General features: G+C 49.7%; 9 protein-coding genes and 1 long non-coding RNA gene across 30 annotated transcripts; 5 read left to right on the forward strand and 5 right to left on the reverse strand.

The window, feature by feature from the left end:
* Positions 1-7012: 7012 nt before the first annotated feature.
* Positions 7013-13506, reverse strand: KLK14 (kallikrein related peptidase 14). Its single transcript, XM_061139965.1, has 6 exons — positions 13404-13506; positions 11666-11727; positions 10391-10562; positions 8187-8440; positions 7876-8012; positions 7013-7274 (listed from the first exon to the last, which is right to left on the reverse strand). Exons 1-6 carry the CDS (start codon positions 13430-13432, stop codon positions 7119-7121), a joined length of 810 nt encoding a protein of 269 aa, XP_060995948.1. The 5' UTR covers positions 13433-13506; the 3' UTR covers positions 7013-7118.
* A 1911-nt stretch (positions 13507-15417) lies between these two features.
* Positions 15418-22344, forward strand: LOC133054729 (uncharacterized). Of its 2 annotated transcripts, XR_009692501.1 has the most exons (4): positions 15418-15675; positions 15926-15973; positions 17205-17329; positions 21207-22344. It is a non-coding gene; the product is annotated as an uncharacterized LOC133054729 (long non-coding RNA). The 2 variants fall into 2 exon arrangements; XR_009692500.1 differs by having other exon boundaries at positions 15418-15973.
* Positions 22345-26878: 4534 nt separating this feature from the next.
* Positions 26879-34609, reverse strand: CTU1 (cytosolic thiouridylase subunit 1). The gene is made up of 3 exons (XM_061139935.1): positions 34453-34609; positions 30672-31215; positions 26879-28193 (listed from the first exon to the last, which is right to left on the reverse strand). The coding sequence occupies exons 2-3, from the start codon at positions 31177-31179 to the stop codon at positions 27658-27660; spliced, it is 1044 nt and encodes a 347-aa protein (XP_060995918.1). The 5' UTR covers positions 31180-31215; positions 34453-34609; the 3' UTR covers positions 26879-27657.
* Positions 34610-44087: 9478 nt separating this feature from the next.
* Positions 44088-52455, reverse strand: LOC133054690 (carcinoembryonic antigen-related cell adhesion molecule 18-like). 3 transcript variants are annotated; one of them, XM_061139930.1, is made up of 7 exons: positions 52291-52418; positions 50712-51068; positions 49250-49519; positions 47700-47975; positions 46121-46256; positions 44966-45028; positions 44510-44646 (listed from the first exon to the last, which is right to left on the reverse strand). In XM_061139930.1, the coding sequence occupies exons 1-6, from the start codon at positions 52370-52372 to the stop codon at positions 45010-45012; spliced, it is 1140 nt and encodes a 379-aa protein (XP_060995913.1). In that variant the 5' UTR covers positions 52373-52418; the 3' UTR covers positions 44510-44646; positions 44966-45009. The 3 variants fall into 3 exon arrangements, with proteins under 3 accessions (XP_060995914.1, XP_060995912.1, XP_060995913.1); XM_061139931.1 differs by lacking the exon at positions 46121-46256 and having other exon boundaries at positions 44088-44646; positions 52323-52455; XM_061139929.1 differs by lacking the exon at positions 46121-46256 and having other exon boundaries at positions 44088-44646.
* A 1735-nt stretch (positions 52456-54190) lies between these two features.
* Positions 54191-64006, reverse strand: LOC133054697 (carcinoembryonic antigen-related cell adhesion molecule 18-like). 11 transcript variants are annotated; one of them, XR_009692493.1, is made up of 7 exons: positions 63842-64006; positions 61974-62324; positions 60253-60525; positions 56853-56976; positions 55338-55407; positions 54820-54996; positions 54194-54516 (listed from the first exon to the last, which is right to left on the reverse strand). XR_009692493.1 is itself a non-coding variant. In XM_061139946.1 (6 exons), exons 1-5 carry the CDS (start codon positions 63891-63893, stop codon positions 55389-55391), a joined length of 819 nt encoding a protein of 272 aa, XP_060995929.1. In that variant the 5' UTR covers positions 63894-64006; the 3' UTR covers positions 54191-54993; positions 55345-55388. The 11 variants fall into 11 exon arrangements, 5 of the variants coding, with proteins under 5 accessions (XP_060995929.1, XP_060995928.1, XP_060995925.1 ...); XM_061139946.1 differs by having other exon boundaries at positions 54191-54993; positions 55345-55407; XR_009692494.1 differs by having other exon boundaries at positions 54192-54993.
* Positions 64007-68864: 4858 nt separating this feature from the next.
* On the reverse strand, positions 68865-76948 carry LOC133054702 (carcinoembryonic antigen-related cell adhesion molecule 18-like). The gene is made up of 8 exons (XM_061139955.1): positions 76860-76948; positions 75279-75635; positions 73652-73921; positions 72606-72884; positions 71724-71818; positions 71026-71149; positions 69497-69559; positions 68865-69207 (listed from the first exon to the last, which is right to left on the reverse strand). Exons 1-4 carry the CDS (start codon positions 76909-76911, stop codon positions 72727-72729), a joined length of 837 nt encoding a protein of 278 aa, XP_060995938.1. The 5' UTR covers positions 76912-76948; the 3' UTR covers positions 68865-69207; positions 69497-69559; positions 71026-71149; positions 71724-71818; positions 72606-72726.
* Positions 76949-82150: 5202 nt separating this feature from the next.
* LOC133054699 (myeloid cell surface antigen CD33-like) lies at positions 82151-88319 on the forward strand. Of its 3 annotated transcripts, none has more exons than XM_061139949.1 (7): positions 82151-82213; positions 82278-82658; positions 82859-83137; positions 83359-83412; positions 85789-85855; positions 86103-86183; positions 86454-88319. In XM_061139949.1, exons 1-6 carry the CDS (start codon positions 82177-82179, stop codon positions 86173-86175), a joined length of 891 nt encoding a protein of 296 aa, XP_060995932.1. In that variant the 5' UTR covers positions 82151-82176; the 3' UTR covers positions 86176-86183; positions 86454-88319. The 3 variants fall into 3 exon arrangements, with proteins under 3 accessions (XP_060995932.1, XP_060995931.1, XP_060995933.1); XM_061139948.1 differs by having other exon boundaries at positions 86459-88316; XM_061139950.1 differs by lacking the exon at positions 86454-88319 and having other exon boundaries at positions 86035-86163.
* A 2258-nt stretch (positions 88320-90577) lies between these two features.
* Positions 90578-96325, forward strand: LOC133054696 (myeloid cell surface antigen CD33-like). 4 transcript variants are annotated; one of them, XM_061139940.1, is made up of 7 exons: positions 90578-90692; positions 90757-91137; positions 91338-91616; positions 91838-91891; positions 94269-94335; positions 94585-94665; positions 94936-96325. In XM_061139940.1, exons 1-6 carry the CDS (start codon positions 90659-90661, stop codon positions 94655-94657), a joined length of 888 nt encoding a protein of 295 aa, XP_060995923.1. In that variant the 5' UTR covers positions 90578-90658; the 3' UTR covers positions 94658-94665; positions 94936-96325. The 4 variants fall into 4 exon arrangements, with proteins under 4 accessions (XP_060995923.1, XP_060995922.1, XP_060995924.1 ...); XM_061139939.1 differs by having other exon boundaries at positions 94941-96325; XM_061139941.1 differs by lacking the exon at positions 94936-96325 and having other exon boundaries at positions 94517-94605.
* Positions 96326-99060: 2735 nt separating this feature from the next.
* On the forward strand, positions 99061-108201 carry LOC133054692 (myeloid cell surface antigen CD33-like). Of its 2 annotated transcripts, XM_061139932.1 has the most exons (7): positions 99061-99198; positions 99263-99643; positions 99844-100122; positions 100367-100411; positions 101975-102071; positions 103685-103766; positions 107686-108201. In XM_061139932.1, exons 1-7 carry the CDS (start codon positions 99162-99164, stop codon positions 107854-107856), a joined length of 1092 nt encoding a protein of 363 aa, XP_060995915.1. In that variant the 5' UTR covers positions 99061-99161; the 3' UTR covers positions 107857-108201. The 2 variants fall into 2 exon arrangements, with proteins under 2 accessions (XP_060995915.1, XP_060995916.1); XM_061139933.1 differs by lacking the exon at positions 100367-100411.
* Positions 108202-112573: 4372 nt separating this feature from the next.
* On the forward strand, positions 112574-120742 carry LOC133054680 (sialic acid-binding Ig-like lectin 5). Of its 2 annotated transcripts, none has more exons than XM_061139910.1 (8): positions 112574-113073; positions 113256-113534; positions 113722-113769; positions 114306-114527; positions 114612-114896; positions 115177-115264; positions 115899-116013; positions 118761-120742. In XM_061139910.1, exons 1-8 carry the CDS (start codon positions 112608-112610, stop codon positions 118941-118943), a joined length of 1686 nt encoding a protein of 561 aa, XP_060995893.1. In that variant the 5' UTR covers positions 112574-112607; the 3' UTR covers positions 118944-120742. The 2 variants fall into 2 exon arrangements, with proteins under 2 accessions (XP_060995893.1, XP_060995892.1); XM_061139909.1 differs by having other exon boundaries at positions 112575-113073; positions 114270-114527.
* The last annotated feature ends 16858 nt before the right edge of the window (positions 120743-137600 follow it).

The following is a 137600-nucleotide window of genomic DNA, read 5'->3' on the forward strand; positions in this document are numbered from 1 at the left end:
GAGTGTTTGGATGTGGAGGCATTGAAATACGGTTGAGGTGGTATTGTGCGTTGACAATGAGCACTAGACGTGTCTGTGTTGGGATCAGGTTTTGGTGGGAGTGGGCTGGGTCATAGCTGTGAATGCCTCTCAAGGTGACAGAGAGGTCACTGTCCTTCCCCACCTTGGAATTAGCCCACCTCCCAGGACTGGGCCCAGAGTAGAGACTGAGTTCAAGTTCAGCAACCCTCCCCCGCCTTTTTTTTTTTTTTTTTGTTCCACTGGATCTTAAGTTCCCTGACCAGGGATCCAGCCTGTGTCCCCTGCATTGGAAGTGCAGAGTCTTAACCACTGGACCACAGGGAAGTCGCCGAGTTCACTCTTTTTCCATCAGTCTGGGTTCAGAGTGAGTGCCAGGAGGGCAGATGCGGGGTTAAGTGAGGTGACAGGCTTGCGTGGGAAGTCGGGGTACCTGTGCCCTCTGGTGGCCTGGGCTCACATTTCCAGAAAAAGCCTCTCTCACTTGGGAAGGGCTGGAACTTGGAGTGGGGGTGGCTGGTTTTGGTATTTGCTGAGGGGTGAGTACCAGGTCAACACTGACATTAGTGCTTATGACTGGCTGGCTCTTGCTGAAGTGAGGTCATGGACCCCGCTAAGGACTAGGAGTATTCCACACCCTCTCACTGGATGAACCGGAGCCCATGGACGGCAGTGAGCTGCTGAAAGTCACGTACCAATTAGACTGAATCCAGGGGGGTCTCATGGATCAGGGTCTGTCCCCCCCCTCATAGAGAAGGGCTAGAGAACGAAAGGGAAAGGACTAGAAAAAGAGACAGTGTTCCTAGTGGTTCAGAGCTGAGTTCAAGTGACTCGGCCACTCTGTGACTCAGGGTCCCATTTGTAAAATGGTGCTCTCAGTAGCACCTGCCTCATAGAGAAGGAGTAAATGAGTTAATGTTTGAAGATGCTTAGACCAGAGTGTGATATGAACCAAAAGCCACAAACATGACTTGTTATATAAGTATATATAAGTAAACGTGGTGATGGAGGCAACCCAAGGTTCCAGGGGTGGGGGGGAGGGGTGCCCCACCCTAGCTTGGCTTCAAAATGGGATTCTTTGTCAAGCAGGAACTGGAAGTTCTGGTTGGAAGTGCTGGCCAGGGCGAGAAAGTTGGCCCCACACCCAGGCCTGGAGCAGAGGCCCTGGTGCAAACGCTAAGGGAAGGGGAGACAGACAAGGACACAGGGAATACACAGAGATAGAAAAACAAGAGGGATGGGAGAAGGCAGGCAGAGGAAATGCAAGGAGAGACAAAAAAAAGAGGCAAGACATTTAAGAGGGAGAGAGATGGAGAGATGCCTGGGGGAGAAACCAGACTTGGGCTTTTGGAGAGAAAGATGCCCAAGAAATTCAGGCACGTGAATTCTTTCTTTAGAGCTGGATCCATGTTATTAAGGATGTTGGCCCTGGTCACCATCTTTCTCCACAGCCACGAAATACCGCTTTTCACCCATTGAAACAGCAAGAACTAGAAGCATCTGTCTTGCCATCTACCTGCATCTGTGCCCACATCCTCCGCTTCCTCTCCCACTTCTATAGATGAACAATCTTCGCCCCCTTCTAAGACAGACCCCCTGCACCTGCGCCAGGTACCCCATCCCCTCTCACCTCTTTGAGGACACTGTTCCAGCCAGCAGTTCTCTGCTCCCTTGCCTGCATCATCATTTTTTCCCCTTCCCCATTATCATACGAACACACTACAATTTCTCACATGTTCCATGGAAAAGAATTAAAAACAAAACAAAAAAAAACCCTGCTCTCAGCCTTCATGCTCTCCTAGTTCTGGCTCCCCTTGACAGCAAGTCTCCAAAACGTTGGCTACACGTCCTGTCTGCATTTCTCTTCTCCTGTTCTGAGCCCACTCCCTGCAGGCTTCCTCCCCTGCTAAACTTTACCAACTGTGCCCCTTTGACGGGCACCAGTGATGTCTATGTTACTGAAGCCAGTGGCTGGCTCTTTGGGGTTCACCTCACTTGATTCATCGGCAGCATTTAACGAGCAGATCCCTTCCTGCTCCTTTGAAGTCTTTCCCCGACTTCTGAGACACTACCCCCTCCTGGCCCTTCTCTTAACTCATTGACTGCTTCTCCTGCGTGCCTGGTGCTGTTTATTCTCATGAACCTCTACATGATCAAGCATCTGGGTCTCTTCTTTTCCTCTGTCGACGCTTACTCCCTTGGTGATCTCATCGTGGCTTTAAATACCATCAACATGCTGACGACTCCCACATTTCATGTCTCCAGCCAGACCTGGCTCTTAAATTCCCCACTTCATGTCCAACTGCCTACTCAACAAATTCACCTTCAAAACCAAGCTCCTGACCTCCACCCTTCTCTCGTTCCAGATGAGCTCCTTTTAGAGTCCCGGTCTTCTCAGTAAAGAGTCTCTTCGTCCGTTCCACCCTTCTGCCATGACCTCAGTCTTGCCCTTCAATTTCTTTTCTCTCGCGCCATGTGTCTGTTTTGCTATCAAACCCTGCCCGCTTCGAAATAGACCCGGAATTGAGACCATTTCTCAACACTTTTCATCCTCGCCACCCCGGTTCCTCCCAGCCACCCTCATCTCTCACTGGGATTGTCACAACTTTCTTATCTGGTCTCCATGCTTTCATCCCTGTCTGCCTACACTCTGCTTACCGCACACAACCGCCAGCGTGACCCTTTAAAGATGTAAGTCAGGGCAGGTCACTCCTCTTCTCAACGGCCTGCAGACCTTGCTCTTGTTCAGAGTGAAGGTGTCCTCATGGTGGCTGAGAAGGCTCTGGAACCTCTGCTCCCAATAATCCTCCGATATCACTTACCCCTTCCTCTTCTCCCGCCTTTCCCATGCCACACACAACCCCATCTCTGAACCTTAGTAGTTACGGGCTTCCCTGGTGGTCCAGTGGTTGAGAATCCACCTGCCAACGCAGAGGACATGGGTTCGAACCCTGGTCCGGGATGATTCCACATGCCGCGGGGCAACTAAGCCCGTGGGCCACAACGACTGAAGCCCGTACGCTCTAGAGTCCATTCTGCTGCAACAAGAGAAGCCACTGCAATGAGAAGCCCGCTGGTCACAGCTCAAGAAAGCCCGTGTGCAGCAGTGAAGACCCAAAATAATAAATAACAATAATAAGCCAAAAATAATAAATAACAGAAAAGCACTTCAGTAGTTCAGTTCCCACTCCCGGAGCCCTCTCCCCCACCAGGTGCCTGCCTGACTTCTTCCCTTCTTGCCATCTTCTGTGAAGACTTCCTTCATCACTGTAGCTGGAGATCCCTGAGACGAGGTCCGGGAATCACTAAGCAGGACTCACAGAGCTCAGAAAAGCTCCTCTACCCAGGATGTTGGTTTATTCCAGAGAGAAAAATGGCGCACGGGGCCAAGTCCAGGACTTGGCCAAGTCCTCATGGCCAAGTCCATGAGCTTCTAACTGCCCTCTCCCGTGGAGCCAAGTCCATGAGCTTCTAACTGCCCTCTCCCGTGGAGTCATATAGACAGTGCTTACGTTGCCCAACAACCATGTGTGACAACATGCACGGGGTATGGCCCCCCAGGAAAGCCCACCTGAGCCTGTGGTTTTTACTGGGTGTTTGTCACATAGGCACATGGCTGTCTGAGTGCATTGCTAGCTTTAGTCTTCAGCCCCTCCGCAGGTCCAACATGCCCCCAGACCTCCACCACGAATCCCCTTATTAAGATGGACTATCTGATGTGGCCCAAGGCCCCCGGGTAAAGAAAGACACTGTTATTAGGCGGAATATTCCAAGGGCTTACAGATTTTCTCCCGGAGACTGGGCAAGGGCCAAACTTTTCTTTGTAAGGTAAACAACAGTCCTGCTGAATTAACCACTCAATGCACAACCCGCTTACAATTATAACCTTCCTCTGACGTTCTCTGCATTCTCTATCCCCTCACTCTGCCTTGAAAGTGAAAGTGTTGGTGGCTCCGTTGTGTCCGAGTCTTTGCGATCCCATGGACTGTAGCCCGCCAGGCTCCTCTGTCCGTAGAATTCTCCAGGCAAGAACACTGGAGTGGGCTGCCATTTCCTTCTCCAGGGGATCTTCCTGACACAGGTTTGGAACCCATGTCTCCCACATTGCGAGCAGCTTCTTAACTCTCTGAATATTTGCTGGATGAGTGAATGAGCTGCAGGCATTTTTGAGGGTGTGGTGAGATATGAATCCTTCTTATCTGAGCAGAAGCTTGCCAGTACTTGGTGAAATTGATTAAGAGTAAGATTTTGGTCCAGCTATCCTGCTTTTGTGAGTATTCCAGGAAAGCCTTCTGTAGATTATATAAGGGGCTTGCCCCACAGTGGTCATTGCACTGTTGCCTGGATGTCCATCACTGGGGAACTGGGTCATTAAATATGGTGGGTGTATACCATGAGTGGTGCTCCTCAAGCTAATAAGCATTGAATCCCCTGGATTGCGGGGGTGGGGGGTGGTCGGTGGCTCGGGCAGGAGATCTTGTTATAATGCAGATTCTGGTTCAGTTGGTCTGGGATGGAGTCCAGGACTCTGACTTCTTTCTTTTTCAATATTAATTTATTTTTAGCTGTGCTGGGTCTCCATTGCTGAGAAGGCTTTTCTCTAGTTGCAGCCGAGTGCGGGCTCCTCTTCGTTTTGGTGCCCGTGCTTCTCACTGCGGTGGCTTCTCTCGTTGCCTACCACAGGCTCTAGGCACGTGGACTTCAGTAGTTGTGGTGCATGGGCTTAGTCGCCCCCAGCATGGGGAATCTTCCCGGACCAGGAATCAAACCTGTGTCCCTTGCATCAGCAGGCGGATTCTTATCCACTGCACCCCCAGGGAACTCCTGACTCACAATTTTAAAACTTATGCTGCCTTTACAGTTTTTGTAAAGTGTTGACTCCATTCTCCCCCAGCAGTCTTATGAGCTGTTTGTAGCCAGGCAGGCTACAACCCAGGCTGCCCCCTCAGAACTCTCTGATCCTGGGTTGTCCCCCACGGCCGAGCAGATGGACACATATGGCCACGCAGGCTTCTACTGTATCTGATTCTGCAAGCACAGAACCTCGAGAAGATGGAGATGGAATCGGGAAGGGCTGCCCAGATGCTTGGGGCTTTCCAGGTGGCACTAGTGGTAAAGAACCCGCCTGCTAAATCAGGAGACAGAAGAGACGCGGGTTTGATCCCTGGGTCAGGAAGATCCCCTGGAGGAGGGCATGGCAACCCCCTCCAGTATTCTTGCCTGGAGAATCCCATGGACAGAGGAGCCTGGCAGGCTACAGTCCATGGGGTCGCAAAGAGTCAAACACGACTGAAGTGACTTGGTACACATAGATGTCCAGATGCTCACCGTTACAGACATAACGTGACAGATATAAATAGCCTTGAAGCATAGATATCAGCAATGATAATTAGGAATTGATGAGTTTTGAGTATTGACTTTTCAAAAGTGTATATTATTTAATTGTGAGTTTCTGTAATTTAATTTTCTTTTATGGCTGTGTTGAGCAACTGGTGCTCCAAATCCCTGAAAATTTGCCAAGAGGCTCTTATGGGCTGGTATGAGCTGGCTCTGGCGTGAATGCAAGGCCTGCCACCCAGCCCAGGTTTAATGACCTTTTTATTCCTAGCGACTCTCTACCTTTAAATGATGTTTACTGTTTCTTGTCTGGCACCTCCTGCTAGGATGTAAGCTCTGTGCTGAGAAGCATTTACATTTGTCTGGCTTGTTCGTGGGCCTACTTCCAGTACCTAGGAACCATGCCCGGCGCATAGTAGGTGCCCAGTAAACAGTGGTTCTTGAACGAAAATAAGAAAGAGAATGAGATTCATAACACAACGATGTCGTACAAATTTGAAGCAACACGATGTGACAACCAGTGTGTGCCAAGGAGGCACATTATTGCAGGCCCAGCTGGGCTGGTGCCTGTGGGAGAGGAGGGTATCCGGAGTCAGGGGAGGACAAGTAGAAATAAGTAAATAAAATGAGTTCAGGACCTGAACTCAAGGGTGTGATTAACTCAACTCTGCTCACCTAACATCTGATGAGGAAAAGGAGGACCTCTCCGTTTGCACCGTGTTTTCCCAGGAAACAAGATCGGGCGTGGCCCTGCCGGTCCTGGGCCTGGCAGTCCCTCCTCGCCGGACCCCGAGAAGAGGCTGGGGGAGGGGTGGTCCTGCGCATGGGGCCACACGGCAAGGCTGGGGTGTTTTCTTCCACCACACCAGGTACGGTGGATGGCGAGGGGGCGGACCCCCAGGGGACAGCATGTGCCTCAGGACACCGCTCCTGGCTGGCCGTGATTGGACCGCTATGCCTGTCTGTTGAGTGCATTAGATGAATGGGTGAATGGAATTTAAGATTGTCAAAAAACTTTCTTTAAGCTTTTTATTTTGTATTGGGGCATAGCCGGTTAGGGCTTCTCTGGTGGCTCAACGAGTAAAGAATCCGCCTGCCAATGCAGGAGACTCGGGTTCGATCCCTGGGTTGGGAAGATCCCCTGGAGAAGAAATAGCAACCCACTGCAGTATTCTTGCCTGGAGAATCCTGCCCCCCTGGACAGAGGAGCCTGGCGGGCTACAGTCCAAAGGATCGCAAAGAATCGGACACGACTGAGCGGCTGAGCACGCAGGCAGAGCCGATTAACGTTGTGATAATTTCAGGCGAAAAGCGGAGGGACTCAGCCTCACTATACACATGTATCCTTTCTCTCCCAAACTCCCCTCCCACCCGGGCTGCCACATAACATTGAGCAGAGTCCCCTGTGATATACAGTAGGTCCTTGTTGTAGGATTGATAAAATTTTATTAATGGTATTTGTCTGGCTTTTAGAGACACTGAGAGCTTTGAAAATTGTCCTCTTTGGAATACGGTGCCAGTTCAATGCCTTTGTGTTCATGCGCCTGCTCTGGTGTCTCAGGAGTACCCTGGATAACGATGGGGAGGGTGTAGGGGTGCAGGGAGAACCCCTGAAGGAACTGCTCTGGGAGAGGGGAGTTCTGAGCCAGGGGTCAGGATCAGGATGCTGGGGGTCCGAGGGAGGGGGCGCTGGGGGCTGGGTCTTGAGTGGGAGGGGCAGGGTCTTGGGGAGCATGTGGGCAGGTGATGTTCTGTCCCGCCGGCTATGATCTGCTCCTCATGGTTTCCTGGATCCAGGTGTGGTATTTGCACAGGTTGGTGTAGACGCCGGGGTAACCGGGCTGGGCACAGCGCTCCATCCCCCAGGACACGAGACCCTGGAGCTGCCCTCCGCACACCAGGGGTCCCCCGGAGTCACCCTGATGGGGAGAGGTGGAGACGGAGACATCCGTGGACTGACGGCCAGAGCCCCGGCCGCGGGGAGCCCGAGAGGCAAAGATGTGGGGGGTGGGCTGAGACCCGACCCCTGCCCGGGCAGGGCCTCTGGAGGTCTCAGCCCCTGGGGCTTGGGGTCCCGTGTCCTCTGTGTCTCTTGGGCCCCTCTTCATCTAAGCTCTGTGTCTAGAAAACTGCATGTGTGTTTCCACACCGTGTGTCTCTGGAGCCGTTGCTCGGGGATGGATTAAGGCCTCCAGACCCTGAGCAAGCTCTCCAGGGGCCCACATGTAATGATGGCAATGACTGTGGTGGTCGGAGCTCTGCACTCTTGCCATGGACGAGCTCACCCCATTCCACCCTGTCCTGCTGCCCCCGTGGGACAGGTGAGGAAACCGGAGCCTGGAAGGTTACATCCATGACCAAGGGCGAACAGCTAGGAGAAAGCCTGGCTGTGACAACCTCTCTTGGTCTCTGGGGGTGGCGGGCCCCCCACCCCCCGATCTTCCTGCTCCTGAGGTCCTCTCATACCTAAGTCTCAGCCCCGAACAAGATCCCTGCCCAGGCTTTCTCCCTGGGGCTCACCTGACAAGAGTCCTTCCCGCCTTGGGGGACCCCTGCACAGACCATGCCCGGGGTGATGGCTCCAGAGTAGGCCCGCCGACACTCCTGATCCGAGAAGATGTTGATGTTCACGCATTGCAGAGAGTTGGGGTACCTGGCTGAGAGGGGGCGGCACTGAGGTGTTAAAATGAGGTCTACTCTCCAATAGGACCCAGAAGTCTGGGCCTGAGACCCTCCTCCCTCAGACCCAGGGATCCAGGCCCCCAGCCCCTCCTCCCTCAGACCCGGGGGTCCAGCCTGCAGCCCCTCGTTCCCGATGCAGGACCCCTCACCAACAGGACTGGAGATGGTGCCCCAGCCCGACACAAGGCAGGAGGAGCCCACGCCGGCGCAGGAACGGGCCACGGAGATGGGCTGCACCCCCCGCCCCAGCCGAGCGGGCCGCTCCAGCCGCAGCAGCATCAGGTCGTTGTCGCTGGTCCGCGAGTTGTACTGGGGGTGCGGTACCTGGCGGGCCACGCTCAGCACCTGCTGTGTGGCCTCCCAGACCTTCAGGTTGTGCTTGCCCAGGGCGACTCGAAGGATCCTGGCCCGAGACCCCCAAGAGTGGTGCTGCTCAGGATGTGAGCTGAGACCCCGCCCCACCATCCACCGATGCTCCCGCCCCTGGGGACGAGTCTTCCTCCAGGCTGACCCTCCCCATGGGCTTCCCAGGTGGCTCAGCGGTAAAGAATCACCCTGCCGACGCAGGAGACACCAGAGACTCGGGCTCCATCCCTGGGTCGGGAAGATCCCCTGGAGGAGGGCGTGGCAACCCACTCCAGTATCCTTGTCTGGAGAATCCCCATGGACAGAGGGGCCTGGCGGGCTACAGTCGAGGTTCACAAAGAGTTGGACGTGGCTGAGCACACACACATAACCCTCCCTCTAATTGCAGGCAGAGTGTTTCCTGGAATCTTGGACCCTTTCCCCCGGCCTGGACACTCTCTGGGCCCAGTCTTATATCCTCCCCTTCCCCTGGTCGACTGTGCTCTGCCTTCTGAGGTTTGCGGGTTGCTGGCTCTGCCCTAGGGTATGCACCTGGGTCAAGACTCTGTGTTCTAAAGTGAGGCTCTGAGCTGTGGCTCTAGGTTCTAAATCAAATCGATCTTCTGGAGTAGGCGCCAGGGGGGCTCCATTGCAGTTCTAGCCTGGCCTTTGGGCTCTTGACACCCTAAACTTTTGACTCGAAGCTTGGAGTTGTGTTCTAGATTAAATCTAGATGCTAGCATACTTTCTAGATACTGGTGTGAGCTCCAGGTTCTAGGTTAAGTTCTGGGTTCTTGATGAAGCTCTGGTTTATGATATGGGTTGGAGACAGTGACTTGAGCTCTGTGGTCTAGCTGGACTCAGGGTTCTAAACAGCAGCCTGCATTCTTGATATTAGGTTGGGTTCTGCTTTAGATCAAATTACAGGTGATAGTCTGTGGATTCTTGGTTCAAGATTCTGATCTGAGCCTTTGACCTCAGGTTGGGCTCTAGGTTCTAGAAGGAGCTCCAGACTATGGTCAGGATCCCAGGTTCTAGATGTTGGTTTCCATTCTGGGCTTTACGTTTTAGACTCTGGGCCCTCAGTTCTACCCTGAACTTCAGTTTATGGTGTTAAATCTGGTTTGTGAGCACTGGGTGAGCTTTTGTCTGGACTTTGATTTCTAGTGGGGGGTCCAAGTTTAGGTCTAGAATCTGGGAAGGGCCCTGGGCTCTCTATGAAGCTTTAGATTATGGTCTTCATTCTGGGATGGAGAGAACAGGTTGAGGTCTGGGTTTTAGACTCCTCAAAGAAGAGCTGTAGACTAGACTCTGGATTACATGTTGGATTTAGAACAAGCTCCAGGTTCTGTCTTTATCCCATGCTCTGAGCTGCAAGTAGGTTTCCAGATTCATGGCTGGACGGTGGGTTCTGAACCTGACTCTGGATTCCAGGCAGTGTTCTGAGAGGGGTCCTGAGTGTCTGATGGTAGCTGTGTCCCGAATTCAACCACCACTCCCAATCTTAGTCTCTATGTGGAGATTGGCCTCTGGATGGATGTCAGGTTTTGTGTTAGGTTCTAGATTCTGTGCAGGACTCTAAGCTGGTGTATGGGTTCCAACCAGCTTCCCAGGTGGCTCAATGGTAAAGAATCCACCCGTCAAAGTATGAGATGCAGATTCGATCCCTGGGTCGGGAAGATCCCCTGGAGGAGGACACGGCAACCCACTCCAGTATTCTTGCCTGGAAAAATCCCATGGACAGAGCAGCCTGTTGGGTTACCGTCCACGGAGACCCGAAGCGTCAGACACGACTGAACGACCAAGCACATGAGCATGGTTTCTAAGCAGTTGATCTGCTTTTAGAATCTAAAAGCAGATTCTAGATTCATGGCTGGGTTCCATGTTCTGGGTCTGTGGTTCTAGGCTCTTATCTAGACCCTAAACAAACCCAGCTAGCACCCTGGATTGTACACAGGGCTAGACTCTGGAATTCACTTGGCAGAAGAATCAGGAAGGGACCACTCACGGGCGGGCGCAGTGAGCAGCGGTGATGACCCACTGGTCGGACAGCAGGGACCCTCCACAGAGGAAACGACGCTGGGGGCCTTGCAGGAGGGCTGCCTGCCACGGTTGGGAGCTCTGGGTGCAAGTGTAGCCACCGATTATCTTGTTCTCATTCCCTTGGTTCTGGGCCATGGCTAGGAGAAGGCAAGGGTGAGCTGGAGTGGGGGGAGCAGGTAAACTAAGGCTCTCCACCCAACCCCTAGCTCTCTAGGCTGTCCGGAACCCACAAGTCCTCCCTGTGTTGCCTAATCCTTAACCCACCCATCTTTATGTAACCCCACCCTGTATGAGATATGCCCAACAGTGCCCCCAGTATTGTCCCAACACGACCAGGGAGTTTTCTGACACCCCCTCACCCCCAGGCACCTCCATAGCACCTATTATGAGGTCCCAGAACCACCTCATCCATGGTCCTGACACTACCGCCCCTGACTCCGCTTTCCTATGCATGCTTTCTACGATCACTTTATGCAATACGCCACAGCTCCACTCAGCTATCCTCCAGCACCATCGGGGAGCTCCCTGTCCCTTCCCCAGACTTCTCACTCTCTGTGTGGTCCCCCAGGATCACACAGGGCCCCCAGGTTCCCGGCCTCTGTACACCCACTCTGCATGCCACACCACTCCCCCGCCAGGAGCCCACCACCCCATCATCATTTCTGCCATCACTTCTGATTAGTTTTTCCCTCACACAATCAACAGGGCTTCAGTGGTAAAGAATCTGCTAGCCATTTAAGAGACAAAGGTTCGATCCCTGTGTTGGGAAGATCCCCTGGAGGAGGAAATGGCAACCCAGTCTAGTATTCTTGTCTGGGAAATCCCATGGACAGAGGAGCCTGGTGGGCTACAGTCTACGGGGTCACAGAGAGGCGGGCACGGCTGAGCGAGTAGACGACAGTGCAGTCAGCAAGTGTCCTGCTGGTACTTTCTCATAAGACTCGGTCAGGACCTGACTGTTCTGCTCAGTTCCTCCCTTGACTTCTCACTATCTCTTGATGTTGTTCAGTTGCTCAGTCATGTCCGACTCTTCACTGTCCCCTACAAGTCCCTGGACCCTGCGATATTCTAACACCTCCACCACTTAGAACCTGGGCCTTCCTCTAGCACGCTCCTCAACCATGGTCCCCAGACTATCCCCCACCCCTTCTTGTCAGGTGAGCATCTCAGGTCCCCAGGGCCCTTCCCCATCTCCCCGGCCCTTCTCAGAGTCCAGCCCCCCACCCACCCACTGTCTTACCTACAGCCAAGATCTGAAGAGCCATCAGCAGGAGAAACATTCTGAGGGCTGGCGGCTGGATTCTGGCAAATGCAGAGAGAAAGTGAGGGTCAAGGAAGCTGCAAGAGACCTAGAGGTTATGGGTCAGAGAGGCTCTTAGAGACTGAGACCCTTAGGGACCTGGTTGGGGGACAAAAGAGAGGCCAGAGACCCGGAGGGCTGGGTCTGGGGCAGGGGGTGCTCCTTGGTGGCTGGAGAGGATGCTGAGAAGGGCTCAGGGCTTGCCTTGATGTCTCCTGTCTGTGGAGTGGGGGTGGTGTCTGCTTCCTTGTCACTCGCTGAGGCCTTTTATCCCTGGTCTGAGTAGCTGGCCCTGCTCCTTCCTCCACCCTTCTGAGGTTCCCCCCCCCCCTTTTTTTTTATTGCCTATTTCCCACTCCAGGATCCCCATCCCATCTCCTCCCATCTCCTCTCTGGCCAGAGAAGCAGCCACAATTGTTCACGAGAACCTGCCTACCTGGCGGGGGAAGGTGTTATAATCTGGGAGGAACCCAGGGAGGGGGGAAGTCCAGGGCAGGGTGGACGGGTGGGGTGGGGTGGGGGGACTCGGGGGAAGGTTCTGGGAGGGGCCGGGAGAGGGAGGGAAAGAGGCAGAGAGAGAGAGAGAGAGAGGCTGCCCCAAGAGCAGAGAGAGGTGAGGAAATGTGAGAGAAGTAGCAATAGGAAGGCAGAGGGCGAGGGAGAGGAATACGGGCCGAGAGACCTGCGAGAGGTGGGGAGAATTTAGGGAGATGGAGACTAGGGATTGGGAAGGAGGAGGCAGACAGATAAAGGCAGGATGGGTGGGGGCAGGGGGCAGCGACAGGGATTCACAGAGAGATGAGTGTGGGAAAATGAGAGACAGAAGCAGAGAAACAGAAGGAAGGAGGAGAAGACAGAATCAACACAGGCAGAGAGAAGGAGGAAAAAGCACATAGAGACACAAGCAGCAGAGGTACCCCACCCCCCACACACACACGAGGGATGGCAGTGGGGAGGACGGGGGAGGCCCAGAGATGGCGAGGAAGGAAGGACGTGGAGATCCCGAGAAGAGATCGAGCAGAGGACGGGGGAGAGGGAGAGGGAGCGGAGGTCACGGAGGGCCCTTGAGAAGGAGGGGAGACGGGGAGGCAGAGATGAGAGGTGACAGCCGCAGAGGAACAGAGAGGGGCTGGGAGTGGGGCTGGGGGCTGGCAGGAGACGGGAGGAGGAGCCGGGGGCACCAAGGTTCTAGGCGTCCTGTCTCCCACACGTTCTCATCCTGTGGTCCTCGCAGTCCTGAAAGGTGGGGGAGCAGGGGCCCTGGCAAGGAGTGGGGGAGGAAGGGTCAGGGCAGAACTGGTGCCCCCCAAACTCAGGCTCTGCAGAGAGGTCAGGGGAGAGTGGGATAGAAGGACCCAGAGAGAAGGGGAAGGGACCCAGAGAGAGTGGGGACAGAGACCCAGGGAGAGCAGGAGAGACGGAGTGATGAGATGGGGAATGGGCCTGGGTTTGGGGGACCCATCCTAACTGTTGGGCAGGGCCCCGCCACCCTCAGCCCCTCCCCCAGCCTCTTAAATTCCCTAATGACGGCAATGTGTCTCAGGGCAGTCAGTTCGGGTCTGGACCACCTCACGGTGACTCAGGAGGTCAGCTGTCTGCACTCTCCCCACCGCCCCCCAGTCCCCCCGCTCCATCTCCTGGGGATCTGGCTCCCAAACCACTTTCCTCCCCTCTCCACCTGGACTGCTGCTCCCCCACCCCCTGCATAGGCGCTCAGCTCCCCCTTCAACTGGCTTTGCAGAGAGGCCACACTGCTTCGGGCTGAAAACCTTGGTTCAAGCTCTGGTAGACCAGAAGGGTGAGATGTACAAATGAGAAGCCCTTCCGCCAAGAAAGAATTCTCTGGGGACAAGGCGGGGGTGGGGAGGGGTGAGGGGGTGGGGGGTGGAACAGGCAGCTGCTCTGTGAGGGCTCAGATGCTGTAGTGGGTTTTGTTGTTGTTTTGGCATGCAGAATCTTAGTTCCTTGACCAGGGGTTGAACCCCTGTCCCCCCTGCCTTGAGAGCATGGAGGTTTTTTGTTTTTTTTATTTTTTTAATTTTAATTTCATTTAATGTTTTACATTCCATTTTATAATTTATTTTTAATTGGAGGATAATTGCTTTACAGCGTGTCAGTTTCTGCCTGTGTAACAACGTGAATCAGCCTTATGTATGAATATGTCCCCTCTCTCCAGAGCTTCCCTCCCGCCCCCGTCCCACCCCTCTAGGTCATCACAGAGCACTGGGCTGAGCTCCCTGAGCTATAAAGCAGCTTCCCACTGGTTATTTCACCTGTGTGTGCAGTCGTCTCTGACTCTTTGCGGCCCCAGGGACTGTAGCTTGCCAGGCTCCTCCGTCCTCTACCTTCTCCAGGCAAGAACACCGGAGTGGGTTGCTGTGCCCTCCTGCAGGGAATCTTCCCAACCCAGGGATTGAACCCCTGTCCCCAGCACTTGCAGGCGGATTCTTCATCGCTGTACTGCCAGGGAGGCCCCAGAAGGCTGTAATTTGAAGGACTCACAGGGATCCTCTGCTGAGCTGGAAGATAAACCCGAGATCTCCTCTTCCCAGAAAGAATACGCAGCTTAAGCAGAAGGCCTCAGTGAGACCCAGGGAGCCCAGGAAAAACGTGCTGGGGACGTGGCCACAAAGAGGGCTCAGCTCACTGCCTTATCTCCCCACCCCAGCCCCGAGCCCCCTCAGCGTCACTGCTGGGTTATTTGTCACCTTCCAGCCACACTCCATCCTGGGCTGCCTTGCTCCCACTCCACCCATTACGGGGGGTCCTCAAAAAATATTTGATGAATGGACACATGGCCACAATCCTTGCCTTCCAGGAGCTCACTGTCTGGCAGGAGAGGTCAAAGAGACAACGGGGGAAACTCAGTCCACTGTGACGTGTGTTCTGATTGGATGGAGGGGACTACTGAAGGTTCTGATGAAGCCTCAGGAGTGGGGAACGGGCTCCCAGAGGGTGGGCTTTCTAAGTCGGGCCCTGCGGATGAGTCGGAGCTCACCAGGGGCATGGACGCAGTGAGGAGAGCAGCTCTGAGTATGGCTCTTCAGATGGGAGGACGGGGCAGAGCTCAGAGTGCTAGGGGGAGAAGGGATCCCCCAGTGATTCTCAGCAGGGGAGGGAAGCGCCCTTAGGGTCATCACTGCAGACCTGGGCTGCCTCTGAGGGGAGCTGTCTGGTTAGAGACAGTGGTGGGGTGTCACTAGCACTGACGGAAGGTGCTGGAAACCGGAGCGCTGCGGCACTCACGTGAAGTGATTGAATGGAATGAAAAGACCTGGGGCGTCTGCTCGAGACCCCAAGGAAGACCCCCCAGCTTAGGGGGCAGGGGGGCTGAGAAGGAGAAATGGAAGAGCTAAGAAGGAAACCAGGAGAGGGTGGTGTCAGGGAAGCGGAGATGAATTTTAAGAAGAGAGTGGCACAAGGGTTGGACCCAGCGAGGTGGCCACTGGCACTGGGGGCTTTTTCTGTTTCTTCTTTTTTCTTCTGGTCTCGTGGCATGTGGCATCTTACTTCCCCAGCCAGGGATCGCGCCCGGGTGCCCTGCAGCGGAAGGTAGATTCTCAACGCGTGGACCACCAGGGAAGTCCTCATTTACAGCACTGAGTGTACAGTCCAGTGGCAAGAAATACTTTCACTTGGTTGTGCAACCATTACCGTCATCTGTCTCCAAAACCTTTTCATCTTCTCTGACTTCAGATCTGTCCCCATGAAACACCAGCTTCCCATCCTCCCTGCCCCAGGCCCTGGTAGACTCCATTTTACTTTCTGTGTCTATGAATTTGACTACTCTGAAATAGGTATTTCACATTTCAGTGAGCATAATGCCCTCAGGGTTCATGTGAGATGCTGTAACGCATCAGAATTTCCTTCCTTTTTAATAATTAATCTGGTTATTTCCTCTTTGGCGGCACTGGGTCTTCATTGCTGCACGCGGGCTTCCTCTAGCTGTGGTGAGTGGGGGCTCCTCTCTCGTTGCGGCGTGGGGGCTTCTCACTGTGGTGGCTTCTTTTGTTGCGGAGCACGGGCCCTAGGAAGCACAGGTTTCAGGAGTTGTGCACACGGGCTTAGGTGCTCTGTGGCGTGTGGAATGTTCCCGGACCAGGGATCGAACCCGTGTCGCCTGCCCTGGCAGATGGATCCTTAACCACTGGACCACCAGGGCAGTCTTCCTTTCTTTTTCTTTTCTCCTTCCTTTTAAAGGCTGGATCATACACCTTCGTATGGATGGGCCACGTTTTGTGTATCCAGGTAACTGTTTTTTAAGAGTTATTTTGGGCGCAGGTTGTTGCCATTTTAGGGGCGAGTGTTTATGTACATTTTTTGGCTCTGCTGGGGCTTTGCTGCAGTGCGTGGGCTTCTCCTGTGGTGGCTTCTCTCGTTGACCCCAGGGACTATATAGTCTATGGAATTCTCCAGGCCGGAATACTGGAGTGCGTAGCCTTTCCCTTCTCCAGGGGATCTTCCCAACCCAGGGATCGAACCCAGGTCTCCTGCATTTGTGGGTGGATTCTTTACCAGCTGAGCCACAAGGGAAGCCCAAGAATGGAGTGGGTAGTCTTTCCCTTCTGCAGGGGATCTTCCTGACCCAGGAATCAAACAAGGCTCTCCTGCATTGCAGGCGAATTCCTTACCAACTGAGCTATCAGGGAAGCCGGCTAAGCGCTGAGGATATGGCATATGCCTCACTGATACTTAAATCCTGGAAGCAAAAGAAAGTTAAATTAATACATAATATCACAAGTCATGAGTGCTAAGAAGAATAAGAAAGCTGAGAGGGGACTTCCCTGGTGGTCTAATGGTTAAGACTTCATCTCGATCTGTAGGGGAAGGCTAAGATCCCACATGCCACACAGGCAAACAAAACAAAACCAAACCAAAACATAAAACAGAAACAATATTGTAACAAATTCAAGAAAGACTTCAAAAATGATCCACTTAAAAAAAATAAATCTTAAAGGAAGCAGGGAGGAGGTCAGGGTCTGGGGAAGGCGCTCTTTGAGCAAAGACCTGAAGGTCGGGAGGGACATGGGGGTGGGGGGACACTGTGGGGGGATGGCAGCACCTGCAGAGGTTCTGGGCTGTAAGGGGGTCTGATGCGCCTGGGGACCAGCGGGGAGGCCAGTGTAGCTGGAGAAGCTGAGCCAGGGGAGAGAAGAGAAGGGGATGAGTGCAGTGAGGTGGTGGGGAGTCCACCCTCCCTGGGCTAGGTACTATCCTGAGCCGGTTTTACAGCCTGAGGAAGGAGGCTGGGGGAGTGGGGAGTGGCCCGTCCGAGGTCAATCCGCGGGTAAGCGCCAGAGCGCACTGGACTCCCAGACCCTCTGAACCCTCTCTATTGTCTCCGTGATTTGAGCGTCAGTTTCATCTGAGCCTTTACTTGTGTGTCCAATGCTGTTTTAACGCATGTTTCGTCAATTACCTCGCCGAACCCTTCCCACGGCCTCGTGAGAAAGGTGTTTTTATTATCTTCCGCACGCAGGTGGGGAAGCGGAGTCGCCCGTCCACGGTTACGCAAAGCGGAGCGGTGGCACCATCGTCCGAACCCAGGCGGCGGGCTCTTCCCCACCGCAGGAAGCCGGATGCCTGAGAACGCAGGGGCGGAGGGTGAGCCGCCCCGGCGAGGGGATTAGCCCCAGACAGAAGGAAGGACGCCTCTCCCATTGTTCGGGAAGGAAGCAGGAAGGGGTGGGGGAGGTTGGCGGGTCGGGGGTGGGGGTCAGGTGGCCGGGAGGCTCGGGCCAGCTCATCCCGTCTCCAGGGGGCACCTGCTTGGGGAGGTAAGGGTGGCGGGTAGGTTCCCAGGTGAGGTTGGCGACCAGAAATTTAACAGCGGCCTCTTCGGAGCAGCTGAATGGCTCTTGTTCTGTTTGCCTCCAGGAAAGAGCAGGCGCATGCAGGGCTGGGTGATTGAGGGGAGGGATGCTGAGAGCGGGGGGATTAAGACGGTGGGGGGCCCTTGGGGTGAGTGTAAAGGAGGTGCAGACGGAAGGGGCTTGGTTGGTGGAGGGGTCAGGGTGTCTTGGAGGTGAACAAACAGGTAAGGCAGAGCTCCGGAAGCATGGGAGGGAGGCTGTGGTCAGGAAGTGGGATGTGGGATTTTGTGGGGTTTTAGAGGTGGAGCTCCTCTGGATGCAGATAGAGGCCAGGGTGTGACCTTGGGAATGAGTGATGGGCCAGGTAGACTCTGGCCGCCTCAGGGAACTGTGAAACCCCCCCCAGGGGGCTGGGGGGTCCTCTCTCCAGGGGGCTCCTGACTCCCTGTTAGCAAATGCCTGTCTCGACCTCCACTTATAAATACAAATCTGGCAGGTTGTCTAGGACTTTGCCTGGGTTATCACCTTTAATTCTTGCAAGAGCTGTATGAGGTTGGGGTTAGGGCTCGTGTTAGGATGATGGGAGAGATGAGGAAACTGGGTTCTCAGTAGTCCTTTGTGCAAATGGCATTAGCTGGGATCAGAATTTGGGTCATCTGGCTGTTAAATGCTATGCCATTCAGTCCCCAAATCTGTCTCCATACCGTTCATGGGCAAGGATTCTCCGCTGCATCCCTGTCTCCTGATACAGCCCCAGAGAGTGTCTGCAAGGAATGCTTCTGGGATGTGCAAATTCACCCTGGGACTTCCCTGGTGGTCCAGTGGTTAGGACTTAACTCTTTGATTTCAGGGGGCATGGGTTTGATCCTAGGTCAGGGAACTAAGATCTTCTTGTTGTTCAGTCACGAAGTCATGTCTCACTCTTCATGACCCCATGGACTGCAGCACACCAGGCTCTCTGTCCTTCACCAACTCCAGGAGTTTGATTAAACTCATGTCCATTGAGTCGGTGATGCCATCCAACCATTTCATCCTCTGCTGCTTCCTTTCCTCCTGCCCTCAGTCTTTCCCAGCATCAGGGTCTTTTCCAATGAGTCACCTCTTCGAATCAGGTGGCCAAAGTATTGGAGCTTCAGCATCACTCCTGAGATCTGCACGATGCCAAAAAGACAAACGAGCCAGTCCCTGACCTTTGCCTTCTGTCCCCGTCAGCTCTTGGCTGACAGTTTCTCTTGTGCCTCCCAAGCGCCACATCTCACTTATTCCCTGCACCAGCCCTAGAGGTGCATATAATCACTCCCATTCTACAGATGAGGAAACAGAGAAAGAAGGTCAGTTGCCCAACAAGCTAGAGGCGGAGCTGGGACTCGAACCCCAGCCTGTCTGGCTCCATGCCCCTCTGCTGCTGACCTCGCGTGTCCCTAGGATTACCTAGTCTCTCTGGATAATCCCTGAGATGGCTCTGAGTCAGCACCTGTATCTGCTACGTGCCAGGCAGCTTCCATATGCACGCCTGGGTGCCCCTGATGCCCCGTCAACAACCAGCGAACAGCCCTGCCCCACCTCCCTCTCCCGTCTCCATCATCAAGCACTTGTTTCCCTTTGTAGGTGATGACACCACCCTCTCCCCATTTGCTTCCGTCAAGAGCTGGGAGTGGTCCTGATCCCGCCCTCACTCCCACTTCCCACTTTGGCAATTCCTGTCACCTTAGCGCCAAAATAGACATCAAACCCACCCACTTGCTTCCACTCACTCATCCTCTTCCAGGCTACCCTTATCTCTCACCTGGACAGGTGCCGTAGCCTCCAAACTCATCTCCCTGCTTCCAAATTTGAACCCCGTTTCCATCTCCCCCCCCCACGCCCACCCCACACTAAATCCATTCTCCACTTGGCAGGCAGTGCGTTCTTAAAATATACAACGGTGTCATGTTAGAATCTGCTTAAAACCCATCTGCGATTTCCCACTGCAGTTATAATAAAACCTAAACACTTCCAAGGCACTCTGTGCCTGGCTTTCTGCCCGTCTCGCCAGCCTCACCATTCTACCACACGCTGTGCCTCAGGCCCCCAGGCTTCTTTGATTTTCCTGACATGGTAGGTGCGCCCCCCCCCCCCACCTCACTGCCTGTCTTTGTTGTTCACTCCCCCTGGGACACACTTCCCATCCCTCTGCCCATGGCCGCTTTCTCTGGAGTGGACGTTTCCTTCTGGTTTCTGTCTCAGCCCCGTGCTGGTTTCCTTTCCTCGTTTTAATCTATAATTGCCTTATGTGTTTGCTTCCTTGTTGATTGTTGCTGTTGTTTTTTCTCTATGGCGTTTATCACCGACCGATGTCCCCCATCTTTTATTTACTTCCTTTTCTGTGTAGTCTGTCTCCCACAGTTTGAGTGCCAACTCTGACAGGGAAGGGGGGTTTGCCTGCTTTCTTTGTTTCTTTTCCCTGGCACGTAGCATGTGCTCAGCACACTTTTATGGACTGAAGGAACATTTCTCTCATTCAAACCAAGGCTTCATGAAGTCAGGGACCCTGTCTAACATGCTCACCGCTGAATTCTTAGAGCCAACTCTGGTCCCTGACATGTGAAGTGCCTCTGTGAAAACAGACTGGATGAGATTAAGGGTATCGAGAGACTTCTCCCCAGAATCTCTGCACCTGATGCCTCTACATCTTCAGACCTGACAGTAGTCTCTGGTTACCCAGCCCTGGGAGAGCACACACAGGGGGGAAGATGGGGAAGCCCATCTTTCTGAGATTGGGCCCCATCCTTGCAGGAAAAAATGCTTCTGACTCCAGGTGGTGGTACCCTAGGGCATGGGGGTTTCTGGCTCATCAACTTGGGTCCTTTCCCAGACATTCAATAAGCATAAAGGACCCCTTATGTTTATGTAGGAGCTGCCTTCTCCAAGGTCTTCCCTGGTAGGTCAGCTGGTAAAGAATCCGCCTGCAGTGCAGGAGACCCCAGTTTGATTCCCGGGTTGGGAAGATCCCCTGAAGAAGGGTTAGGCTACCCACTCCAGTATTCTTGGGCTTCCTTGGTGGCTCAGACTGTAGGGAATCCACCTGCAGTGTGGGAGACCTGGGTTCGATCCCTGGGTTGGGAAGATCCCCTGGAGGAGGGCATGGCAGCCCATGGCAGTATTCTTGCCGGGAGAATCCCATGGACAGAGGAGCCTGGCGGGCTGTGGTAGCACACAGCACAGCCTTCTCCAAGGCCACGGGCCTCAGGAAAACCCCGCTCCATGGTGACCAGGGCTTCTTGCCTCAGCACACCCTGCCCCGCCCTCCATGTTTACCACGCTTTCTCTCTCAGCAAGACTCTCCTGTGATCACCACTGCCATCTGCCTAAGTGGCAGACATCTTTATTTCCGTTTAGGAGAAGCTTCCTTTGTATTTACAGGGTTTTTTTTTTTTTTTTTTGGTGGGGGGTGTGCGTGGAGGGGTTATGCAGGAGCTGTTACACTTATAAAACAACACCTTAGAAGCAGGATTTCCAGGCTTCTTACATAGCCCTCATATCTGTTCCCACCATCCTCAACTGCTTATGGCTTTGGCTTCTTCCTGGCCTCCTTGCTTTTAACTACCCTCCTTCCCCACAGTCCTCCTAGAGGCAGTCACAGAAGGCTTAAAAAGGTTTTTTTTTTTTGTTTGTTTTTTTTTTTTTAGGTTTGGCCTTGGCCTGAGGCATGCGGGATCCTGGTTCCCCGACCAGGGAACGAACCTGTGCCCCTCTGCCGAGGAAGCACCGAGTCTTAACCCACTGGACCGCCAGGGAAGTCCCCAGAAGGCTCTTTTGGACACTTTTTGAACAAGCCTTGTCAGCTCTAAGCCCTCTGCCTTGTGCGAGGGCATTCTGACCCTAGCGGGTGCGGTCGCCACCCACCCGCTCCGGCCCCTCTCCGCGCGTCCGGCACCAGAAGCAACCGTTCCTCCGCCGGGCTTAGGGGTTCGCGGTGCGCCCTGGCCGGCAGGCCTTTCCACCGGCTGTTTTCTCCGCCACAGGTGCAGTCGTTCCCCTCCCGCCCCTTTCCCGTGCTCATTCTTACTCATCTGGATCCTGGTTTAAACACTACCTCTTTCAGAAAGCATTCCGAGACGCCCCACGCTGAGTTAGCCGCCCCACCTCCGGGCTCCCCTCTGCCCTTACTGATCTCTGCCTTAACGCCCATCCCTCTGGGTCTTGATTTGCCAGAGTCGGTGCGCACCGCCTCCCGCCATCAGACAGGGAGCCCGTTGAGGGCAGGGACTGGGGCTGACTCAGCTCTGTTACCCCACGAACCCCCTGCAGGGCCTGGCTCCTGGGAGGTGCCTGGGCAAATGTTTGTCTCCTGAATAAAGGATGATCCTTATCGCTCCTCTGCTCCCAAATCTCCGTGGCTTCCCGCCCCTGCGACCTGGCCCCTCTTTCATCTCTCCTCCACTCGCCCACCTCCGTCACTCCTCTGCCTCCCTTGGAGTTTGCACGTGCGGTTTCGCAGCCAGCAAAGAGGTCTTCCCCCGTGTCCACCCTACTTAAATGTTTGACATGATTGATCAATTTGACATGATCGATCAATTTATCACCATTTGAAATACTAGCTATTCTACTTATTTTCCTCCTTTTTGGGCCTCTCCCGTGAGAGCGGGCTTTTGTTTTGTTCATTGCTGTCACAAATTAGGTGCTCCATAAATATTTGCAGAATGACTGGATGGATGGACAGACACATGTCTGTCTTCGGGTCTTGGAATCTTCGGGTCATGGAATTTTTCCAGTGTTCATATGGGACCTTCAGGTTTTTGCCAGACTGTGTCTCTCGCCCTTGGATCCAGGCTGGCTGGGGCCAGAGGGACCGGTTTTGGGGGGTGGGGGGCAGGCGGGGAGAGGGAGGAGGAGACAGCGAAGTTCACCAAGGCCGCGCGTTAGGAAACAGACCTGTTTTAAGGAGCCGGCCAGCGGGTGCACGGTGTGACCACACTGCCCTCTTGTGGCTGGAGCTGAGAACAGCGTCTTCCTCAGCTTCTCGAGGCCCTTTGGTCCCATTTGCGACAGAACTGTGGTTGACTCTCAAAGGAGATGGACTGTAAGTGTAACATACACACAGAATTTTGAATACTTACTATAAAAAAAAAGGTTAAATTTCTCAAGGTTTAGAGATTAGATTTGATAGACAGAGTGCCTGAAGAACTATGGACGGAGGTTCATGACATTGTACAGGAGGCAGGGATCAACACCATCCCCAAGGAAAAGAAATGTGAAACAGGAAAATGGCTGTCTGTGGAGGCCTTACAAATAGCTGTGAAAAGAAGAGAAGCTAAAGGCAAAGGAGAGAAGGAAAGATATACCCATTTGAATGCAGAGTTCCAAAGAATAGCTAGGAGAGATAAGAAAGCCTCCTCCAATGATCAATGCAAAGAAATAGAGGAAAACAATAGAATGGGAAAGACTAGAGAGCTCTTCAAGAAAATTGGAGATACCAAGGGAACATTTCATGCAAAGATGGGCACAATAAAGGACAGAAATGGTATGGACCTAACAGAAGCAGAAGATATTAAGAAGAGGTGGCAAGAATACACAGAACTATACAAAAAACATCTTCATGACCCAGGTAATCACGATGGCATGATCACTAACCTAGAGCCAGACATCCTGGAATGTGAAGTCAAGTGGGCCTTAGGAAGCATCACTATGGACAAAGCTAGTGGAGGTGATGGAATTCCAGTTGAGCTATTTCAAATCCTGAAAGATGATGCTGTGAAAGTGCTGCACTCAATATGCCAGCAAATTTGGAAAACTCAACTGTGGCCACAGGACTGGAAAAGGTCAGTTTTCATTCAAATCCCAAAGAAAGGCCATGCCAAAGAATGCTCAAACTACCGCGCAATTGCACTCATCTCACACGCTAGTAAAATAATGCTCAAAATTCTCCAAGCCAGGCTTCAACAATACATGAACCGTGAAATTCCAGATGTTCAAGCTGGATTTACAAAAGACAGAGGAACCAAAGGTCAAATTGCCAACATCCATTGGATCATCGAAAAAGCAAGAGAGTTCCAGAAAAAGATCTACTTCTGCTTTATTGACTGTGCCAAAGCCTTTGACTGTGTGGATCACAACAAACTGGAAAATTCTGAAAGAGATGGGAATAACAGATCACCTGATCTGCCTCCTGAGAAATCTGTATGCAGGTCAGGAAGCAACAGTTAGAACTGGACATGGAACAACAGACTGCTTCCAAATAGGGAAAGGAGTACGTCAAGGCTGTATATTGTCACCCTGCTTATTTAACTTATATGCAGAGTACATCATGACAAACGCTGGGCTGGATGAGGCAAAAGCTGCAATCAAGATTGCTAGGAGAAATATCAATAACCTCAGATATGCAAATAACACCACCCTTATGGCAGAAAGTGAAGAAGAACTAAAGAGCCTCTTGATGAAAGTAAAAGAAGAGAGTGAAAAAGTTGGCTTAAAACTCAACATTCAAAAAACTAAGATCATGGCATCTGGTCCCATCACTTTATGGCAAATAGATGGGGAAACAGTGTCAGACTTTATTTTTTGGGGCTCCAAAATCACTGCAGATGGTAACTGCAGCCATGAAATTAAAAGACACTTGCTCCTTGGAAGGAAAGTTATGACCAACCTAGACAGCATATTAAAAAGCAGAGACATTCCTTTGTCAACAAAGGTCCGTCAAGTCAAAGCTGTGGTTTTTCCAGTGGTCGTGTATGGATGTGAGAGTTGGACCATAAAGAAAGCTGAGCACTGAAGAATTAATGCTTTGAAACTGTGGTGTTGGAGAAGAATCTTGGAAGGAAAGTTATGACCAACCTAGACAGCATATTAAAAAGCAGAGACATTCCTTTGTCAACAAAGGTCCATCAAGTCAAAGCTGTGGTTTTTCCAGTGGTCGTGTATGGATGTGAGAGTTGGACCATAAAGAAAGCTGAGCACTGAAGAATTAATGCTTTGAAACTGTGGTGTTGGAGAAGAATCTTGAGAGTCCCTTGGACAGTCCTTCCCTTCATTGGAAGGACTGATGCTGAAGCTGAAACTTCAATACTTTGGCCACCTGATGTGAAGAACTGACTCATTTGAAAAGACCCTGATGCCGGGAGGAGAACGAGATGACAGAGGATGAGATAGTTGGATGGCATCACTGACTCCCGGAGCTGGTGATGGACAGGAAGGTCTGGCATGCTGCAGTCCATGGGGTTGCAAAGAGTCAGACACGACTGAGTGACTGAACTGACTGACACATTAAAATAGTAATATTTCGGATATTTGTTGTTGTTGTTCAGTTGCTAAGTCGTGTCTCTTTGTGACTGCAGGGACTGCAGCACACCAGGCCTCCCTGTCCATCACCATCTCCCAGGGTTTACTCTATCTCATGTCCATTGAGTTGGTGGTGCCATCCAACCATCTCATACTCTGTTGCCCACCTTCTCTTGCCCTCAATCTTTTCTAGCATCAGGGTCTTTTCCAATGAGTCAGCTCATCAGGTGGCCAAAGTATTGGAGCTTCAGCTTCAGCACCAGACCTTCCAATGAATATTCAGGACTGATCTCCTTTGGGATGGACTGGTTTGATCTCCCTGCAGTCCAAGGGACTCTCAAGAGCCTTCTCCAACACCACAGTTCAAAACAGCAGAGCACAGTTCAGTGTTCCGCCTTCTTTATGGTCCAACTCTCACATCCATACATGACCACTGGAAAAACCACAGCTTTGACTCTATGGACCTTTGTCAGCAAAGTGATGTCTCTACTTTTTAACACACTGTAATAAAAAATATTAATAACATTTCACCTGTTTCCTCCCCTCTTTAAAAATATGGCCATACGAAATCTTTAAATTACATATGTGGCTCATATTATGAATATATTTCTGGTGGCTAGTGTTGCTGTAAACTACAACAGAAATCTAATCAACCACCCGCCTCCTGATGGGAAGGGAGCATCTCGATTAAGAAAAGCCCCTTGCCCAAAACCACAAGGTGAATCAGTGGCTGACATGCAACAAGGGCCCAAGTCCCCTGGCTTCCAGCAGGCGGCACAGTGAAAAGGGTGAATAGCCCCAGCTTCTTCACTGATTTACTGCTGTGTGACCTTGGGCAAGTCACTTCACATCTCTCAGCCAAAAATTTACTATTTGTAAAACTGGGGATCAAAACACAGTCTATCCTATCGCTGAGCTTAACGCAAGGAAGGAGTGCTCCGCAAGGGCCTGGCAAACTAGGACTGGACATGGGCTCCCGCCTAAGCGAGACCTTGCAGGACCCGCCCTGGCAACCACGGCATCTCGACTCTTGCTCTTCTCCGCCCTGCCCTCTGCTCTGGCCACACCACCTGCCTGTAGTTTCCTGGACTTACCAACTTTATTCCCACCCTTGGGCTTTTGCGTCAGCACTTCCTTCTGCCTGGAAAGGTCTTCCCCAAGGTGGCTGTGTGACTTTTTTTTTGGCTGCCTTTAGTCTTAGTTAACTCAGGATCTTTTGTTGCAGCCCCAAGACTCTCTAGTTGTGGTGGGTGGGCGCAGTGTTGCGGTGAGGGTGGGGTGGGGGGACTTAATTGCCCCCTGACATGTGAGATCTTAGTTCCCACACCAGGGATCGAACCTGTGTCTCCTGCATTGCAAGGCAGATTCTTAACCACTGGGCCACCAGGAAAGTCCTGATAGCTTTATGATCCACTCCTTTGCTTCACTCAGGTCTCTGCTCAAATGCGACCTCCTCAGAGAGGCCATGCCCTGACCCCCATGGACACTGGCACTATCTCTCTCTCTAATCCTGCTTTATTTTTATTGGTTGTGTTAATCACTACCTGACATTATATATTCATTGACTTATTGTCTGTTTCTCCCAGACTGTGAACCTCATGGCGGCTGGGGCTGTTGTCTTTTGCTCACTGCAGTATTCCTAGCCTTTGGCACATGGGCCACAGATGAGGTGCTCAATAAGTGTTTGTTGAAGGAATAATTAACCTAATGCTCGATTAATTCACAGGGGGCTCCGAGAGCATCTGTTCCCAGCCCTCCAGCTCAATCTAAATAGGAAAAGAGAGACCCAAAGAGTGTGGATGGCCAGAGGACAGGACCCAGCGGCTGGGGATTGGGAGAGTCCTGGGCTGGGCAGGGTGGAAGGAGATTCAGGGACGCTTCCAAGAGGCCCCTGGAGGATGCTGAGCGGGAAGATGGGAAAGGAGGGCGTTTCTAACAAAGGAGCAGCCCAGCAAAACTTGGAGGTGGGACTGAGGACGCCAAGACTGCCCAGGAGTCAGGCAGTTTCTGAGCCTCACGCCTGTCTGGATCGGCAGGGCAGCAACCCCGAAATCGAGCGCCCCCTGGTGGCCAAACCTTAGTGTGAACAGCCAAGTCGGACACATTTATTGAGCGCTTTATCAAACATTCAAAACAGTGCTTTGGTGGGAGGCCTTGATTCCATTTTCAGCGAGCAAATGGAAGATCCGAGAGGTTGAGTCACTGACCCAAGCTCACCCAGCTCTGCCTCTAGAATCTGAAGTCTGGAGAGCCGCCCAGTTGCTCTTCATCCATCAGAGATTCAGGTGGTAGTGGGGATAAGGACTAATTCCACCGTCTTGAAGAGCCCCAGGAGGACCTGGGTGAAAGCCCCCAGGTGGGGCTCCAGGGAGGTGACCTCGGGCCAGCTGTGGGCCTCGGGCTACAGCCAACGAGATCGTGGTGCGGGTGAAATGTGATGGCCCAGCGCCTGCAGTACACACAGCGCTCACACGGAAACACCATGAGTGCTGTAACTGACATGTCCATCCAGGTGCGTGGTTGTGCTTTTCCTACTGCAGGCAAACACGAACACCAGGCAGGCAGTAGGCGATCGAGAAGGGTTAGGACCATCTGAGCACGCCCAGATCCCACAGAGGTACAGGCAAGCAGCCCCCTAATTCCCACTCGCTCAGGAATGGAAGGTCGTTTAGTGCTCCCCTCTCTGAGACCCAGGAGTCCCCGGCCCCCTGCCCCAGGAGCCCAGAGCGTCTTCAGGATCGCAGGTAACAGGTTCCATTTCTCTCCCAGCTGCACACGAAGCCCAGGCTCAGGTAATTCCGTGGCATTTACAGGAGGCCCCGCGCTCCCACGGCGCCGGATCCTGGCAGGGAACTGGAGTCTCTAGAAGTCGGGGACTGGCTGGGAAGTCGGCGGTCGGGACGGCTGCGGCTCCCGCGGCGGCCCCTCCTCGTCCAGGCCCCGGCGGCCCTTGCCGATGGCCAGGCGGGGCCGGCCGCGGTTCAGGCCGTCCAGGAGCGCGCAGGCCTGGCAGAGCGCGCGGCTGGCCAGCGCCCCGCAGCGGGAGCAGGCGCCGGGCGGCGGGGGCCGCGCGGCCGGGGCCAGCGCCAGGCGCTCGGCCGAGTGTACCAGGTCCAGCACCGCCGACGGCCGCGCCGCCTCCAGCATCTTGAGCAGGTCGCGCGCGTGGCCGCGGAAGGCCTCGGGCGCGTACACGCACTCCTCGGAGAAGTAGTCGAGGCGGCGGAAGTGCGCGTACAGCACCACCTCCTTCTGCGACGCCAGCTGCAGCGGGCGGCAGCGCGGCAGGGCGCCCCCCTCGCCCGGGGAGCCCAGGCCCCCGCCCCGCGCCAGCCGGCCCGCGTCGCCCCGCAGGAAGTTCATGAGCACCGTCTCCGCCATGTCGTCCGCGTTGTGTCCTGGGGGAGGGGAGACGGGAGCCGTGAGGAGGGGGCCGGGGCCGTGGGAGGAGACCCCGGGGCACCGCGGGGCGGCCTGGGGGCGGCTGCGGGGGTACCCAGGGAGAAATGAGAGGGCGACGCGCCCAGGCTCCCGTGGAGCAGCCCGGGGTGCCTCACTTACCCCCCACTTATCGCAGACCTGGCACTCTGCTAGTGAAAGTCCTTTAGACTACAACCATCATTTCGGAGCCTCCCTGGTTGCACAGAAGGTAAAGAATCTGCATGCAGTGCGGGAGACCTGGGTTTGATCCCTGGGTCAGGAAGACTGTCATTTCAGTCTCAATTAAAAGGGTACTTCAGAGAATTCCCTGGCGGTCCAGTAGTTAGGATTCTGTGCTTTGGATGCTGAGGGCCCAGGTTCAATCCTTAGTTGGAGAACCAAGATCCCACAAGCCAAAAAGACACCCCCACCCCCCCCACCCCCAAAAAGAAAAATGTACTTAAGACTACCCGGAAGTCATTTAATGGAAGTTGGAAAGAAGGCTGTTGTGGTAAGCAGAATCCCCTACCCCCTCAACCTGAAAATATATTGGGTCCCATGGCAAAAGAGATCAAGACCGCATACAGAATGAGGGTTACTAATCAGCTGATCTTAATACAGGGAGAGCGGCCTAGCTGAGCCAAGGTGGGCCCCAGGGTAATGACGTGCTAAGTCGCTTCAGTGGTGCCCGACTCTTTTCGACCCCAAGGACTGTAGCCCACCAGGCTCCTCTGTCCATGGGATTCTTCAGGCAAGAATACTGGAGCGGGTTGCCGTGCTCCAGAAGATCCTCCTCCAGGGGATCTTCACGACCCAGGGATTGAACCCACCTCTCTTTATGTCTCCTGCATTGGCAGGCGGTTCTTTACCACTAGCGCCACATGGGAGGCCCAGGGTAATGACAGGGGTCCTTAAAGTCAAAGAGTCAGGATGCAAGATGTGGGAACACAAGCAAGGTCAGACGATGCAAGATGAGAAGGACTTAGCTGCTGGCTTTGAAGCTGGAGGAAGGAGGCCTCCAAGAGGTAGCCTCTAAAAATTGGAAGAGGCAAGAAAATGGACTTTCCAGTAGATTCTTCAGAGGAAGCCGACCAGTGAGACTTCTGCCTGAACCTTAACCTCCAGGACTGCAACCTGATACATTTGTGTTGTTGTTTTTTCTTATTTATGTTGTTTTAAGCCACTCAATTTGTGGTAATTTGTTACAGCAGCCATAGAAAACTCATAGTTGTTGACACAAGTGCCTTTGATGCAATGTTTTTGTGTTATTGTTTAGAGAGACCAGGGAGAAAGTAATGAAATATTTACACAGCATTTAAAAAAAAAATGCACTGATTCTCTCAACCATCATCTCTCGCCTGGACCACCCGCAGCTGCCACCCTTCCGGCTCATCTCCTTTGCTCCGCCCTTGCCTCTCCAACCCAGGCTCCTCACCCCTGCCCTAGTATACTTTTCAGAGCCTTTGTCAAGCCCACCCATTTCCCCATTGCTCAAAGGATCAGATGTTAACGCCTCACCATCAAAAGGGGAAAGTGGATCCGAGCTCCGCCCACTGCTCTGGCCTTCCTGGGGCCCCTCAAATTGGCCTCGGCACAGATGGTTCCCTCTGCCTGGAACAACCTCCACCCACCTCAAACACCACTCATCTTCACCCCCTCACCCAGAGCCCTCGGATCTCAAAAGCCCTTCCTCATCCCCTCTCTCCACACCATAAGGTCCTCTTTTTGCACCACATAATTTTTTCCAGTAACATTTATGATCGTTTATCATTTTATATTTGAACTGTGCAAAGGTACGGGCTTGGGTCAGTCTTAGGCATCGCTGTATTCTCAGCCATAGCCTGATGAGGATGATGTGAGCATATATAATACGAATGTGTGTAATACGTACTATATATATTAATAACAGCTTGGATCTGGCATTTAGTAGAAGCCCAGTGGTTGTCTGTTGAAGGAATGGATGAGAGCGAGAGAAGAAAAGAGACTTATGGAAAAGAAGAGATGGCAACAAGAAAAAGAAGTTACGAGGCAGAGATACTGTCCAGAGACAGAGATGAATTCTGAAGAGAGACAGCTGGGGGCATGAGACCGAGAGTATTAGAGACGATTAAAGATAAGACTCAAAGACCTAATCCCCAGAGACTAACCCCTGCCACTCGCTTCTCCCACCGCCAAGCTGCGTAGACCAAGACAGCGGCCAAGACTTGAAGTCTTTGTGATGCCCAGCCCATCCTGTTTCCCTCCGCCCCCACCACCCTGGCAGGAACCTTCTGTACGGCCGGGCCCCATGCTGGAGCATGCGCACATCCCCTTTCCCGTGTTCGGTTCTTTCCTCTAGGCCATTCATAGTCTCCATTATGCCTTGGGCAAGCACTCCAGCCCCCATACGGCGCCCGAAGCCCTCCCGCGCATGCGCCCCTCCCACCACGCCCCCTTTGGGCCGCGCCTGCGCTCACCGGTCACGACGTGCGTGGCTCCCACGAGGCGCGCCCCTTCCTCCAGCGCGCGGCGCCGCAGCACCCCGCAGAAGGTGCAACAGGAGCGGCTGCGGCCGGAGCCGGCCGTGCTGCGGGCCACGGCGTCCATCGTCCAGCCCCCGAAGAGGTCCGCGTAGGCCACGACGGTGAGCGGGAGCTCCCAGCGCGCCGCCTGCCGCCGCACGGCCGCCAGCGCCGCGTCCCGGTAGCCGCCGATGCCCTCGTCCACCGCCACGAGGTGTAGAGAGATGCCCAGGCGCGGGGCCAGCTCGCGCAGCACGTGCGCCAGCACCGTGGAGTCCTTGCCGCCCGAGGCGCCCACGGCCACCACGGCGCCGGGTGGCAGCAGGCGGCCTGCGACCACCGTGTGCAGCACCTCGGCCTCGAAGGCGACGCAGAAGCAGGCGCCGCACAGCGCCTGGCCCGAGCGCGGACGGCGGAGGGCGGCGCGCGCCTTGTTGCAAGAGGCGCACTGCGGGGCGGGCATCGTGGGGTCCTGGAGAGGCGGGAGGGGTCGGTTCTCCTGGATGGGTGGAGAGGGGAGGCAGGTTACACGTGGATTCCGGGTTGCGGGTGGTTGCTTACAGAGGGTAGTGTCCCTGCCGAGAATAGTGGGGACCAGGTAGGCTTCTTCCGGAGTAGTTGCAGTAATGAGTAGTTTAGTCGATAAGTTGTGTCCGACTCTTGCGACCCCTTGGACAGTAGCCTGCCAGGCTCCTCTGTCCATGGGATTCTCCGGGCAAGAATATTGGAGTGGGTTGCCATTTCCTTCTCCATCTTCCAGAGTAAGGGAGGGTTATATGTATACAGTTGACCCTTGAACAGCGCGAGGATTGGGAGTACAACCAAATTCTACATTAACTTTGCGGTCGGCCTTCCATATCTTCCCTGTTCCAAGTCCAAGGATTCAACCAAACTGCGGATGTTGTAGTATTGTATGTATTTATTGGGGAAAAAAAAATCTGAGTCTCAGTGGAGCAGTTCAAACTCATGTTGTTCAAGGGTCAACTGTTTGACACTTGAAGGTTTGAGGAGGTTTAAGGAGGCTAGTGCCTCCAGGAAGGCTTCTTGGATTACACCCATTACACACCAAGGAGAGAGAAGTAGCTGGTTGGAGGTGAGGGGTGGAGGGGAGAGGTAGAGATAGGCAAGTTAGGTCGGATTCTGTTTGGAGGGATGGAGGTGCATATTAAGGACACGTTTCACAGTCTCCAGGGAAGCCACACCTCTTACAACCCTGATCAGAAGGACAGGTCGCTGACCTGGGCTTCCAGAGCTGCTCAGAGAGCTTGGGAAGGGTCGGTGATCTAAGAAAAGGAGGAGGCAAGGGGACTGCCGGCAGTTCTGTTAGGGGAAGGGGGATAAACAGGAAAGACCAACTGGACTTTCACTTTGGTGGGGTGGGATGCTCTCTCTACGAATGGGTTCCGATTGTATCCTCTGAAAGGCAGGGCAGTCATCTCAGAATCTCCCGCAAGCTTCTGTGGCCTTATCAAGAGGTGGATCAGCCCATCTTTGACTCCTTCTGTTCCCCCCACCCAGCCAAGATTCCCTTGGACCTACCTGCCGGGGGAACCCACCAGACTGAGTCCCTCCCCTCCAAGGCACCATCATCTCCGGGCTGGACTATCATAGTGCAGTAGCTAGCTTCTAAGCAGTTCACCCTGTTTCCAGGATTTCCCATAAAGTGTGGAATCATTTTATGTGACTCAGGTGCTTACTGCCTGTAACACCAGTTAGGGGCTAGTGTAACTCAGCTGTCTGACAGGCACCGCAGAACCCAGATTCCTGATTCCCCTTCCCAAACCTGCTTCTCTTTTAAAGGGCAGCTCTGTCCCTCCAGCTACTCAGGGCAGGAGCTTTGTGTCCCAGGACACTGGACCGCTTTCTCCATCCCTCTTAACTCTCCCTGTAGGTGATTCCAAATTGCAATGTTAGGTCCCAACCTTTCCTCCAAATGCCCCACTGAGAATGCACCGGGGCATGTCCTCAAACCTCAAACCCCATACATCCAACCAGAACGGAGAAATTCCTGTTTGTAGCTTTAAAACAGACCCAGAAGCCCAGCACGCCTTAGCATCTACACAGCTGCAACCCTGGTCTGAGCCATGTCTCTCTCCTGGTTACCGCAGGAGGCTCCTCCTCCGCCTCCCTGCCCTCCCCTTCCCTGCTCTGCACATGCAATTGTCCACAAAACAGCCAGTGAGATCCTGCCCAGGGTCTTCTCTACATCCTCCCATGCATCTCACCTCACCCCTGCCTGTGGCTTGATTCTCTCTCTCTCTCCTGGTTTACCTCCTGCTCAGCCTCTTTAGGAGAGGCACTTTCATGGTTCCTGCCCAGCTCATTTTCCTTGTGGGTGACTGAATCACGATGTTCATCGGGCTTGTCCTTTAAATGTCCCATTGAAGATACCCACTGGTTCTCTAGAATTCTAGGTACCCAAACTGACCAGTCCCCTTCTCCCCACGGAGAAACCTGTTCTTGCCCAGCTGTTCCCTGCTTGCTGAGAGTACCACCTCTCCACCCAGCTCCTCCGTAGGACAGGGCATAAAGTCACTCTGGACTCATCTCTCTTCTCCCCCTAAATCTACGGTCACTAGGTCCCAGGAACCTGCCTCCTGAATGAGGAAGACTCTGCCAGGAAATAAGTGCAGATTTTCAGAGGCTCATAGGCCACGATACAGCTTTAATTTTAATTAAGAGAGAGATTGGAACCATGGGAGGGTTCTGTGCAAAGCAAGCATATGATCTGATTTAGGTTTTAAGTTTCCCTTTGGCTGCTGTGTGGGGAACAGACTGTGGCAGGCAGGGAGGCCAGAGAGGAGGCCAGGGCAGTAGTCAGTGAGATGATGTTGGCCTGGACTGGGGTGCTGGCAGTGGCGATGACAAGAAAAGGTGGGCTTTTGGATCTATTTTGAAGGTAGGGTCCGTAGGGCTTGCACAAGACTTGGATTGGGGTGGAGGGTGGGGTCATGAGAAAAGAGAGGAATGAAGAATGATTTGAAGGTTTGGGCCTGAGCACCGGGGAGGATGATGAGAACATTTAGTTGTGGAGGAGGCTGACTAGAATTCCATTTGGACACGTCATATTTGAAACGTGTGTTAAGCATCTTCCTCTCGAAGATTTTATAGACCCCAGGTTGGCTCAGGCGCCCCCTCTGGGGTCGCAGAGCCCCTTGTATGCCTCCATTCTAACTGGATCACGATGCTACCCTTCATGGTGACAGGCCTGTCTCCCTTCCCGTGTCCCGTGAGCTCACTACAGGTAGGGAAGGACAGGGTCTGCCTCAGCCACCAGTGACTCCCCCTGCCTTGCAAGGGATTTGGTAAAGGATCGGGGCTCAGTAAAAATCTGTAGGCTGAGGGAATAAGTGATCCCAGAAGGCGGGGCCCAGACCCCAAGTGTGCCTCCGGATCGCAGCTTTGTCAGAATTATGGGTAGTGTGTAACATCATTCCATCAAGACAGAGGTTTCAGGACAGCGTAGGGACCTCCCGGAAGTATCCAGGTGGAGGTGAGAGCAGGGAAATAGTCGAATTTCCCCGAGCCCACCCAGGGGAGTGGGGTGGGCGGGCCAGAGACAGGCTGGACCGCGGAGCCCACAGTGAGGATTCCGGTCAGTAGGCCCCTGGGATACAAGCATTGGGCAGTCAGAGGCGAATGTTATCACTTCCGGAGAGTTCCTCAACCTTCACACGGCACCGCGACAAAGAGCGGGCGCTCAGGAGCCGACCAGTTCCGGGAGAAAAGAACTCACCTGAGTAGAACGCGGTGCTGGATCGTCCAAACTGCTTAACACGCGGAACTCCTGTACGGAAGTGGCTCTGAGACTACGACTCCCACAAGGCTTTGGGAACTGTCTTGCCTACGGCTCCCAGAGCCCCACGCGACGGCTCCACCTGAAGGAGAGATGGTTACTGAGGCCCTCGGCCTACAACTCCCAGCAGTCCCTGCGGTACGTTATTGCAATCGGCCTACTACTCCCAAAATCCACTGCGTTGTTTCCTTCTGCGCCTGCGCATGGGCAAGGGACGGGGCGCGTGTACTGTTAACTAAGGTTAACAGTAAGCTGTCTCCGTGCCGGACGCTTAAGAGGCGAAGTGGCTACATTCTGGTTATCTGCTTTTGTGGGATCACGATAGGCTTTTAGAAGGATTGTAGAGCACATTGGACTTCCCTGGTGGCTCCGACAATAAAGCGTCTGCCTACAATGCAGGAGACCTGGTTTCAATCCCTGGGTGGGGAAGATTCCCTGGAGAAGGAAATGGCAACCCACTCCAGTATTCTTGCCTGGAAAATTCCATGGACGGAGGAGCCTGGTAGGCTACAGTCCATGGGGTCGCAAAGAGTCGGACACGACTGAGCGACTTCACTTTCACTTTCTTTCATAGAGCACATTATTTTTGCCCTTTGAGTTTGGGTCGCAGCCGTGTGAATCTCGTCCTCCACATTTTATTGGTAAAAGCAGTAATGACTCAATCCAGATTCAAGAGGAAGACGTAGTAATTTCATTGTGTAATAAATGAAGTTTATTACTATTTTGCCTTAAGGAAATGGTGGGATTGTTTGCAGCTCTGGGACTAGTACCTACAGCTACTCATCTATCTGTCAGCTGCTCCCTCTATTTGATGAGGGGGATTACCCCTTTCTGTCAGGCATGTTCAGAAAATGAAATGGGGTCATATATGTTAAGGGGTAGAACAAAGCTTTCACCTTACCCAGTGCTTGGACCAGTATGTCAACAGCCTAGCATTGTCCACAGAACATTCCTGAGGGTGGCCAGAAGGTCAAGGAAAACGAATAGAGATCTTCCTTTCCCTGGAGTCCCTCCTCCCAGGTAGACCTGGGCCCTTCCTGGCACGTCTGACATATTGTTGACCCTCCTGAATCCAGACCGAGGGTCCTTGTTCTTTGTGGTCAACCTCCCTTCCCCCTTCCCCAAGGCTACAGGCATTCTGAGTCAACAGTCAACTCCGAGTCAGCACCACGGATAGCGGCATCACCGTTGACTATGAATCCCCAGAAACCAGACAGAGAGCACCCAAGGGGTGCAGAGGTGGGGTTGGTCACAGACAGAGCCCAGAACTTGGTAGCTGGTGGAGGATCCCCAGCACAGTGGGAGAATGAGTGGGATTGGGAACATTGTACCTGAGAGTCCAGGGTCATCTGCAGAACTCACACCACTTGTGAGAGCCTGAAAGTCTCCACTATGTCTGCTTGGCCTATTCCTCTCTGAGAACTCACCCTTTAGTCAGAGAAGCAAGAGCCCCACCCATCACATGCCTTTGTTTCCCCACCACAGGCACTTTCTGCCGGGAGCCAGCACACGAGATCCCACCCATGACAAGGTCATGAGGAGAAGGCCTGACAAGCAAGGCAGATCAGGACTTCAGGAATTTCGAAAAGGTGCCCCAGCGCTCACCTTAAAGATGATCTCTGTCTTTCTGATGCTTGCTATATTAGACTACTCCCTAATTTCTGTGACACAGGTAGAAGGCCTTCCCCGATTTCTCTCCAAACAGAATCAACTTAGAACTTTAATCAACATGTCCCCCAGATGGCGGTATCCTATAAGATTATCCAGGATGAAAGGAGTGTTTCAATTTAGACCCCTTTGCTGGCATTCTAGCCTGCTTGGCAAATGCATGTTAATGTAACACAAAAATATTATTTTAAAGGTGGTTAGAATTGTTCATTTTAACCAGGAATGCTAAACAGGGGCTGCCTCACTGGAGCTGCAGAGTCTTTGTGTTGTAAACCTTTTAGATAAATTCAACTAATAACTTCTGCAAAAGGACTAACCTTTGTGTTCATTAAAGAATAGATTACAGGAAAACAGCTTTGCATTCACCTAGGTCATAAAATGTCAATAGGCCCCAAGGCCAGAAGATAATGTATAAGACACTCACAAAGAAGTTACTGGAAACACCCTGGTTTCCTGAGGGACAAGATGGTGTAATGTTAAACTTTCTTTCCCTAAAAATGTACTAACTTAGAATATAAAAGCTACAGTAAAAAATAAAGATTTGCCAGACTCTGCCAGACCCTGCAAACACCCCCGTCTGGTCATTCTCTCATTCTCTCTCTCTCTCTCTTTCTCTCTCTCTCCCTCGCAGACTTGGCCCTATCAAGGCTGGTCTCACGTCTCTCTCGCCGACGCCGTTCATCCTGAGGGTACCCCTGGATCCTGCCAAGGCTGGACCCCGGCAACTTTCCCTGTCTCATTGGAATTGTCAGATGATCTGTCTCCCAACCAGATGTTGCTTTTCTCAAGGGCAAGGGTTGAATCTTTACTAAAAACCTAAAGGTACAGTGTAGATGGTTGATGAGTAAATGAAATTTCTTCCCTCACCTCATGGTAAGAGTTGACAACTCTTCCCTCTCATATTTTTTTTTTTTTCCCTCTCATATTAACATACACTTCCTATCACCCAGCCCAATGAACCCTAAACCTTCAACTGATGAACTGACTTCCTGTGCAATTCACTTGCCTACTCTGGACCTCAGAGTCTTCTGCAAATTGAATAAGTGGGGTTAAAAGTCCTCCTAAACTCTGATGGCTGTGGTCAAAATTTCCTCTTTCACCCACCATTATATTCTCCGTGACTTCCCTCTGTCTCTTCTCTGATTCTTCTGTTTTTTGTTTGCAAATTAGGGACCATGGGAAATAACCCTTCTGAGCACCTAGATACTATAAGTGCCCCTGCTAGGAGACAGTGAGTTGGTCAGGACAGAGGGGGCCCAAGAGTGGGATGGGGCTGCAAGATGAGATATCAGCTGAAAATGCAAGAGCTGATGATGGCGTGGGCATGCTCTTGTACGCTTATCCCCTGCACCTTCCCTTCTCAGCGGTCACAGCACTGACCCTACCCCAGGTTATGGGTAACCGTTCCAGGAGAGGGGTGTGGGGTATAAGATGGGCAGATGCATGAAGCTGAATGGAAGAAAACAGATGGATTTTTTTTCTCTTTATACCAAGTCTTAAGGAAAACAATTGCAAAGCTATAGTACCAAAGGCAACATGCTCAGGTGATAAAATGTCAGAGAAAATCAAGGAACCAGTTGGCATTAAAGTGAGGCTAGGGGCTTATTGGGGCTTTCCTAGTGGCTCAGAAATCAGGTAAAGAATCTGCCTGCAATGCAGAAGATGTGGGTTCGATCCCTGGGTCAGGAAGAACCCTTGGAAAAGGGCATGGCAGCTCACTCCAGTATTCTCACCTGGAGAATCCCAGAGGAGCCTGGTGGGCTACAGTCCATGTGGTAGCAAAGAGTTGGACACAGCTGAGCTAACACTCTCCCTTTTTTTTCACTAGGGGCTTATTGAGGGAAGGGGGTGTGCAATGGGGAGGAGGAACAAGGAGATCCTGAGGGGCTGCAGCATCCTGTTTCTTGGGTGGCACAGTGGTCATGGGGGCTGAGAAGGGGGAGGGACTGCTGGGTTCATCCACAAGAGGGTCTTGGATCACTGAGGTGGGGCCAGGATTAGACGGGGCCCTAGGCTGGAAGCAGCCCTTTCCTACAGCCTGAGAAGGGCTTCCTTCTTACCTGTGCTGTTTCCTTGGACGACAGTCACGGTCAAGTTCAAGTTCAGAGGAAAGTCTGTGACAGAGAGACATGGCGAATCCATGTCAGTAGTGAGGCCTCAGTGAACATGGGCCCTGTGTCCCCAGGAGCTGCAGAAATGGGGAAAGGATGGGGCAGGGATCCTCCTGACCCCCTCCCAGACCAAATTCTGTGACCCGATGTTCGAGGCCCATAACCCCCGGTTATGGGTAATGGTTCCCGGGTACCCCCGCTGCCCTCCGGACCCTGTCAGGGGCTCGGGCATCCTGGCCCAGCTCTTACAGGACACGTTGAGGTGGACAAGCCTCTCTGTGCTCACTTCAGCTCCAGGCGAGGTCACCCGACAGGGGAGTTTGGTGCCATGGGGTGAGCACCAACGAGAGGGGGTTCCGGGGCCCAGGGAGGTGGCAGCAACTGATGCCCACCTCACAGGCCCAGGGCACAGAGCAGGTCAGGTTTCCAGAGCAGCCGGGCTCCAGTGTCCCAGAAACAAGGATGTGGGGTGTGTGGTTTAGGGCTGGTGAGGAGAGGGGGAGATGGATTAAAAGGGGGGTTCAAGGTGTAACCTCCAGACAACCTCAGACTTTGGTCCATTGCCTCCCTTGGGGCCCCGTTCTACTTTACCCCAACCCCCATTTCTGAAGGAGAGTCTCATTCATAAATTTTAGTATTGATTCTGTCACCTACCAATTGGCACTTGCCGTCTACCTCAACAAAGATCAAATCCTGAGCCGCTGTGGCTGCTGACCTTTGTTACCCCCTGAAAAGAGTTCAGGGTGGAGATCAGGAATGAGGTATCTGTGTTGTGGGAAAAACTGGCAGGACATGTCTTCAGACAGTTAGATATTTTCAGTAGATGATTTTATGAGCCCAATTCATGCATCTCCTTGTGTCTAGAGCACTCAATTCCTTCCTGGTGACGTCTGCTCCTCGTGACTAGCAGTAACCTTCACAAGGAGAGCAGAAACCTTCTTCAAAAAAAATATGTGATTAATTAAAAACATAAATGAAGTGGCAAAAAAAAAATGTGCTAGCTTGCATATTCCTAAGTCTCATATATACTGACCTTTTGCCCTATCTCTTTGGAGCAGTTTCTTAGACCTAGAAAGGCTGTCTCCGGGGCTATAGTCCTCATTTTACCCTGAATAAAGCTTAACTCACAACTCTCACATTGTGAATTTTTTTCAGTTGCCAATTCCATGTTTAAATATTGTTGATATGGTGGGTTAAATATAATACAATTAAAAGTAATTTCAGACTTCCCTGGTGGTCCAGTGGTTAAGAATCCTCCTGCCAATGCTGGGGACGTGGGTTTGATCCCTGGCCAGGGGAACTAAGATCCCACATGCCATGGGGCAACTAAACCCATGCACCACAACTCCTGAGTCTCTACAGCCCTCAAGCCACAACTATGGAAGCCCCAGCACCCTAGAAGCCATGCTTTGCAACAAGAGAAGCTGTCACAATGAGAATCCTACACACAGCAGAGAAGAGTAGCCCCCACTCACCTCAACTAGAAAAAGCCCGTATGCTGCAAGGATGACCCAGTGCAGCCAAAAATACATAAATAAATAAAATTTAAAAGTAATTTCACCAAGTTGTTGTTCTATGGTGGCTATTAAGACTTTTAACATTACATACATGGCTTGCATTCTATTTCTTTTGGACAGCATTACTCTAGAAGAAAACTTAGAAGAATATCTATGGATGTGCAAAGAATTCTTAAAGGACATCCAAAATACTAAGCATAAAAATACATAAATTAGGCTTCATTAAACACTTCTGTTCATCAAAGACAGAATTAAGAATATAAAAGGGAAACTATAAAGTGGGAGAAAATCATATCTATCTATCTATATCTTCTATCTATCAAGAGATCCCTGAAAGACAGGTTGAACTTAAATATAAAGAATTCTTACTAGTTGATAAACCAATGTTTTCAAAAAAGAAGTTGGGCCCCAAATGGAGTCATACGTGCTAAGCCCCACATCAGCAAACAACACTTACTACCTAACCTAATTGCAGTTTCAGCCTCCCAAGGGTGTGACCTTTAACCAGTCAGTTGGGAATTTCCTGGTCAACACTAGTGGATGATATCCCATATAGATCTGTATCTCCCAAAGAAAGATGAGGTAATTCATTTTTATCCTGGTCCCTGCATCCTTCTGATATAAAAGCTATCCATTTTGTACATCTTTCTACTTGTTAAGTGAGATGTTGCCTGATTCGTGAATAAGCAAATATCTAACTAGATACTTAAATCTACTCGGTTGAATTTTGCCTTTTTACACCAATGACAACCTAATTTTTAAATTGGGAAAAAGGACTTGTTTATATATTTTTGTAAGAGAAGAGATCCAAATGGCACATGAAAAGGTGCTCAAAAGATGCCAGAGAAATGAAAATTAGAATCACAATAGATGTCCTATCACATCTGTTACAGTGGCTAAAGTTTTAAAGCCTAAGCATACCAAATGTTGGAGGGGACATGGAGGAACTGGAACTCTTATGCATTTCTGCGTGTCCTCAGACGCTCAATCGTGTCAGACTCTCTGTGACCCCATGGACTGTAGCCCACGAGGTTCCTCTGGCCATGGAATCTTCCGTGCAAGAATATTGGAGTAGGTTGCCATTGCTTACTCCTGTGATCTTCCCAAACCAGGGATTGAACTTGCATCTCCTGCCTTGGCAGGCGGATTCTTGAACCACCTGGGAAGCCACAGATTTCTTGGGGGGAATGTAAATAGTACAACTGCTTTGGAAGATGATATGGCAGTTTTGTGTACAGTTAAGTATAATACATCCACTCTATGACCCAGCAATTCTACTCCTAGATATTTACTCAGGGAGAATAAAAGCAAATATCCACACAAACACTTATATGTGACTGTTTACAGCAGCATTATTTACGATGGCCAAAATGTGGAAATAAACCAAATACTAAAAGAGGATGGATGACCAAAGTATGGTATATCCATACAATGGAATACTAGTCCTCAAAAAAAAAAGAAAAAGAAAAAAAGAACAATGGCACCTGTAACGAGAATGAATTTTGAATACATGTTGAGTGAAAGAAACCAGATTCAGAAGAAAACATACCTTATAATCTCATTGCTATGAAGCTCAGGAATAGGTAAAATTAATGTGTAGTATCAGAAATTCCTCCTTCATGGATCACAGCCTTGTTCTGGTGAGGGGGCTTGCATAACTTAATGAAACTATGAGCTGTAGCTCAGGGCCACCCAAGACAGACGAGTCATAGTGAAGAGTTCTGACAAAACATGATCCATTGGAGAAGGAAATGCCAACGCTCTCCAGTATTCTTGCCTGGAAAATTCCGTGGACAGAGGAGCCTGGTGGACTACTGTCCATGGGACTGCAGAGTCAGACACGACTGAGCACACACAATTGACTTACGATATTACATTAGTTTCATGTGTGCAAGAGAGTGATTTGACTTTTTTAACAGAGATACAGGTTTAGATATAAACGTAGAATACGTACCCATCTCTGTCAATGGGAATACGCAGTGGTTAACTTGGGATGTGTTTGTGTGTGTTAGTCGCTCAGTTGTGTCCAACTTTTGCAACTCCCACAGACTCTGTAGCTCACCGGGCTTCTCTGTCCAAGGAATTCTCCAGGCAAGAATACTGGAGTGGACTGCCATTCCCTTCTCCAGAGGAACTTGCCAACCCAGGGAACAAATCCCGGTCTCCTGCATTGCAGACAGATTCTTTACCGTCTGAGCTACAGGGAAGTCTGTATAGTGAAAGTGAAAGTCGCTCAGTCATGTCTGACTCTGTGCGACCCCATAGATGGCAGCCCACCAGGCTCCGCTGTCCCTGGGTTCTCCAGGCCAGAACAGTGGAGTGGGTTGCCATTTCCGTCTCCGATGCATGAAAGTGAAAAGTGAAAGTGAAGCCGCTCAGTCGTGTCCAACTCTTAGCGACCCCATGGACTGCAACCTACCAGGCTCCTCCATCCATGGGATTTTCCAGGCAAGAGTACTGGAGTGGGGTGCCATTGCCTTCTTCGCACGGACTGTATAGTCCATGGAATTCTCCAGGCCAGAATACTGAAGTGGGTAGCCTTTCCCTTCTCCAGCGGATCTTCCCAACCCAGGAATCGAACCAGAGTCTCCTGCATCGCAAGCAGGCGGATTCTTTACCGACTGAGCTTTGAGGGAAGCCTATGAGGGATGTGTTTAGTTTTTTATTATTCACATCAGGTGATTTTGGAAATATATGTGAATCTAATGCATCTTAATGCATAGATATGACAGGCTGCAGTCCATGGGTGTGCAAAATTGTTGGACACGACTTAATGACTAAACAACAACAATGGTGGTTAAATAATGGAGCACAGAGACCACGAAAAGGGGGTTGGGATGTGTAGGGAGAACATATAGACGCGGCACCAAGATGCAATAACAGGCACTTCTTTCCAATCTGACTCCACAGGGGAGGGAGCTGGCAGCCTGGGACAGGGCCAGACAGTTCCCCTCTCAAATCTTGACAATTTACATCCAGAAGAATTTCTCACGGCAGCTCACAGTCCCGATTCTCTCCTAACAAGGACTGGGATCCCTGTTGCCTCCTCCTCCTGAATCGCTGTTCATAACAACCCTCCCAGCTTTTTCTGAGCCCCTCAGCTGCAGTCCTGGGATGACCCGTGCTCGGTGGGCGGACCCAGGCAGTGACCGGCAGAAAGCCCCGCCCGCTCTTTTCCTTCTCCCTTCCTGCGCTCACCACGAAATAAAAAACCTCATCGCTCCTCCCAGAGGAAGATCCCTGTTTACATGAGAGGCTTGGCCATTGCCAGCCCCGCCCAGGATGCCTTCCGGGTTTGAACAGGAGAATTAATAACTCCCCCACACTCCCCAGTTGATACCAGGGATTAATACAAAGGTCCCGGAGGCGTTCTCACTTCTGAATCAGGCTGGGGAATGAACCGGGGTGTGGGAGGTCGCCTGTGCCCTTGCTGGGTCCCAGCTGGGCGGTGGAGTCTGACAGTAGCTTTCTTCTAAAAATCAATCAGACACACGTATGGCTTCCTGGGACCTTTGCCAAGCACCTGGCCGATGTGAGGCTCTGCGCCAGGTGTGCTGAAGGATCCTGAGGAATGCAAAGTGTCGCGCAGGTTATGGAGATGAGGAACCAGGCTCAGAGAGGTTAGGCGGCTGCCTCGGGGTCACCCAGCCTCTCAGGGCAGCATTGGGACTCACACCCCTCCCGGTTTCTGAGGGTCTCTTCCTCATGGGCTGTTGTTGGGTCAGGCAACCAGCAGACCCCTTGGCCATGTGTTTGCACGAAATAACCTCCCGTGACGACTTTTGATTTTTCTTGAAGAAACGGCAGTGAATGACCTAGTGACTCGGGGACAGGCAGATACAGATGAGATGAAGGTTAGAGGACCCCAAGATGGAAGAAGAGGTCTGAGGCAATGGGCCGAGGAGACTGCATTGTGTCCAGAAACGGCACTAACTGCTTCCTGAAACTTCAAACAGTCAGGTATTTCCTGAGAGCGGGCGACAACCACAGGGGATCAGCTGGGCCTCCACACGCCCATAGATCTCGCCAGGAGAGAGTCTCTCTGTCTTTTTCTTTCTCCCTCTCTCCCTTATTTCTATTCTGTTATGGGGATGAGCAAATTGACTGAGATATTTTTGGATACATGCATGAAGAGAGCTCAAGGAAACGTTCCAGACACGGCATTATGAGGTCTCAATAAACCGTATGTTGTTTTAATTTTATTGGTTCTTATACTAAGTATGAAAACAACGTATACACTTTGAGAAGAAAAAAAAAAAAAAAAACACTTCAGAGCAGACAGTAAAGTGCAAAAGGAAAATTTAGACAGCACCGTTAAGAGTTAACAGCTTCTACAATTTGTGCACAGATATTTACATATATGGAGATATATATGGTATATCTATATGTGGATATTGTTGTTGTGGATATCATTGTTGTTCACTTGCTAAGTTGTGTCCCACTCTTTGTGCCATGAACTGCAGCACGCCAGGCTCGCCTGTCTTTCACTGTCTCTCAGAGTTTGTGCAAACTCATGTCCATTGAGTCCACGATGCCATCCAACCATCTCACTGGATATATATAGCATATGTGTGTGTGTGTATACATACTGTAATATTGTACCTACATCAATTAACTAATCTATACTTTTCACAACATGGTCCTATCAGACGCAGGTCTGTATTGTGCGTTTCTAACTAGGCATCAAATTGTGAACATTTCGCACGCTAGTGAGTATCGTTGCCCAGCAAAGTTTCTAACCATGACATTCACCTGACATGCGCTGTGGTTCCATCTCTCTGTCACTGGCGATGCTGCAATGGGGCATCTTTGCAGCCTCTCTGATGGTCCCACAGGGTCTGGATAAGGAAGTAGAGAAGTTGGAGTTCTATTTACTGGTGGGGAAGAGGCGTGGGAATTAGAGCCCCGCCCCAGTCTGCATCCCATTGGCTGGTTCTGATTGGCAGATGGAGTGGTCAATAGCCATGCGCTCCTGGGGTTCCCCACCCTCCCACCACCCCCTGGTCCTAGGAGCAGACTGGAGACGTTCTCTGGGAGCCTCTACCTCCAGTCCCAGCGTGACTGGCCCGAGTCCCTTGCTTGACTGTCCCCTCCAGCCAGTCCCTGAGCCCCTTCCAGCCTAGCTCGTCTCTCTGGGGACTCACACTGCCGCCTCACCTCCTTGCCTGTCCGGTTTTATCCTCCAGGTCCGAGGCGGACAGTCATATAGACCGATTTGCCCTATGGAGAGAAATTAGGGAAGAAGTCAGAACTGGGATCCATAGGAAACTGTGAGTCCTGGGTAGATGAGGGGTCAGCTTCTTCTTTCCAAGCCCCCGTACTCCTAAGAGAGATTATGAATCTGGGAGCTTACCCCTTACAATGAGTGTCTCCAACATCTGCACAGTTTAATATTTCTGAGGTCTTAAGGTCGCTATAGAGCAATGCTGTGGGGCGGGGGAGAGGGAAAACAGACTGGGTGTTCTGGAAAAGGTATTGGTCCTACCTGGCCTGATAATTGACAGTGATGAATTTCACACCTGTTTTATGCCAGGCACTATGGTAGATCATTTATAGAAATTTTCCTGAACAGATACACAAGATATATTTTGTGGCTGAAAGAATAGGAGTTTAGTGAGGTGCTTGGGCAGTCACTTGCCCAAAGTCACACAACTTCCTAGGTTCAAGTCTATGAAGTCCCTAGAGTCCCAAGATCAGAGTTGGGGTAAATTCCAGGGAGATAAAGAGAGCCAACATTTTCTGAGCACTTCCTCCATGCCAGCAGCCACCGCTGTAACCTGCGTGACACTACCAGTCTCCGTAAAGAGTAAGTGATTGTTATCAGCATCACCTCCACTTTGCTGCTATTGTTGTTGCTTAGTTGCCTCATTGTGTCTGACTCTTTGCAACCCTGTGGACTGCAGCATGCCAGGCCCCCCTGTCCCTCACTATATCCTGGAGTTTACTCAAACTCATGTCCATCTAGTTGGTGATGCTATGAAACCACCTCATCCTCTGTCTCCCCCTTCTCCTCCTGCCCTCAATCTTCCCCAGCATCAGGGTCTTTTTCAATGAATCGGCTCTTCGCCTCAGGTGACCAAAGCATTGGAGCTTCAGCTTCAGCATCAGTCCTTTCATCACCTCCACTTTACAGGTGAGGAAATGGAGCCTCATGTCCTTGTTATCTAATAGTTTGCCCAGATGATCCCTGAATACTCAGTTCCTGGCTGGTCCCTTCCCCATTCTGGCTCTGCCTCCCCTCTCAAGGATGTGCTGTCCCTTGAGTTCGAACCTCCAGCCAGTGCCCCACCCTGGGCCCAATGCAATAGGTACCTGGTAGAGTAATGTCTGAACAGGGCACGGATCAGGACCACAAGGAAGTGGGTGAAGCCCAGAACTATGAATATGATGAGAAGCACCAACAAGGATCCTGAGATGGTGAAACTTCTGCTGACAACAAGCCGGTGCCCTAGGAGGAGAAGATGCATAGAGGTCAAGAGCATCATTCGCTCATCCCTTCGTATGCTCACACATCTGCTCTTTGACGATTTCTCAGCACCTTCTTCTATGTGTGAAGCTCTGTTCTGAGTGCTAGGGGCTCAGCAGTGAACAAAAGAAACTTCTTGACTTGATGGGGCAGACTCTCTAGCTGGGACATGGAGCAGGTCAGCAATTAAGCAAAGAAACATCCCACTTCATCACAGGTAGCAAGAAGTGCTCTGGAAAAGCATGAGCCCAAGTGAGGGGAGAGAGGGCGGCAGGGCAGGCTGTGCTGGATACACAGGGTCATGAACTCATTCCACAGCGATTCCTTCACTGGGCTCCAACTGTGTGCCAGGACTGTGTTAAAAACTGGGGCCAAATGATGGTCAAAGTGCTTGCCCAACCTCTCTCTGTCCTCCTGAAGTTTAATAGTCCAGTGGGTGTCGAATGGCGTGAATTGAAGCATCATTCATACACAAAAATTGTATCTGTTCGATGCTTAGCAAATAGTGTGGAGGGACTGAAATAAATGTCTCCAGCCCCCATTCAGTGTCCACTCCCCTCATTCTGAGCCGGCTGACAGCTTCTCGTGCCCTGTCTGATGTCCCTCGTGCAGCAACCCCATCGACTCGAACTCTCACTATCAAACTGCAAAGGTGGAAACTGGGGCTCAGAGAGGTGACGCTGCTGCCCCTGTTCACGCAGGGGGCAGCGGCAGAGCTGGAATTTGATCTCAGGTCACTGGGCTCCAGAGCTCCTGCTCTTCACGGCCCTGCATGCCTGCTCTCTCCCAAGGCTGCCGATCTCTTTCTGTGGTGTAGAGGATCGGGCGTGGGGTCCTGGAATAGGTGCCTCCCCCACGTGCAGACTCCTTCCTAACCAGCTTCAGAGGCCACACCATGGACAGCTCCCCATCTCCCCTGCACTGCCTCCCCTGGCGTGTTCCCACTTCCTCATCTCAGGGCAGCCCCGCGGATCTGTGGAGGGCAGAGGGTATGAGGTCAGATGGCCAGGGTTTGTATCTTGCCTCCTCTGCCCATTAGAACTGGAGCCTTGAACAAAGCGCCCAAACTCTCTGTGGCTCCATTTGCTCACCCGTAGAGTGGAGGTGATGCTGATAAAGGTCACTTACTCTGTAGGGAGACTGGAGGGTCACCCAGGTTAGAATGGTGGCTGCTGGCACAGAGTAAGTGCTCAGTCAGTGTTGACTGATCCTGCATCCCTGGAATTCACTCCAACTCTGACCTGAGGATTCTGGGGGCTTCATAAAGGAGACAGTTTCGACTTGGGAGGTTAGGGGGACTTCATCTGACTAATGTGAGCATGGCAACACATGCTGAAGAGGACATTTCTGATGACAGGCACCCCCCAGGCAGAGGCATAGAAGTGGGGAGACTTGGGGAGAGCGACGGCCCTCTGCTGCACTCACAGGGTGCCTGGACATGGACTTCTTCATACAAGGTGACCTGGGTGGCGGAGTTCTCCGCGATGCACCTGTATCTGCCCATCTGGTCCCAGGTCAGACTCGGGAGGGTGATGTTCTTCTCCGAGAAGCTCAGGAGGGAGCCATTGTGGATCCAGCGGTACTTGGATTCTGGTCTGGAATAGGAGATGCACTCCATCTCCACCTGGGAGCCAATCTCAGCAGACAGGATGCCGTTGAAGTCAGTGGGACTACTGCTGAGCAGCAGACTATAGGGCCCATCTGCAGAGACAGGGCAGGACCCCCGGAACCATGCTTCTGACACCTGGGAGTCCCGACTCCTTCCCTCAGTCCACATGAAGTCCTCCCCCAGTCCTGAGATACCCCCACTCTGTACCCCAAGCAAACTCCCAGACCCATCCCAGCTAGGGCAGCTGAGCCAACGACAATGACAGTAACCGTAGCATCTTCTGTTACCAAGAGGTACTACAGCCCAGCTCCCTGGCTGCCCTTCACATAAAATAGGCATAGAGTAGAAGCAGACATCACACCTACTGCACTCCGGGCATGTTTTAAACATATCACACATTCACACACTCACTCAATTCCCACACGACCCACGTGATCACAGCCACTCTTGATCCATTTCATGCCTGAGGATAACGAGGCTCAGAGGAGAGGTTTAGGGATTCACGAGTCCCCCTGTTGACCTACAAAAGGACCAGGCAAGTACCCTTATGACCTGGGAGGAATTTCCCTGAACACTTGCAGCCCCGGTGTCTTTGGCTTTGGTTCTGAACCTCTGGCCAGTGAGCAGTGCGGGAGGTCAGAAATGATGAGCCCTTTGTCCACAGCTCTCGGGTTAGGAAATCTGAGACACTGCAAGAGTCATTCCAGATTTAAATGTGATAATGAGGCTAGACTTGATGTGTTCCCCAGTTGAAAGAGGTGAAAGAGTTGGTCAGTGTGAACAGTCTTGGAATGTTTCAAAGAATCTGAGTTTCACTGCATTTCTAAGTTTAGTGCCTTGGATTTACAAGAGAATTTGAGCAGGTCTGAATGGGTTGCCAATTTGTGTTGATGGGCAGTGGAGGACTTCAACAGAGTGTATATAAAACACATAACTTAGCTTGAAAACCAAACTCTTTAGGGGAGTATAATCAATCCCATCCCAGTAACAGCAAAAGTGAATATGATTTTTACTAAATTTAGAAGAACTGAATAAAATGATCAGGGAGCTGAATTTGAAGACCTGTGCACAGTTGGGTTTTGAAAAATTAAGACTCGAGACAGGTGTCACAAATTCACACTATTTCTAATCTGAGAGGTAGGGATTAGGGCCCCCATTTTAAACAGAGTGGAGACCAGGGTTCTGAGCAGTGAGTAGGGTTCTGAAGCCTAACGGTTAAATAGTCAAACCTGGGATTCAAACCCAGGGCAGCTGTCTGCAAGGAGGCTCATGCCGCTCTCTCCAGTTCTGCCGGTCTTACTGCTACACCCTGGGAAAACCCTGAGCCCCACCCCCGGCTTCACTCTCACAACCCCAGAACACTCACAGGCCACTGTCACATAGATGAGGTCACTTTTCTGAATGAGCTCTGGGAGAATTTCTATCCCGCACTGAAGTGGTGAGTCGAAGCGGCCGAACATTCGGATGACGAGGGTCTTGTTGTCCGGGGAGATGGTCATCCGGTAGTTGCCGGACACCGGTACATAATTCACATACCACTGGACGTGGCTGTCACTGGTGTAGCAAGTGGCAGCCACCGCATCCTCGCCATCTACGACGGAGGTGGTGTTGACTGAGATTTGCGGGATTTCCAACTCTGGGTGAAGCAGGGAGGAGAAGGTTAGGGGTTGGATCTGTCTCCTCATGCTCTGCTCCTCTCCAATGGGGATTTCAGGGTATGTTGGGGGAGAAGCCCAGAATTATAAGATAGGACCTAGGATCCTGGCAAGAGAGCATCCCTAGGGCTGAGAGGGACAGAGAAGCAGGGATGGGCATGAGGCAGTTGAGATGGGGATTCTCTACTGGGCCTGTCTTCCAATGCTCTGAGCCATCTCTATGGCTCCATTATAATAACCGTGAGTTCTTACTATTGTCCAGTGGCCTGATGGTTGCTTCTGAACCCCCAAACCAGGACATCCCCATCAAAGGAAGTGCAGATAGAACTCAAAGTGAGAGATGGTGTTTGTTCTCCATAACAATTCCTCCCATTAACTGTTCCCATTCTCTTTACAAATTTCTGCCTCTAACCTTAAGGCAGACCACAGCGATGGATAATACTGCCATTTTACAGATGAGAAAACTGAGACTCAAAAGGTGACATAGTATATAAAGAGTCAGAGGTGAACTAAGTTCTTCAAAGCCTTCAAAATACATACTGTCCTGCCCTAGCCCTGTGGAACACCAAGAGCTCATTGGAGTAGACAGAATTCCAAGATGGCCCCATGATCTCCACTCCCTGGTATAACTCCTCTATAATCCCATCCCCTCAATGTGAGTGGAGCTACCGACTTTCTTGTAGTGTATTGAATGTGGCTAAGGTGATGGGCTGTTTCTTACTGTCATCATTAGCTTTGTTGTATTAGACTCCTCTCTAGATAGAGAGATTTTTGTTAGCCTTGAAGAGGCAAAGAACCAGGATGTGAAATCCTGTAGATAGAGTCACACGTGAGAACACAGCCCTGGCCAACACCCTATGAGTCTCAGCGCTGGAAATGGCTGAGCCACATCAGAACTTCTGACTCACAGAAGTGGGTGTTCTTTTAAGCTACTAAGTTTGAGGCTATTTGTCATGCAGCAGGAGATAACTAATACACTGAGAGGGAACCTGGAGCCCTTGAAGGTAGTGAGGATCCCATTTCTGGGGAGAAGCTGGGCTACCATCCACCAAGGCTCCCAGTGTCATCTGGAGGTGGGTGGAGGCTGGATGGTGTGAGTTCCAAGGGACACCATCTCCTAAACCTCCAGTCCAATTCAGCTGCAGTTGGGTGGTGGGGCAGCTGCCAACTCACCTAGAATCTCGAGCCAGCCAGTTGCTCTCTGGGTGTCATTGATGGTGTCCACCCTCACTGTGTAGTTCCCCGTGTCATTTAACTGTGACCTCCTGATCCTCAGGGTACCTCTAATGGACACACTTTCCCGGCCGCTGTACATGGGCCCATCCCGCCTGGAATGAGATGTGGTGTTGTAGCTGATAATCAGATTTTCCTCAGTGTCATTTGCACCCCGGTGCCAGCTGTATTCCTGAACATCTTCAGGGACATTCTCAATGGCCAGTGAGCTTGAATATCTTTCCACTCCAATGAGTGAATCCGGGGTGATGTAGATTTGGCTGGAGGCCTGGCGGATCATGCAGGCCAGCAGACTGGCTGAGGAAGACAAACAGAAAAAGACACACACACATACATACATGCACACAGGTTTACACGTGCAGACCGTGATCCACAGAGACCTTGGAAAATGGGTCAAGGGCTTCTAGCTCCTGAAGGACTTGGCAGTCTGTTCCCCTGCTCTCCATCACCTCAGCCCCTGCCCTGGTGCATTCTTTTATCATCCTGTTCTAGGCTGGCCTCCTCCCTGAACTCCAGTCCATCCTCACAGTCAGTTTTGTGGATCATTATGTAGCCCCACAGGGGACCCTGCTCTCCCTCTGCTCACGTATCTTCCTTGGCTCCCCAGTGCTCTCACAATAAGTTCAAACCCTTAGCATAACTTGTGAGACATGTAGAGAGAACTGGTCTCTAGGACCTAATGCAGGCTCTTTTTGAGTCATACCTACCCTACTTTATCATCTTCATTCATTCACCAGAAGACACAGCATCCTGACTGTGTGCCCCAGCCACACACAGCTCTTCTTGACCTGTCACACATACTTTCCCCCACTTCTAGCACCCTGATCCCTGCTCCCTTCTCCCCATGTCCATCTTCCTTGTTGATTCACTTCTGTGTCCCCAGCTCCCCGGAGATCAGGGTGGAGCCCAGCAGGAGGGCTCAGAATGGTTATCTAGGGGGATTAAACTCCCCCAAGAGGATTTACACTGTCTTTGATTTATCATCTAGGTTCAGTGGCACAAACACCAATGGGGGTGTGTATCTGTTATCTCCTAAGTGGAGGGGGGGGGGGGGGCAGGTGTCTACTGCTCTGGGAACCCTAAGCCTTGCCTCCATGGAGGAGGCAAAGACAGCTGAGACCCCCTGCTCCAGGGATCCAGGTGTGGACCCTAGAGGTTTTGGAGGACAGTGTATGCGGCCACTAGGGAAACACGAGAGTGGTCAGTATCAGGAGGAAGCAGAGTGTTTGGGGGGAAAGTGAGGGGTTGGGAGGGGTCCTGCCACAGAGGCAGTGGAGGGCATCAGGGCAGAGGAGGTGAGCCCAGAGGAAGTGATTGCTGGGAATTGTGAGTTGGGGTTCAATATCATCATGCCTTGTGGTGGGTAGAGATGAATGTTACCTCTGTGTGTGTGTGTGTGTGTGTGTGTGTGTGTCTTGGGCAAGCCGTGCCCAGGTGTGTGAGTTCATGAAAGTTCTGCTGAGGGTCCTGGGTCACTCCCTTCTCCCCCACCTCCATCCTGCTAGCCCCACTGTCTTACCCACAAGGACCAATTCCCTCCAGAGTCTGCACCTGGGTCTAGAAAGGTCCATGAGCCGCTCCAGTCCTCCTGCTGGAGGCATCTCTCCAGGGACCCAGCCACCTCCTGTGCCCTTTAACAGACCTGCGTCCTCTCAGGCCCCAGGTGTGGTCTCCACCCACTTCCTGCTCAGGGATGGACTCTGAACTGCAAGGTGGGAGGGGCTGGGGAAGAGACACTCTGCTGAGTGGGTGATTATCTTTAGGACTTGATACCGCAAGGAAGGACCTTGGACCCATGGCAACTTAGAATGTCAATAATCATTATGAGGAATTTTTGCTATCCCAAACTGACTGTTCTTAAAACTGAATTGGGCCACCCGAGGACAAAAAGAGAACAAACAACATCATTCATCACCTAGTTGTACAAGGCTTCAGTCACTACCTGCTGCCGTCTCCCAGCAACAGTGAACCCTGAGAGGATTTCTGGATGAAAAAACAGGATGAAGCACTCTGTGATTTGGATAACCGGGCCCCTATATGCATGACTCAGGAAGAATCTCATGAATTCTGGTGATGGATTTCATAAATTCTGACTGATGACTTCTGCATCAGTCACATGCAAAAAAGAGCACTAAAATCATTAACTTGGTATATCTGTTCTTTGTGATGAGCTGTGATCAGTTACCAAGATGTATGCTCGATGACACATTTTTCCCAGCCCCCAAATTCAAATATACACTGGCTCCTCCCCTTCCTTTTTGGAGCAGTTCCTCAGAGCTGTCTCCCAGACTATAGTCCTCAGGAAGACCCTGAATAAAACTTACATGCTCTGTGTTTTGCTTTGAGTGGACACGCTTTAATAGAGTCAGCCTAACTTATCACCCTGGTTTCTCCAACTTATCAGTTAGTTCATATGCTTATAAGTGAAGACTTGCCAGTGACTCCAGCACCAGGGTGAAAGCCACTAACTGGGAAATGCCTGAGAGGTCTCTAGGAACCCAGAGACCAGTCAACTGATTTATTGTACAATCAGGGTTGGGCAATCACTAGATGACTTTATCATGTGCTTTCTAGGGTTTTTCCAAAGCCTGTTGATTGGACAAAATTCAGGCTTGCACAGAAAAACCTGATGAACCTATTCAGGACTATCACACTCAGCCTCAGATTTGAAAGAATATTCTGATCTTCCTTCAAATGTTGGTTCCAACCAGGTAGCTTGTAACTCTATGGTTGTTAATAGGCTGAACTGGAACCTCTCTGTCTCATAAGAAGAACCAGGATGCGCTAGGAAATTCTGTTGGAGATTTAGCTAATCTCTTTCTTCCTCCCTCCCTGTTTCCTCTTTTCTTCCTTCCATTCTAACTGCCATGGTGATGAACAAGCTTGCTTATATATTTTTGGACACACCCATCAAGAAAGTTCAGAAAAAAGTTTCCAAAATGACATTATGGGGTCTGAACTAATTTCATGATGTTTTAAATTTATTGGATTGTATTTCCTTTTTTTTTTTCAGATTTTTTTAAAAAATTATTTTTTAAGCTGAAGGATAATTGCTTTGCAGAATTGTGTTGGTTTCTGCCAAAGTATTGGGTTGTCTTTTCTAACTATGAAAACAAATTATACACTTTTTTTTTTTTACTTAATTTTATACTTTATTTTTTCCCTTTATTTTTATTAGTTGGAAGCTAATTACTTTACAATATTGTAATGGTTTTTGCCATACACTGACATGAATCAGCCATGGATTTACATGTATTCCCCATCCCGACCCCCCCCCCCCCCCACCTCCCTCTCCACCCGATTCCTCTGGGTCTTCCCAGTGCACCAGGCCCGAGCACTTGTCTCATGCATCCAGCCTGGGCTGGTTATCTGTTTCACCCTAGATAATATACATGTTTTGATGCTGTTCTCTCGAAACATCCCACCCTCGCCTTCTCCCACAGAGTCCAAAATTCTGTTCTGTACATCTGTGTCTCTTTTTCTGTTTTGCATATAGGGTTATCGTTACCATCTTTCTAAATTCCATATATATGCGTTAGTATACTGTATTGGTCTTTATCTTGCTGGCTTACTTCACTCTGTATAATGGGCTCCAGTTTCATCCATCTCATTAGAACTGATTAAAATGAATTCTTTTTAACGGCTGAGTAATATTCCATGGTGTATATGTACCACAGCTTCCTTATCCATTCGTCTGCTGATGGGCATCTAGGTTGCTTCCATGTCCTGGCTATTATAAATAGTGCTGCAATGACAAATTATACACTTTGTGATGGGAAAAAAAAAAAAAAACGCACTCAGAATATACAGTAAAGTGCGAAGAAAGAAACTGAGACAGAACTGCTGATAGTTAGCATTTTCCACAATTTTTGCACAGATCTGTATATTTACTATATGTACATCATGCATACATACAGATGTAAAACTGTGGAGACAGACATACAAACTGTAAAATTTTATCCATATCCACTAGCTAATCTATACTTTTCACAACATGGTCTGTATTGTGCATTTCTAACTCAGCGTCAAGTTTGAACTTTTTGCACACCGGTGAGTCTCGTTGCCCAGCGAAGTTTCTAACCATGACAGATTCACCCGACATGCGCTGTGCCCCATTTAAGCAAGTCCCGGTAGTTGGACATGTGTAGGTGGTTCCGTCTCTCTTTCACTGGCGATGCTGAGTTGGGGCATCTTTGCAGCCTCTCTGATGGTCCCACAGGGTCTGCTAAAGGAAGTGGGGAAGTTGGAATCCTATTTATTGTTGGGGAAGAGGTGTGGGAATTAGAACTCTGAGCTCCGTGCATGCTGTGCCCCAGTATGCATCCCACTGGCTGGTTCTAACTGGCAGATGGAGTGGTCAGTAGCCAGTGCTCCTAGGGTTCCCCTCCCCCCACTCCCCAGCCCCCCACCCCCACCCCGGTCCTAGGAGCAGACTGTAGACGTTCTCTGGGAGCCTCCACCTCCAGTCTCAGCGTGACTGGCCCGAGTCCCTTGCTTGACTGTCCCCTCTAGCCAGTCCTTGGGCCCCTTCCAGCATAGCTTGTCTCTCTGGGATCTCTCACTCACCCCTCACCTCCTTGCCCATCAGGTCTTGTCCTCCAGGTCCGAGGCGGACAGTCATACAGACCGATTTGCCCTATGGAGAGGAATTAGGGAAGAAGTCAAATCTGGGATCCACAGGAAACTGTAAGAATGTAGGAGAGTCCTGGGTAGATGAGAGGTCACTGCTTCTCTCCAAGCCCCACATCCTGAAGGAACCCCAGGAGTTGGAGGTGATGAATCTAGAGGCTTGACTTCTACACCAAAAGTCCCCACACTTTCATTGATATTTTTGCCTTTGTGATTAGCTAGCTTTCCCTCCATACTTTTTTTTTTTTTAAGGTTAATTTTTTTCTGCCTCAGTTTCCTCATCTGTAAAGTGGGGAACTCACAGCAGCCCAAGGGGTAAGTACCTTTAATATCATCACATTAGACAGATGAGGAAACTGAGGCCCCCTCCATACTTTTAATATATCTGAGGTCTTAAGTTCTTGGAGGAAAGATGCCATGGGTGGTGGGATGGTGGATTGTATAGCCAGGCCACCAAAAATGGCTGTTCTCTTGCCCTCAGTCGATCCCCTGCCCAATCAGCGCCCAATTCACCTATAGCCGACTCACATCACTGACCTGCCTACACTTGCTGCAGAACCCATGCTAAGCTGCTTTAGTCGTATCTGACTCTTTGCAACACTGTGGACTGTAGCCCGCCAGGCTCCTCCATCCTTGGGACTTCCCAGGCAAGAACACTCGAGTGGGTTGCCATTGCCTTCTCCAGGGGATCTTCCCAACCCAAGGATCGAACCTGAGTCTCCTGTGTTGCCAGGCAGATTCTTTACTGCTGAGCACCAGGGAAGCCCCACTGAGATGATTGTCTGACCCCAAATGCTTATAGTGCTGAGAATGGAAATCTTTGTCCCACTCTGTTCTTATAAGTAACACCAGTCCCTTCCTCCTCCACAATGTGTGTCTAATCCCCACATCACCCTCCAGGGCAGTGTGACTCTTCACATCTTCCAAGGGGGCTGGGAGGACATGAGAGGAGGAATGATCTGCTCAAGGGCACCCATCCAGCTGGTGGCAAAGCTGAGTTTTGAATCTAGATTTTAATCATCTCCCCACCCAATCTCTTCCTCCCGCACAACTGACCTCTGCCACCCATTTTCCCAACTTCTCTTGGTAACTGGTGACTACCATGTACCAGACACATGCAGGATGCTTGACATGCACCCCTGTTATTCTCACACCTGCCCTTCTAGGTTGACCTTCAATATCTATACTGTAAGTGCAAACAAACTGGGCTGAAAAGATGTCACTGGAGGAAACCTCACTGCTGTTTAGAGGCATGGCTGACCCCAGACCCTTATTCTCCCCTACAAGCCTCTGGTCCTTGAGACCTATTTGTTTGCCCAGATGACCCCTGACAGCCCTGTTGCTGGCTGGTCCCTTCCCCATCTGGTTCTGCCTCCCCTTCTCAAGGGTATGCTGGTCTTAGAGTCCCAGTCCCCAGCCAGTGTCCCACCCTGGGCCCAGAGCGATCGGTACCTGGTGGAGTAACATCTGATGAGGCCCACAAGGATGAGAGTAAAGAGGAGGACATAGCCCAAGATTGACCACGCCATGAGGAAGTCCAGGAGGAATGTTGACGTGGTGACGCTTTGGCTAAACCCTAGAAGGAGAAGAGGCATGGAGGTCAGGACCACCATTCGCTTATCCCTTCATTCACCCACACATCTGTTCCTCGGAGACTCATGAGCCCCTACCACATGCAGGCACTGTTTCGGGTACTAGGGGCCCAGCAGTGAACAGAACAAACTTCCTGCCCTAACGGGGCTGACATTCTAGCTGGGAAGTGCACAGTGGAGTACAAAGGAAAAAGATGTCCAACATCATGGAGGGTAGAAGTAAGTCCTCCAGAAAAGCATGAGCTGGGGGCAGAGAGCAGCAAGGCATAGGGTGCGCTGGCTACACAGGGCCATGAACTTGTTCCACGGGGATTCACTCACTGAGCTCCACCTGTGTGCCCGGCGCCATGCTAAGCACTGGGGAAAAATAGAGATTTAAGGACTTGCAGCCTCTGTTCCCTTGAAGTTTTATAGTCCAGTGGGTGTCAAATGGCATGAAATGCGGCATCATACATACACAAAAATGGTATCATTCGATGCTTAGTAAATAGTGCAGAGGGACTGAAATAAATGTCTCCAGCCCCCATTCAGTGTCCATTCCCCTCATTCTGAGCCGGGCTGATGGCTTCTAGTGCCCTGTCTGATGTCCCTCATGCAGCAACCCGATCAACGAGAACCCCCAAACTGCAAAGGGGGAAACTGGGGCTCAGAGGGGTGACGCTGCTGCCCCTGTTCACGCAGGGGGCAGCAGCAGAGCTGGGATTTGATCTCAGTTCACTGGGCTCCAGAGCTCCTGCTCTTCACTGCCCTGCATGCCTGCTCTCTCCCAAGGCTGCCGATCTCTTTCTGTGGTGTAGAGGATCGGGCGTGGGGTCCCGGAATAGGTGCCTCCCCCACGTGCAGACTCCTTCCTAACCAACTTCAGAGGCCACACCATGGACAGCTCCCCATCTTCCCTGCACTGCCTCCTCTGGTGTGTTCCCACTTCCTCACCTCAGAGCAGCCCCGCGGATCTGTGGAGGGCAGAGACTGTGAGGTCAGATAGCCAGGGTTTGAATCCTGTGTCCTCTGCCCATTAGAACTGGAGCCTTGAACAAAGCGCCCAAACTCTCTGTGGCTCCATTTGCTCACCCGTAGAGTGGAGGTGATGCTGATAAAGGTCACTTACTCTGTAGGGAGGCTGGAGGGTCACCCAGGTTAGAATGGTGGCTGCTGGCACAGAGTAAGTGCTCAGTCAGTGTTGACTGATCCTGCATCCCCGGAATTCACTCCAACTCTGATCTGAGAACTCTGGGGGCTTCATACAAGGGACAGTTTGGATTCAGACCTTGAAGGGTAGGGAGATTTCACCCGACAATTGTGAGCATGGCAACACAAGGCAGAGAAGGCATTCCTGATGACAGGCACTGCCTAGGCAGAGGCACAGAAGTGGGGAGATTTGGAGAGGGCAAGAGGCCTCTGCTGCACTCACGGAGGCGCTGGACCTAGACTTCCTCGTACAAGGTCAGCTAGGTGAGGTTGTTCTCCACGATGCACCTGTATCTGCCCATCTGGTCCCAGGTCAGACTCGGGAGGGTGATGTTCTTTTCTGAGAAGCTCAGGAGGGAGCCATTGTGGATCCAGTGGTACTTGGATTCTGGCGCGCCATTGAAAACACACACCATCTCCATTTGGGAACCGATCTCAGCAGGCAGGATGCCGTTGTTGTTACTGGGCTCGCTGAGGATCATTACATAAGAGGGTCCATCTGCAGAGGCAGGGCAGGACACCTGTATTATGCTTCTGACCTCTGGGGTTCCCATCTCCTTCCCTCAATCATATGAAGTCTTCCTCCAGCCTGGAGTTGCCCCCACTCTGCACCACAAGCAGACCAGGGCAGCTGGGCCAATAACAGTGACAATGATCATAGCACCTTCTGTTGTGGAGACTTACTACAAGCCAGCTGCCTGGCTGTCCTTTGTGTCATAATAATATAGGTGTAGAATAGAAGTGGGCGTCCTGCCCACTGCATGCCGGGTGCTGTTCTGCACACTTTACACCTTCACACACTCAGTTAGTTCCCACACGACCCACGTGACCACAGCCATTCTTGATCCATTTCATAGATGGCGATAACGAGGCTCAGAGGAGAGGTTTAGGGATTCCCGAATCCCCTGCTGACCTACAAAAGGACCAGGCAAGTACCCCTATGAACTGGGAGGAATTTTCCTGAACATCTGCAGCCCCTGGTCCTTGAGTTTGATTCCACACCTCTGACCAGTGAGCTGTGTTGGAAGGTCAGAGACTGTCACCTCTGCAACAGCTTTCTTGGCACTGTGGCCACAACCCACAGGTAAGGAAATCTGAGAGCCTGCAAATGCAGTTGCAGATTTCAACGGGAAATGATTCTAGACCTGGGTTGAAAGAGATGCAAGAACTGGATCAATCTGTACAATCTTGGAACATTTCAAAGACTCTGAGTTTCATCGCAATTCTGAGTTTAGTGTCTTTGATTTGCAAGACCTGTTTGAGAATTTGAGTAGGTCTTGCAGGCTTGCCAACTTGCATGGTTGGGCAGCAGAGAGGTTATAAAAACAGAGCATGTATGCAATGCCTACCTTATATTTTTTTAATTTATTTTAAAACTGAAGGATAGTTACTTGTGATGATTTTTATGCCATATTATGCGTATTATACATTTTATGCATATGCCATGCATCGGCCGTGTGTCCCCTTCTCTTGATCCCCCCACCTCCGTGGGTAGAACCCACGCCATCCCTCTAGGTTGTCACAGAGCATCGTCTTTGGGTTCCCTGTGTCATACATCAAACTCTCTCTGGCTCTCTATTTTACATATGCCTACACCTTAGTTTTAAAATTGAACTCTTTAAGTGAGTGTACTCAATTCCATCCCATTAGAAGGAGTGAAGATAATTTTGCTTTCTATGAAGAACTCAGTAAAATGATCTATGAGCTGATTTGGAAGGCTCAGGGAAAGCTGGGTTTTGAAAACTTAAGAACTGGAAAGCCAATGTAAGAGACAATTGGTTGTAGGCCAGTACATCTTTACACAAAAGACAGAGGTCCACAAAAATCATATTTCTAATCTGAGAAGTAGAGATGAGGGGCCCCATTTTAGGATGAGTGAACCAGGGGTCTGAGCAGTAAGGATAGTTCTGAAGTGCAAAGATTTAAACAGCCAGACCTGGGATTTGAACCCAGGACAGCTGTCTGCAGAGCATCTCATGCCACTCTCACCAGTTCTGCCTGTCTTGTGGCCACGTCCTTTGAAAACCCTGATGCCACCCTTGGCTTCCCTCTCGTGACCCCAGAACACTCACAGGCCATCGTCAGATAGATCAGTTCACTTCTCTGAATGACAGTCCCTAAGACGATTTTGACCCCACACTGCAGCAGCGAGTCATAGTTCTTGGCCCTTTTGATGATGAGGGTCTTTGTGTCTGGGGAGATGGCCGTGCTTTCAGAGCTGGACACCAGTGTGTGGGCCACATACCACTGGACCTCGGTGTTGTTGGTGTGGCAGATGGCAGCCATGGAGTCCACATCCTCTAGCACGATGCTGGCGTTGACTGAGATGTCCAGGGTTTCAAACTCTGGGTGAAAGAGGAAAGAGAAGATTAAGCGTTGGATCTGACTCTCCAAGCTCTGCTCCTCTCCGTAGGGAGTTTCAGGGTATCTTGGGGGAGAAGGCAAGACTTGTCAGATAGGATCTAGAATCCTGGCAGGAGGTATCCTGGGGCTAAGAGGGTCAGAGGAGCAGGGAGTGGGCAAGAGACAGTCAAGATGCAGGCAATCACCCGAGCCCATCATCCAATGCTCTGAGCCATCTCTATGGCTCTCTTTCAATGACGGTTAGCTCTTCCCACAGGTGTGTAGCCATATGGTTCTTTCTGAACCTTCAAACAGAAAACTCCCATCCAAGGAGCCACAGGTTGAATTCAGAGTGAGGGGTGGTCTTTGCTCTCCATAACTATTCCTCCCATGATCTGAGTCCCATTCCCTTTACAAATACTTCCTCCAACCTTACAACAGACCACAATGGGGGTAGAACCTGCCCCCCATTCTATAGATGAGAATACTGAGGACCAGAGAGGGAAGACAAGAGTGATTTGGTATACATAGAGTCAGAGGTAAGCAAAGTTCTTCCAGTCTTCAAAATCCAGACAGTCCAGCTCTAGCTCTGTGGATCCCCCACTGTGGAACTCACTGGAGTAGACAGAATTCCAAGATGACTCCATGATCTCCACTGCCTGGTATAAGCCCTGTATAATCCCATCCCCTCAATGCCAGTGGAAACTGTGAATTTCTTGTAGCCTGTAGAAGATGGAGAAGGTGATGGGCTGTCCCTCCCATCATTGTCTGACTGTGTGTGCTCAGTCGCTCGTTCATGTCCATCTCTTTGTGGCCCCATGAACTATATTAGCCTTCCAGGCTCTTCTGTCCATGGAATTCTCCAGGCAAGAATACTGGAGTCGGTAGCCATTTCCTCCTCCAGGGGATCTTCCCGACCCAGGGATCTAAACTGCATCTCCTGGGGCTCCTGCATTGGCAGGCAGATTCTTTACCCACTGAGACCCCTGGGAAGCCCCAGTAGCCATTGTCCTATAAGACTCCTTTTCAGCAGTCTAGAGACAGATACTGTTTTTAACCTTGATGAGGCAAAGAGCCATGATGTGAAATCCTGTGGACAGAGTTACCCATGAGAACACAGCCCTAGCTGTCACTTTGTGAGTCTCAGCTCAGTAAATGTCTGAGCCACGCTCAGACTTGTGACTCACAGAAGTGGGTGTCCTTTTAAGCTACTAAGTTGGAGGCTATTGGTCATGCAGCAGGAGATAACTAATACACTGAGAGGGAACCTGGAGCCCTTGAAAGTACTGAGGGTCCCGTCTCCGAGGAGAAGCTAGATGACCATCCGCTAAGGCTCCCAGTGTCATCTGGAGGCAGGTGAAGACTGGACAGTGTGAGGTCCAAAGAGCATCCCTTCCCAAACCTCCAATCCAATTCAGCGCAGTTAGACAGGGGGCAGCTGCCCACTCACCTTGAACCTCGAGCCAGCCAGTTGCTCTCTGGGTGTCATTGATGGCAGCCGCCTGCACGGTGTAGTTCCCTGTGTCATTTAGTCGAGACTCTTCAATCAGCAGGGCACCAGTAGAAATCACGCTTTCCCGGCCACTGTACTTGGGCCCCTTCTGCTGGGAATGAGATGTGGTGTTGTAACTGATAATCAGATTTTCCTCAGCGTCATTTGCACCCCGGTGCCAGCTGTATTCCTGAACATCTTCAGGGGCATTCCTGATGACCAGCAGGCTCTGTTGTCCTACCACTCCTGTGAGTGAGGCGATGTCCATCTGGGCCGAACCCTGGCAGATCCCACAGGCCAGCAGACCGGCTGAGGAAGCCAACGAGAAAAAGACACACACACGTGGATTTACAGCTGTAGGCAATGATCTGCAGAGATACTCATGAACAGGTCAGGAGCTTCTAGCTCCTGAAGGACTCATCAGTCTGTCCCCTCCTCCCCATTCCCTCAGCCCCTGCCTCGACCCATTCTTTTCTGATCCTTTTCCATGCTGGCCTCCTCCCTGGACACTCAGCCTCTAACGTCTTCACGTGAAAGTTTTGTGGATCCTTATAAAGTTCTACTGGTGACGCTGCTTCCCGCCGCCCCCGACCCCCCCCCCCCCGCTCCAGTATCTTCCATGGCTCCCCAGTGCTCTCAGGATAAAGTTCAAACCCTTAGCATGGCTTTTGAGACACTCTTTGTGAGAACGAGTGTTGAGAACCCAACTAACCCGTTTTTGGATCACATCTACCCTACCATATCACCCCAGGCACTCCCTTACATTCATTCATTTGTGTATTCACTTCTCAAGAGATGCTACATCCAGGCTGTGTGTCCCAATCACACATATAGCTCTCTCTTGACCCACCACACTCTCTCCTGACTTCAGGCTTCTGCACTTGCTCTTCCCCATTTCTGGTACCCTTATCCCTTGTCTTCCCTCCCCATCTGCATCTTCCTGTTTAACTCACATCCTTTCATCTTTCAGGCTTCAACTTTGATGTCTGCTCCTCTGCAGCCTGGGTCAGGCTGCCCCTCCCTGCTCCCCTAGACTCTGAGCCCTCTTATTTCTTCCCCCGACATGCAGGGTTATCAGAGTCTAATGGCAGATCTCCATCCTTCACGACACTGAGCCTGGCTGCGTTAGTCACCACTGCCTCCCCAGCCGCCCTGAGCACAGGGTGGAACCCAGCACAGGGGCTCAGCATGGTTATCTGAGCGGATGAATCTCCCTCAAGACTCTACACCTGCCTTTTATCTAGCATCTAAGTTCAGCGGAGTGAACATGAATGGAGATGAGGATGTGTTTTCTTTCCAGAGTGTCTGCTGCTCTGGGAACCCTAAGCCTTGGTTCCATGGAGGAGGCAAAGACAGCTGAGACCCCTGCTCCAGGGCTCCAGGTGCAGACCCCAGAGGTGTTGGAGGATGGTATACATGGTCACCAGGGAAACATGTTAGCGTTAGTCGCTCAGTTGTGTCAGACTCTTTGAGATCCGGTGGACTGTAGCCCACCAAGCTCCTCTGTCCATAGGAGCATATGAGAGAGAAGGAAGCATAGAGTCCTGGTGAAAGTGAGGAATTTGAAAGGGGTGGAGCTCATGAGGTAGCAGAGAGGATCAGGGTAGTTGGGAAACTCAGAGGAGGTGATTGGGGTGGTGGGCATGGAGGTCTAAGTGCAACACTTCATGGGGTGGGTAGAAATGAATGCTATGTGTGTGTGCGTGTGCCTGTGTTTGTGATTTGGGCACACTTGTGGCCATGTGTGTGAGTTCATGAAAGTCCTGCTGAGGGTCCTGGGTCACTCCCTTCTCCCCCTCCTCTGTCCTGCTGCCCCGCTCTCTTACCCACAAGGACCAGTTCCCTCCAGAATCCGCACCTAGGGCTGAAAAGGTCCATGAGCTGCTCCAGTCCTCCTGCTGGAGGGATCTCTCCAGGGACCCGACCGTCTTCTGGGCCCTTTTACAGACCTGCGTCCTCTCAGGCCCTGAGCTGTGGTCTCTACCCGCTTCCTGCTTAGGGATGGACTCTGAACCGCATGGTGGGAGGGGCTAGGGAGGAGACACTCATCTGAGTGGGTCATTATCTTTAGGACTTCATGCCCACATGGAAGGACCTTGGACACGTGGCAATGTATAATATCAATGACCATTGTGGGAAACGTTTGATCTTCCCAACCTACTTTTCTTAAAATTAAATCAAACCACTTGTGCTAAAAAAAACAATGAACAGCATCACTCATCACCTAGTTGTACAAGAATTCAGTCACTACCTGCTGCAATCTCTCATCACAGTGCACCTTGAGAGGAATTCAGGAGGAAAAAACAGGATAAGGCACTTTATGTTTTGAATAATCAGGCCCCTAGATGCACAGCTCAGGGAGAATTTCAATGACCCCAAACTTTTGCATTGGTCACATGCAAAAAAGGCACTAAAATCATTAAGTTGAGATATCTATTCTTTGTGATGAATAATGATCAGTTATCAAGATGTATGCTTAACGACACATCTTTCCCAGCCCCCAAATTCAAATATACACTGGCTCCTCACCTTCCTTTTTGGAGCAGGTCCTCAGAGATGTCTCCTAGGCTATAGTCCTCAGGAAGACTCCAAATAAAACTTAGATGCTCTGTGTTTTTCTTTCAGTCAGCATCCTTTAATTCGCTTTAGTCATTCAAACTTATCACCCTGATACCTCCAACTTATATCAGTTAGTTCATATGCTTGTCAAGGAATCCACCATTGGGTGGATTTGTCCAGGAACTTGAAGCAACAGACAACATTGTTATCCCCTGACACTCTGTTATTCCCAACCCTCATGTATCATGGCCATCCATTCCCACTGGCAGTATATCTTTATCCTCATCCTGGACTTGCAGTCACGGTCCTCGTGGCTTCGAGACACTCCGGATGCCTCGGGTTCCATTTCTCTGGAGAATCCTGATTAAAGCTCAGGGATCCTCACCCATACAGACTGAATCCCCAACCTGTGTTCTCACTCTGTTTCCTAATAACCCAAATGTAACATTCAGGTCAAATATCCACTCTCTGTATACACATTTCTCTGTATACCGTCAGTTGAAAATTAACTATTAATTACATTGGGACACCCTAGCAAACATTCATAGAAGCACAATTCTCTTTTTCTAGTTCTCAGTCAAAGACATGAGTCTGACATTGCTATGACTCAAAGGGAAGCCAGGTGAGGAAGCTGGGAGCCCGTGACAGGAGTTGGCGGTCCCAGTCTTAAATCTTCACGATTTACATCTGGAAGAACTTCTCAAGGCAGCTCACAAAGGCTTGTCTCTGAACAAGGACTAGACTTGCCTTCCCTCAGAATCACTTATGTAAGAGCCCTCCCAGCTTCCCCTGGGTTCCACAGGGCAATCCTGGGATGGACTCTCCTTGGTGGGCGGCTCCAGGCAGTGACAGGCAGAAAGCCCCATCCACTCTTTCCTTTCTCTGTTCCCTGCACTCCCTGGAAAAATCTCATCCCTCCTCCAAGACAAAGGTCCCTGTTTACGTGGTGTGGCTTGACCACTGTCCAGCCCCACCCAGGATGAGCAGCAGAATTCGTAACTCCCCCACACCCCCAGTTGATACCAGGGATTAACACAAAGTTCCTGGAGGCATTGTCACTTCTGAATCAGGCTGGGGAATGAACCGGGGTGTGGGAGGTCGCCTGTGCCCTTGCTGGGTCCCAGCTGGGCGGTGGAGTCTGACAGTAGCTTTCTTCTAAAAATCAATCAGACACACGTATGGCTTCCTGGGACCTTTGCCAAGCACCTGGCCGGTGTGAGGCTCTGTGCCAGGTATGCCGAAGGATCCTGAGGTATGCAAAATGTTGCGCTGGTTATGGAGATGAGGAATCAGGCTCAGAGAGGTTAGGCAGCTGCCTCGGGGTCACCCAGCCTCTCAGGGCAGCGATGGGACTCACGCCCCTCCCGGTTTCTGAGGGTCTCTTCCTCATGGGCTGTTGTTGGGTCAGGCAACCAGCAGACCCCTTGCACCAAATAACATCCCTGAGACCTTTTGATTTTTACTGAAGAAGGGGGTAAATGAATCAGTGACTCAGGGATGAGACAGACACAGATGAGGTGATAAAGGCTAGAGCAGGGGTCTGCAACCCCGGGTACCAGTTCATGGCCTCTTAGGAACCAGGACACACAGCAGGAGGTGAGCAGCGGGGAAAACCAACCCCACCCCACCCCCTGCAAACACCCCCCAAACACAGTCAGAAGACTGTGGAAAAATTGTCTTTTATGCAACCCGTCCCTGTTACCAAAATGGTTGGGGAGTGCTGGGCTATAGGACCCCTGCACATTTCTTTATTTGTTTCCCCCCTTATTTTACAAATGGTTTAAAAACTGAGGCTAAATTTACCCAGAATGAAGTATAGAGATTTTCAGTGTACAATGGTATGAGCTCTGCCAAACGTGTCCTCCTGCATGACCAACATCCCCTCAGGATACAGAATTTCCCATCATCCCAGAAAGTTCCAGGTGTCCCTTCTCAGACAAGATCCATACTTAAGAGCTGCTACTGTGTGATCCTAGCACTAGACATTATTTTACATTTATATAATTGGAATTAAGTAAGTTGGTGGATCATGTAATAAAATAGAATTATACCAATTATAACATACATTAGATTTTTATTACTATTAATATAAGGTATCACATGAAATAATATATTTGAATTAATCACATAATGTGTATAATACAAAATGATAAACTATACATTTTTGATAATATTGATAGAATTAAAAATGCTAAGTAATAGTATGATTGATAATTTAAATCACATAACATACAAATTCTATAAACATAATATATATAATTGATTTATGTAACTGAAGTCATGCAATATGCTCTTTTGTATGTTTTTTTTTCACTCATTATGGCTCACTTTGAGATTTGTCCATGTAGTGTGTATCAATATGTCATTCTTTTTGATTGTTGAGCAAGATAGCAGGGTATTACAGTTTATTTACCTATTTTTCTGTGGCTGCATATTATGTTTGCTTCCAGGTTTTGGCAATTATGAATATAGCTGCTGTGAACATATTTGTCCAAGACTGGGTATAGAGATACATTTTCAGGTCGCTCAAGTTTTAGGAGGCAGAGTCGAGATGGAGACAGTGAAGTCAGAGCCACATGTTGGCAGCTCAAATTTCCCTGGGATACCTCCCCTGACCCAGGAGACCAGCATCTGGCAGACAATTAGAAAGATTAGAAAGATGGATGGTCTGGAACTCAGGAGGAAGGTAGGGATGGAGATACACAGTGGAAAACACCAGGAGGTCCAATAGCCCTGGTAATGAATACTTGCTATTGTGGGTTGAATTGAGTCTCCCCCACAAAAAAAGATGTATTCAAGTCCTCACCCCTAATATCTGTGAATGTGGTTCTGTTAGGGGAAGCACACTGATTGAAACTGCCCACCCTGGCCAGGCACCACAGTAAGCATTTGCATGAGCTGTTCTACAACAGGAGGTCCTGGTAAGGAACAGGGAACTAATAAGCCTCCACCAACCAGAAGAGTTCGGGAAAGGTCAAAAGGAGACACCGTGTGTCTGACCACCTCCCAGAATCCTTCTCTCTGGCATCCATCTTGGCTGAACAAGGCGTGTACCACCAGGAAGGATTCTGAGTCAGAATGATTGGCTAAGGACAACCTGGAAACTAACCCCATCACCATAAAACCCGAGACTACAAGCCATGTGACAGAGCAGTTCTCCTGGGTTGCCTTACCCTAGTGCTCTCCACCCGGGCGCCCTTTCCCGATAAAATCTCTGCTTTGTCAGCGGATGTGTCTCCCTGGACAATTCATTTCCGAGTGTTAGACAAGAGCCCAGTTTCGGGCCCTGGAAGGGGTCCCCTTTCCTGCAACAGCTTTATTTGGAGAAAGGGTCTTTGCAGATGTAGTCAAGTTAATATGAGATCAGGTTGGACACATCAAGAGATGCCAAGTCCAGTGAGTGGTGTCCTTATACAAACAGGGGCATTTGGAACGTGTAGGGAGGAAGGCGTGTGACAGAGGAGGCAGACAATTGACCTATGCTGCCACAAGTGGAGAAATGCCATGGATTGTTGACAACCACCAGGAGTTACAAGAGGCAAAGGAGGAATCCACCCTAAACTCTCCCAAGGATGCATTGACCTGCCCAAACCTTGATTTTCATCTTCTGTCCTCCACAACTGTGAGAGAATGTATTTCTGCTGTTTTAAGCCACCCAGTGTGTGGTATATTGTCATAGCAACCCTAAGGAATGGATACATTCACTGAGCACCCACAGAGCATTAAATCCTCACGTATCCTGCATTCTCCAACTCTAACGTTGAGTCTAGAGAGGATCAGCACCATCCCTGGGTCAGGAGGCCCAGGTGAGCAGCTCCACGCCACCCAGGCCAGCAGGTAGAGGGTCCAGGTTGAACCCGGGCACCACAAGGGGTCGTAACCCTGGGCTCCAGGGGCTGCCTTGTGTTCAGACAAAGTCCTAATTGCTGCGTGAACAACGGAACAGTCAAGTGCTTCCTGAGAACAGTGATGACCACAGGGGCTTGGCCACAATTCCATAGATTTGGCCAGAAAAGAGTCTCTCTCTCTCTCTCTCTCTTTTTCTTTCTTCTCACTTTCCTTCCTTCCTTCCTCCCATTCTAACCGCCATGGGGATGGACAAATTTTCTTATGTATTTTGGGGCACATCCATGAAGAAAGTTCAGAAAAAAGATCCAGAAAGGACATTATGAGAGCTGAACTAATTTCAAGCTGTTTTAACTTTATTGGTTTTTTTTTTCTAATTATAATAACAATTTACACAGTTTATGATTTAACCAACCCTACAGAATATACATTAAAGTGCACTAAAGGAAATTGAGATAGAACTGTTGATGGCTAACATTTTCCACATTTTTTTTGGCAAGGGAGGGTATATGTGCACATCTATGCATACATGTGTGTGTGCATGTGTGAACATTTCCCACATCAGTGAGTCCTTTCCCAGCCAAGTTTCTAACGATGACAAATTCACTCGACATGCGCTGTGCCCCATTTAAGCAATTCTCGGAGTTGGGCATGTGTAGGTTGTTCTGTCTCTCTGTCACTGGTGATGCTGAGATGTGACATTGCAGCATCTCTGATGGTCTTTGCAGCATCTCTGATGGTCCCAGGGTGTCGGGTTGAGGAAGTTGAGAAGTTAGAGACCTATTAACTGATGGGGAAGAGGCACCGGAATTTGAGCAGAGAGCTTTGTGCATGTTCCGCCCCAGTCTGCAGCCCATTGGCCGGCTCTGATTGACAGATGGAGTAGCCAATGGCTACATACTCATGATGTCACACCCACTGGTGCTAGGAGCAACCTGTAGACTTTCTCCGGGAGCCTCCGTCTCCCAATCCCAGGGCGACTGGCCTGGGTCTCTTGCTCGACTGTACCCTCCAGGCAGTCCTTGGACCCCTTCCCGCATAGGCCGTCTCTACAGAGACTCGCACTCCCCCCTCACCTCCTTGCCCATCTGGTCTTGTCCTCCAGGTTTGAGGTGGACTCTTATGTGGCCCGATTTTTCCTATAGGGGAAAATTATAGAAGTCAGATCTGGGATCTATAGGAAACTGTGAGAACACAGGAGAGTCCTGCGTGGATGGGCGGACACTGCTTCTTTCCAAGTCCCCATACTCCTAAGGGAGTTGATGAATCTGGATGCTTACCCCTTACAGTGAGTCTCCAACATTCTCCATAGTTTAGTATTTTAAAGATCTTAAGGTCATGAGAGAAAGATGCCCGTGGGGGCACGGGGTGGGAGAGGGAAAGAGGCTGGGTGTTCCTGGGGAAGGTATTGGCACTACCTGGCCTGATTACTGATGATGATGAAGGAAACATCAGTTAAATGCCAGGCACTGCATGGTAGATGATTTATAGAAATTCTCTTGAACCCTTCCTAAAAAATAAGATGAAATTACACAAGGTAGGTACCTTAACCTTACTTTGTGCATGAAGAACCAGGAGTTCAGAGAGGTGAGGTCACTTGCCCAAAGTCACACAACAAGGTGATACATAAACCAATAGTCTAAAACTAGCCTCTCTGATTCCCAGCTCCCTGCTCTCATGCCAGACTAAAGAACTCATGGAGTTCTTTATGGAGTGCCTGGTACCTCTAAGGGGAATGGAGAAGTGGAGATGTCAGGTTGACTCCTGGCTGTGAGGTGATGCCTGGTTAGAGGGCTTCTCCCAGCATGTAGACGAGGACGTGACCCAGACCTCCTGGAAACACTCAAACTCCTTAGAGCTTTTCACAACCAGTTTGTAACTGTATACTGAATAAGGTCAATATTAATAATAATAGACAAGGTTGGATTGAGTGCTTACTATATGCCAAGCCTTGTTCAAAACCCTTCACCAGGATTAGTTAACTTTACCACCTTGGCAGATATTCCTGTGAGGCTGGCAAACCTAGGTACAAAAGGGCTGACTTGCTATTGTCATGGGCTTCCCGGGTGGCTCAGTGGTAAAGAATCCATCTGCCACTACAGGAGATGCAGGTGATGCGGGTTTCACCCCTGGTTTGGGAAGATCCCCTGGAATAGGAAATGGCAACCCACTTCAGGATTCTTGCCTGGAAAATCCCACAGACAGAGGGGCCCGGCGGGCTACAGTCCATGGGGTCGCAGAGAATCAGACACGACTGAGCCACTGAGCAGGCACGCTTGTGCGCTGTGGTCAGCGACGGTCAGCAGTGTACGCTTCTTGATATAGCGACATTGTCATGATCACAAATAGGCTTATATCAAAATAATAAAAAATGACATGAAGAACATATCTTCTCAAATCTTCACCATCATCACCACACAGCACCACCATCACCATCATTATCACCATTGTTCTTATAATTTCCACCATTATCACTGTCATAACCACTATCACTGTTGTCTCCATCATGCTGCCATTTTTAACATCTACTCCAGCGGTCCTCAAACCAGTGCAGTTTGGGCCCCCAGGGGAATATTCTAATGCCTAGACTCAGGGCCTCTGGTACCTGGTGGAGTAACATTTGATCACTCTGAGAAGCAGATATCCACAGATGATGACGCTGCCCACGACTGACCCCGTGATGAGGAATGCCAGGAAAGGTGCTGAGATGCTGACCCCTTGGATAAGCCCTAGGAGAAGAGGCACAGAGGTCAGGACCACCATTCCAGCATCCCTTCATTCACCTACACATCCGTTCCTCGGAGACTTATGAGTACTTACTATGTGCAATAGTGTTTCGGGTACTATGGGCTCAGCAGTGAACAAAACAAACTTCCCGCCCTTATGGGGCTGACATTCTAGCTGGGAGTTAGCTGGGAATTCTAACTGGTGGACAGTTGAGAATTAAACATAGAGACATCCAGATTCACAACAGGCAGCAATAACTGCCTTGGAAAAGCTTCAACCCACATCAGGGGAGAGAGAAAGCGCCAGGGTAGGGAGTGCTGCATACGCAGGGTCATGAACTCTTTCCAGGGTGATTCATTCACTGAGCTCCAACTGTATGCCCGGCACCATGTTAAAAACACATTGGTGATCAAAGAACTTGACCAGCCTCTGTCCTCCTGAAGTTTTAACAGTGCAGAAGATGTCAAATGGCATGAAATGAGGCATCATACATACACAAAAATTGTATTGTTCACTGCTTAGTAAATCGTGCGGAGGGACTGAAATGTCTCCAGCCCCCATTCAGTGTCTGCTCACCTGATTCTCTGGGATGAGCCAGGCTGACAGCTTCTCGTGCCCTGTGTGATGTCCCTCATGCAGCAACCCCATCAACTCGAACTCTCACTATCAAACTGCAAAGGGGGAAACTGGGGCTCAGAGGGGTGATGCTGCTGCCCCTGTTCATGCAGGGGGCAGTGGCAGAGTTGGGATTTGATCTCAGGTCACTGGGCTCCAGTGCGTCTGCTCTTCACGGCCCTGCATGACTGCTCTCTCTCAAGCCCGTCCATCTCTCTCCGTGGTGTAGAGGATCAGACGTGGGGTCCCTGAATAGGTGCCTCCCCCACGTGCAGACTCCTTCCTGACCAGCTTCAGAGGCCACACCATGGACAGCGCCCCACCCCCCCTGCATCACCTGCCCCTGGCATGTTTGCTCTTTCTCATCTCAGGGCAGCCCTGAGGATCGTGGAGGGCAGAGGGTATGAGGTCAGACAGCCAGGGTTCGTATCTTGCCTCCTCTGCCCATTAGAACTGGAGCCTTGAACAAAGCGCCCAAACTCTCTGTGGCTCCATTTGCTCACCCGTAGAGTGGAGGTGATGCTGATAAAGGTCACTTACTCTGTAGGGAGACTGGAGGGTCACCCAGGTTAGAATGGTGGCTGCTGGCACAGAGTAAGTGCTCAGTCACTGTTGGCTGATTCTGCATCCCTGAAATTCACTCCAACTCTGACCTGAGGACTCCAGGGGCTTCATAAAGGAGGCAGTTTGGACTTGGACCTGGGAGTCTGGGGGGACTTCTTCTGACCATCGTGAGGATGGCAACACGCAGTGAAGAGGGCATTTCTGATGACAAGTACTGCCTAGGCAGAGGCATGAGAGTGGTGGGATTTGGAGAGAGCAAGGGGCAGCTGCTGCACTCACTGGGCATGTGGGTCTGGACCTGGACTTCATCGTACAAGACCTCGTGGGTGGCGGGGTTCTCTGCGATGCACCTGTATCTGCCCATCAGGTCCCAGGTCAGACTTGGGGGGGTGATTCTTCTCTAGAAGCTCAGGACAGAGATGTTGTGGATCCAGTGGTACTTGACTTGCGGTCTGCCATCAGAAAAACACTCCATCTTCACTTGGGAGCCAATCTCAGCAGGCAGGATGCCCTGGTAGTTAACGGGCGTGCTGAAGATTGTTGCATAGGAGGGTCCATCTGCAGAGACAGGGCAGGCCACCCGGACTATGCTTCTGACTGCTGGGGGTCCTGTCTCCTCTCAAGTCACAGGAAGTCTCCCTCCTACCAAGGGTGTCCCCACTCTTTGTCCCAAGTGGATCTCCAGACCCACCCCGTGAAGGCAGCTGGGCCAACAACAAGGAGAGTTATCACAGTGTCTTCTGTTATGGAGACTTACTACAGGCCAGCAGTCTGGCTGCCCTTCATGTCACAATAAAATAGGTGTAGAGTAGGAGCAGACAGACTTCTCTGGTGGTTCAGAATGTAAAGAATCCACCTGCAATGCAGGAGATCCAGGTTCGATCCCTGGGTTGGGAAGATCCCCTGGAGAAGGGAATGATAACCCACTCCAGTAGTCTTGCCTGGAGAATCCCATGGATTCCATGGGGTCGCAAAGAATATGATGTGACTGAGTATGCACTCAGTCCCTTCTTTACACAAAAGCTAGATGTGCATGCATTCATAATATTTCTTGTCTGAGAAGTAGGGCTTAGGGCCCTCAGTTTAAATTGAGTGGACCGGGGTTGTGAGCAGTGAGGATAATTCTGAAGTCCAAAGCTTAAAACAGACAGAGCTGGGCTCTGAAGCCAGGACGGCTGTCTTCACGGTGTCTCATGCCACACTCTCTGCCTGTTTTATCATGATGTCCCTGGGAGACCCTGAGACCAGCTTGGCTTCCCTCCCATGACCCATGGGACTCACAGGTCACCCTGTGAGTGACCACCCTTCCCTCCCATGACACTCACAGGTCACCGTCAGATAGACCGGTTTGCTTTTCTTAATAATCTCTGAGAAGACTTGGATCCCACACTGCAGGGGTGAGTCGCTGCTCCTGACCCTTTTGATGATGAGGGTCTTAGTGTCTGGAGAGATGGTCATGCGTTCGTAGCTGGACACCTGTGCGTAGCCTACATACCACTGGACATTTGTGTCATTGGTCTGGCAGATGGCAGCCACGGAGTCCACATTCAGTACTGCGTAGCTGGTGTTGACTGAGATGATTGGGGTTTCAAACACTGGGTGAAGCAGGAAGGAGAAGATTAGGGGTTGGATGTGCCTCTCCAAGCTCTGTTCCTCTCCATAGGGGCTTTCAGAGCAGGCTGGGAAGAAGCCCAGAATTGTAAGATGGGATCTAGGATCTAGGGCTGAGGCAGACAGGGAGGCAAGGAGTGGGCACGAGGTAGTCGAGATGCAGGAGATCCCCTGAGCTTGTGGTCTTATGGGCCGAGCCATCCCTCTAGCGGTTCATTGCAATAATGGTGAGTTCTTCCCATAGGCATGTTGTCATGTGGTTATTTCTATAAAACTTGGATCCTCCATCCATGGAACCACGGGTTGTATGGACTGAGAAATGGTCTGTGCTCTCCATAACAATTCCTCTTACTATCTGAGTCCCATTTCCCTTCACAAATACTTCCTCTAACCTTACAACAGACCACACTGTTTCTGATTCTACTGACAAGAGGATCAGAGAGGGAAGACTAAGGCGATTTGGTATATACAGAGTCAGAGGTAAACAAAAGACTTTCAGTCTTCAAAATCCACACTGTCCTGCCCTAGCCCTGTGGAGGCCCCTGGAGCTCAGGGGAGGAGACAGAATTCCAAGATGACTCCACGATCTCCACTCCCTAGTGTAAGCCCTGTATAAGCCCATCCCCTCAATGCCGGTAGAACTTGTTACTTTCTTGTAGCCTATAGAAGATGGCGAAGGCGATGGGATGTCACTCCCATTATTGTGTGTCTGTGAGTGCTCAGCCTCTGAATTGTGTCCGGCTCTAGCCCGCCAGGGTCCTCTGTCCACGGGACTTCGCAGGCAAGAATACTGGAGTAGGTTGCCATGCCCTCATCCATGTTCCTGACCCAGGGGTTGAACCCACATCTCCTGAGTTTCCTGGATTGCAGGTGTATTCTTTACCCATTGTTATATAAGGTTCCTTCTCAGCAGTCTAGAGAGAGATACTGTTTTTGACCTTGAAGAGACAAAGAGCCATGATGTGAAATCCTATGGACAGAGCCACCCACAAGAACCTGGCCCCGGCTGACACTTTGTGAGTCTCAGCACTGGAAATGGCTGAGCCACGCCAGGACTTCTGACTCACAGAAATGAATGTCCTTTTAAGCTACTAAGCTTGAGGCTGTTGCTCCTATTTGTCAGGCAGCAGGAGATAACTAGTACACTGAGAGGGAACCTGGAGCCCTCGAACATGGTGAGGGTCCCGTCCCTGGGGAGAAGCTAGACGACCATGCACCAAGACTCCCAGTGTCATCTGAGGGCAGGTGGAGACTAGACACTCTGAGCTCCAAGGACCACCACTCCCCAAACCTCCATATTCAACTCAATGAAGTCAGGCAGCGGGGCAGCTGCCCACTCACCTCGAACCTTGAGCCAGACAGTTGCTCTCTGGGTGTCATTGATGGCAGCCGCCTGCATGGTGTAGTTCCCCGTGTCATTTAATTGAGAATCCTTGATCAGCAGGGCACCTGTATGGGACACTGTTTCCCAGCCACTGTACATGGGCCCATTCTGCTGGGAGTGAGATGTGGTGTTGTAGCTGATAATTGGATTTTCCTCAGTGTCATTTGCACCCCAGTGCCAGCTATATTCCTGAACATCTTTAGGGGCGTTGTTGACAGTCAGGAGGCTCCGGAATCCCTTGAAGCCTGTGAATGGGTTTGGGCTGATGTACATTTGGCTGGAGGCCTGGGTGATCCCACAGGCCAGCAGACTGGCTGAGGAAGACAAACAGAAAAAGACACACATACACAGGTTTATACCCATAGGCGATGATCCACAGAGACACTGGTGAACAGGCCATGGGTTTCTAGCTCTGAAGGACCGCCTCCCCCCACCCCCCCACCCCCCCCCGCCGTCTCCTCTCCATCACCTCAGCCCCTGCCCTGGTCCATTTTTTTATCATCCGTTTCCAGGCTGGCCTCCTCCCTGGATACTCAGCCTCCAGTCCATCCTCAAAGGTCAGTTTTGGGGATCCTTATGAAGCCCCACAGGTGACCCTGCTCTCCCTCTGCTTATGTATCTTCCATGGCTCCCCAATGCTGTCACACTCTTAGAGAGTGAACTGGTCTCTAGGACCCAATGTAGGCTCTTTTTGAGTCACATCTACCCTACTTTACCACCTTCATTCATTCACTCATGTATTCATTCATTCATCTGAAGACTGTGTGTCCCAGTCACACATACAGATCTCTCTTGACCAACTTCACTGTCTTCTGACTTGGGTTTTTGCACATGCTCTTCCCCATTTCTATGTCCCTGGCACCCTAGCTCTCTCCTCCCCATGTCCATCTTCCTTGTTGACCCACTTCTGTGTCCCAGCTCCCCGGAGGTCAGGGTGGAACCCAGCAGGAGGGCTGAGAATGGTTATCTGGGTGGATTAAACTCCCCCAAGAGAATTTGCACTGTCTTTGATTTACCATATAGGTTCAGTGGCATGAAATGAATGGTACTGGGGATCTGTTATCTTGGCAGGCGTCTGCTGCTCTGGGAACCTCCCCCCATGGAGGAGGCAAAGACAGCAAAGACCCTGCCCCTTAGAGATCCAGGTGTGGACCCTAGAGGTTTTGGAGGACAGTGTACATGGCCACCAGGGAAACACAAGAGTGGTCAGTATCAGGAGGAAGCAGAGTGTTTGGGGGAAAGTGAGGAGTTGGGAAGGGTCCTGCCAGAGAGGTGGTGGAGGGGATCAGAGCAGAGGAGGTGAATCCAGAGGAAGCGATTGCTGGGAGCTGTGTGCTGGGGTTTAATTTCATCACGCTTTGTGGTGGGTAGAGGTGAATGCTATCTGTGTGTGTGTGTGTGTGTGTGTGTGTGTGTGTGTGTGTCTTGGGCAAGCCGTGCCCAGGTGTGTGAGTTCATGAAAGTTCTACTGAGGGCCCTGGGTCCCTCCCTTCTCCCCATGCCCCCTACCCCCCATCACGCTAGCCCGACTCTCTTACCCACGAGGACTAGTTTTCTCCAGAGTCTGCACCTGGGTCTGGAAAGGTCCATCAGTCACTCGGGTCCTCCTGCTGGAGGGATCTCTCCAGGGACCCGGCCACTTCCTGTGCCCTGTTATAGACCTGCGTCATCTCAGGCCCTGAGCTGTGGTCTCCACCCCCTTCCTGCTCAGGGATGGACTCTGTACTGCAAGGTGGGAGGGGTTGGGGAGGAGACATTCTTCTGAGTGGGCGATTATCTTTAGGACTTGATACCCACAAGAAAGGACCCTGGACATGTGGCAATTAAAATATCAGTGACCATTTTGTGGAATTTTTGATATCCCAACCTACTTTTCTTAAAACAGAATTGGACCACCTTGACCAAAAAGAGAACAAACAGCATCACTCATCACCTAGTTGTACAAGGGTTTTCAGTCACTACCTGCTGCAGGCTCCCACCAACAGTGCACCCTGAGAGGAATTCAGGATGAGGTACTCTGTGCTTTGGATAATCAGGCCCCAAGATGCATAGCTCAGAAAGGATTTCAATGATCCCAGACTTCAGCATCAGTCATACTAAAAAAGAAAAAAAAAACTCTAAAATCATTAACTTGGTATATCTGTTCTTTATGATAAGCAATGATCAGTTACTAAGATGTATGCTTGATGACACATCTCTCCCAACCCCCAAATTCAAATACACGCTGGCTCCTCCCCTTCCTCTTTGGAGCAGTTCCTCAGAGCTGTCTCCCAGGCTACAGTCCTCAAGGAGACCCTGAATAAAACTTAGATGCCCTGTGTTTTGCTTTAAGTGGACACCCTTCAATACAGTCAGCCTAACTTACCACCCTGGTTTCACCAACTCATCAGTTAGTTCATATGCTTATAAGTGAAGGCTTGCCAGTGACTCCACCATTGGGTGAAAGCCACTAATTGGGCAAAGCCTGAGAGGTCTCTAGGATTACTGTGAGGAGGCCAGCCTGCTAATTTAATATGTGGTCAGGCTTGGGAAATCACTGGGCCACTTCATGTGATTCCTAGGGTTTTCCCAAAGCCCGTTGATTGGACAAAATTCAGGCTTGCACACAAAAATCTGATGAACCTGTTTATTGACAGGGCCCACATGGGGTCTCACCGATAAGATGGCTCATTATGTTGACCTCGCAAACAAAGAATAAAGCACAGTGATCTGTGAGACTGAAATTGCCCAAATGGCATCCTGTTATCTCACTGGAGCCTATTGTCTCAAAGCTGGGAGACCACCAGATTCCAGACCTCTGGCTACGTGACCATCCCTTCAGGGAATTTTTCATTGGTGGGGTATAAGAAGGACTCCATCAGAAAGGGAGGATGCTGGTTCTCCTTAGGAGCCACTCACCCTCTCGTTTCCCTCTAATAAATTTCCCTTTTCTTGCCTGACTGCCTGGCTCACTCTCTTTTTCTCTGCACTTGCCTTACATTTATGACTATCACAATCAGCTTCAGGTTATTTTAAAGGATATTCTGATCTTCCTTCAGATGTTAATTCCATCCAGGTAGCTTTTAACTCTATGTTTGCTAATGGGCTGAACCGGGACCTTTCTTTCTCATAAAAAGGACCAGGATGGGGTGGTAAGTGCTATTGAGGATTTAGCTAATCTGGAAAAACAGCTCTTTCACTCTCTAGAGGAGTTCCCTAAAAGGAAGACCTCCCCCCAAATTCTTCATCTTTAACTCCAGCCATTGAAGACCCCTCAATGAAAGCAAGACCCTCCTTGTTTCTGCTCTTATTGCAAAAAAAAAAAAAAAAAAACCAGGACATTGGAAAGGATTGTCATAAATTAAAGGTCTTAAGTTGCCTTTTTCCTCCCAATTCTCAATGACAGAGCATTGAGGAGCTATAGGGCCTCTTCCCTCTTTCTCCCTCTTCACTGGTTTGAGAAATACTTTAGATTGGGAGTAAACCTCTCTGGTCCTGATTCACACTGTAGATACACAATTGGTGCTCAACCCACTATCATAAAACAGCCCCTGCCTTGAGTACTAAAATCATCCAAACAGTGGGGATCTCCAGTGAACCCCAAGAGATTCTTGCCTCTGAACCTGTTCCCTCTGTTTAGACCTTTGAGGTGCTCACCCTTTTCTCCTTTGTTCCTCCACCCTATGGATTCATCAGGTTGAGACTCCTTAAAGAAGTATCACACTGTCATATCTTTCTTCCAAAGGGGAAAATAATTCTAGAATTTGGCCATAGTAGTAGAATTTGACAGCAGCCAACCAAGTGAATTAAATGACCCTTTGACATCTTTTCTTTGTTCCATCTCTGACAAAGCTAAAGCTGAACCTGGAAACACTGATAAATTATCTCTACGGAATCAGCTACCTTCCTCTTGGGCAAAATCTCCAACTGATAAGTCACAGTACACTTCCCACCAAAATCCAGAACTTCCCTGGTAGTCCAGTGGTTAAGACTTCACCTTCCAATGCAGGAGATGCAGGTTTAATCCCCGGTCAGGGAGCTGGAATCCCATATGCCTCAACAGTCAAAAAAACAAACCATGAAATGGAAGCAATGTTGCAACAAATTCATTAAAGACTTTTAGGGCCTTCCTGGTGGCTCAGGGGTAAAGAATCCACCTGCTAATGTAGGAGACACTGATTCAATCCCTGATCTGGGAAGATCCCACATGCTGAGGAGCAACTAAGCCCAAGAGCCACAAGTACTGAGCCTGTGTTCTGTAACAAGAGAAGGCTGCTCAATGAGAAGCCAGTGCCTCCCAGCTAGAGAAGCCCCCACTCACCACAACTAGAGAAAAGCCCACGCAGCAGTGAAGACCCAGCACCGCCAAATAAATGAATAAATTTAAAAAATACATAAAGACTTTAAAAATTCAAATAGAGCTCTCAAAATTGCTTTTCAGAATTAATATCTTATAAGCAAGAAGATCTTCGTGCTTCCCAGGTGGCACGTTTGATCCCTAGGTTGCAAAGATCCCCAGGAGGAGGGCATGGCAACCCACTCCAGTATTCTTGCCTGGAGAATCCCTTGGACATAGCAGCCTGGTGGGCTATGGCACATAGAGTTGCAGAGAGTTGGCCGCAACTCACGAACCTTGGCACATATGCACAAGAAGTCCTTCGAGGCTTGCAGACCATCACAGAAGATTACAAGGCTCAAAGCCCTTGTACCAGTCCCTGTTAACACTGCCATTTTGGCACTGAGGATGAAGGTCTGTCCCAGGTCTTCAAGGGATAAACAGAATTGCTGTACTTTGACACTGTTATTCTTAACACTCATATGTTGTGGGCATCCCTTCCAACCATAAGTAAATTCCTTACTGCAAGTGATTCTTTTATGCAAGTGAAGGCTCCGTCTTGAAAGCAGGACTCCATCTTGGGCCGGACTGTGGACTTTGAGCTATGTGCCCAGGATCTATAAAAATGACACACCAACTGGAGAAACAGGCCCCCGGAAAGAAGAGCCCCAGTCCCCTAAAAGAATATCGTAATTATCTGTATAACTGAATAGAATCATACATTCTATTATGCTTATTGGGGTAGGACTACAGGCCTATTGATAATTGTCCACTGTTAACTACCTAGGCTTAAGGCATAAGAATTGAGGGTTAACTTTGATTGTATCTTTCTTTTCCTTTGTTCAGATAGTTTCAGAGAATTTGGGGAGGTGGGTTTGGGCATGTACACTTAGGGTATATAAGGTTTTCACAAAAACTGGTCAGCACCCTTGGCTAAGAGGAGACTCTGCCTTGGTCCCACCTGTGTACTCCAATATCTGCGATGTCCTTCTGAGTGAGTTTATTTCCGGAACGAGTGGCTACAACATTGTGAGCCCAGGGACTGTCCATGGCTCCTCTGTCCATAGGATTCTCCAGGCAAGATACTGGAGTAGGTTGCCATTTCCTTCTCCGGGGGATCTTCCCGACCCAGGAATCGAACCTGGCTCTCCTGCATTGCAGGCAGATTCTTTACCTACTGAGCTATGAGGGAAGCCCCTGGTACCAGAGCAGTTTCCAAAGGACAGGATGTGGGGAGGCAGCCAGGAGAAGGGGCAGCAGGTCCTGGCTTCCCAAGTGCCTTAGGTTGTTCGTTGCCTTCTCTGGACTGCAGCATCTCTCTGAAAAATGGATAAATGAGCATCATTTCCCAAGACTGCCAAGCTGCGATGAGAAAAGGTCTGAGGTTCCTCTTCTGTACACACACACACACACACACACGCACTTCTGTCAGAACTTCCTCTTGCTCACAGGGCTACTGGTTCCTTGAAAGAAGGAACCTAGACATCAGACAATCCCAGAAAAGAGCTTGGCCCTTCCCACTCCCTCTACTGTGCCCACCTGTGAAAAGAATTGACTCCTTGGAAAAGACCCTGATACTGGGAAAGATTGAGGGCAGGAGGAGAAGGGGACGACAGAGGATGAGATGGTTGGATGGCATCACCAATTCGATGGACATGAGTTTGAGCAACCTCAAAGAGATGGTGAAGGACAGGGAAGCCCGGCGTGCTACAGTCCATGGGATGCAAAATTAGATACGACTGAGTGACTAACAGTTTCACATTCACTTTAGGAGGCTACAGCTTTCTTTTACAAACGAGAGGCAGGAGACGTGGGGCGGTCTGTCTCTGGGAAAGGCCCTTACTCAATGTCAATTTCACACCTGGAGGAACTGAGGACCTCTAGGGTCTGGACTAGGGTTTCTCAGTCCCAACACTGTTGACTTTGGGGCTGGATGATTTCTGTCGCAGGAGTAGGGACTGGGGTTGGAGTATATAGCATGTTAGGAAGCTTCCCTGGCCTTGCCCACACCCATCGGATGCCAGTTTCACCCAATATCCAATGTCCCCTGGTGTTTTGGGGCAGGGGAAAGAACCACTGGTCTGGACAACAGGGTGACCCTCCCTGGCCAGGGCAGAAAGACTTAGCCATCGAGACATCTACCACACCCGCCCCCCCACATGCCTCTGAGGTCTGCAGAACCCCTGGTGCATCCATGACAGGTCAGGAGGAGCCTCCACCAAATTCCAGAGGACTGGAGGTTTATAAGCCACATTCCTCATCCCTGTCGCACTGCTGGATGGATGAGCCCGAGATGGGGGTGAGGACAGGGGTCCCCTGCATGTCTGCTCCTCTCTGGGCAGGTCTCTGGGTCTCTGGGCTCAGGGGTGTCCTGTCCGCTGTGTGTGGAGCGGGGAGGAGCTCTGGCTCTGAAGTTCCTCTTCTGTGAACAGAGCTCTTGCTCCTCCCCAGCCTCCACGGGTCTCCCCGCAGCCCTACCTCCCTGTCACCTTCCCTTCTCTTTTCACACACAGGACGCCCAGACACCCTCCGGCTCAGACATGCTGCCGCTGCTGCTGCTGCCGCTGCTGTGGGCAGGTGAGTGGACGGCGGGGCGGGGGCTGGCGGGGCGGGGGCTCGGCTGACCCTCGACTCCCCGCAGGGTCCCTGGCTCAGGATCCGAGATACCGGCTGAAGATGCAGCCGTCCGTGTCGGTGCAGGAGGGCCTGTGTGTCCGCGTGCCCTGCTCCTTCTCCTATGACACGGACGTCCTCAGTGCTTCTAGCCCTGTTCACGGCTTCTGGTTCCGGGAAGGGGCCGGTGTAAACTCGGATGCCCCCGTGGCCACAAACAAATTAGATCGTCAAGTTCAGGAGGAGGCCCAGGGCCGATTCCACCTCCTCGGGGACCCCAGGAACAACAACTGCTCCTTGGAGATCAGAGACGCCAGGAAGAGCGACAGCGGTTCCTACTTTTTTCGTGTGGAAAGAGGAAGTATCAGATGGGGTTACACGTCTGAACAGTTCTTCTTGAATGTGACAGGTAAGCCGTGGATCTAGGAGAGGCCACAGTGGGGGTCGTGGGGGTCCCAGGGCAGGGCTGGGGTGGGGGCCCCTCCTGGGAGGGCGTTGGAGGTAAAGCAGGTGGGGGCTCAGAGGGAGGGGCTGGACTGCAGCTGAAGCTTCTCTGGGGCCAGACCTCAAAGCCTCCTCCCGATCCCCGTCTCCCCCTCCTCTCACCAGCGCTCACCCACCAGCCCCACGTCCTCAGCCCGGGGGCCCTGGAGGCCGGCCGCCCCGGGAACCTGACCTGCTCTGTGCCCTGGGCCTGTGAGCGGGCCACGCCCCCCGTCTTCTCTTGGACGTCCGCTGCCCCCAGCTCGCTGGGCCCCAGGACCCCCTTCTCGTCGGTGCTAACCCTCACCCCACGGCCCCAGGACCACGGCAGCAGGCTCACCTGCCAGGTGAAGTTCTCCAGAAGCGGGGTGATGGTGGAGCGGACCATCCTGCTCAATGTCACCTGTGAGTGAGGGGTGAGGATGCCCGGGGGGCCTGAGGATGTGGGGGGCAGGCAGGAGCTGGGAGGTGCTCTTGTCCTGGAAGCCCAGCTAAGGAGGGGGCTAGAGGGACGTATGCCTGTCCCTCCTGGGTTCTACAGATCGGGGTAGGGGTAAGGGCGGGAGGGGATGACTACACTTCCGTAATCCCAGTCCTCCCGCTGAGGAAGGAATCCTCTCTCCCAGTCCCAGGTGCTCCACAGAGACCAGTGACCAGAGACTTCCAAAGAAACAGCACAGGTATGAAGGAGGGCCCTTCCTGGGCTGTCAGGGGTGAGGGTGCTTCCGGCTCAGGGCTGGGCTGGGCTCTGCTGGTCCCTGCCTCACTCTGGACCCACCCCAGTGACCGGAGCCCCCTGGTGGGTGAGCCCAGTGGTCCCTGCCCCTCCTCTAACCCCATGGCCACTCTGCCAGCTGTCCCCACTAGCCCCTCACTCCCCTGGGACTTGCCCACTTCCTCTTCTGCTCCCCAAGAGCAGGGCGACATCCCCAGGGCAGAGTCCACCCCTCAAAGCGCCTCACCATCCACGACCTGACTCCTCCAGCTCTGCTGTTTATTTTCTCCCAATAGCTTGTAACTTATGTATGTTTTCATGGATCGTATATTGTGAAAGCGTTTTGTTTTCACCATGGCTATATATGGTGAAACCTTTTGCTCTTTGCTCATACCAGGTGAAAACTGGCATATCTATATGGCATTGCTTAGTTAAATGCATTATTTATATTGAGGAAAAATCAGATAAAATAAAATCGACCATTTTAGCCAGTTTAAAACAGACAACAGTTGGCTTCGATAATGTTCACGATGTTGTACAAGTCTCACCACTCCCTAAATCCATCCGTCTCAGATTTTCATCATCCCAGAGGGAAGCCTAGTGCCCATGAAGTAGTCACTCGCCACACTGTCCTCCCCAGCCCTGGACAACCACTGACCTGCTGTCCATGTCCATGGATCTGCCTATGGGGAACTTTCATACAAGTTGAATGTTACAAGACTGTGGCCTTTTCCATGTGGCTCCTTTCTCATAAAAAAACATTTTCCAGGGTCACTCATTAAGCATGTATCAGTATCACTTTCTTTTTGTCTGAACAATATTTCATTGCATGGATGGACCAGCTTCTGGTTTATCTGTTTAGCAGTGGATGGACATTGGGGTTATTTCTACTCTGGGGCTATTACAATGCTGCTATGAATGTGCTATACTTTTTTTTTATCTTTGACTGCGGTTTTCTTGGGCATATACCTAGGAGTGAAATTTCTGGGTCAAATGGTAGATTCTACATTTAAATTTCTGAGGAAATGTCAGCTGTTTTTCACACTGGCAGGACCATTTTATGTTCCCACCATTAGTACATGTTGGTTCCAATTTCTCCAGAACCTTGTTGATGTTGTTATTTTCCTTTAAAAGTGCAAAAGAAATTTGGGTGTGAAGAAATATCTCATCATGATTTCAATTATGTTTATGGAGTGAGTAATGATGTCATTCCTTTTTTAAAATGAAATTATTGGTCATTTGGAGAAATTTTTTAATCCATTGTTCCATTTTTTAAATTGCAATGTTTGTCTTTTTGTTGTTAAATTGTAAGATTTTTTTAATATAGGCTGGGTACTACATACATATCAAATCTATGATGTGCAAATATTTTCTCCCATTACATGGTTGGCTTTTCACTTTCTCAGTAGTGTCAATTGACAAACAGAATTTTTCGTTTTCATGAAGTCCAACTCATACATTTTCTGCACCGCCCCCCCCCCCCCATTCAACTGCTGGATGGTAAGGGCATGGGGATGGGGTGAGGCGTGGGCACATGGGGTCTGGCATCCAGTGAGTCAAGAAGGCCTGGAGTCCTTGTGGGAGAGGAAGGAGGCAGGATGAGGTCCAGCAGGTGAATTTGTCCTGGTCCCACTTTCCTGCAGGGCAGTCAGGGCGTGTGGCAAGGTGGTGCTGAAACCACAGGTGGCGTCTTGGGGGGGGGGGGCTCCAATAAGCTCTGGTTCTTTATGACTCAGCACAGAAAGAATTCATCGAGAAACAAAGTCACAATAAGAAGTGATTTATTAGAACAGGATGCTGAGGAGGCTCACAAGCCGAATTTCCAGAGGGTGCCGTGCCCTGAGATCTCAGTGGTTTAGGTCTCATAAAGAAAGGAAAGGTAGAAACAAGAAGTTCAGCTCCTTCTTCATTCTTGAGTAGACGTCACATTCCCTCAGTAGGTCCCCTTCCACATCATGCTGGGGAATCTGCTTGTCCCCACATGGTCAAGCTGGGGCTGCCGTGGAGTCATGGAAAATTCACATCTCAGTACAGTGAGGGCCTTTCACTTTGAAGGGTCCTCTCTCTGTAAATTATTATTTTTGTGTGTGCAGACAGCACATCCTAGGGCTCATTAACTCACTGAGCTCCCTGGGCAAGGTGTGGGGACTCATGCTGTGGACATTTCATTGTTTGGGGCCAAGTCTCATGCTGCAGCTCCTGGTTTTGTTGCTAAGCAAGACTGCTCTCTTGAGTGACCATTAACTTGCAGGGTCTCGCATACCTTTTTCTTTACTTACGATCCCCTAGTGGGATTAATGATTTAATCACCTACTTTGTTCCTTTATTCTGTCCCTGCCAGTCCTGGTGGCCTTCTGGGAAGCGGCTGTCAAGATCCCACTCCTCTTCCTCTGCCTTCTGGCCCTCCTGTGAGCACTGCCCTGGGAGAGGGGAGGGGTGGGGAGGGCAGGGTGCAGGGGGCTGCAGCCTTGAACCAGCAGCACCGGGGGTGGGGCGGGGCCAGCAGGAGGCTGACGGGAAGTGGGGTTGGGGTTGGTGGTGCTTAGGGTTCCCCTGGGGTATGGGCTGTTCTCTGTCTGGCGTCAAGGTTGGGTGAGTCTGCTGCCCAGTTGCACCCTGTTCTGGTCAGAATGAAACAGCCTGGTCTCTTCTCAGCGTGAGGTCCTGCAGGAGGAAGACAGCCAGGCCTGCAGGGGGCACCTCAGATGCAACCTCCATCCCAGGTTAACCCTTCAGGTGAGTGATGCAGGCATCTCACTGCCCAACATCACACTGCACACCTCCCCCAGGATGACCTTCAGGATTGCCCGGCTCAGCGTGGCCAAAGTAGAGCTGCCATCTTCCTCCCCAGAATCACTTCTCTGCATGGCTCCCTGTCACAATGATGACAAGGCAGCCTCTGAGCCCAGATGTTGGGGAGGGGGCAGGCTTTCCCCCGTTTCATCACCCCCTATCCTCCTCTGGGATCCAACAATTCAGTAAGTGCTGTCCATTCTTCTTCCTAAGCACAGCTCATCTTGAAGCCCATCTCCTCCCGGTCCTGACCCTGGTCCTTGCAGCAGCCTCATCTCTTCCCTGAGTCACTGAACCCACCTACCTCCTGCTTCCTCTGGCTGGGAAACACGCCCTCGGGTCAGAGGACTCACCAGAGACGGTTCCCATCCACTTCCCACACAGTTGGAGCAGCTGTGTTTCCTCCCCACTCAGGGGACGGAGGGGCCCACACCACAGGTTGGATTCGAAGCCCTGGTGGGCCCTCCGTGCTGACTCTCCACACAGATTAGCCCTCTGTCTGCATCTCCCAACATCTCCACACCCAGCCTGGTCAGAATCTGTGACTCTGAGACTCTCTATGTGCAGTGCCTTTTCCTGAAACGCCCTTTCCTCCCCACCCCTGCCTCCCTGAGTCCTGAGCAACCTGCAGGCTCAGGCTTCACCATCACTGTGTGTGTGTGTGCACTTCATTGTCTGGTTTTGCCTGGAAGAGCCACATATGTTTAATTGCAGAGTATTCATAAAATACTACTGCACATCTACTCTAAGCCATCTTGTGGTAGGTGCCCAGTGGGCATCAGTGAATACAACATCAAAATTCTCTGTCATTGGGACTTCCTTGGTGGTTCAGTGCCTAAGACTTCCCTCCCAGTAGGTCAGCTGGGTTTGATCCCGGGTCAGGGAACTAGATCCCACATGCTGAAACTAAGAGTTCACATGCTGCAACCAGAGATCCTGCAAAGGGCAACTAAGACAGCTAAATTAAAAAAAAAAAGTAAATAAATATATATTTAAAAAAATCTGTCATCAATCATAGGGCCCAGATTTGTGGTTGCCTAGGAGAAGGGGTGATGGGAGATGGATGGACTGGGATTTTGTGGTTAGCAGATGCAAACTGTGATATATAGAATGGATAAACAGCTAGACCCTCATTCTACTACGTAGCACAGGGAATTATATTCAACATCCTGTGATACACTATTATGGAAAAGAATATGAAAAAGAATATATATGTATGTGTAACTGTTAGGTAGTTAGAATAGGAAAAAGGAGTCTGGAATGGCCATGACTAAAAGACAAGGAAGGGAAAAGCCCATGAAAATAGAACAAAGGAAGGTCTGAGGACCTGAGTGAGGACCTCAGACAGAACAAACAGCACTCCTGGCTAGCCCAGTTTACATAGGGCAGGCCCAGGGGGAGAAATAACATATAAAAAGAGGAGCCAAAGGGCCTGGGGGGTTGGGGGGGCCTCTCTTCTGCACACATGCATGTGCGAGTGCTCTCATGTACTTGCTCTACTCTTCATGTCTTTTGGGTCGGCATGCCCTCATGCCTCGAGGATATATTTTCCTTTATTTTCTAAATAAAGCCTAGCTGTAACACGGAGCTGTACCACTGATCTGTCTGAAAGCTGTAACACGGTCTGTGAGAGCTGAGACACGATCTGTCTGAGGGCTTTAACGTCCGTCACTTCAAATTTTTATGGCGATGAGACAGAACCAAGGAAATTACACATTCCCCTGATATAACTAAATCACTTTGCTGGACAGCAGAAACTAACACAACATTTTGTAAATTGCAAATCAACTATGACGTGGTCTGGCATCGTTTCCAACTCTTTTGTGACCCCACGGACTGTACCCGCCAGGCTCCTCTGTCCATGGCATTTCCCAAGCAAGAATACTGGAGTGGGTTGCCATGGCCTCCTCCAGCGGATCTTCCCAACACAGGGGTTGAACACATCAATAAAAAAGTTTCTTTTTTACAGCTCTATCATGAAGAAGCTGTCCTTCTGGAAACAAAGATACAAAGAAAAGGAAATAAGGGAAAAAATTGAGAGTGTTGGATGGTAATATGTGTTTAGAGAAGCATCACCCAGGGAAAGACCACATGGCATTTAGGGGGACAATTTTGTATATCCGAGAGGTGAGGTTTGAGCCGAGACTTGATGATGGTGAGAAAGCAGGTTCTGCGTTCACCTGAGGGAGCTACCCCAAGACGGTGGGCGTGGGGGATGGGAGACAGGGAGTGTGAAAGCTCCGATGCCACTGTGCTGTGCTGCGGAAGCAACCAGAGGCTGGTGCGTGACAGCACAGGGAAGCAAAGGGCATGGGGAGAAGCTGGGGGGACGCTGCAGACCCCGAGGCTGTACAGACTTTGGGAGGGCTTCAGGCCAAGGCAGCATCCGGAAGTCTTTGAGGAAAGCAGTCATTTGACTGAACCTTCATTTAAAAAGGATCTTCATGAAATTGCAAATCAAAACCACAATGAGGCATCAACTGCTACCGGCCAGACTCACAAAAAAGGCTACAAGTAGTAAATGCTAGAGAGGATGTGGAGAAAAGGGAACTTTCCTGTTGATGGGAATGTAAACTAGTGTAGCCACTATGAAGAACACAATGGAGGTTCCTTAAAATACCAAAAATAGAGTTACCATCTGATCCAGCAGCCCCACTCCTGGATGTTTATCTGGAGAAAGCTCTAATTCAAAAAGATACACGCAGCCCCATGTTCATAGCACACTGTTCACGATAGCCAAGATGTGGAAGCAACCTAAGTGTCTATCAATAAATGAATGGATGAAAAAGATAATGGTCTATGTATTTAGTGGAATATTACTTAGGCATAAAATGAAAGGAAATATGCCATTTGCAGCAACATGGATGGACCCAGAGATTATCACGTTAAAAGAAGTCAAAGACTGACATTATATAAATCACTTACATGTGGAATCTACAAAATAATACAAATGAATGTATTTACAAGACAGAAACAGACTCACAGACATAGAAAACAAATTTTTGGTTCCCAAAGGGGAAAGGAGGTGGAGGGATGGATAAATCAGGGGTTTGGGACTAACATATACACACTGCATGCATGTATACTAGGTATCTTCAGTGGTGTCTGACTCTGTGCGACCCTATGACTATATCCTGCCAGGCTCCCCTGTCCATAGGATTCTCCAGGCAAGAATACTGGAGTGGGTTGCCATACCCTCCTCCAGGGGATCTTTCAGACCCAGGGATGGAAGCCAGGTCTCCTGCATTGCAGGTAGACTCTGTACTGACTGAGCCACCAGGGAAGCCTCATATACATACTACTATCTATAAAAGAGATAATCAACAAGGACTTAATGTAGAGCAGAAGGAACTGTACTCAATATTCTGTAATAGCCTATATGGAAAAAAAAATCTAGACAAGAATGGGTATATGTATGTGGATAACTAAATCATGTTGCTGTACAACGGAAACTAACACAGTCTTGTAAGTCAACTATATTCTAATACAAAATAAAAACTATATTACATTGAAAAATAAATCCTTTGGGGCACATTTAAAAGAAGTTTTTTCTGCACTGACTCACAGGACATGTGTTTGCCCTTTTTGTTTTACATGAAGCAAGATGCTATACAGTTTTATTTTGAAAATGCAATTGAAAGTTTGTGAATCAGCATAGTAGAAGTTTTTTTCTTTAAAAAATCCCATGTCATAATTCAGAAACCCCCAGAATGCTGCCAGGACTCATGGCAGTCTCACCAGCGACAAAGCTCTAGAGCCGGCAGCGCTGTGTGTCTGGGGAGGAAGTGAGGGCCCCGGGTGGGGGGCATCTCTCGGGCGGGGACCAGGTGAGTCGGATCCCTTCTGGCCTCCAGGTCACCACCCAGAGATGCTCACTGCTGCGGGGATGCGTGAATGGGTGGTGGGCTGCTGCCTTCACTCCACCCAGGAGCCCCTTCTTGTCTTCTGCTCCAGACGCTCCCACAGACCATAAAGAGCCTGACATCTCGCAGGAATGACCACCCGAGGGTCTCTGTGAGGCTGTGACTCTCCAGGTCAAGAGAAGGGTTGAGCAGCGCCCTGGTGTAGACAGCGGAGCTCGGATGGGAGAACCTTAGGAGGCCGCCTGAGTCCCAGCCCTTGGCGTCCTCACAGGTCCAAGCTCTGGTGCTGGAGGGACGAGCCCGAGATGGGGGTGAGGACAGGGGTCCCCTGCGTGTCTGCTCCTCTCTGGGCAGGTCTCTGGGGTCTCTGGGCCCAGGGGTGTCCTGTCCACTGTGTGTGGAGCGGGGAGGAGCTCTGGCTCTGAAGTTCCTCTTCTGTGAACAGAGCTCTTGCTGTTCCCCAGCCTCCCACGGGTCTCCCCGCAGCCCTACCTCCCTGTCGCCTTCCCCTTCTCTTTTCACACACAGGACGCCCAGACACCCTCCGGCTCAGACATGCTGCCGCTGCTGCTGCCGCTGCTGTGGGCGGGTGAGTGGACGGCGGGGCGGGGGCTGGCGGGGCGGGGGCTCGGCTGACCCTCGACTCCCCGCAGGGTCCCTGGCTCAGAATCCGAGATACTGGCTGAAGATGCAGCCGTCCGTGTCGGTGCAGGAGGGCCTGTGTGTCCGCGTGCCCTGCTCCTTCTCCTATGACACGGACGTCCTCAGTGCTTCTAGCCCTGTTCACGGCTTCTGGTTCCGGGAAGGGGCCGGTGTAAACTCGGATGCCCCCGTGGCCACAAACAAATTAGATCGTCAAGTTCAGGAGGAGACCCAGGGCCGATTCCACCTCCTCGGGGACCCCAGGAACAACAACTGCTCCCTGGAGATCAGAGACGCCAGGAAGAGCGACAGCGGTTCCTACTCTTTTCGTGTGGAAAGAGGAAGTATCAAACGGAGTTACACATCTGAACAGTTCTTCTTGAATGTGACAGGTAAGCTCTGGATCTAGGAGAGGCCATAGTGGGGGTCGTGGGGGTCCCAGGGCAGGGCTGCGGTGGGGGCCCCTCCTGGGAGGGCGTTGGGAGTAAAGCAGGTGGGGGCTCAGAGGGAGGGGCTGGACTGCAGCTGAAGCTTCTCTGGGGCCACACCTCAAAGCCTCCTCCCGATCCCCGTCTCCCCCTCCTCTCACCAGCCCTCACCCACCAGCCCCACGTCCTCAGCCCGGGGGCCCTGGAGGCTGGCCGCCCCGGGAACCTGACCTGCTCTGTGCCCTGGGCCTGTGAGCGGGCCACACCCCCCATCTTCTCCTGGACGTCCGCTGCCCCCAGCTCCCTGGGCCCCAGGACCCCCTTCTCGTCGGTGCTCACCCTCACCTCACGGCCCCAGGACCACGGCAGCAGGCTCACCTGCCAGGTGAAGTTCCCCAGAAGTGGGGTGATGGTGGAGCGGACCATCCTGCTCAATGTCAGCTGTGAGTGAGGGGTGAGGATGCCCGGGGGGCCTGAGGATGTGGGGGGCAGGCAGGAGCTGGGAGGTGCTCTTGTCCTGGAAGCCCAGCTAAGGAGGGGGCTAGAGGGACGTATGCCTGTCCTTCCTGGGTTCTACAGATCGGGGTAGGGGTAAGGGCGGGAGGGGATGACTACACTTCCGTAATCCCAGTCCTCCCGCTGAGGAAGGAATCCTCTCTCCCAGTCCCAGGTGCTCCACAGAGACCAGTGACCAGAGACTTCCAAAGAAACAGCACAGGTATGAAGGAGGGCCCTTCCTGGGCTGTCGGGGGTGAGGGTGCTTCCGGCTCAGGGCTGGGCTGGGCTCTGCTGGTCCCTGCCTCACTCTGGACCCACCCCAGTGACCGGAGCCCCCTGGTGGGTGAGCCCAGTGGTCCCTGCCCCTCCTCTGACCCCATGGCCACTCTGCCAGCTGTCCCCACTAGCCCCTCACTCCCCTGGGACTTGCCCACTTCCTCTTCTGCTCCCCAAGAGCAGGGCGACATCCCCAGGGCAGAGTCCACCCTTCAAAGCGCCTCACCATCCACGACCTGACTCCTCCAGCTCTGCTGTTTATTTTCTCCCAATAGCTTGTAACTTATGTATGTTTTCATGGATCGTATATTGTGAAAGCGTTTTGTTTTCACCATGGCTATATATGGTGAAACCTTTTGCTCTTTGCTCATACCAGGTGAAAACTGGCATATCTATATGGCATTGCTTAGTTAAATGCATTATTTATATTGAGGAAAAATCAGATAAAATAAAATCGACCATTTTAGCCAGTTTAAAACAGACAACAGTTGGCTTCGATAATGTTCACGATGTTGTACAAGTCTCACCACTCCCTAAATCCATCCGTCTCAGATTTTCATCATCCCAGAGGGAAGCCTAGTGCCCATGAAGTAGTCACTCACCACACTGTCCTCCCCAGCCCTGGACAACCACTGACCTGCTGTCCATGTCCATGGATCTGCCTATGGGGAACTTTCATACAAGTTGAATGTTACAAGACTGTGGCCTTTTCCATGTGGCTCCTTTCTCATAAAAAAACATTTTCCAGGGTCACTCATTAAGCATGTATCAGTATCACTTTCTTTTTGTCTGAACAATATTTCATTGCATGGATGGACCAGCTTCTGGTTTATCTGTTTAGCAGTGGATGGACATTGGGGTTATTTCTACTCTGGGGCTATTACAATGCTGCTATGAATGTGCTATACTTTTTTTTTTATCTTTGACTGCGGTTTTCTTGGGCATATACCTAGGAGTGAAATTTCTGGGTCAAATGGTAGATTCTACATTTAAATTTCTGAGGAAATGTCAGCTGTTTTTCACACTGGCAGGACCATTTTATGTTCCCACCATTAGTACATGTTGGTTCCAATTTCTCCAGAACCTTGTTGATGTTGTTATTTTCCTTTAAAAGTGCAAAAGAAATTTGGGTGTGAAGAAATATCTCATCATGATTTCAATTATGTTTATGGAGTGAGTAATGATGTCATTCCTTTTTTAAAATGAAATTATTGGTCATTTGGAGAAATTTTTTAATCCATTGTTCCATTTTTTAAATTGCAATGTTTGTCTTTTTGTTGTTGAATTGTAAGATTTTTTTAATATAGGCTGGGTACTACATACATATCAAATCTATGATGTGCAAATATTTTCTCCCATTACATGGTTGGCTTTTCACTTTCTCAGTAGTGTCAATTGACAAACAGAATTTTTCGTTTTCATGAAGTCCAACTCATACATTTTCTGCACCGCCCCACCCCCCCCTTTCAACTGCTGGATGGTAAGGGCATGGGGATGGGGAGAGGCGTGGGCACATGGGGTCTGGCATCCAGTGAGTCAAGAAGGCCTGGAGTCCTTGTGGGAGAGGAAGGAGGCAGGATGAGGTCCAGCAGGTGAATTTGTCCTGGTCCCACTTTCCTGCAGGGCAGTCAGGGCGTGTGGCAAGGTGGTGCTGAAACCACAGGTGGCGTCTTGGGGGGGGGGGGCTCCAATAAGCTCTGGTTCTTTATGACTCAGCACAGAAAGAATTCATCGAGAGGCAAAGTCACAATAAGAAGTGATTTATTAGAACAGGATGCTGAGGAGGCTCACAAGCCGAATTTCCAGAGGGTGCCGTGCCCTGAGATCTCAGTGGTTTAGGTCTCATAAAGAAAGGAAAGGTGGAAACAAGAAGTTCAGCTCCTTCTTCATTCTTGAGTAGACGTCACATTCCCTCAGTAGGTCCCCTTCCACATCATGCTGGGGAATCTGCTTGTCCCCACATGGTCAAGGTGGGGCTGCCATGGAGTCATGGAAAATTCACATCTCAGTACAGTGAGGTCCTTTCACTTTGAAGGGTCCTCTCTCTGTAAATTATTATTTTTGTGTGTGCAGACAGCACATCCTAGGGCTCATTAACTCACTGAGCTCGCTGGGCAAGGTGTGGGGACTCATGCAGTGGACATTTCACTGTTTGGGGCCACGTCTCATGCTGCAGGTCCTGGTTTTGTTGCTAAGCAAGACTGCTCTCTTGAGTGACCATTAACTTGCAGGGTCTCACATACCTTTTTCTTTACCTACGATCCCCTAGTGGGATTAACGATTTAATCACCTACTTTGTTCCTTTACTCTGTCCCTGCCAGTCCTGGTGGCCTTCTGGGAAGCGGCTGTCAAGATCCCACTCCTCTTCCTCTGCCTTCTGGCCCTCCTGTGAGCACTGCCCTGGGAGAGGGGAAGGGTAGGGAGAGGCAGGGTGCAGGGGGCTGCAGCCTTGAACCAGTACCACTGGGGGTGGGGCAGGGCCAGCAGGAGGCTGACGGGAAGGGGGGGTTGGGGTTGGCGGTGCTTAGGGTTCCCCTGGGGTATGGGCTGTTCTCTGTCTGGCGTCAAGGTTGGGTGAGTCTGCTGCCCAGTTGCACCCTGTTCTGGTCAGAATGAAACAGCCTGGTCTCTTCTCAGCGTGAGGTCCTGCAGGAGGAAGACAGCCAGGCCAGCAGGGGGCACCTCAGATGCAACCTCCATCCCAGGTTAACCCTTCAGGTGAGTGATGCAGGCATCTCACTGCCCAACATCACACTGCACACCTCCCCCAGGATGACCTTCAGGATTGCCCGGCTCAGCGTGGCCAAAGTAGAGCTGCCATCTTCCTCCCCAGAATCACTTCTCTGCATGGCTCCCTGTCACACTGATGACAAGGCAGCCTCTGAGCCCAGATGTTGGGGAGGGGGCAGGCTTTCCCCCGTTTCATCACCCCCTTTCCTCCTCTGGGATCCAACAATTCAGTAAGTGCTGTCCATTCTTCTTCCTAAGCACAGCTCATCTTGAAGCCCGTCTCCTCCCGGTCCTGACCCTGGTCCTTGCAGCAGCCTCATCTCTTCCCTGAGTCACTGAACCCACCCACCTCCTGCTTCCTCTGGCTGGGAAACACGCCCTCGGGTCAGAGGACTCACCAGAGATGGTTCCCATCCACTTCCCACACAGTTGGAGCAGCTGTGTTTCCTCCCCACTCAGGGGACGGAGGGGCCCACACCACTGGCTGGATTCGAAGCCCTGGTGGGCCCTCCGTGCTGACTCTCCACACAGATTAGCCCTCTGTCTGCATCTCCCAACATCTCCACACCCAGCCTGGTCAGAATCTGTGACTCTGAGACTCTCTATGTGCAGTGCCTTCTCCTGAAACGCCCTTTCCTCCCCACCCCTGCCTCTCTGAGTCCTGAGCAACCTGCAGGCTCAGGCTTCACCATCACTGTGTGTGTGTGTGTGTGTGTGTGTGTGTGTGTGTGTGCACTTCATTGTCTGGTTTTGCCTGGAAGAGCCACATACGTTTAATTGCAGAGTATTCATAAAATACTACTGCACATCTACTCTAAGCCATCTTGTGGTAGGTGCCCAGTGGGCATCAGTGAATACAACATCAAAATTCTCTGTCATTGGGACTTCCTTGGTGGTTCAGTGCCTAAGACTTCCCTCCCAGTAGGTCAGCTGGGTTTGATCCCGGGTCAGGGAACTAGATCCCACATGCTGAAACTAAGAGTTCACATGCTGCAACCAGAGATCCTGCATGGGCAACTAAGACAGCTAAATTAAAAAAAAAAAGTAAATAAATATATATTTAAAAAAATCTGTCATCAAGCATAGGGCCCAGATTTGTGGTTGCCTAGGAGAAGGGGTGATGGGAGATGGATGGACTGGGATTTTGTGGTTAGCAGATGCAAACTGTGATATATAGAATGGATAAACAGCTAGACCCTCATTCTACTGCATAGCACAGGGAATTATATTCAACATCCTGTGATAAACTATTATGGAAAAGAATATGAAAAAGAATATATATGTATGTGTAACTGTTAGGTAGTTAGAATAGGAAAAAGGAGTCTGGAATGGCCATGACTAAAAGACAAGGAAGGGAAAAGCCCATGAAAATAGAACAAAGGAAGGTCTGAGGACCTGAGTGAGGACCTCAGACAGAACAAACAGCACTCCTGGCTAGCCCAGTTTACATAGGGCAGGCCCAGGGGGAGAAATAACATATAAAAAGAGGAGCCAAAGGGCCTGGGGGGTTGGGGGGGCCTCTCTTCTGCACACATGCATGTGCGAGTGCTCTCATGTACTTGCTCTACTCTTCATGTCTTTTGGGTCGGCATGCCCTCATGCCTCGAGGATATATTTTCCTTTATTTTCTAAATAAAGCCTAGCTGTAACACGGAGCTGTACCACTGATCTGTCTGAAAGCTGTAACACGGTCTGTGAGAGCTGAGACACGGTCTGTCTGAGGGCTTTAACGTCCGTCACTTCAAATTTTTATGGCGATGAGACAGAACCAAGGAAATTACACATTCCCCTGACATAACTAAATCACTTTGCTGGACAGCAGAAACTAACACAACATTTTGTAAATTGCAAATCAACTATGACGTGGTGTGGCATCGTTTCCAACTCTTTTGTGACCCCACGGACTGTACCCGCCAGGCTCCTCTGTCCATGGCATTTCCCAAGCAAGAATACTGGAGTGGGTTGCCATGGCCTCCTCCAGCGGATCTTCCCAACACAGGGGTTGAACACCTCAATAAAAAAGTTTCTTTTTTACAGCTCTATCATGAAGAAGCTGTCCTTCTGGAAACAAAGATACAAAGAAAAGGAAATAAGGGAAAAAATTGAGAGTGTTGGATGGTAATATGTGTTAAGAGAAGCATCACCCAGGGAAAGACCACATGGCATTTAGGGGGACAATTTTGTATATCCGAGAGGTGAGGTTTGAGCCGAGACTTGATGATGGTGAGAAAGCAGGTTCTGCGTTCACCTGAGGGAGTTACCCCAAGACGGTGGGCGTGGGGGATGGGAGACAGGGAGTGTGAAAGCTCCGATGCCACTGTGCTGTGCTGCGGAAGCAACCAGAGGCTGGTGCGTGACAGCACAGGGAAGCAAAGGGGCGTGGGGAGAAGCTGGGGGGACGCTGCAGACCCCGAGGCTGTACAGACTTTGGGAGGGCTTCAGGCCAAGACAGCATCCGGAAGTCTTTGAGGAAAGCAGTCATATGACTGAACCTTCATTTAAAAAGGATCTTCATGAAATTGCAAATCAAAACCACAATGAGGCATCAACTGCTACCGGCCAGACTCACAAAAAAGGCTACAAGTAGTAAATGCTAGAGAGGATGTGGAGAAAAGGGAACTTTCCTGTTGGTGGGAATGTAAACTAGTGTAGCCACTATGAAGAACACAATGGAGGTTCCTTAAAATACCAAAAATAGAGTTACCATCTGATCCAGCAGCCCCACTCCTGGATGTTTATCCGGAGAAAGCTCTAATTCAAAAAGATACACGCAGCCCCATGTTCATAGCACACTGTTCACGATAGCCAAGATGTGGAAGCAACCTAAGTGTCTATCAATAGATGAATGGATGAAAAAGATAATGGTCTATGTATATAATGGAATATTACTCAGGCATAAAATGAAAAGAAATAATGCCATTTGCAGCAACATGGATGGACCCAGAGATTATCACGTTAAAGTAAGTCAAAGACTAACATTATATAAATCACTTACATGTGGAATCTACAAAATAATACAAATGAATGTATTTACAAGACAGAAACAGACTCACAGACATAGAAAACAAATTTTTGGTTACCTAAGGGGAAAGGAGGTGGAGGGAGGGATCAATCAGGGGTTTGGGACTAACACATACACACTGCATGCATGTGTACTAGGTCGCTTCAGTGGTGTCCGACTCTGTGCGACCCTATGACTATAGCCTGCCAGGCTCCCCTGTCCATGGGCTTCTCCAGGCAAGAATACTGGAGTGGGTTGCCATACCCTCCTCCAGGGGATGTTTCACACGCAGGGATGGAAGCCAGGTCTCCTGCGTTGCAGGTAGACTCTGTACCGACTGAGCCACCAGGGAAGCCTCATATACACACTACTATCTATAAAGGAGATAATCAACAAGGACTTAATGTAGAGCAGAAGGAAGTCTACTCAATATTCTGTAATAACCTATATGGAAAAAAAAATCTAGACAAGAATAGGTATATGTATGTGGATAACTAAATCATGTTGCTGTACAACGGAAACTAACACAGTCTTGTAAGTCAACTATATTCTAATACAAAATAAAAACTATATTACATTGAAAAATAAACCCTTTGGGGCACATTTAAAAGAAGTTTTTTCTGCACTGACATGCAGAACATGTGTTTGCCTTTTTTTGTTTTATATGAAGCAAGATGCTATACAGTTTTATTTTGAAAATGCAATTGAAAGTTCGTGAATCAGCATAGTAGAAGTTTTTTTCTTTAAAAAATCCCATGTCATAATTCAGAAGCCCCCGAATGCTGCCAGGACTCATGGCAGTCTCACCAGCGACAAAGCTCTAGAGCCGGCAGTGCTGTGTGTCGGGGGAGGAAGTGAGGGCCCCGGGTGGGGGGCATCTCTCGGGCGGGGACCGGGTGAGTCGGATCCCTTCTGGCCTCCAGGTCACCACCCAGTGATGCTCACTGCTGGGGGGATGCGTGAATGAGTGGCAGGCTGCTGCCTTCACTGCATCCAGGAGCCCCTTCTTGTCTTCTGCTCCAGACGCTCCCACAGACCGTAAAGAGCCCAACATCTGCCAGGATTGACCACTCGAGGGTCTCCGTGAGGCTATGAGTCTCCGGGTCAAGAGAGGAGTTGAGCAGTGCTGGTGTAGACAGCGGAGCTCGGATGGGGGAACCTTAGGAGGCCGCCTGAGTCCCAGCCCTCAGAGTCCTCACAGGTCCAAGCTCTGGTGCTGGAGGGACGAGCCCCAGATGGGGGTCAGGACAGGGATCCCCTGCGTGTCTGCTCCTCTCTGGGCAGGTCTCTGGGTCTCTGGGCGGAGGGGCGTCCTGTCCGCTGTGTGTGGAGCGGGGAGGAGCTCTGGCTCTGAAGTTCCTCTTCTGTGAACAGAGCTCTTGCTCCTCCCCAGCCTCCACGGGTCTCCCCGCAGCCCTACCTCCCTCTCGCCTTCCCCTTCTCTTTTCACACACAGGACGCCCAGACACCCTCCGGCTCAGACATGCTGCCGCTGCTGCTGCTGCCGCTGCTGTGGGCAGGTGAGTGGACGGCGGGGCGGGGGCGGGCGGGGCGGGGGCTCGGCTGACCCTCGATTCCCCGCAGCGTCCCTGGCTCAGGATCCGAGATACTGGCTGAAGATGCAGCCGTCCGTGTCGGTGCAGGAGGGCCTGTGTGTCCGCGTGCCCTGCTCCTTCTCCTATGACACGGACGTCTTCAGTGCTTCTAGCCCTGTTCACGGCTTCTGGTTCCGGGAAGGGGCCGGTGTAAACTCGGATGCCCCCGTGGCCACAAACAAATTAGATCGTCAAGTTCAGGAGGAGGCCCAGGGCCGATTCCACCTCCTCGGGGACCCCAGGAACAACAACTGCTCCCTGGAGATCAGAGACGCCAGGAAGAGCGACAGCGGTTCCTACTCTTTTCGTGTGGAAAGAGGAAGTATCAAATGGAGTTACACGTCTGAACAGTTCTTCTTGAATGTGACAGGTAAGCTGTGGATCTAAGCGAGGCCACAGTGGGGGTCGTGGGGGTCCCAGGGCAGGGCTGGGGTGGGGGCCCCTCCTGGGAGGCGTTGGGAGTAAAGCAGGTGGGGGCTCAGAGGGAGGGGCTGGACTGCAGCTGAAGCTTCTCTGGGGCCACACCTCAAAGCCTCCTCCCGATCCCCCGTCTCCCCATCCTCTCACCAGCCCTCACCCACCAGCCCCACGTCCTCAGCCCGGGGGCCCTGGAGGCCGGCCGCCCCGGGAACCTGACCTGCTCTGTGCCCTGGGCCTGCGAGCGGGCCACGCCCCCCATCTTCTCCTGGACGTCAGCTGCCCCCAGCTCCCTGGGCCCCAGGACCCCCTTCTCGTCGGTGCTCACCCTCACCCCACGGCCCCAGGACCACGGCAGCAGGCTCACCTGCCAGGTGAAGTTCCCCAGAAGCGGGGTGATGGTGGAGCGGACCATCCTGCTCAATGTCACCGGTGAGTGAGGGGTGAGGACGCCCGGGGGGACTGAGGGTGTGGGGAAGGGGGACCAGGCTGGGGATGCGAGGTACTCTTGTCCTGGAGGCCTGGCTGAGGAAGGAGCTAGAGGGACATAAGGCCTGTCCCTCCTGGGTTTTTGTGGCTTCTGGGTTTGTGTGTGGGGGGGAAGGGATGACTACACTTATCTCACTCCATCCCCCCTACCCCCACTGAAGACAGAAACGCTGTCTTCCTGTCCTAGGTGCTTCACAGAACCCAAGCAATATATGCGCAGGTGACAGCACAGGTAGGAAATAGCCCCGCCCCCCCCCCAACCTGGGGCATTGACTAGAGTGGGGCCTCTGCCAGCTTGGCTCAGAGCTGTACTTTCCACATTCAAATGATGGGGTTTGAGCGGGGTCCTGCACTGAGACAGAAGCCCCCATTAGGTCTCATCCCGAATATCCTCCAACTCTGGTCTTGCCAAGTGACCCACACCTTCCTCCCTGCCCATTCTAAACATGCTCTTTGCCCTTCTCCAATCACTGAAGTCCTTGGCAGATATATGTATTTTTTAATGTATTAGACTTCATTTTGAGGAACACATTGAGGTTCATAGCAGAACTGATCAGAAGATAAAGAGACTTCCCCTCTCCGTCCTGCACTTTCTTACACACACACACAGCCTCTCCCTCACCAACATCCCCCCGCTCCTAGGGTGCACGTTACAGTGAACTTCCACTGACACATCCTTTTCAACCAAAGTCCGTGATTGACGTGAGAGCTCACTCTTGGCATCTCACGCTTAGTGTGTGCCCGTGTGCTCAGTCATGTCTAGCACTTTGCCACCGTCTGGACTGTAGCTGCCCAGGCCCTCCTGGCCATAGAATTTTCCAGGCGAGGCTACTGGAGTGGGTTGCCATTTCCTCCTCCAGGGGATCTTCCCGATCCGGGGATGGAACCTCTGTCTCTTGTGTCTTCTGGATGGGTAGGTGGATTCTTTACCATTGTACCACCTGGGGAACATTTCATGGGTTTGGACAAAGATGTAATGACATGCATCTTTGAGATGTGTCACTCAGACACTTAGAGTGTCACTCAGAGTGGTTTCATTGCCCCCAATGTCACTTTGGGTCATTTTTTGACTGTCAGCACCACCCACCCACCCCCAGCTCTCCTGCTGACCCCTCTCTGGAGCCCAGTGCTCCCCTTGTTGCTCTAGCCCCACGGGTCATGACAACTGGACAGTGAGCCCCATCAGCAGTCTCTTAGCAGTGCCCATCCAATCAATGACAAGTAATGTCCAGATGTACCTCATCTTGAATGTTGGGGTCCCAGGAGGCTTGGCCAGGCAGGGCCAGGAGCACCGTCTCAATCTGATATGATGGTTTGAGAAGGTTCCTTCTTCCAGTTCCTTCTGGAGGCTCAAAATATCACCGTGAACTCTGAGTGACAGAGCCAACAGAGGCCATCCCGAGCAGATTTAGACACCCTCCCTGGGAGGAAGGAGGGGCGAGGCCTTTCAGCATCCCCAAAGAATCACTGTCTGTCTGTCTGTCTGTCTGTCTGTCTGGAATGTCCACGGGGCTCAGAGCCTCATGGTTCTGCTGTGGCTGGGCATGGGGTCTGTTACATAGAGAACCTGGATGGAGAAGTAGCTGACTCCAAGGAGAGCTGAAGTTTCTTGGAAGAGTGTGGGCTGGAGAGGCGGTACCGCTTAGACCTTGCCCTTCTGCAAAAGGCTGAGGTTCTGAGAGGGGAGGGGGAACTGAGGGGCTGGACCCTGCATGTGAGGGGCGGGATACCCCTCTGCATGCTGAGGAGAGGAGTCAAGGTTGGAATTCTCTCAAAGTGTCTCTCTCATCTGCAGGGGAATCGGGGACGGGGGCAGGAGTGACCGAGGGGGCCATCGCGGGAGCTGGTGTCACCATGCTGCTTGTTCTCTGCTTCGGCCTCATCTTCTTCGTGTGAGCTGGGCTGGGTGTGGGCCAGTGGAGGAGAAGAGGGGCCTGGAGGGATTTTGAGGACCCAGAGCAAGGGCAGGGTTGCAGGGGTAATGAGAATCCAGCTAGTAGCCACCTAGCCAGGCATGACGGTGCTCTCAGCCCTGGTCCTAGACATTCAGGACCTGATGGGGTGGGGGTGGGGGGCCTTGTTACAGTTTTATGATAAAAGCTCCTGGACTCACTCTACCGTTTTTAAATTTTTATTGGAGTATAGTTGGTTTATAGTGCTGTGTTAATTTCGGGTATACATCAAAGTGAATGCATTATGCATACACCTATATCCACTCTTTTTTAGATCCTTTTCCCACATAAGTCATTACAGAGTATTGAGTAGAGTCCCCTGTGCTGTACAACAGGTTCTTATTACTTATCTATTTTATACATCATGTTCGTGCTCAGTCTGTAAGTCATAGCTGACTCTTTGGGGACCCGTGGACTGTAGCCCACCAGGCCCCTCTGTCCATGGGATTCTCCAGGCAAGAACACTGAAGCGGGTTACCATTTCCTTCTCCAGGGGATCTTCCCAACCCAAGGATTGAACCTGCATCTCCTGCATTGGCAGGCAGATTCTTTACCACTGAGCCACCAGGGAAACCCATTTTATGCATAGTACTGTGTATATGTCGATCCCAATGTCACAACTTATCCCTCCCCCTCTTTTCTGCCCTGGTAGCCATTAGTTTGCTTTCTACATCTGTGACTCTATTTCTGTTTTGTGAATAAGTCCATTTGTGCCTTTTTTTTTTTTTTTTTGTAGATTTCACATTTATGTGATTTCATATGATATTGGTCTTTCTCTGTCTGACTTCAGGCTTCCCTAGTGGCTCAGATGGTAAATAATCTGGAGGAGAGCTGGATTTGATCCCTGGGTCAGGGAGATCCACTGGAGAAGGAAATGGCAACTCACTCCAATATTCTTTCCTGGCGAATTCCATGGACGGAGGAGCCTAGTGATTTACAATCCAAGGGGTTGCAAAAAGTTAGACACAAATAAGCAATTGATAGTTGTCTGACTTACTTCACTTAGCATGATAATCTCTAGGTCCATCCATGTTGCTGCAAAATGGCATTTCATTTTTTTTTAATGGCCAGTAATATTCCATTGTAGGGCTTCTCAGGTGGTGCTAGTGGTAAAGAACCCACTTTCCAATGCAGAAGACGTAAGATACATGGATTCAACCCCTGGGTCAGGAAGATCCCCTAGAGGAGGGCACGGCAACCCATTCCAGTATTCTTGCCTGGAGAATCCCATGGAAGAAGAGCCAGGCAGGCTACAGTCCCTAGGGTCGCAAACAGTTGGACATGACTGAAGCGACTTAGCACGCATGCATGCAATAGTCCATAGCATATAGGCACCACATCTTCTTTATCCATTTGTCTGTCAAGGCACATTTAGGTTACTTCCATGTCTGGGCTATTTTAAATAGTGCTGCAATAAACATTGGGGTGCATGCATCTTTTTGAATTGTGGTTTTCTTTGGATATATTGGTCTGGCCCTACAGTTGACCTGCATTAATCACTCACTCGAGCCTCAAAAGAGTGACCTTGTGTCACAGACCCTCTCTCTCATCAGAGTGAAGACCTACAGGAAGAAGGTAGCCAAGACCGCACTGGACATGGAGGACATCTACTCTGCTGCAAAGCCAGCTTCCCTGGTGAGTGACATGGGTATCCTGGCAATGCAGCCTGCCCGGTGTATCCCCCCAGAGCGCAGGGTGGCCCATGGCCATGCTCCTTTCAGCATGTCCAGAAATGAGCTCTTCCTTTTCCCCTTCTTGCTTGTTTGAAGATGTAAGATTCATTATTATTCAAATATGTGAGGTCGACAGATCAAGAGATGATTGCCATGGAAAAAACAGCTATTATAGTTCCCAAGAGGAGGGTTCATGCCACACCACACAATCACACCATTGTTTTATTGTTTGAGGGGCAGGTCTTGGGCTTCTTTTGCATGGTTTTGTTGCTAAGCAAGCCTGCTTGGTTTTGTGGTTAAGCAGGAGAAGGGAAAGGCAATCCACTTCAGTGGATTGATTCAGTGGAGTGATTCAGTGCCTTGAGAACCCCATGAACTGTATGAAAAGGCAAAAAGATAGGACACTGAAAGATGAATTCCCCAGGTCAGTAGGTGCCCAATAAGCTACTGGAGATCAGTGGAGAAATAACTCCAGAGAGAATGAAGAGACGGAGCCAAAGCAAAAACAACACCCAATTGTGGATGTGACTGCTGATGGAAGCAAGGTCCAATGCTGTAAAGAGCAATATTGCATAGGAACCTGGAATGTGAGGTCCATGAATAAGGCAAATTGGAAGTGGTCAAATAGGAGATGGCAAGAGTGAACGTGAACATTTTAGGAATCAGTGAACTAAAATAGACTGGAATGGGTGAATTTAACTTGGATGACCACTGTATCTACTACTGTGGGCAAGAATCCCTTAGAAGAAATGGAGTAGCCATCATAGTCAACAAAAGAGTTTGAAATGCAGCACTTGGATGCAATCTCAAAAACGACAGAATGATCTCTGTTCATTTCCAAGGCAAACCATTCAATATCACAGTAATCCAAACCTATGCCCCAACCAGTAATGCTGAAGAAGCTGAAGTTGAATGGTTCTATGAAGACCTACAAGACCTTATAGAACTAACACCCAAAAAAGATGTCCTTTTCATTATAGGGGACTGGAATGCAAAAGTAGGAAGTCAAGAAACACCTGGAGTAACAGGCAAATTTGGCCTTGGAGTACAGAATGAAGCAGGGCAAAGGCTAATAGAGTTTTGCCAAAAGAATGCACTGGTCACAGCAAACACCCTCTTCCGGTAACACAAGAGAAGCCTCTACACATGGACATAGCCAGATGGTCAATACCAAAATCAGACTGATTATATTCTTTGCAGCCAAAGATGGAGAAGCTGTTTACAGTCAGCAAAAACAAGACTGGGAGCTGACTGTGGCTCAGACCATGAACACCTTATTGCCAAATTCAGACTTAAATTGAAGAAAGCAGGGAAAACCACTAGACCATTCAGGTATGACCTAAATCAAATCCCTTACAATTATACAGTGGAAGTGACAAATAGATTCAAGGGATTAGATATGATAGACAGAGTGCCTGAAGAACTATGGACGGAGGTTCCTAACATTGTACAGGAGGCAGGGATCAACACCATCCCCAAGGAAAAGAAATGCAAAAAGGCAAAATGGTTGTCTGAGGAGGCCTTACAAATAGCTGTGAACAGAAGAGAAGCTAAAGGCAAAGGAGAAAAGGAAACATAAACCCATTTGAATGCAGAGTTCCAAAGAATAGCAAGGAGAGATAAGAAAGCCTTCCTCAGTGATCAATGCAAATAAATAGAGGAAGACAATAGAATGGGAAAGTCTAAAGATCTCTTCAAGAAAATTATGAGATACCAAGGGAACATGTCATGTAAAGATGGACATAGTAAAGGACAGAAATGGTATAGACCTAACAGAAGCAGAAGATATTAAGAAGAGGTGGCAAGAATACACAGAAGAACTGGACAAAAAAGATCTTCACGATCCAGATAATCACGATGATGTGATCACCAACCTAGAGCCAGACTTCCTGAAATGTGAAGTCAAGTGGGCCTTAGGAAGCATCACTATGAACAAAGCTAGTGGAGGTGATGGAATTCCAGTTGAGCTATTTCAAATCTTAAAAGATGATGCTGTGAAAGTGCTGCACTCAATATGCCAGCAAATTTGGAAAACTCAGCAGTGGCTACGGGACTGGAAAGGGTCAGTTTTCATTCCAATCTCAAAGAAAGGCAATGCCAAAGAATGTTCAACCTACTGCACAATTGCACTCATCTCACACACTAGCAAAGTAATGCTCAAAATTCTCCAAGCCAGGCCTCAACAGTATGTGAACCATGAATTTCAGATGTTCAAGGTGGATTTAGAAAAGGCAGAGGTACCAGAGATCAAATTGCCAACATCCGTTGGATCATTGAAAAAGGAAGAGAGTTCCAGAAAAACATCTACTTCTGCTTTATCGACTATGCCAAAGCCTTTGACTGTGTGGTCCACAACAAACTCTGGAAAATTCTTAAAGAGATGGGAATACCAGACCTGCCTCTTGAGAAATCAGTATGCAGGTCAGGAAGCAACAGTTAGAACTGCCATGGAACAATAGACTGGTTCCAAGTAGAAAAAGGAGTATGTCAAGGCTGTATATTGTCACCCTGCTTATTTAACTTATATGCAGAGTACATCATGAGAAACGCTGGGCTGAAAGAAGCACAAGCTGGAATCAAGATTGCAGAGAGAAATATCAATAACCTCAGATATGCAGATGACACCACCTTTATGGCAGAAAGTGAAGAAGAACTAAAGAGCCTCTTGATGAAAGTGAAACAGGAGAGTGAAAAAGTTGGCTTAAAACTCAACATTCAGAAAACTAAAATCATGGCATCTGGTCCCATCACTTCATGGCAAATAGATGGGGAAACAGTGGAAACAGTGAGAGACTTTATATTTTTGGGCTCCAAAATCACTGCAGATGGTGACTTCAGCCATGAAATTAAAAGACGCTTGCTCTTTGGAAGAAAAGTTATGACCAACCTAGACAGCATATTGAAAAGCAGAGACTTCACTGTGCCAGCAGAGGTCCATCTAGTCAAAGTTATGGTTTTTCCAGTAGTCATGTATGGATGTGAGAGTTGGACTATAGAGAAAGCTGAGTGCTGAAGAATTGATGCTTTTGAACTGTGGTGTTGGAGAAGACTCTTGAGGGCCCCTTGGATTGCAAGGAGATCCAACCAGTCCATCCTAAAGGAAATCAGTCCTGAATATTCATTGGAAGGACTGATGTTCAAGCTGAAACTCCAATACTTTGGCCACCTGATGTGAAGAATTGACTCATTTGAAAAGTCCCTGATGCTGGGAAAGATTGAAGGCAGGAGGAGAAGGGGACAACAGAGGATGAGATGATTGGATGGCATCACCGACTCAATGGACATGGGTTTGTGTAAACTCCAAGAGTTGGTGATGGAGAGGGAGGCCTGGCGTGCTGCAGTCCATGGGGTTGCAGAGTCGGACACGACTGAGTGACTGAACTGAACTGAAATCTGTTTTCTCGAGTAATCATTAACTTACAGTGGTCTCCCATATTTTTCTACTTACAATCCCCTAGTGGGATTAACTGTTTAATCACCTGTTCTGTCCCTCATTCTGCCCCTATCATTGGGGAGTAGCTACCTTCTTTGAGTGTTTCCCTGTAACATAATAATATTTTCTACATAGCGCTTCCCAGGTGGCTCAGTGGTAAAAAATCTGCCTACAGTGCTGGAGAGGCAGATGTGGATTCAATCCCTGAGCCAGTAACATAATATTATTTTCTACATAGGTCTCTGTGAGTGTTCTGTAAAGTTGGAAAACAATCTGTAGCCTTATATCTGTTGGATGATTGCATAAACAGAACCTTGAGAAATGTTTAATAACAGAATGGAAGAATGAATAAATGCTTGTCCCAGAGTCAAATTCACTTCATGGGCCCTCTCTGCCTTCTCATCCCAAAACTACCTTGATGTGACCCCTTTCTTTGCTCTCCGCACAGGATCGCCAGCAGGAATCCAAGTCAGAGGAATCTTCTGACCCCACAAGTTACACAGGGGCCACCCCCTCTTTGGAGTTGGAGCAGGAGTTGCATTATTCCTCCATCATCTTCCGTGGGGAGAAGCCTCGGGAGAGCCCTCACTCAGAATATGCGGAGATCAGGACCAAGTGAGGCACCAGGGGCAGTATGAGCCTCAGCGTCGGGACGTCCATATCCTCCGCAGGAAGGAGGACCCACAGGCTAATTCTTGGAGACCTAACACCCCCGTCAGCAGTGGGTTCATGAACCTGCACATTTCCTGCTATATGTCTTAGGCTTTGCAATCACAGAGACCTGGGGTCACACCCATGCTCTTTCATTTATTAAGAAAGTAGCATCTTGTGACCCACCTACCCTGACCCCCATCCACCATGCCTTGGTTTCCTGCTTTGGTGAAACAGACATGAGAAGTCCAGCCTCACAGGGCTGTTGTGAGGATTAAATGGAAGTATGAAATATGCAACAGAAGTCTTGATACATTGTGACTTTTGACTGAAACACACACACACACACACAGAAACACACACAACCTGAAAATTGTGAGTTATGCTTTATTTGGGGATCTTACTGAGGATTAAAGCCTGGGAGACAGCCTTTCAGATGGCTCTGAGGAGCTGCTCTGTAGAGGTAAGGGAGGAACCAGGATATATAGGCATTTTTGCTGAAAACAAACGTGTAACTGAACATCAAAAGATCACTGCTAATCACAAAATTCAGATACCTCAAGGTAATGATTTTAGTGCTTTTCTATGTATGGGAGGATGCAAAAGTCTGAGTCCATTGTAAATCATTCCTTAGATATGCATTTTAATCATCTAGGGCAAGTATTGTGTTTTTCTCCATCTTGAGTTCTCCTCAGGACACAGCAGCAGGGCAGGCTGCTGTGGCTGATGGCTTGATGGTGGGCAACATTATTATTTTGTTTGCACATTTCACCCCGAGCTGGGTCGGTCCTGTCCCCGGGTACCACATCGGCTACATCTGTCAGTCTCTCTCTTACTCAAAACTCTCCCTTGGATCCCTTCCCTGGCTTGACCTCCAGCATCATCTCTCTCCATTCCTGAATCTTCCTTTTCCATCCTCTCTACCTCCTACTACTCCTGCTATAGGCAAAATCTAATAATGCCATTTAGAGAATTTCCTAAAGCTTAGAGCTGACCATAACCAAAAGACTGTTCTCTCTCCTTAATCCAACAGAAGAATTTGCAAGCTTCTCAACCTGATATTCCAGGTCAGAAGTCAGGAAACTTTTTGGTAAAGGGACAAATAGTAAGTATTTAGGCTTTTCAAGCTGTATGGTTCCTGTTGCATTTCCCAGCTTCTGCCCTCTGTTCACAACTATAAATCCCCAAAATGGTGCAAGAGACAACCAAGGAGAATTCTGGAAGGTGGTAGGAAGAAGGCAAGTGGGCTTCAGTTCAGTTCAGTCGCTCAGTCATGTCTGACTCTTTGTGACCCCATGGTCTGCAGCATGCCAGGCTTCCCTGTCCATCACCAACTCCAGGAGCTTGCTCAAACTCATGTCCATCTAGTTGTTGATGCCATTCAACCATCTCATCCTCTGTCATCCCCTTCTCCTCCTGCCTTCAACCTTTCCCAGCATCAGAGTCTTTTCCAATGAATCAGTTCTTTTCATCAGGTGGCCAAAGTATTGGGGGTTCAGCTTCAGCATCAGTCCTTCCAATGAATATTCAGGACTGATTTCCTTTAGGCTTGACTAGTTGGATCTCCTTGCAGTCCAAGGGACTCTCAAGAGTCTTCTCCAACATCACAGTTCAAAAGCATCAATTCTTCGGCGCTCAGCTTTCTTTAGTAAATATTTAGGCTTTTCAAGCTGTATGGTTCCTGTTGCCTTTCCCAGCTTCTGCCCTCTGTTCACAACTATAAACCCTAAGGATGATGCAAGAGACAACCAAGGAGAATTCTGGAAGGTGGTAAGAAGAAGGCAAGTGGGCTTAGGATCCCAGGAATGGAGGAACAATACAGAGTCAGGGCACCTCAGTTCCCACAATGCAACCCACTTAAACCCACCACCATCTCTCGAACCCTGACTGAGAGACAGTCAAGGGTCATCGCCATATTGTCAGGATGCACACACCCATCCCATCCTCCAGGGACATCCTCTCTCCCTCCTCGGGGCTCCCACAGCCCGGTCCTCCTGGGTGGGTCAGCCCTGGCCATGCCCGACTCTGCGGCCCCTCCCCCACCCGGCTGGTGCTCCCCCAGTGTCAGCCCCACCCCCACCCCCACCCCACCCCACCAGGATGCTCTGCTGGACAGAGGGCTGCAGGAGCAGCAACTGGCTCAACCAGCAGAGGGCCAACCCGAGCAGAGGCCAGGTCAGCACCGCCGGAAGTAAGAGCCCGCTGGGATCAGAGCCAGGGCAGAGGGGAGAAGAGGTTTCCTGGGGTTGCCACACCGTTCCTTCCCTTTTCTCCTCCCGACCTCAGAGGGGTCCCATCCTGCCAGCGGACCACTGACCACTGTGTGCACGGAGCACTCCATGGGTTGATTCTTCCAGGAGGCCCCGTGGGTTCACTTGCTAGGGCTGCTTCAAGGAAGTTCCACTGGCTGGCAGGTTTGAAGAGCAGAAATTCATTTGCACACGAATCTGGAGGCTGGAAGTCTGAGATCAAGGTGTCCGCGGGGCTGGCTCCTTATTTTTTCTTCATTTTTACATTTTAAAAAATGAACTTATTTTCGACTGCGCTGGGTCTTTGTTGCTGCCGTCTTGGCTTTCTCCAGTTGCAGTGAGTGGCGGCTGCTCTTCATTGCAGGGCACAGGCTTCTCAATGTGGTGGCTTCCCTTGTTGGCTCGAGGCCCGCGGGCTTCGGTACTTGCAGCTCCTGGGCTCTAGAGCGCAGAGTCAGTAGTTGCGGTGCACGGGCTTATTTGCGCTGCAGCGTGTGGGATCTTCCTGAGCCAAGGATTGAACCCGTGTCCCCTGCGTGGGATTCTTAACCACTGGAGCACCAGGGAAGTCTCTAAGTTTTAAAACAATTTTTAATTATAGTTGCTTTACAATGTTGTCTTATTCACTGCTGTATGGCAAAGTGATTCAGTTATTCATATATGTATACAGCCTTCTGTGGCCTCTCTTCTTGGCTTGTAGACAGTCGTCTTCTCCCCATGTCTCCACATGGTAGCTTCTCAGTGTGTGTCTGTGTCCTAACCACTTCTTCTTCCATGGACACTGGCCCTATGAGGGCCGACCTCAATGACCTCATGTTACCTTAATGACCTCACACATACAGTTGTGAGAGCTGGACTGAGCACCAAAGGATTGATGCCTTTGCACTGTGGTGCTGGAGAAGACTCCTGAAAGTTCCTTGGATAGCAAAGAGATCAAACCAGTCTATCTGAAGGAAAATCAACCCTGAATACTCATTGGAAGGACTGATGCTGAAGCTGAAGCTCCGGTATTTTGGTCATCTGATTCGAACATTGGAAAAGTCCCTGATGCTGGGAAAGACTGAGGGCAGAAGGAGAAGAGGGTGTCAGAGGATGAGATAGTTGAATGGTATCGCCGATTCAATGGGCATGAACTCGGGCAAACTTTGGTAGATGGTGAAGGACAGAGAGGCCTGGCCTACTACAGTCCATGGTGTTGCAAAAGGTCGGACATGACTGGGAGACTGAATGATAAAAACAACTTCTTTAAAGGCCCCATCTCCAAATGCAATCACATTTAGAGGCACTGGGGGTTAGGACTTGCATGTATGAAATTTTGGTGGGGTTGATACAGTTCAGCCCCAACACCCCATGAACAACAGGGATGCAATTCTGCACAGAATGGTTAAGCCCCTTCCCAAGGTGGCACAGCATGCATTAGGGAGCTAGGCTCGGCCCAGAGCCATCTGACTGCAGAGTGTGTGCCCCATACCCTCTCTTTGGAGGCCTCAGATGAGGCTTTGGTATCTCAGGTATCAAAGATACCACTGACCACCAGGAGCTTCTCACTGAAGGAGGGACTCAGAGAATGGGCAGGGCCAGACATGTGACCTGCAAGACGGCCACACCAGAGTCTGTAGAAAATGCCCAGGACGAGGGTTGAACATTATTATTCCTGCACGTGACAGATGAAAAAGCTGAGGCTTGGAGGGGGAGAAGGGCAGACCCACCTGCCCCCAAAGGCTGTCATCTTGCTCTCAGTGCCCGGCTCCCAGGCCTGGCATGTGCAGTCAACACCAGGGGGGCCAGGGCAGGCAGCTGTTACTAGGTCAAGAAGCCCCATGCTCCCCTGGGATCACGTTCTCATAGCACCTTCATTCTGGTCCCATCCACTCTGGCCATTTACACCCGGGAACTCACCTTCTAACTGCACAGAGCATTCGAGTTTTTCCTCCAAACACCGAGCTGGCTACCCCCAGCTCATACTGTATCAACGGGACCTAGGGTGTCAAAGAAGTTCTCCAGGATGAGACAAAGTCTGTCCTGTTCTTCCTTGGACTCCAGTCCCTGAAAGCAGAGATGCTCACGTGTGCTGTTGTCACGTTCATCTCAGTAACAAATCACCACCTCTTTCATCTGGGGTGGGGGGGACCCATCCCCATCTTTCATGCCTGGAGCTTCCCCGGCTGCATCTCCTGCCTCCCACACCTGGCAGGGACTGACCGGCCTGACTTCCAGCTGTGGACAGAGGTGCAGGGGGGTCAGATGGAGGACAGGGAGCCGGGAGCCTCCCCTGGGCAGTGCTTGCTGCTTGTGACCCCCGGCGGGCCTCATCTGGATGGTTCCTCTCCAGGATTCCCGTGCTCCGGCAGCCTGTGGGTGCCGAGTTCCTCTTTTGTGGTCTGTCACTTTCTGACCTCAGCCCTGGGCTTCCCGTTGGGGCTTCCTGTCAATCCTGTGACACCAAGGCCCCAAGACTGTCACCCCAAAGATGCTGCTGCCGCCGCTGCTGCTCTTACTGCTGTGGGTAGGTGAGCGGGGCGGGGGCTCGGCTGATCCTCATCTCGCTGCAGGGTCCCTGGCTCAGGATCCGAGATACCGGCTGGACGTGCCGCAGTCCGTGTCGGTGCAGGAGGGCCTGTGTGTCCGCGTGCCCTGCTCCGTCTCCTATCCCCGGGAAGACTGGAAGGACTCTGACCCAGCTCACGGCTACTGGTTCCAGGAAAGGGCAGATTCCCCTGAAGATCCAGCAGTGGCCACAAACAACCCAGAACGTGCGGTGGTCAGTGAGACCCGGGGCCGATTCCTCCTTGTTGGAGACCCCCGGGCCTACAACTGCTCCCTGGACATCAGAGACGCTCAGAGGAGGGACACGGGGACATATATCTTTAGGTTGGAGAGAGGGCCTACTGTGAGATATAGTTATGCATTGAATCTGCTCTCCGTTCGTGTGACGGGTAAGGATGGGGTCAAGGGGAGGACACACATACAGGAGTCCTGAGGGTCCCCAGGGCGGGGTGGGAGGGGAATCCTGTCTTCTCATCCTGGGGGGGGACCCAGGGATACAGGATGCTGGGGAACAGATGCTCTGAGGGGCACACAGGGGTCCCTGCTCCAGTCCTGGGTCTGCTCTCTCCAGCTCTGACAGACACACCTGACATCCACGTCCAGGGGACCCTAGCATCCGGCCACCCCACCAACTTCACCTGTGTGGTGCCATGGGCCTGTGACGGGGGGATGCCCCCCACCTTCTCCTGGACTGGGGTTGCCCTCACCTCCCTGCACCCCGAGAGTCCCCGCTCCTCAGTGCTCACCCTCACTCCGAGGCCCGAGGACCACGGGACCAACCTCACGTGTCGAGTAACCTTCCCCGGAACTGGTGTGAGCACAGAGGCGACCATCAGGCTCAATGTGTCCTGTAAGTGGGGGGCCAAGAGGCTGGGTTCCCGACAGTGTCAGGGAGAGGGAGGCAGGGCCTGGGCTGCTGGAACTGGGGAGGATGGAAGAGGACACCCCGCTCCACTTGCTTCCCATTTCTGATGTTTCTGGGAGGAAGGGCCTATGTTCCTGCCCCTGAAAAGGAACAGTTATGTCTGTCTGTCCAGATGCACCCCAGGAACTGATCATCAGAGTGTACCAGAAAGAAGGCGCAGGTATACGTCAAAACCTCTCTTCTTGGGACAGTGATGGCAGTGGGGTCTGTCTCTGACCTTCCAAGCAGATCTGGGGTTCAGGATTCAGATGGAAGGTGTGGTAACAGCAGGGGTGGGAAGCCCCCCACACTGGCTCTTGGGCTTATGAACCGGCCTCCCCCTTCTGCTGACCCTGTTCTCATGGATATTGCCTGGCCTCTTCTTCGCCTAATGGACATAACTGTCCCCACTGTCTGGGCTGTATCTTCCTCCCAAATCCTGCCTTCTCTCTCCTTAGGGGTTGGCTCTCACTGCTTGGCAAGAGCCAGCTGTGCAACTGTGTCCATCTTTTCCCACTTCTGGGTTCAGTGGCTTCAAATGAGGCATTTGAAATTGGCCATGATGGGAGTTTTCACACAGAGGAAATCGACAATGCTCCAAACTAGGACAATATGAGCCACTAAGCAATGGAAGAGACAGACAGACAGACAGCGAGGCTAGCTTTCTCTCTGTCTTGCCAGGACCTGAAACTCTGGACAAAAGCCAGTCTCTTTCAGTCCAGGAGGGCCAGTCCCTGCGCCTGGACTGTGTTCCTGACAGCAACCCTCCTGCTATGATCAGCTGGACCCGAGGGAGCCTGACCCTGAGCCCCTCAAATTCCTCGAATCCTGGGGTCCTCGAGCTGCCCCGGGTGGAACTGAGGGACCATGGGTTATATGTCTGCCGAGCTCAGCATCCACTAGGCTCCAAGGAAGCGTCTCTGAGCCTCGTTGTGAGAAGTGAGTTGGACATACCCGGGGGAAGGCAGCCGGGGCTCCAGGGAGGGGAGAGGCGCCCCTGATCCCTCCCATCTCTCCCCACAGCCCCACCGCAACTTCTGGGCCCCTCCTGCTCCCAGGAGGACGAGGGTCTGAGCTGCAGCTGCTCCTCCCGAGCCTGGCCGGCCCCCTCCCTGCACTGGCGCCTGGGCGAGGGGCTGCTGGAGGGGAACTTCAGCAACGCCTCCTTCGAGATCACCTCCAGCTCTGCCGGGCCCTGGGCTAATAGCTCCCTGAGCCTCCGCGAGGGGCTCAGCTCCGGCCTCAGACTCAGCTGCGAGGCCCAGAACGCCTACGGGAAACAGAACGTGAAGATCCTGCTGCTGCCAGGTCCGGGGAAAGGGGAAGCCGTGCATCTGGGTCCTAGAAGATGTGGAGAGGAAGAGAAATGGGCATGATTCTGGGCTAAAGGGGACTAGCATTCAGGGTCCTCTGTGGGGTGGCTGGGGAGGGGGGCACAGGAGGCTGCAGTCTTATTAAAGGATGGTGGACACAGCACCGAGTCCTGGGGAAAACTGGGCACACTCGTGGGTCATGCATGTGAGAAGGCTGGGGGTTCAGGCACCTGCTTGAGGGGGGCTGGAGTTCACCCCAGGTCTCGTGTCTGCAGGGAGACCAGGACCCAGGACCGGCGTGGTTTGGGGGGCCATCGGGGGAGCTGGTGTTACAGCCCTGCTTGCTCTCTGTCTCGTCTTTGTGTGAGTGGTGGCCTCCGCTGGGGACCAGTATGGGGGTGGGTGGAAGGGGCAGACGAGGGGCGCAAAGACTCAAAGAATCTTCAAAACTCAAAGCTCAGGACTTCCCTGGTGGTCCAGTGGTTAAGAATCCACCTGCCAGTGCAGGGGACTTGGGTTCGATCCCCGGTCCGGGAGGATCCCACATGCTGTGGGACAACTAGGCCCATGTGCCACAACTACTGAGGCTCACTTGCCTAAAGCCCCATGCTCTTCGACTAGAGAAGCCACTGCAGTGAGAAGCCCACGCAGGGCACCTAGAGAGTAGCCCCTACTGGCCCCAACTAGAGAAAGCCCCTAGGCAGCCAGGAAGACTAGCACAACCAAAAAATAAACATTAGTTAATTAAAAACAAAACAAAACACCTCAAAGCCCAGAGTTGAGGGCACTGGTGGAGTGATGAAGCCGAAAAGGAGGTGGCTCGCTGAAGTGGCAGCGGGAATGTAGCCTCCTGACATCTTGGTCCAGTGTGGACCCTGCGGGAGGAGGGCGCTTGCTTTCTGGTCACGGTCTCTGCAGTTGGACACCGGCCTGAGCTCAGAAGTCCCCCTGGACTCCCTAGAGGAACCCTCTTAAGGGCCCTGGTCTCTTTTTTCAGAGTGAAGGTCTACAGGAAGAAGCCGTTGGAGAGAGCAAAGATCTACAGGAAGAAGTCGGCGGAGAGAGCGTCGAGCCAAGACGGCGACCGCCCAGCGTCGAGTCCCGCGTCCCAGGTGAGTGACGTGGGCAGCTCTCAGTCCAGTGTCTCCACTGGACCCCTCTGCCCACACAGGGGCCACGGCAGCCTACTCAGCGCCTCAGAAGAACGCGATCTTCCCCGCCGCCCCCCTCCAAGTTTGCTTTTCCTCTCGAGTTTCTTGTTGCCCTCAAATCACCCTCTCCTCTTTACGCCACTCCCTGGAGCCTAGAATTCACCAAGTCCTGTCCATCTTCCGTTTAGCAAAGCTCTTCTCCTTTTGGCCCCTTCCCTGCTGAGTCCTCACTCTCTCCTGGGTCACTGGCTCCCTGCTGAGTCCTCACTCTCTCCTGGGTCACTGGCTCCCTGCTGAGTCCTCACTCTCTCCTGGGTCACTGGCTCCCTGCTGAGTCCTCACTCTCTCCTGGGTCACTGGTCTCCTCCCCCAATAAGCTCTCAGCAAGAAGTTCCCCAAACAGCTTTTCTTTGTGGTCACCCTGTGCTTGCCACCAACAGTCTAGATCCAACAGAAATACGATGTGAGCCATGAGTATAACTTAAAACCTAGCCATGTTAAAAAAAAAAGGAGAAAGGAACGTGAGATCGGTTTTTATATCATATTTTATTTAACTGAATGTAGCCAAAGTATTATCGTTTCAAACATCATGTCATCAATAGTCAACATAAAGGTACAAATTATTAATATTAACGGGATATTTTCTTTCTCTTTCTTTCTCTTATTTCATCCTTCCTTCCTTTTTCTTTCTTTGTTTCTCTCTCTTTCTCTCTTCCTTTCCTTCCTTCCCCTTGCTTTCCCTATCTCTTTCTCCCATCTTTCTTCCTCTGCCCCCCCCTTCTTTCTCTCTCTTCTTTCTTTCTACAAAGACTTTGACCTCCAGTATTCATTTTTGACCTCCCAACACATTTTTGTTCTGATTCACTACATTTCTTGGGTTCAAGAGCCAGCATGGCTAGGGGCTCCTGTATTGGACAGCACAGGCCGAAGGAATCAAGCCCAGATTCTTCAGTCTGGTGTTCTGTAATCTGCCCCTGCCAAGTTCTCCCGCCAGCATCCTGTCCCTCCCCACAAATGAGCTTATTGTATTCTATGATATTATGATCTATAATAAGAAATATATATTTGATCTTTATCCCCTATTCCTGGCACAGACCTCCTGGAATGCTTGAACCTTGCAGTGATGGGAGTGTTAAAGGGGTCTCTTGTTATTTTCATGGGGTGACTTTTGGAAAGTACCTAAGGATCGGGCCTGGTTGCCAGGAGAACCAAGCAGAGGGCATTGGAACTTTCAGTCCCGCCCCCTGACCTCCAGGGATGGGAGAGGCACTAGAGGATTTCAGTCTCCAAAGGCCAATGGTTTAGTCAGTCATGTCTGTGGAGTGAAGCCTCTCTAAAACCCTCAAAGGATGGGGTTTAGAGAGCTTCTGGGTTGGTGAACAAGTGGAGATTTGAGCAGGACGAAGTAATTGGAGAAGGCATGGAAGCTGTCCTTTCCCTATACCTTGCCCTCAGCATCTCTTCCATCTGGCTGTTTCTTAGTTAATATTGTCCAGTCACTCAGTTGTGTTCAACTCTTTGGACCCCGTGGACTGCAGCAGGCCAGGCTTCCCTGTCCTTCACCATCTCCCTGAGTTTGATCAAACCCATGTCCATTGAGTTGGTGATGCCATCCAACCATCTCATCCTCTTGTTGCCCCCTTCTTCTCCTGCCCTCAATCCTTCCCAGCATTGGGGTCTACATAAGTTCATTTGTATCATTTTTTTTTTAGATTTCACATATAAGTGATAGCATGTTTGTCTGTTCAACTTAGCTCACTTAGTATGATAACCTCTAGGCCCATCCACGTTGCCACAAATTGCTTTATTTCATTCTTTTCTTTAAAAATGTATTTTGTTGAAGTATAGTTGTTTTACAATGCTATGTTAATTTCTGCTGTACATCAAAGTGATTCCGTTATGCATACATATATAAATATATATACATTCTGTATCCTATTTCTTCCCATTATGGTTTGTCAAGATAATTGAAAATAGTTCCCTGTGCTACACAGTAGGCCCTTGTTGTTTATCCATCCTATATATAATAGTTTGCATCCACTAATCCCAAACTTCCAATCCATCCCGCCCTCACCCCACCCCCCTCCTTGGAAATCACAAATCTGTTCTCTGTGTCTGTGAGTCTGTTTCTGTTTTATCTCATTCTTTTTTAAGTGTCATGCCAATTGATGTCGTCTAAATATTCCCCTGCCCTACACCAGGCAGACTGTCGTCACGCTTCCCTATGGTAACCATAGGCCCATCCCCCCAACACCGTGAGCTCCTGGAGGGCAGTGCAGGTCTCCTGCAGACCTCTGTGACTCTCGCCCACAGCACCCTGCTTCTGTCCATCAAAACACAATTTGCAATTTGATAAGTTTTGAGTGTGTGACAAGTTCATGCTGTCTCCTTGTCCTGATAGACATTCCAAGGTCGGGGACCTTGTCTGTGGAAGAATCACTTCACTTTGCTCCCTCTATTTTGCTATCTGTAAAATGGGGATAACATTTATATCACCCATGGAGGGAGGTTGTAAGGATTCAGTGAGATGAATAATAAGAACAGACCATTATGATTAAAGGTATGAATGAATAAAGGCGTGACTGAATGAGCGAATCCTCAGGAAATGGGTGTGAAAATGGATAAGTGAATAAATGCCTTCCTCAAGCCCTGGGTTCCCTTCTCCAGACCTCAAAGGCCAGCTCAAGTCATTCTGTCTTCTCACTCAGGGTCACTTCAATAAATCCTGGTTAGACAGCCCCTTGGATCACCAGACCCCATTTCTGGCTGCTTCCACCTCAGAGAAGGAACAAGAGCTCCATTATGCAAGCCTCAGTTTCCACAGACCAGAGACCCACAACTTTCAGGTCCAGGACACCACCGAGTACTCAGAGATCAAGATTGGGAAGTGAGAGGACCCCGCCTCCACCCCCCAGAAAATGCACCTCTGAGGGACATGTGTGTCAGATACTGATTCTTGAAGACTTGGCTGCCTGCTGAGCCAAAGCTTATAAGTGAGAAGGTGAAGTTCCTTGGAGTGGCTGAAGGTCACAGAGAATCCTGGATTCACATCCAGGCTTGGGTAATGCTAAGGGTGTTATGTCAAGCAAGTCAAAAGAGTTTACCTCTCTGTGCCTCAGTTTCCTCCTCTGTAAAGTGAGGATAATATTCCTCAGTTCAGTTCAGTTCAGTCATTTAGTCGTGTCTGGTTCTTTTTGACCCCATGGACTGCAGCATGCCAGGCTTCCCTGTCCATCACCAACTCCCGGAGCTTGCTCAGACTCATGTCCATTGAGTCGGTGATGCCGTCCAACCATCTCATCCTCTGTTGTCCCGTTCTCCTCCTGCCTTCAATCTTTCCCAGCATCAAGGTCTTTTCCAGTGAGTCAGTTCTTTGCATCAGGTGGCCAAGGTATTGGAGTTTCAGCTTCAACATCACTCCTTCCAATGAATATTTAGGATTGATTTCCTTTAGGATGGACTGGTTGGATCTCCTTGCAGTCCAAGGGACTCTCAAGAGTCTTCTCCAACACCACAGTTCAAAAGCATCAGTTCTTCAGCGCTCAGCTTTCTTTATGCAAGCATACGCTGTGGGATATGACTGACGTGACTTAGCACACACACACATGTGCTGTGGCTGCTGTCAACCATATTTGTGATACATTACCTCAGAATGGAGGGAGATGTCAGCTTTTGATTCTACCGCATACTTCTATTTTGCCTGACTAGTTTTTGACTATTCTTAACAACATGTATTATTTTAGTTTTTTGTTTTTCTTTTCTGGTGGGGTGTGACATGTCTAATTTTTTTTTTTTAAGTAAATCTAAATGTAACTCTCTGGGTGGAGAAGATACTTCCCAATACATGTATCTAACAAAGCATACCTAGAGTATATAAAGAACATGTATTTTTAAATAATAAAAAAATTAAACAATAAATTTTTTAAAAATTTAAAGGAATATATAAAGAGCTTCAACAAATCAGTAAGAAAAAGTCAGACAAGCAAATAGAAAGGTAAGATAGTCAAATGGCCAACAAGCATACAGAAATGTATTCAACTTTTGTAGCTATTGGGGAAATACAAATGAAAATCACAGTGGTATGCCAGTTGCACAGTGACATTGCTAAGATAATAAAAATAATATCAAGGAAATTGAGTGTTGAGGATATTACACGAAGTGAAATAAGCCAGTTGTACAGAAAGACAAATGCTGCATGATTCCAGCTATAGGAAGTATTCAAAGAAATTAAACTGTGAAACAGAAAGTAGAGCAGTCCTGGAGCATACTCAGAGGCTGGGGAGATAGGAAGTTACTATTCAATAGGTGTAGAGTTTCATTTTTGCAAGATGAAAATATTCTTAGAGATTTGATGGCCAAGAAGATGCATATAATAAACACTACTGTATCATGCACTTATAAATGGTTAAGATGGTAAATTTTATATCATTTTTTTACCACAGTTTTTAAAGAAAAGCATTATAAACTGGATACCAGGGGCTGGGCACTGGAGGAGTCAGTGGACAGTTAATGTTTAATGGGTACAGAATTCCAGTTTCAGATGATGAAAAAGTTCTAGAAATGGACAATGCCGATGGTTACACAACTTGAATATGTTTAGTACCATTTAATTGCACACTTGAAAATGGTTAAATCGGTAAATTTTATATCATGGGTAATTCATCACAATAAAAAATGCTTTCTTAAAGAATATCCAGTGTTGGGACTTCCTTGGCGGTCCAGTGTTTAAAACTTTATGTTTCCAATACAGGGGGCACAGGTTCAATGCTAGTTGGGGAACTAAGACTCCACATGTCTCAAGGCATGGCCAAAAAATAAATAACATTTAAAAGAAAAAAAAAAAAAAGAAAGAATATCAAGTGTTGGTGATGATGTGGAGCAATTGGAACTCTCCCAAAGTGCTGCTAGGAGTGAGAATAAGTACGACCAACCTCAGAAAATGCTTGTCACTCTGTTCTAACACTGAGCACACGAGACAGCCATTCAACTGCCAGGTATGCATCCAACAGAAGCGTGTATGCAGGTTCACCAAATGCATCCAAAAGCTTTCACAACAGTGCTTGTTGTAAAGGCTAAAGAAATGGAACCTGCCCAAATGCCCATCAACAGTAAGACAGGTGACAGACAACAAGACCCTACTGTGTAGCACAGGGAACTGTATCCAGTGTCCTGGGGTGAATCACTATGGAAAAGAATATAAAGAAGAATGTACAGAGATGTATATCTGAGTCACTTTACTGTACCAGAAATGATCACAACGTTGTAAATCAACTGTATTTCAAAAAAAGAAAAAACGTTAAGACAGGTGACAACAAGGTCCTATTGTATAGCACAGGGAACCATATTCAGGTTCTTGCAATAACCCACAGTGGAAAAGAATATGGAAAATAATATGAAAAAGAATGTTGTCCTTGTTTAGCTGCTCAGTCGTGTCTGACTCTTTTGTGACCCTCTGGACTGTAGCACGCCAAGCTCCTCTGTCCATGGGGATTCTCCAGGCAAGAATACTGGAGTGGGTTGCCGTTTCCTTTTCCAGGGGATATTCCTGACCCAGGGATTGAACCCAGGTCTTCTGCATTGTCAGGCAGATTCTTTACCACTGAGCCCAGGGAAGACATTAAAAAGAATATACGGCTGAATCACTGCTGTGCAGAAACAAACTCAGATATAGAGACCAGATCTGTGGTTTTCAAGAGTGCAGGGAGAGGGATGGATTGGGAGCTTGGGATTAGCAGATGCAACCTATTATACATAGAATGGATAAACACGCTACTGTGTAGCATGGGGAACTATACTCAACATCTTGTGATAAACCATCAGTTCAGTTCAGTTCAGTTGCTCAGTCATGTCCGACTCTTTGCGACCCCATGAATTGCAGCAGGCCAGGCCTCCCTGTCCATCACCGACTCCCAGAGTTTACTCAAACTCATGTCCCTCGAGTCCATGATGGAAAACAAAAAAATTGTAAGTAATAGTAATAAAAAAAGTACTATTACTCCCTAATAGTAAAAAAAAAAAGAAAAATCCAAATGTCTATTGGTGGATGACTGGATAAACAAAATATGACCCATCCATACAATGGCACCGACCCACTCCAGTGTTCTTGCCTGGAGAATCCCACGGACTGAGGAGCTTCCAAGGCTACAGTTCCTGGGGCCGCAACAAGTCGAACACAACGGATGGACTAAGCAGTACAACGGCACATCATTCAGCAGTAGAAGCACAGATCCACACTACATCTTGGATGAACCTCAAACACATGCTAAATGAAAGACACCAGCCGCAAATGGTCACATATTGTATGATTCCCATTTATAGGAAACATCCAAGATATTTACCTCCACAGAGACAGGAAGCTGATGCGGGGCTGCCAGGAGCTTTGGGAAAGAGAAGACTCTTGAAGAGTCCCTTGGACTGCAGGGAGATCCAACCAGTCCATCCTAAAGGAAATCAATTCTGAATGTTCATTAGAAGGACTGATGCTGAAGCTGAAGCTCCAATACTTTGGTCACCCGATGCGAAGAGCCAACTCATTGGAGAAGACCCTGATGCTGGGAAAGATTGAGGGCAGGAGGAGAAGGGGGCGACAGAGGATGAGATGGTTGGATGGCGTCACCGACTCGTTGAACATGAATTTGAGCAAGCTCCGTGAGATAGTGAAGGCCAGGGGAGCCTGGCGTGCTGCAGTCCATGGGGTCGCAAAGAGTGTGAGACAGCTGAGCGACTGAACACCAAGCAACAACAAGGGGTTTCGGGAAGGAGGAAGTGGAGAGTAACTGTTTAATGGGTACAGAGCTGCTTTTTGGGGTGATGGAAAATGCTTCAAAACTAGATAGAGGTACTGGCTACACAACATGGTGCATATACTAAATGCCACTAAACTGTTCATTTAAAAATGGTTAATTTGATAAAAATTAGATAAAACACAAGGGGATTTCCCTGGTGGTCCAGTGCTTAAAACTCTCACAGCCAAGGCAGGGATGAGGGTTCCATCCCTGGTTGGAGAACTAAGATCCCGCACACTCTGCGGCAAAGCCAAAAGACAAAAAGTAGTTTACTGGTTAATTTTATGTCATGAGGATTTCCTCTTCATTGAAAGGATAATAATTGAAGCTCAAAGTCATTCCGCCAGGATTCAGGCACCTCTTTCACCACTTAAGCTCTTGCTACTGCCACTTCTCCTGCCTCAAACGGGGATGACAGCGTTTCTTAGCTCATCTGGTTGTTTTGAGGGATCAGTGAATTCGCGTCCACAGGCATGGTGCAGCGCTCTGCACTCCGTGAGCCTGCAGAGACAGTCAGCTCCCGGTGGCCGATCAGAGTGCCCCATACAGCCCAGCGCTGCCCAGGTAACCATTAGACTTACTAAATGACCGCCAGACTCGAGGCTATAAACCCGGGCCACCCGGATCAAGTGGGTGTTCCTGTGGTTATGGGAAAATAATGTCGACATGCAAGTTCCCCAAGGAGAAGTGTGAGGCTTATCTCAACTCTTCACGGCCAGCCTTCTGTTTCGGTTCCCTCCTCCCTCATCGCCAGTTTCCACAGAGTCACCAACTCCCAGATCTGTGCCCTTGTCTCTATCCCAGCGTGACCTCTGTCCCCTGAGCCTTAAAACACCCCAACTCCTCAAAACCTGGGCTCCAGTCTCGCTCCCTCCAGCCCATCACCACCACCGCCAGCAAAGGGAGCAAACACCCAACTCCAGCCCTGTCCCTCCCCTCCCCTGTCCCTCGGCACCCTTCCACGCCTGCTCCTTTCCCTCAAGATGAAGCATCAGCCCCAGTGACACTTATTCAAGAACGTTCACACTCTCACCATCATCTACCCTTCCCCTGCTCCCAGCCACCCCCTCACATGCCTCAGCCATATCGCTGCCACTTCCTAAGGACCATGTGCCTCTTCCTGTCTCTCCAACCCTGGTTCACGTGGTTCAACCCCGCTGTAGTATTGTCCCCTCTGTCCATCTTTGCGATGCATGCTTATCCTTTGAGATTGGGGTCTCCGTTCCCTCAGACAAGCTACGTTCCCTGCCTTACCCTGTCCCCGCCCCTGCAGTTGCCCACTGGTGGATAAGAGCTCCGGCATTTGGGGCTGGATGATTTCTTTGCTGATGGGGTGGGTCTTGTGGACAGCAGGACATCAGCGAACATCTCTGCTCTCTACCCATGAGATGTCAGGAGCTTTCGATGTCCGGTTTTGACAACGAAAAATGACCATTAGCCAATGCCCCTGGGAGAGTGGAAAGCCCCCACCCCCAGCTGAGCCCCACTGGGTTACAGTCTCCCTTCTCTGCCTTCATAATGAAATGGCAAACTTTCCCCAGTTCTTCTTTTTTAAAGTCACCGCAAGCACCATTTCATCACTCCTGGTCAGTTTCAAAACCATTAAGTGTATTTCGGTTCCTTTCCTTTGCCTCGCGTTCAGGAGGGGAGTCTTGGGAAGTTTTTACACTGCCTCCTCCTTTCTTTGTTCCCCAAACTTTTTTTGGTTGCTGTGGTTCCCAATGTGCATGAAACGCTGAGAATAGCTGAGAGGAGAAAGATACAGTGTATGCCTCAAAGGAGTTCACGGGGGTAAGGGTTGGAGAAGGAACAGAAATATGTGACCTGTTTAAAACACAGTGTGATGAGGCTCTGATCCAGATGGACATCGGGGATTAAGGGAAAAGCAGGAGCTGGTCAACCAGAGTGAGAGGTGAGAGGGTGTGGTTTGGGCCAGGGTGGCTTCAGGGCAACTGGTTAGAAGTGGCCAGACTTTGAATATATTTTGGAAAACAGCACCAACAGGATTTTCTGACATATAGAAGAGTAGTCAAGGTGGACTCCTGTAGTGGGAATCCCTGATAATGTACTTTCACAGCCTTGAGAAATTTCATAGAAATAGCACCTGGAAAAACAGCATGTATCAATAAACTGTGTTGATGATTATTTTTCATGGTTTTCTTAGAATAATAGCCTTGTCACAGACCTCAAGGCCAGACCCAGAAGGGAGTGTGACTGGGGTCATGAAAGCATGGACCTTGGAACACTGGGTCGGCGTTAGGTAGGAACACTGCCTATGTACTGGTTGATTGTTCCCAAGACTATGCCAGAAGAGAACGGCCTGGGGTAAAAACAAGGAGATCTGGACAATGTCAACATAGTGTCTTAGTAAAGATAGATCAAAGAAAGTCTTGTAGTCTGCAATCAGGAATAAAAGCTGGGCTCAGGGTGGACTCAGCCCCTCAGTCCAATAGAGTCGGCAGGTCCCCTGACCCATTGCACCAGATTTCATGTTCTGTTTTCATTCTCGTCACTGCTCCCGGACCTTTAGAGCAACAGACTCTGAGGTCTTGATTCTTGATTTCCTCCTGAACATGATTTTATTTGATTTAGAGACATGTTTCCTAAATTTTAAGTGATTCACTTTTTCCTTTCTTGAGCGAGATGAGGGCTGCCTTGCTGTGTGTGCACTCAGTCTTGTCCGACTCTTTGTGACCCTATGAACTGTAGTCTGCCAGGCTCCTCTGTCCATGGGATTATCCCGGTAAGAATACTGGAGTGGGTTGCCATTTCCTTCTCCAGGAGAGCTTCCTGACCCAGGGATCGGACCCACGTCTCCTGCATCTGCAGGCAGATTCTTTACCACTGAGCCACATGGGAAGTCCTGAGTGGAGGGTGAGCCTGTATAAACATTTAATAGTAATTTGTACAGTACCCATAGTGCCAGTTGGCCAAAGAATGTGGGGAGCTTATATAATTTCTACACTCTCAAAAGTTGGTGTGGAGAAAGAGAAACTTGAGTTTTAATTCCATCTCTGACTGTATTGGGGTTTCCATGATGGCTCAGATGGTAAAGAATCTGCCTCCAATGCAGGAGGCCTGGGTTCAGTCCCTGGGTTGGGAAGATCCCCTGGAGAAGGGAATGGCTACCCACTCCAGTATTCTTGCCTGGAGAATCCCATGGACAGAGGAGCCTGGTGGGCTACAATCCATGGGGTTGCAAATGAGAACAAACAGGTTATTGATTCTGAGCTTGCTGTAGTGAGAGCCAGCCACCACCACTTGCATTTGGCAGACACAAAGGCAGGCGGGGCAATGGGAGTCCTTTAGAGTGGAAAAAAGTGGAGTGTCAGCAGTGATGGGAGATGACTGTAATCCTGAGAAAGCTGGAGGTTAGCACCTCCTGTAGTTGTATTAGGAAGCATATTTGGTTTTCTTTGGTTGGTTCTGAGCTGCACGCAGGGGCAAATAATAAGGAACCTGATATTTGTGGACCAAACTCTGACTGTTCTGGGCTAATTGTCACTGCAGTTGTGGTTTGGATTCTTGGACTAGTTCCTGGTAATTGAGGATCAGAGTCATATGTGTCTTATGGCTGAGACTTGAGGGTCGTATACCATCTGGCTATTGTTTCTGTATATTCAGTCTCTCAGGTTGTTGGCAGGGGTGTAAATGAGACGTGTATGTGAAACTGACAGACATATGTGCTAAGTCACTTCAGTCGTGTCCAACTCTTTGCAATCCCATGGACTGTAGCCCACCAGGCTCCTCTGTCCCTGGGATTTTCCAGGTAGGAATTCTGAAGTGGGTTGCCATTTCCTCCTCTTTCCAGACATATAGTAAACAATACATAAATACTAGTTTAAGTTAGAGATTTTTTTCAAATCTCATTATGGCCTAATTAGGTGATCTTTTCTTTTTTTCCTCTTACTAATGCATCATCAGGAAAAGAATTTATCACCAGTGTAATATGTGAATGTGAACTTATATATCTAACAATAACAGAATGTGCATAATAAAAACGGAAAATCCTACTTCATTTTTTCCTTAATCACCAAGTTTCATCTCTCAGTCGTGTCTGACTCTCTGTGACTCCATGGACTGTAGCCCACCAGGCTCCATGGGATTCTCCAGGGAAGAGTCCTGAAAGGGGCTGCTGAAGGCAGGTCAGGGTGATCAGACAGCAGGTGGGGGCTGGTGGAGGAGGAGGAAGCCCATTAGATATTGAGGGTAAGGGATTTTGGTTAAACTGACTTCCCTGGTGGTCTAGTGGTTAAGAATCCACCTGCCAATGCAGGAGACACAGGTTCCTGGTCCAAGAAGATTCCACATGCCAGAGGGGCAACTCAGCCTGTGCGCTGTAACTACTGAAGCCCGTGCCCCCGGAGCCTGTGTTCCACAACAGAGAAGCCACTGCAATGAGAAGCCCGCCTGCTGCAACTAGAGAAGGCCCGTGTGCATCAACGAAGACCCAGTGCAGCCAAAAATTAATTAATTAATTAAACTTAAAAAAAGAATTGGGATAAAGGGGACATTGATGGGGTCAAAACAAAGGTCTCAGCGCAGCACTCTGGGAGACTGGGTGGGCCATCAACCCCCAGCATTGAAGGACCTCAATCAAGTCTGCGATAGAGCAGGTAGATAGATCCCCTGGTCTGGGGGAAATTAAAAAGCCACAAGACAGATGAGACAATGAGAAATCTGACTGCAAATCACCTGAGGTGATGATCCCATAACCCAATACAGATGAAGACTGATAAGAGAGCCTGGGTTCCTTGACCCCACTTCCAGTGGGGCACTCAAAGACATAAGCACATTAGCGGTAAAACAGAGAAAACATTTCTGGGACTCCTTAACACGGGAGCCTCATGCTCCGTGATTCTAAAACTTGTTTAGTCACTCAGTCATGTCTATCTCTTTGTGACCCCCATGAACTGCAGCATGCCAGACTCCCCTGTCCTTCACTATCTCTCAGAGTTTGCTCAAATTCATGTCCATTGAGTCGATGATGCTATCTAACCATCTCATCCTCTGTTGTCCCCTTTATCCTCTTGCCTTCAGTCTTTCCCATCACCAGGGTCTTTTCCAATGAGTCAGCTCTTCACATCAGGTGGCAAAAGTATTGGAGCTTCAGTTTCAGCATCAGTCCTTCTAATGCATATTCAGGATTGGTTTCCTTTAGGATTGACTGCTTTGATCTCCTTGCAGTCCAAGGGACTCTAAAGAGTCTTCTCCAGCACCATAATTTAAATGCAACAATTCTTCAGCGCTCAGCCTTCTTTATGGTCCAGTGCTCACATCCATACATGACTAGTGGGAAAGCCACAGCTGTGTCTAATCGGACCTTTGCTGCCTGAGTGATGTCTCTGCTTTTGTAATACACTATCTAGGTTTGTCATAACTTTCCTTCCAAAGAGCAAGTGTCTTTTAATTTCATGGCTGCAGTCACCATCCGCAGTGATTTTGGAACCCAAGAAAATTAAACCTGTCACTGCTTCCACTTTTTCCCCTCCTATTTGCCATGAAGTGATGGGACTGAATGCCTGATCAGCCCTAATGGGAGTTATAGTTGAATGGGGAAGCTATGGAAATGCAAGAATGATGAAATTAAGGTGAGAGTTTGGATGAAGATTGGAATGTTTGAACAAATTTCTTGGGAAGTCATTGTTTCTCCTCCTTTACCTCAATATATTAATAAATAGATACTCTGTATGACCAGGGAACATTTCCCCTTTCTAGTATTATTAAACAGGAGACATGTAATCCTCCCTTCAACCAAAATTGATTGGACATGATAAATGAGAACCAATAAAACTGCCCAAAGCCACACAGGTTGTTAATTTGAAAAGTATAGGGTGTCTGGTGGAAAAAAGAAGTTAGAAGCCCAGTGTCGGATTGGCCTATTTGGATTTTGGAGGACACACACATATTCTACATCAGGGATTGTTGCTAGCCCCTGTCTATAAAATTACTGGAAAGAAGTCTCATAATCCTTATGCAGGCCAGAGTTTATGGCAAAAGCCAATCAGCTCCACAAAGTGGCGGCTGCTGGAATATCTGACCAGAAATCTCCTTGGTGAGAGACAGCTAGCTAGTTATTGGGCTTTAGTTGAGACCAACCCAATGTCTGAGGACATAAAATAACCCTGGAACCTGAAATACCCATGATGTCTCTGGTAATGCTTGATTAAAATGCTAATGAGGAAGGCCATGCCCAGACGTATTTCTTCATCCTGCCTCTTTCCCAGGAATTATTGCAGAATTACTGCAGAAATGGCCCAGAGAGGAAGAGGAGTTGTCTGTGTTCCCCAATGAATCTGTGTCATAGGCGACATAATCGGCACTCAAACCCAGGGCTCCTGCTCTGAAGTCAGTGCTTTTCAAAAAAAACAAGTGTGGCAGGAGCAATAGTTTCAAGGAAGGTGAGATTGATGTGGACATTGTATCAGTGACTATCAAACAAGCTCATTTCTAAGCTCTGCAGAGGACACAGAGGTCTGCTTGATATAGGATTGGTGGTCAAGGGGGAGCTGGGTGCAGGAGGGATGGATTGGGAGTTTGGGATTAGCAGATGCAAACTATTATAATACAGAATGGATAAATGACAAGGTCCTACTGTGTAGCACAGGGAACTACAGTCAGTATCTTGTGATAAACCATAAAGGACAGAATATGAAAGAGAATATATATATATATATATATGTATAATTGAATTTCTTTGCTGGAGAATCCCAGGGACAGAGCAGCCTGGTAGGCTACAGTCCAAAGGGTGGCAAAGAATTGGACACAACGCAGCAGGCATGCAAGGGTGCAGGACATGAAGGAATCAGTGTGGGTTGAGCATCTGTGAGCCAGATTCTGGCTGGGCTGGGGAGGTGAGGGGGAGTCTGGGTCAGGGAGTAGAGTTGAGGGCGAGGGTAGGAGCTCATCATGGGGGTCTGAAGATCTTTGAGCACAGGAGACGTCTGAATATAGCTAGCACGCTGGGAGTTCCAAGGTTAGTTAGTGTTTCAGCATCTGTCAATCACTCTCCTGCCTCCCCAGGTGGTGAAAATGAATCATCTGGAGGTCAGCAGTGGAGGAGAGACGGGCAAACTCTTCACTCCCCCCAAGTGACCCAGATGGAAAGTCCAAGATCAAGGGCAGCTCTTCAGGGGGAAATGAGCCCTTTCCTCCATTAACCCCAAACAACTCTAATGGCAAAGCACGTGGAAAGGCTAAGGACCGATTCCTCATTATTGGAGACCTTGAAGAGCGTGACTATCCCTTATTAACCCACAATCTCACTGGATAGACCACATGTCTGACCTGTTCTATGGACAGTGAAGTGGTTTCTTGGTGTTCTTACTCAGAAATCAGCATAGCAGTCTTTGCTTAAGATGAATGCACAGCCCGGCCACCGGGATGGGGAAGAGGAAAATCTAAAAATGTTCATTGAATGGGTGGTACTTGGTCCTGAATTGAGGCAGGAACACAACAAATCTCAGGCATTGATTGTACGCCTCTTCCAGCAATGATAGTGAGACGTGCTCAGGGAGCCTCTCCGTTTTCCAGACTAGGAAAGAGCAGAGAGGGAGCGACTTGCCAGGAGCATGCAGACAGTGATGGAGGGAAAAATGTGACCACAGGTGGAGCTGGAAGGGCCAGAGCTGGGGACGCAAGGAAGAGAGGATCTGAGGGTGGGAAGTCTAGCCTGGGTGGGGGTGGATGAGGGATCACAGGCAATGCAGAGCCTCAGGAGACTCCTCTGGTGAGTGTTCCGGTTCAGGCCAGATGAGAAGAAAGGGTGAAGGGCAACTGGTCTGTGAGGCCTGACTCCTCTGGACATCCAAAAAATCTTTCTTTATTTTTTTTAAATATAAAATTTTGTTCATTTATTTGTCTCTGACGTTCCTGGGCCTTCATGCTGTGCGGGCTTTCCTCGTTGCCGTGAGCGGGCTTCTCACTGCGGGGACTCCTTTCAGAGCACAGCGTCGAGGGTGCCTGGCCTTCAGGAGTTCTGGCTCATGGGCTCGGTCGCTGTGGTTCCCGGGCTCTAGAACACAGGCTTAGTAGTCGTGACACATGGGCTTAGCTGCTCAGCGGCCTGTGGGATCTTCCCCAACCAGGGATTGAACCCGTGTCTATGGGAACCTGGCCTCCTTGGCTGAGGATGACTTCCTTCCAGAATCCCTTATCTATCCTCAGGGTTTTGGTTCCTGCATTTCTAGAATGTCTCCTAGATTCTTCTGCTTCTTATATTAGAGTTTCAGATCCCTGCTTTCTAGGGGTAATGGGAATATGTGAGTTGAGAAAGAGAGACTTCATGATGATTCATTATGATTTTTAACCTTCCTCTCCACTGAGATAATCTTCATCCTTCATACTAGATTGGTGGTGATACTCTTAGTTCTGTGGTATAAATTAATGGTACCCTCCTCTTCAAATCAGATTTCCACCACTTACTTTTGCCTTAGTAGTACTGGACCAGGATCTCAGGATCTGAGTTTTATGTATTTGTTAGTGTTGTAAATGGAGAAGGCAATGGCACCCCACTCCAGTACTCTTGCCTGGAAAATCCCATGGATGGAGGAGCCTGGTAGCCTGCAGTCCATGGGGTCGCTAAGGGTTGGACACGACTGAGCGACTTCACTTTCACTTTTCACTTTCAAGCATCGGAGAAGGAAATGGCAGCCCACTCCAGTGTTCCTGCCTGGAGAATCCCCGGGACGGGGGAGCCTGGTGGGCATCCGTCTATGGGGTTGCACAGAATCGGACATGACTGAAGTGACTTAGCAGCAGCAGCAGCAGTGCTGTAAAGGTGCTTTTAATAAAGTTTTGGGGGAAATCATTTTCTAGGCTGTGTTAACATTCTACCACAACTTTTCTTCTAATCTGAATAGATACTGCTTTGGAATCTGATGAGTCTCTGGCAGAACAGACATTCCTTTCTCTGATGAACAGGTCTTGTGATCTCTAAGCCACACCCGGTCACCTTTTTGGAGCAAAGAAAGTTTCCTTGGGATGGAGGGAGAATGGAGAGAAAAGCCACACACCCAGGTAGCTATGAATGGATGGAGCCGATGACTTGGGTGAGAGGTCCAAGGATCCATGAGGAAGTCATCCTTCGTCATGTGGTTTGGGAAGATCTGCTTCAGTGGAAATTATTTTGGAGAAATCTGGGTTTAGTTCCCTCAGTGTCACAGAGGGTCAACTCCAGCCTCATTCTTGGCTCCTTGATCTTTCTTTTATTTTTCTCCAGTGATTAACTTTCACATTCACAGTGAGAACCAAGATTCTCCTCTTGGCCTGTGCCATCCTGCCTGACCTGATGGGTCTTCCATTTCTCGGGGGTTCTAGGAAGACTCTGCACACTTTTGAGTAACTATGTTCAGTTACTGTTCAGTTACTATGTTCAGTTAGTTCAGTTCAGTAGCTAACTCATGTCCAACTCTTTGTGACCTCATGAACTGCAGCATGCCAGGGCTTCCCTGTCATTCACTATCTCCCTGAATTTGCTCAAACTCATGTCAGTGATGCCCTTCAACCATCTCATCTTCTGTTGTCCCCTTCTCCTCTTGCCCTCTGTCATCCTCAGCATCAGGGTCTTTTCCAGTGAGTCAGCTCTTTGAATCTGGCCAAAGTGTTGGAGCTTCAGCTTCAGCATCAGTCCTTCCAATGAATATTCAGGGTTGATTTCCTTTAGGATTAAACTGATTTGATCTCCTTGCTATCCAAGAGACTCTCAAGAGTCTTCTCCAGCACCACAGTCCCAAAGCATCAGTTCTTTGGTACTCAGCTTTCTTTATCATCCAACGCTCACATCTGTACATGACTACTGGAAAAGCCATAGCTTTGATGATATGGACCTCTGTCGGCAAAATTATGTCTCTACTTTTTAATACACTGTCTAGGTATGTCAAAACTATTCTTCTAAGGAGCAAACATCTTTTAATTTCATGGCTGCAGTCAATTTCTGCATAGATAGAGCCCAAGAAAATGAAAATGAAATATAAAATGAAAATGAAATGAAATGTGAAGTGAAAATGAAATATGACCCCTTTTATATTTCCTCATCTATTTGCCCTTTTAAGTGCTCTGGTTCTGTCTCTAGACAGAAGTGTGTGAGTGGAGTCATGGACAAACTGCCAAACTTCTAGGAATACTGGGGACAGATATTTTATAAAGCATGTTTTATAAAGATATTTTATAAAGATGTTTTCTGCTTTATAATTTCCAATCCCCTTCAAACTACACATGTGACTTGATAAATTTCATACTCAACTAATTTCTTCACTGCATAAGGGACCTCTCTCCAATGAGAAATATAAACCTGAAGATTTCTTCAAAGTTTGTCTTTTCTTAGTACAGACTAATGTCAACATGTTAAATGTATTTGCCCCATTTCCACAAACCTAAAATATTTTATATTTATTTAACTCATAGAATTTTTAAATTGTTGACTGGGAAATTAGAACATTTATCACCTAAATGTTTGTGGTTTATTCTCATTATTAAACTTTTTAGATTATATAAAGAATTTTTTAATTAAAAAAACAATTTGGGTACAGTTGCTTTACAACATTGATGTTAGGTTCTGCTGTATTGCAGAGTAAATCAGTTACATGTGTATATATATGTGTGTGTGTGTGTATGTATATAATCCCTGGAGGAGGGCATGGCCACCCATTCCAGTATTCTTGCCTGGAGAATCCCATGGGCAGAGGAGCCTGTCAGGCTACAGTCCATAGAGTCGCAAAGAGTTGGATGTGACTGAAGCGACTTAGCAGCATGCACATATATAATATTTATCTACTCTATTTTAGATATCCATACCATTTAGGTCACCATGGAGCAATGAGTAGAGTTTCCTGTGTTAAAGAAACAAGAATTGAGACAAAAAATTCCACCATATTTTAAGCTCTCAATTCTTGTTTGATTTCTTAAGAACTGTTACTTTGTTAAGTTTATCTTGTTTGTTATGAAGCTTACCAGGACTGTGTCCCATATGTTCTTACTTTCTGTTAAGTATATATCAAGATCATGTATGATTTTGGATTCGAAACATCTAATAGAACACGCCCAAATAAAAACACTTGTGTTAAGAACTGCATTACAGAATTCGTAGGGACCCTGCATTGGTGAAAATGTTTGCTTTGTAAATTTAAGATTGCTGAGGAGGAGGCAGCAGCTGGGGTCATGAGATTGCCGTGCAGTCCCTGGGGTCGCAGAGAGTCGGACACAACTGAGCGACTGAACTGAACTGGCCGTGGCGGGAGCCCTCCCTAGCGCCTAGTGAGGCAATGGCTGGAACACGTGGACAGCGGGTGGGGTGGCGGCCCGCCCTTCGGGCGTCTCTCAACGACGCTGCTCTGCGCTTTGGTGGTTCAGGCTTCCTCCACAAGCATCCCGTTTGCAGAGCGCCTCCCTCCCGTCCCCTCAGGATGTCTCCTCACAGCCAACCGCAGTCCTCTGCCTGGGTCTGCTCTCCAAACCCCACATTTGAGGACCCAGGCCTTGTGTGCAATGGTGGACACCCTCTCAGGCTTGGGGGAGCAGGGCTGGGGTCGGTACCCTCTGCGGAGGTCTCACTCTGTCCTGCCTGCCTCTGACTGGTGCTGCCTTCTCTTCCCATCAGAGAACGAGGCTCCCTTCCGTCCCGGTGAGCTCCCCTCTAGGGCTGCAGGTCCCGCCCCACTTCCTCTCCTCACCCTTTTCCTTCTTGTCTCATTGGTCCTGCCTGGCTATGAGGGGGTCTTTCTTGTCCTTTCCGGTGTCAAGGTCCCCTGCTAGTGTTCAGAAGGGGCTCCGAGAATATTGTTCCATTTCAGACGTATTCTCGATGCATTTGTGGAGCGAGATGAACTCCACGGCTTCCTAATCCTCTGCCGTCTTGAAACCTTCTGTGTCTGTTTTATTCCTAACCTAGCTAAGCAAGTATCCATTTTACGTAAGTTGTAAAGTATATTCACTGAGAATAGTAAGTGGAAAAACTTGTTATTTGCTTTCAGCTGTGTCTTCTCATGACATCCAGGGTTTGATGCCCCAAAAGCCAGGCTTAGAAGATTTATTCCCCAAAGAAAAGTTAACAATATGTGAAAGATTTCACATTGGAAATTTACATTTAACAAAAAACCGGGAAGATACGAGAGCGTGTGAAAGGCAGAGAGATTGTTATGATGGACATAACCAAACTGGAACGGTTTCTCATAATGTAAACATTACTGCCAAGAGAAATCAAGGATGGGAATCAAACTGGGAAAAACACCCATTTCAGTCATTAACATCTGCTGGGAAGTGTATGTTTGTAAGCAAAGACTTACGCTTTTTTGAAATGTACATGTTCTCTGAAAGGAAATGTGGAAAATCTGGAAAGTCACCTAGTCTATACTGCAAATACTCATTCGAACCTTTCTGAATGCAGGCTTCAATTTAACACACATTCAAATATGTCTGAAAACCGGGTATTTAAAATTGAGGTTAAAAATTCCCGGTATAATCAATTTGAGGGATTCTTTAGCCAGGGTTCAATATTCTTCAACCAAAGCTATTTTCTCTTCGTTCCAGTCTGTAATGCTGATAATTTTGAAAGAGTCTAACCCAACCATCATGGTTGAAGACATATCAGGTATACTTAATGTGAAAGAATTTTTCATGTGTAGTAACATGGGTAACGCTTTAAGCAAGAGTGCTAACTCCAACAATCACAAGAATATTTATAGGGCAGTGAGAAGATTTTCATGCAGTGAAAGTGGGCATAAAGTGATCAAGACTCAAGTCTTACGAAACATCAGGGACCTCAATCTTCAGACAACGATTTTAAAAGTAATAAATGTATGAATATCTTTTATCAAAGATCACATCTTTCTCTAAATAAGAGTGTTCACATTGGAGACAACACTTATGATTTTGGTGTGTATGGGAAAGTTTTAAATCAATCCTTAAAACTTATTCAACAGCAGCATTCAAAATCCTCAGAAGCATAACAAGTGTCATAAATGTGGTAAAGTCTTTGTTAAACCATGAAATCTAAGTAGCTATAGGAAAATTCAGGATGGCAACCTTTCAAATGTACAGAATGGGGCGAAGCCTTTATCCAGTGCTCATATCTCACTCGACATCAGCAAATTCATACTGGAGAGAAGCCTTATAAATATATGTAATGTGGAAAAACCTTTAATCAGATATCAATTCTTGCTAGACATTTGCAAATTCATGTTGGTAATGCAGAGAAGATTTAAGAAATGTACAGAATGTGGCAAGGCCTTTATCCATTGCTCAAAATTTATTCAACATAAGAGAATTCATACTGAGGAGAAACCTTATAAATGCACAGAGTATGGCAAAACCTTTAATCATAGTTCCACTCTTAATAGGCATCAGATAATTCATACTGGAGAGAAACCTTATAAATATAAGGGTTGTGGCAAAGCCTTTAACCAAATTCCTAGCTTTATTCATCATTGGCGAATTTGTACTGGAAACCATTCAGATGTAAAGAATGTGGCAAAGCCTTTACCCAGAGCTCAAGTCTTAGTCAACATCAGAGAATTCATCCTTCAGAGAAAACTTAAAAATTTAAATGTAAGGAAAGTGGCAAAGGCTTTAATCAGAGCTCTCACCTCACTAGACATCAGAGAGCACATACTGGAGAGAAACCCTAGTAATGTAGTAAGTGATGAAAGAGGTTAGTCCTAAATGTACGCTTTAGAAAACACGAGAGCATTTATACAGGAAAGATATGTGATGATGTAAAAAAAAGTAGGAAAGGTTTAATAAAAATCAAATCTAAATAAATATCAGAGAATGCATACTAGGAAGCACTTCATATTTCGTCTGAAGGAGAATTACTGTAGATAGCAATCCGTAGTTAAAACACAGAGAAAATTGATATGTTAGGATGGATCCCAGGATGGAGGGTTGGGTGTGGAGCGGTACACTTATTAGCAATGTATTCTTGTTTGTTTTGACATATTTGAGATTATTTGAAAACCACATGGAAGTAACTCAGCCCTCAAAATACCACGTGTCATGCTTTGTTTGTACTGTGCGTGTGAACGTAAGTTTTTGATGGTTGCTGCCTCAGTGAGAAGAGAATCCCTTCTACATGAGGTAGGAACCATTGGTATTTATTCTCCACTGAGGACATTAAGGAGATAGTAACATAACATGTACAGTGAACATCTAAATGGAGGTGTTTGTCACTGGTGTCAAACAACCCTGTAGGTCACCATGATGTAAGTGTTCAGGAAATAATTCCACAGAGGTTTGTTCTAAAATTTCAGTGTCACTGCTTTTTAAGGATAATACAATGACAGTTCACTGAAATTTTGATGCATCTTTGTAATACCAGCAGAAGTCAAGAATATTAATTGACATGTTTGAAATGAAGACTTCTCTGATACCCTGGAAAAGTATGGGAAACCATTCCCAAAAAAATCATGTAATTAATCTGTGTCTTGTTTATTAAATGATTAGCCTCTATTTTGTAAACATAGAAAGTGCAACTCTCAGACCAAATTGTATCAGAAAAGTGAATATCATGGTCTATGCTTGTAATCTGTATTCTAATCAAAGATTACACAGTGGATTGTAAAAGATTTCATTATGACTACGTGTGGTATTCATACATGTGATCAATAAAACTGAATGGTTTCTGGTGATACAGTTGAGGTGTAATGAATGAAGTGTTTACCTATCACCACCGTTAACCTCTCCCATCTTATTTAAGGTTGCAGGAAAGAATCGTAACAGTAAACTATTAGGTAGCACTGTGGGATGACATCTGTTACTGCCCTTAAGCCT

This window comes from Dama dama, chromosome 4 (assembly GCF_033118175.1).
Source record: "Dama dama isolate Ldn47 chromosome 4, ASM3311817v1, whole genome shotgun sequence".
NCBI classification, from domain to species: Eukaryota; Metazoa; Chordata; class Mammalia; order Artiodactyla; family Cervidae; genus Dama; species Dama dama.

Coding starts and splice junctions, on each gene's coding strand:
- LOC133054699 (XM_061139949.1), top strand. CDS start 82,177: ATGCTGCCGCTGCTGCTGCTGCCGCTGCTGTGGGCAG. Junction 82,214..82,277: donor GCTGCCGCTGCTGTGGGCAG/GTGAGTGGACGG, acceptor GACTCCCCGCAG/GGTCCCTGGCTCAGGATCCG. Junction 85,856..86,102: donor CTCTGCCTTCTGGCCCTCCT/GTGAGCACTGCC, acceptor GTCTCTTCTCAG/CGTGAGGTCCTGCAGGAGGA.
- LOC133054702 (XM_061139955.1), bottom strand. CDS start 76,911: ATGGACCTTTCCAGACCCAGGTGCAGACTCTGGAGAAAACTAGTCCTC. Junction 75,636..76,859: donor GAGAAAACTAGTCCTCGTGG/GTAAGAGAGTCG, acceptor TGTCTTCCTCAG/CCAGTCTGCTGGCCTGTGGG. Junction 72,885..73,651: donor GGTCTATCTGACGGTGACCT/GTGAGTGTCATG, acceptor CTGTCTCTGCAG/ATGGACCCTCCTATGCAACA.
- LOC133054680 (XM_061139909.1), top strand. CDS start 112,608: ATGCTGCTGCCGCCGCTGCTGCTCTTACTGCTGTGGGTAGGTGAGCGG. Junction 113,074..113,255: donor GCTCTCCGTTCGTGTGACGG/GTAAGGATGGGG, acceptor TGCTCTCTCCAG/CTCTGACAGACACACCTGAC. Junction 116,014..118,760: donor CGTCGAGTCCCGCGTCCCAG/GTGAGTGACGTG, acceptor CTTCTCACTCAG/GGTCACTTCAATAAATCCTG.
- LOC133054690 (XM_061139929.1), bottom strand. CDS start 52,372: ATGCCTCCAGCAGGAGGACTGGAGCGGCTCATGGACCTTTCTAGACCC. Junction 49,520..50,711: donor TGGCTGGCTCGAGATTCTAG/GTGAGTTGGCAG, acceptor TGCTTCACCCAG/AGTTGGAAATCCCGCAAATC. Junction 44,647..44,965: donor AAAACCGGACAGGCAAGGAG/GTGAGGCGGCAG, acceptor TTCCTTATCCAG/ACCCTGTGGGACCATCAGAG.
- LOC133054696 (XM_061139938.1), top strand. CDS start 90,659: ATGCTGCCGCTGCTGCTGCCGCTGCTGTGGGCGG. Junction 91,138..91,337: donor GTTCTTCTTGAATGTGACAG/GTAAGCTCTGGA, acceptor TCCTCTCACCAG/CCCTCACCCACCAGCCCCAC. Junction 91,617..91,837: donor CATCCTGCTCAATGTCAGCT/GTGAGTGAGGGG, acceptor CCTCTCTCCCAG/TCCCAGGTGCTCCACAGAGA.
- LOC133054697 (XM_061139942.1), bottom strand. CDS start 63,893: ATGGACCTTTTCAGCCCTAGGTGCGGATTCTGGAGGGAACTGGTCCTT. Junction 62,325..63,841: donor GAGGGAACTGGTCCTTGTGG/GTAAGAGAGCGG, acceptor TGGCTTCCTCAG/CCGGTCTGCTGGCCTGTGGG. Junction 60,526..61,973: donor TGGCTGGCTCGAGGTTCAAG/GTGAGTGGGCAG, acceptor TCTTTCACCCAG/AGTTTGAAACCCTGGACATC.
- CTU1 (XM_061139935.1), bottom strand. CDS start 31,179: ATGCCCGCCCCGCAGTGCGCCTCTTGCAACAAGGCGCGCGCCGCCCTC. Junction 28,194..30,671: donor AGCCACGCACGTCGTGACCG/GTGAGCGCAGGC, acceptor CCCCTCCCCCAG/GACACAACGCGGACGACATG.
- LOC133054692 (XM_061139932.1), top strand. CDS start 99,162: ATGCTGCCGCTGCTGCTGCTGCCGCTGCTGTGGGCAG. Junction 99,199..99,262: donor GCTGCCGCTGCTGTGGGCAG/GTGAGTGGACGG, acceptor GATTCCCCGCAG/CGTCCCTGGCTCAGGATCCG. Junction 99,644..99,843: donor GTTCTTCTTGAATGTGACAG/GTAAGCTGTGGA, acceptor TCCTCTCACCAG/CCCTCACCCACCAGCCCCAC.
- KLK14 (XM_061139965.1), bottom strand. CDS start 13,432: ATGCAGGGGGTGGGGGAGCAGCAGTCCAG. Junction 10,563..11,665: donor TCTTCAGATCTTGGCTGTAG/GTAAGACAGTGG, acceptor GCCTTCTCCTAG/CCATGGCCCAGAACCAAGGG. Junction 8,441..10,390: donor GCTGCTCACTGCGCCCGCCC/GTGAGTGGTCCC, acceptor GTCTCGGGCCAG/GATCCTTCGAGTCGCCCTGG.